The sequence below is a fragment of the Homo sapiens genome, chromosome 7 (genome assembly GCF_000001405.40).
Source record: "Homo sapiens chromosome 7, GRCh38.p14 Primary Assembly".
Lineage (NCBI taxonomy): Eukaryota > Metazoa > Chordata > Mammalia > Primates > Hominidae > Homo > Homo sapiens.
Genome location: NC_000007.14, coordinates 55,655,286 through 55,787,736, shown reverse-complemented (window position 1 = coordinate 55,787,736; position 132,451 = coordinate 55,655,286). Strand labels below are relative to the sequence as shown.

Below are 132,451 nucleotides of genomic sequence, written 5' to 3'. Positions count from 1 at the left end.
TGGGATGACAGAGCAAGACCCTGCCTCAAAAATAAATAAAATAAAATAGACAATAGAATTCTCTGAGCTTTTCACCCTTTCCACAGGTTATAGGTACCTGCAAGAAATAGTGAGTGTTACAGGTAGACATTTTTCATTGCAACATAACTAGGATATCTTTTCTAACCATGTTACTATGCAGACGTAGAACGAAAAGCCAATCAGCCGGGGCTATAGCAGGAATTCAGGCATTGTGCAGATGACTCAGTCCGAAGGGGCTTTTCTTTTCTTTCTTTCTTTTTTTTTTTTTTTGAGGTGGAGTCTTGCTCTGTCGCCCAGGCTGGAGTGCAGTGACGTGATCTCAGCTCACTGCCACCTCCACCTCCCAGGTTCAAGTGATTCTCATGTGTCAGTCTCCCAGGTAGCTTGGGAGGATATCAGCCTGGCTGATACCCTCCTCTTAAGTATGGATTAGACCTGCTGGCTTGCTTCTTTTTTATTTTGTTATAAGACAAGGTCTTGCTTTGTTCTCCAGGCTGGAGTGCCGCTGTGCGGTAGTTCACTGCAGCCTCAACCGCCTGAGCTCAAGAGATCCTCCTGCCTCAGCCTCCCGAGTAACTGGGATCACAGGCACATGCCACAGCTCCCACGTAATTTTCTTTAGAGGCAGGGTCTCACTATGTTGCCTAGGCTGGTCTTGAACTTCTGGACTCAAGTGATCTTCTCACTTGGTCCTCCCAAAGTGCTGGGATTGCAGGCATGAGCCACTGTGCCGGCAAGAAATAAGGTTTAATTTATTGGTGCGAGCTGTCCAGTTGGCTATGCTGAGAGCTGCTGATGTGAGTGGGTTCAGGGCCAGGGTGAGAAGTCGTGATCCTTTCGAGCTTCTCTGCACCTTCACCTTCTGGAAAAGGGCAGGGTCCCCGCAGTCAGACTCCCCGCCAGCTCTTGGTGGTCCCTGACTTAACACCCTTCTGACTTGTTGTCATCGTGGTTCCTGGCATGTGGCACTAAGCACTATTTTTTTTTTTTTTTGAGTCAGGGTCTCACTCTGTTGCCCAGGCTGGAGTGCAGTTGTGCAGTCTCAGCTCACTGCAACCCTGACCTCCCAGGCTCAAGCGATCCTTCTGCCTCAGCCTCCCAAGTAGCTGGGATCACAGGTGCCCACCACCAGACCTGGTTAATTTTTGTATTATTATTATTATTATTATTATTATTATAGAGATACTGGGTATCCCTATGTTGCCCAGGCTGGTCTTGAACTCCTGGGGGTTCCTCCCACATCAGCCTCCCAAAGTACTGAAATTACAGATGTGAGTCATCACAACTCAGACAGAGCTTTTTAAAAACCAACTTGAGATTTTATTTCAACATTAAAACAAGATTTTAAAATGTTCAAATTAGGCTGGGCGCAGTGGCTCACGCCTGTAATCTTAGCACTTTGGGAGGCCGAGGCGGGAGGATTACCTGAGACCAGGAGTTCGAGATCAGCCTAGCCAACATGGTGAAATCCTGTCTCTACTAAAAATACAAAAATTAGCCAGGCCTGGTGGCGCATACCTGTAATCCCAGCACTTTGGGAGGCCGAGACGGGCAGATCACGAGGTCAGGAGAGCAAGACCATCCTGGCTAACACGGTGAAACCCCGTCTCTACTAAAAATATAAAAAAATTAGCCGAGCATAGTGGCGGGCACCTGTAGCTACTCGGGAGGCTGAGACAGGAGAATGAATGGCGTGAACCCGGGAGGCAGAGCTTGCAGTGAGCCGAGATCACACCACTGCACTCCAGCCTGGGCTACAGAGCAAGACTCCATCTCAAAAAAAAAAAAAAAAAAAAAAAAAAAATATATATATATATATATATATATATATATATATATATATATATATATATATATATATATATAATTTTCCTCTCAGTACCAGGTATTCTAACAAGCCTTGACGGCCCCCATTTTGAGATGACAGCCTGTGGCAAGGGCCTGGCGAACAGGTTCTGTGTGTAGAATTGAGGTCGTTGTGGAGTAACATTTCCTCAGGCTGCATCAGCCTGCGGGTGAAAGTAAAGTTGGGTGCGGTGGCTCTCCCCTGGATTCCTTGATGCTTTTAATACCCTGAGTCCTCCACCCCACTCTGAGCCACATTGACACTTGTGCACAAAGGTGCGTGGTGTGGCCCCAGTGCCCACAGGATTGCTTGTGAGAACTGCTCCTTCAGCCCCACCTGTGGCCTCTCCTTCTCCAGGGTGAAGTCTGGTTCCTGATGTTCATGCCACGCTCCTTCTCACCAGGGTTCACAGGCATCACTGCCTCCAAAACACCTGATTGAAACCTGTTCCTGGTGGGGCCACCTCATCTGTAAAGGATGGCTTTCTCTGAAGCCAGTTCTCCCACCACAGTGGAAGTAAAGAAAATTATGAAAACTGGCTGGGCTGCTCACGCCTGTAATCCCAGCACTTTGGGAGGCCAAGGGGGGCAGATCACTCGAGGTCAGGAGTTCGAGACCAGCCTGGAGAACATGGCAAAACCCTGCCTTTACTAAAAATACAAAAAATGAACTGGGCATGGTGGTGTGTGCCTGTAATCCCAGCTACTGAGGAGGCTCAGGCATGAGAATCGCTTGAACCCGTGAGATGGAGGTTGCAGTGAGCTGAGATCATGCAACTACACTCCAGGCTGGGCAACAGAGCAAGACTCTGTCTAAAAAAAGAAAAGAAAAGAAAAGAAAATTATGAAAACTCTCTCTTGAATATATGGGCATCTCCTGACCTGAACAGGGAGGTGGTTGAGGGGAGGTCCTGGCAGGTGGGACAGGGTATCCTGGCAGGGCAGGAGCTGGGACTTCAGCATATTTAGTGTCTGGACTTCAATGGTGCCCTTTGTCACAAGTATCCATCTGCATCCACTGACTTATATGGGGGAACCTGGGGAAAAATCAGTGATATGGTTTGGCTGTGTCCCCACCCAAATCTCATTTTGAATTTTAGCTCCCATAATCCCCAGGTGTTGTGGCAGGGACCCAGTAGGAGGTAATTGAATCATGGGAGCAGGTGTTTCCCATGCTGTAGTGAATAAGTCTCATGACATCTGATGGTTTTATAAAAGGTCAGTTCCTCTGTACACGCTTTCTTGCCTGCTGCCATGTAAGATGTGCCTTCAGCCTTCCTTTGCCTTCCGTCACGACTGTGAGGCCTCCCCAGCCATGCTGAACAGTGTCCATTAAACCTCTTTCCTTTATAGATTACGTAGTCTCAGGTATGTCTTTATTAGCAGTGTGAGAATGGACGAATACAACGAACTTCAATGGCCTAAGTGGGTCCAGCCACCACTCCAGAAGATGAAGGATTATAAACCATGGTGGCATCCACATGGTGCTAACTCAGCATATGTGCAGAGTATAAGCTGTGGGGCTATGGTGGCCTCCACCTAGATTTCAAAACATGTATTGAGCAGTCGGGAGCCCCAGGCAGAAGTTTGACACAGAGGTGGAGCTACTGCAGAGAGCCCCCACCAGGGCAATGCCTAATGGAGCTGTGAGAGTGGGGCCACCTCTGAGATCCAAGAACTGTAGAGTTTTTTGTTTGTTTGCTTGTTTTTTGAGACAGAGTCTTGCTCTGTCACCCAGGCTGGAATGAAGTGGCACAATCTTGGCTCACTGCAACCCCCACCTCCTGGGTTCAAGCGATTCTCCTGCCTCAGCCTCCCGAGTAGCTGGGATTACAGGTGTGCGCCACCATGCCCAGCTAATTTTTGTATTTTTAGTAGAGATGGGGTTTCACCATGTTGGCCAGGCTGGTCTCAAACTCCTGACCTCAGGTGATCCGTCTGCCTCGGCCTCCCAAAGTGCTGGGATTACAGGTGTGAGCCACTGCACCTGGCTGACCTACAGAGTGAATAATGTGCAACTCCAGCCTGGGAGAGCTGAAGGCATGATACTTCAACCCATGAGAGCTGCTGTGTGAACTGAGCCCAGTGGCCACAGCAGTATAGTAGCCCTATAGTGCTAGCTCTGGAGGGGCAGGGCTGCTCTAGGCTTTGGGGACTCAACCCTCCTGATGTATCCAGGTAGCAGTGCAGGAAATAAAAGATTATTCTGGAGTCTTAAGATTTAATTTGTCTGCCGTGTTGGGTTTGGACTTACTTTGGGCCTGTTACTTCTTTGGGCCTATTTCTCCTTTTTGAAATGAAAACGTCTGCTGGGCACGGTGGCTCATGCCTGTAATCCCAGCTACTCAGGAGGGTGAGGCAGGAGAATCACTTGAACCTGGGAGGTGGAGGTTGCAGTGAGCCAAGATCGCGCCATTGCACTCCAGCCTGGGCAACAAGAGCAAACTCCATCTCAAAAAGAAAAGAAAAGAAAAGAAAAGAAAAGAGAAGAGAAGAGAAAAGAAAAAACGTCTACCCTATATCTGTCCTACCATTGTATTTTGGAAGCACATCACTTTTTTTTTTTTTTTTAATTTCACATGCTCACAGCTGGAGGAAAATTTGCCTCAGGATGAATTGTGCCCTGGTTCTCACCCATATCTGATTTAGATGAGACTCTGAACTTTAAACTTTTGAGGTGGTCCTCCTGAAACAAGTTAAGACTTTTGGAGCTATTGGGATAGAATGAATGTATTTTGCATGTGAGCAGTACATGAATTTGGGTGGTCAGGGGCAGAATGCTATTGCTTGAATGTATCCCCCAAAGTTCACGTGTTGGAAACCTAATCCCCAATGCAATAATGTTGACAGGTAGGACCTTTAAGAGGTGATTGGGTCATGAAGACTCTGCCTTCAGGAATGGATGAATGCCGTTATTGTGGGAGTGGGGTTCATTATGATGTGAGTGGGTTCCTTATGAAGGATGAGCTCGGTCCCCTTTCTGCTCTCTCTCATGATATGATACTTTCTGCCATTGTCTGCCACAGCAAGAAGGCCCTCAGCAGATGTAGCCCCTCTACTTGGACTTCATCAACCTCCAGAACCCTGAACCAAATAAATTTCTGTTCATTATAAATTACCTGTTATAGCAGCACAGAATGGATGAAGACAAGTGCCTCTGAATGACTTACCCTAGAGAGAAGAAACTGGTTAAAAATGCAAATTTTTGAGTGTCTCCCAGAGCTCTGAATCTAAATCTCTGGATGTCTAAATCTCTGGATATCTAATTTTTAACAACTTTCCTGGTGATTCTTAAGCACATTAAAATTTGAGAACTGCTGCTCTATGTCCAGTATCATTTTAACCTGGAAAATAAGCACTCACCAACCCTACAATCAATGTTATTACCTGAGTTTGCCTGATCATAAAGGTCACTAGAGGGCTTGATAAAAATACACATTCTTAGGTCTCTCTGCTGGTGGGAATCACCTATGAAACAAAGCCCAAAAATCTGTATTTAAAAAATTTTTTATATGTTTTGCTTTTCTTGAGATAGGGTCTCTCTCTGTCGCCCAGGCTGGAATGCAGTGGCGTGATCTCAGCTTACTGCAACATGCGCCTCCCTGGTTCAAGCAATTCACTGGCCTCAGCCTCCTGAGTAGCTGAGATTACAGGTACCCGCCAACATGCCCAGTTAATTTTTGTATTTATAGTAGAGACAGGGTTTCACCACGCTGGCCAGGCTGGTATTGAACTCCTGAACTCAGGTGATCCGCCCCCCTTGGCCTCCCAAAGTTCTGGGATTAGAAGTGTGAGCCACCACACCCGGCCAGCTTCTGGAAGAATTTAATCTGATCCAGTATTGCATTTTTCTTTTTTTCTTTTTTCTTTTCTTTTTTTTTTTTTTTTGAGACGGAGTCTTGCTCTGTCGCCCAGGCTGTAGTGCAGTGGCGCGATCTCAGCTCAGTGCAAGCTCCACCTCCCGGGTTCACGCCATTCTCCTGCCTCCTGCCTCAGCCTCCCAAGTAGCTGGGACTGCAGGCGTCCGCCACCACGCCCAACTAATTTTTTTTGTATTTTTAGTAGAGACAGGGTTTCACCATGTTAGCCAGGATGGTCTTGATCTCCTGACCTCATGATCCACCCACCTCAGCCTCCCAAAGTGCTGGGATTACAGGCATGAGCCACTGCGCCCGGCCATTTTTCTTTCACCCATAGAGACAAGAATGAAGATAATAGCTACAGCATTTATTGAGCACTAATTATGTGCCCGCCACCATGTAATTGATTCTCGTCAAACACTCTGAGGCATGGACCACTGTACTACTGCCATCCCCATTTTTTGGAGAAGATACTGAGGGGTTAAGTACCTTGCTAGGCACAGGCAGTTATTAAAGCAGTAGAGCTGGGATTCCAAACCATTCTTGTAACCAAAGCAATGCTGTATCTCTGGACTTAATCCAGACCAATTTCTCTGATGCTCAAAATTTGCCTGCATTAAATGTGCTTTCGTGAAATCTGTTTCTTTTTTCTTTTTTGAGATGGAGTCTCGCTCTGTCACCCAGGCTGGAGTGCAGTGGCACAACCTCCACCTCCCGGGTTCAAGCAATTCTCCTGCCTCAGCCTCCCAAGTAGCTGCGATTACAGGCACCCACCACCACGCCCGCTAATTTTTGTATTTTTAGTAGAGACAGGGTTTCACCATGTTGGCCAGGCTGATCTCAAACTCCTGACCTCAGGTGATCTGCCTGCCTTGTCCTCCCAAAGTGCTAGGATTACAGGCAGGAGCCACCGTGCCTAGCCAAAATATATTTCTTATGTAAAACAGAGTTTTCCTCGGCTGTGTTCTACTCATGGCTAAAAGTTTCCTAAAATGGGCCTTGTTTCTTTTTCTTTTTCTTTCTTCTCCTTCTCCTTCCTCCTCCTCCTCCTCCTTCTTCTGTAGAACAGCTAGAAAGAGCCTTGTTCTTAACCCAACAGGCCTCTTCTAAAAATGTTTTCTATATCAGCAAGACTAATTAAATTGGAAAAGATCACCAACTAAATGATAAAACAAGGTAAAGCCTATTGCTAATTATTTTTTAATAATTTATTCCTGGGCTCCCTATGACTTGTTGAGGAATTGCAAGATACTGGGAAGTCTCTAATTAGGGAGTTTTAGAATAAACAGAAGTATAAACATTCACAGGAGTTAGATTTGAAGACAATTGCTTTTAACACAGAGACTCACCAGGAGGTGAGCATCATGGAGGGGGTTATTTATTATGTGTTTTACTTTGAACTGAGAACATGTGCATTGATTAGGTCAAAAGTGTTCTTGTCCTAGCATAGTGAAGGAAATGTATGCGAGATAAGGGTGAATGTGGTATGTAGGGAGATCCAGGCACAGCTGGCGTTTGGCTTTGCTGTTGGCTGCAATGTGGACTGCGGACTGTGGGCAAATTAACGCACCACTTTATGAATGGCCCGGCCGGGCGCGGTGGCTTCTGCTTGTAATCCCAGCACTTTGGGGGGCCGAGGCAGGTGGGAGAGGTCAGGAGATTGAGACCATCCTGGCTAACACAGTGAAACCCTGTCTCTACTAAAAATACAAAAAATTAGCCGGGCGTGGTGGTGGGCGCCTGTATTCCCAGCTACTCGGGAGGCTGAGGCAGAATGGCATGAACCCGGGAGGCAGAGCTTGCAGTGAGCCGAGATCACGCCACTGCACTCTAGCCTGGGCGACAGAGCGAGACTCCGTCTCAAATAAATAAATAAATAAATAGATAGATAAATAGATAAATAAATAAATAAATGGCCCTTAGAGAGGGAATCCTAAAAAGATCCCAGGACTTGCAGCAGCCACACAGGAGATTGAGTATTCAAGGGAATAGAATGCTGGAGAACACAGAGACAGTTAGGTTAGCTAAAGAAGATGAAAAATGAGGCTGGGCACAGTTCTTCATACCTGTAATCCCAACACTCTGGGAGGCCAAGGCAGGAGGATCACTTGAGCCCAGGAGGTTGAGGCTGGCCTGAGTGACATAGTGAGACCCCATCTCTACAAAAAATAAAAAGAAACCAATCGGGTACAGTGACATGTGCCTGTGGTCTCAGCTACTCAGGAGGTTGAGGTGGGAGAATCACTTGAGCCTGAGGAGGTGAGACCCTGTTGAGGAGGAAGAGGAGGAGGAGGAGGAAGAGGAAGAAGAAGAAGGAGGAGGAAGAAGAAGGAGGAGGAGGAAGAGGAAGAGGTAGAAAAAGAAGGAGAAGAAGGAGGAGGAGGCAGAAAGAAGGAAAGAAGAAGAAGAAGAAAGAAGAAAAGAAGAAGAAGAAGAAATGGTCTCTCAGCAGCCATGAAGAGTAGGAAGATAACCCAACCTACCTCTCGCTGGGTCTATGGGGAAAACATTGATTAAAGCAGAGCAGGTGTTCAGAGAGAGACTAGGTTTGGGTGAGTAAGAGATTTGAAAAGCTAGAAGGACAGGAGGATATTTAACTTACTCTTACTGTGTAATATATAACCCCAAAACTTTAGGTGCTTAAAATAACAATCTTGTGGGGCATGTTGGCTCACACCTGTAATCCCAGCAATTTGGGAGGCCACGGCGGGCAGATCACCTGAGGTTAGGAGTTCGAGACAAGCCTGACCAACATGGAGAAACCCCGTCTCTATTAAAAATACAAAATTAGCCGGGTGTGGTGGCGCACACCTGTAATCGCAGCTATTCGGGGGGCTGAGGCGGGAGAATTGCTTGAACCTGGGAGGTGGAGGTTGCAGTGAGCTGAGATTATGCCATTGCACTCCAGCCTGGGCAACAAGAGTGAAACTCCATCTGGAAAAAAAAAAGTTTTTTATTTTCATGGTTCTGGGAGTTGATGGGTTCAGGCAGGTGATTTTCACTTGGGGTCTCTCATGCTGTTGTAGTGGCTGGGGCTGGAGTCTTCACAAAGCCTTCTTCAGTCTCATGTCTGGCAACTGATGTTGGCTGTCATCTGAAACCTGTGCTGGGACTGTTGACTGGAACATCAAAATGTGGCCTCTCCTTGTGATCTGGGCTTCCTCACAGCATGATGGCTGAGTTCAAAGAGCAAGCATCCTGGGAAGACCACGGAGAAATGGTGTCACCTTTTATGACCTAGCTTGAATCACTTCTGCCAGTCACAGACCTTCTTGAATTCAAGGGGGAGGAGCACAGACCCGACCTCACCATGGGAGCAATGTTAAGGTCATGCTGAAGAAGGACACATGCCATTATTATTATTATTACTACTACTATTGTTATTATGAGGGAGCCTTGCTCTGTCACCCAGGCTGGAGAGCAGTAATTCAATCTCGACTCACTGCAACTTCCACCTCCCAGATTCAAGAGATTCTCCTGCCTCAGCCTCCCGAGTAGCTGGGATTACAGGCACCTGCCACCACGCCCAGCTAATTTTTGTACTTTTAGTGGAGGTGGGGTTTCACCATGTTGGCCAGGCTGGTCTCAAACTCCTGATCTCAAGTTATCCTCCCGCCTTGGCCTCCCAAAGTGCTGGGATTACAGGCATGAGCCACCGCACCCAAGCACATGCTATTTAGTAAAAAGTCAGAAAACAGTCAGGTGTGGTGGTTTATGCCTGTAATCCCACACTTTGGGAGACCGAGGTGGGCAGATCACTTGAGGTCAGGAGTTTGAGACCAGCCTGGACAACATGAGACCCCATCTCTATAAAAATAAGTATAAAATTAAAAGTCAGAAAACAACAGATATTGGTGATGATGCAGAGAAAAGGGAACACTTATACACTGTTGGTGGGAATGTAAATTATTACAACCCTTACAGAAAACAGTATGGAGATTTATCAAAGAACTAAAAATAGAACTGCCGTTCAACCAGCAATCTCACTACTAGGTACCTACCCAAAGGGAAAGAAATCTATATATCAAAAAGTACCTGTACTTACCTGTAATCCCAGCACTTTGTGGGGCTGAGGCAGGCAGATCACCTGAGGTCAGGAGTTCAAGACCAGCCTGACCAATATGATGAAACTCGCCTGACCAATATGATGAAACCCCATCTCTACAGAAATTACAAAAATTAGCCGGGTGTGGAGGTGTGCACCTGTAGTCCCAGCTACTCGGGAGGCTGAGACAGGAGAACCACTTGAACCTGGGAGGTGGAGGTTGCAGTGAGCTGAGATCGCGCCATTGCACTCTGGCCTGGGCAACAAGAGCGAAACTCCATCTCAAAAAGTTAAAAAAAAAAAAGTACCTGTACTCATATGTGTATCACAGCACTATTCATGGTAGCAAAGATATGGAATCAACCTAAGTGTCCATCAGCAGATGACTGGGTAAAGAAAATGTGGTACATGTACACCATGGAACATGACTCAGCCACAAATAGAATGAAATCATATCTTTTGCAGCACTGTGGATAGAACTGGAGGCCATTATCCTCAGTGAAATAATTCAGAAACAAAGTCAAATACTGAATGTTCTCATGCATAGGAGTTAAACAATAGGTAGACATGGGGAACAACAGATATTGGAGACTCCAAAAGATGGGAGGATGGGAAGAGGGTGAGGGGTGAAAATTTTCCTATTGAGTACAATGTTCACTATTTGAATCATGGCTACACTCAAAGCCAAGACCTCAGCATTCCACAACATATGCACGTAGAAATCCTGTACCTGTACCCCCTAAATAGATCAAACATTTTTTCAGTTTTATTTATTAAAAAGTTAAACTGGCCGGGTGCGGTGGCAGGTGCCTGTAATCCCAGCTACTCGGGAGGCTGAGTCAGGAGAATCACTTGAATCCCGGGAGTGGAGGTTGCAGTGAGCCAAGATTGCGCCACTGCACTGCTGCACTGCACTCCAGCCTGGGTGACAGAGTGAGACTCCCTCTCAAAAAAAAAAAAAAAAAAAATTCAACTTTTTACAGGTGGCTAACACCTGAAATCCCAGCACTTTAGGAGGCCAACGTGGGTGGATCAACTGAGGTCGGGAGTTCGAGACCAGCCTGATAATATGGCAAAACCTTGTGTCTACTAAAAATACAAAAATTAGCCAGCCTGTTGTGACACATGCCCGTTGTGGCTCATGCCCGCAATTCCAGCACTTTGGGAGGCTGAGGTGGGTGGATCACCTGAGGTCAGGAGCTTGAAACCAGCCTGGCCAGCATGGTGAAACCCGTCTCCACTAAAAATACAAAAATTAGCTGGGCGTGGTCGTGGGCGCCTGTAGTCCCAGCTACTTAGGAGGCTGAGGCAGGAGAATCGCTTGAGCCTGGGAGATGGAGGTTGTAGTATGCTGAGATTGCACCACTGCACCCCAGCCTGGGCAACAGAGTGAGACCCTGTCTCAAAAAAACAAACAAAATATAAAGCAAGCAGTCACGCGTTCCAGGAGGTCTTGCAGTGACTGAATGCACTGCAGCATATCTGCGTAGTCTGTGTGGGGTGTGAGGGTCAGCGGGGCCAGCTGAACAGGCTGCATGGAACTGTCCCATGGGAAGGTGGCCACAGGGAGCAGTTGTGTAAAGCAGACTTCTGGATCCACCACACTGAGGAACTGGGGGGTCGGGGAGTAGAAGTGGAAACAGTGTCAAGAGTGAGTGAGCTGGCCACGCACTGTGGCTCACACCTGTAATCTCAGCACTTTGGGAGGACGAGGCAGGAGGATCACCTGAGGTCAGGAGTTCGAGACCAGCCTGGGCAACATAGTGAAACCCAGTCTCTACAAAAAATACAAAAATTAGCCAGGCGTGGCAGCGGGCACCTGTAATCCCAGCACTTTGGGAGGCTGAGGCTTGAGGATCACAAGGTCAGGAGTTTGAGACCAGCCTGACTAACATGGTGAAACCCCATCTCTACTAAAAATACAAAAAAAAAAAAAAAAAAAGAAATAGCTGGGCGTGGTGGCGTGCGCCTGTAATCCTAGCTACTCAGGAGGCTGAGGCAGGAGAATCACTTGAACCCGGGAAGTGGCGGTTGCAGTGAGCCAAGATCGTGCCACTGCACTCCAGCCTGGGTGACAGAGCCAGACTCCATCTCAATAAATAAATAAATAAATAAATAAATAAATAAATAAAATAATAATAGCCCTTCCCCAAAACTCAACCACCTTCATAAAGCTAGTGAGAGACCACCAGGCTAGGAGGATGAGAGAAGCCTAAATTCCGCCAAGGTGTACACATAAACACCGTTTCTAGTTATTATTCTAGAGGGCAGGCACAAGATTTGTAAATCCCCGTTACTCCTGCAGGTTACATCACGACTGTAGAACCTAAGATTGGCCTTTTGAGATGTCTTTTCAGGTTTTTGCATTTCTTTTTTCTTTTCTTTTTTTGTTTTGTTTTGAGGCAGTTTCACTCTGTCACCCAGGCTGGAGTGCAGTGGCACAATCTCTGCTCACTGCAACCTCTGCCTCCTGGATTCAAGCAATTCTCCTGCCTCAGCCACCCGAGTAGCTGGGATGACAGGCGTGCCCCACCACATTTTGTATTTTTAGTAGAGATGGGGTTTCATCATGTTGGCCAGGTGGGTCTCCAACTCCTGACTTCAAGTGATCTGCCCATCTTGGCCTCCCAAATGCTGGGATTACAGGCGTGAGCCACCGTGCCTGGCTCAGGTTTTTGTGTTTCTGACCATCAGTGGCTCCACCCGGACCTAACTAACCCCGCCCCCGCCCCCACCCGACCCCACCCCATGGCCAATTCTGTGGCTCCACCCAGAAGCGAATCCCCTGGCCTGCCAAAGTATCCTTGAAGAAGTCTAGCCTCCGAATTTTTGGGGAGATTGATGTAAGAATAAAGCTCCGGCCTCCTGTTTGGCCGGTTCTGCACGAATTAAGCTCTCTATTGCAATTCCCATCTTGAGAAATGGGCTCTATCTGTGCCGCGGGCAAGAACTAGTGGGGCAGTAGCAGCTGTGACGGTCAGACAGTGAAAACCAGTGGGGGATCGGTCCTCCCACCCGCCCACCAATGGCCTGCTCCTGCCATGCACACCGGGCAGCATAGAGGCTGATGCCGTTTGCAGCACTTTTCAAGGTCCTGGCATGCCTGGTCCTGCCCAGAGCTTGGCACTACTGAAAAGTGCAAACACCACAAAACGGTTTCTAGGAGAGCGACCAGGAGGCATTCACAGTTGGGAACAACGGCCTCATTGTTTGGAATCTCATTTAAATGGTGCCAAACCTATTTCATGTCTCTCCTTCAGAAACTGATTTGGAAGGAAATTTGATTAATTTGATTTGCTTATGTGGCTGAATAATTATTTATTTAATTATATAGCCAAATTTGGTTAAGTAAGTTTTTCAACTAATTCTCAATATTAAAAACCTTATGGCTTTTTCTACTGAATTATCCAACAGTATCCACTTCCTAACCCCGTGGCTTTCCCCTCCCCCATACCTCCAGGGAGGGTATAGAATCTCACACGTTCAAAGCGTGTTCTGAAATTTCCCTTGCTTGGCTCTGCTCAAAACAAACACAAACCTGGCTTTCAAGTATTTCCACGTCATTTATAAAAAAGAAATGTGTTTATATAGGCTGTTAGGAGTTATTAATATTTAATTCATTTAGGGGAAAATGCTGGCCTTTGTGATTAAACTTGTTTTTATTTCTTTTACTTTATGTGATTTTCAAATATCCTTTTTTCTTTTTAAGAGACAGGGTCTCACTCTGTCACCCAGGCTGGATTACAATGGTGGAGTCACAGCTCACTGCAGCCTTGAACTCCTGAGTTCAAGGGATCCTCCCATCTCAGCCCACCAAGTAGCTGGGACTACAGGTGGGTGCCACCACATCCAGCTAATGTTTTTATTTTTTGTAGAGACAGGGTCTTGCTGTGTTGCCCAGGCTGGTCTCAAACTCCAGGCCTCAAGTTGATCCTCTTACCTTGTCCTCCCAGAGTGCTGAGATTACAGGCGTGAGCCCGAATATCCATTTTTCAATCAGTACTTTTGTTTAAGACTCTATTGTTATATTGGAGGCGAAAAAAAAAAACCAATCTCTGTAACATTTCATATATGACAAATCCCAAGAGGTAAAAAAAGGACTTTCCAGGTCCCAGGGCTTTAGGAAGTGGGAGTGGGCTCATGGGGTGAGGACATTGTGCCCAGCACTAAGCAAAGTCTTAAGCCTGTTTCTTGCCTGGGGGATGTTTATGCTTCAACACAGTACCTGAAATATTGGATATTCCAATATCCAAGAGGCAGAACTGCAAATTCCACAAATCTGTTCTGACACATGGATAAACTTTTATTGACATACCAAAGGGAAAAAAACCAATATTCACTGAAGGCTGCCGAATCTATATTCCTAAGAGTAAAGGTGTTTAATTGACTCTCCACTCTTAAAACACTTTGTATGAAATATAGCTAGGAATATACATAAAGAATTCAGATTACAAAACTCTCCAGGAAATCGATAGTGATCATATAATACTGGAACTACAGTTAAAAACAAACAAACCAATCTTTGAGGATTCCTAACTGTAGTTTACTTGACAGTGCAGATCATCTGTACCAACTTTCTATAGCAAGTTGTAATAGGCAATTGTAAGCAAACAGTATCAATCTGTGTAACTTGTAAAAATTCATCTGAAGTTGTTTGGAGCTGTATGACAATGGATGTTATTCTTCCGGTTCTCCCAGCAGCTCTACAAAATCAGTGATATACCATTTGGCGTTATCCTTGACTTGTTGCCTGATCACATTTCCTCCAAATCCAATGAAAGCATCCTAAGAAGTAAGAAAAGAGAGATAAATGATTTTTATTTTTATTTATTTTTTTGGAGGCTCTGTTGCCCAGGCTGGAGCGCAGTGGTGTGATCTCTGCTCTCTGCAACCTCCGCCTCCCGGGTTCAAGTGGTTCTCCTGCCTCAGCCTCCCAAGTAGCTGGGATTACAGGCACCTGCCACCACGCCTGGCTAATTTTTGTGTTTTTAGTAGAGATGGGGTTTCACTATATTGGGCCAGGCTGGTCTTGAACTCCTGACCTCTGGTGATTTGCCCACTTCGGCCTCCCAAGGTGCTGGGATTATAGGTATGAGCCACAGCACCCGGAGGAGAAATGATTTTTAGAAAATCAGAAAACAAAGGTTGCAGGAGCAATAGAGAGCAGTAAGTGTTTCAAACTTTTTTTTTTTTTTTTTTTGAGACGGAGTCTCACTCTGTTGCCCAGGCTGCAGTGCAATGGCGTGATCTCTGCCCACTGCAACCTCCGCCTCCTGGGTTCAAATGATTCTCCTGCCTCAGCCTCCCGAGTAGCTGGGATTACAGGTGCCTGCCACCACACCTGGCTAATTTTTGTATTTTTATTTTTTTTATTTTTATTTTTATTTTTTTTATTTTTTTGAGACGGAGTCTCGCTCTGTCGCCCAGGCCGGACTGCGGACTGCAGTGGCGCAATCTCGGCTCACTGCAAGCTCCGCTTCCCGGGTTCACGCCATTCTCCTGCCTCAGCCTCCCCAGTAGCTGGGACTACAGGCGCCCGCCACCGCGCCCGGCTAATTTTTTGTATTTTTAGTAGAGATGGGGTTTCACCTTGTTAGCCAGGATGGTCTCGATCTCCTGACCTCATGATCCACCCGCCTCGGCCTCCCAAAGTGCTGGGATTACAGGCGTGAGCCACCGCGCCCGGCCAATTTTTGTATTTTTAGTAGAGATGGGGTTTCACCATGTTGGCCAGGCTGGTCTCAAACTCCTGACCTCAGGTGATTCGCCCACCTCGGGCTCCCAAAGTGCTGGGATTACAGGTGTGAGCCACCGCACCCAGCCAGGTGTTTCAAACATAAACTATTCCTGCAAAGAGAGGTAAGCCTGGCCTCCCCCAGGGTGCCTTTGCTGAGTACACAGCACCTTCCTCCTTACATCCTCCCGTCTTCGCCTCCTGGCTTCCTCCTATCCCTCACTGCACTCTCCTGCATCAGTACATGCACCACTGCTGGGGACCCATTCAGCTGGACAATGTCAGGGCTTCTGGAGAGTAAGATGTGGTCCCTGCCCTCTTATAACCAAGACAAATGCCTACAAAAATAAAAATCACATCAGTAGGTAAATGTTTGAGTTCTAAACTAGATGGCAGGAGCTGAGCATGGTGGCTCACACCTGTATTCCCAGTACTTTGGGAGGCTGAGGCGGGAGGATCATCTGAGGTCAAGAGATCGAGACCAGCCTGGCCAACATGGTGAAACCCTGTCTCTACTAAAAATACAAAAAATAGCTGGGCGTGGTGGCAGGTGCCTGTAATCCCAGCTACTCAGGAGGCTGAGGCAGCAGAACTGCTTGTACCGGGAGGCGGAGGTTGCAGTGAACAGTGATTATGCCACTGCACTCCAGCCTGGGTGAGAGAGTGAGACTCTGTCTCAAAAAATAAAATAAATAAGAAATAAACTATATGGCAGGCCAGGCATGTTGGCTCATGCCTGTAATCCCAGTACTTTGGGAGGCCGAGGTGGGCAAATCACCTGAGCGCAGGAGTTCAAGACTAGCCTGGGCAACATGGTGAAACCCTGTATCTACTAAAAATACAAAAATTAGGCTGGGCATGGTGGCTGATGCCTGTAATTCCAGCACTTTGGGAGGCCGAGGCGGGCAGATCACGAGGTTAGGAGATCGAGACCATCCTGGCTAACGTGGTGAAACCCTGTCTCTACTAAAAATACAAAAAAAATTAGCCGAGTGCAGTGGCATGCACTTGTAGTCCCAGCTACTCGGGAGGCTGAGGCAGGAGAATCGCTTGAACCTGGGAGGTGGAGGTTGCAGTGAGTATAGATCGCGTCACTGCACTCCAGCCTGGGCAACAGAGCGAAACCGCATCAAACAAACAAACAAACAAACAAACAAACAAACAAAACTACCTGGATGGAAATCGCATCCCTGCCCTGTAATTTCAAAGAAGGGAAGATCAAAGAGAAGTCTGCGGTGTAGAGGAAATCCCCTTGGACCTGGGATCTGGTCCAGAACAGGCACCGCCCTGCCTGGGAGGCCAAGAGTCGCAGTGTGTGCATAAGAAATGGTGGGGGATTTTCTATTCTGGGATGAGGGAGAACTGTTGGTAGTGCTCTACGTTTTTTTTTTTTTTTTTTTGAGACAGGGTCTGGCTCTGTCACCCAGGCTGGAGTGCAGTGGTGCAATCTCGGCTCACTGCAACCTCCACCTCCTAGTCTCAAGCCATCCTCCCACCTCAGCCTCCCAAGTAGCTGGGACTACAGGCATATGCCACCGTACCCAGCTAATTCTTGTAGTTTTTTGTAGAGATGGGGTTTCGCTATGTTGACTAGACTGGTCTGAACTCCTGAGCTCAGGTGATCTGCCCACCTCGGCCTCCCAAAGTGCTGGGATTACAGGTGTGAGCCACTGCCCCCAATCTACACCTTTTTTTTTTTTTTGATTGATTGATTCATGTGATTGATTGAAACACTCTACTTTTTCATAGTTAAAATTGTTTATAGGCCATGCGCAGTAGCTTATTCCTCTAATCCCAGCACGTTGGGAGGCTGAGGAGGGAGGATGGCTTGAGGCCAGAGTTTGAGACCAGCATGGGCAATATAGTGAGACCCCATCTCTATAAAAAAAATTAAAAACTATCTGGGGGTAGTGGCTCATGCCTATAGTCCTAGCTACTCAGGACGCTGAGGCAGAAGGATCACTTGAGCCTGGGAGTTCGAGGTTGCAGTGAGCTGTGATTGTGCCACTGCCCTCTAGCCTGGGTGACAGAGTAAGACCCTGTCTCAAGAAAAAAATAAATAAATAAAAATTGTTTATAGTTATTATTATTTCATTAGTTGTACTAACTGATACCCTCCTTTTGTGCATGATTTTTTAAAATAGTATTTCCTTTTTTCTGGCAGGATATAGACACAATACTGCATATACTCATTTGAAAGTACAAAATTCTGTTACTTGTCTTTTCCCTTCACTTTTTTTTTTTTTTAAGACAGTCTTGGCCAGGTGCGGTGGCTCACGCATGTAATCCCAGCACTTTGGGAGGCCAAGGCGGGTGGATCACGAGGTCAAGAGATTGAGACCATCCTGACTAACACGGTGAAACCCCGTCTCTACTAAAAATACAAAAAATTAGCCGGGCGTGGTGGTGGGCATCTGTAGTCCCAGCTACTCGGGAGGCTGAGGCAGGAGAATGGCGTGAACCCAGGAGGCAGAGCTTGCAGTGAACACAGATTGCCCCACTGCACTCCAGTCTGGGTGACAGAGCGGGACTCCATCAGAGCGAGACAAAAAAAAAAAAAAAAAAAAAAGAAAGAAAGAAAAAGACAGTCTCGCTCTGTCACCCAGGCTGGAGTGCAGTGGCACAATCTCAGCTCACTGCAACCTCTGCCTCCTGGGTTCAAGTGATTCTCGTGCCTCAGCCTCTCGAGTAGCTGAGACTACAGGTGTGCCCCACCTCACCTGGCTACTTTTTAAATTTTTTGTAGGGTCTTGCTATGTTGCCAGCCTGCTCTCAAACTCCTCCTGCCTCAGCTTCCGAAGTGCTGGGATTACAGGTATGTCCCACTGCACCCAACCAATCTTGTCATTCCTTTTTGGTTTTATGAGACAGGGTCTCACCCTGTCACCCAGGCTGGAGTGCAGTGGCACAGTCATGGCTCACTGCAGCCTTGAACTTCTGGGCTCAAGTGATCATCCTGCCTCAGCCTCCTGAGTAGCCAGGATGACAGGTGCACACCACAATCCCTGAATAATTTTTTAGAGACAGAGTTTTGCTACGTTGCTCAGCTGGTCTTGAACCTCTGTGCTTAAGCAATCCTCCCGCCTCGGCCTCCGAAAGTGCTGGGATCACAGGTGTGAGCCACCGCTCCTGGCTGATTTTGTCATTTCTTGAAAATGAGATTGGGAGCTCTGAGAAAACTCTTCATTTTACTTTTATGTATTTCTCATTAAGCTAGGCCAATGTTCATTGCTTAGCCAACCCCAACACTGGTTATAAATTATCTAAGCTAACAATTCAAAAGCAGCCAGTGTGGTGGCTCATGCCTGTAATCCTAGCACTTTGGGAGGCTGAGGTGGGTGGATCACCTGAGGTCAGGAGTTCGAGACCAGCCTGGCCAACATGGCAAAACCCCATCTCTACTAAAAATACAAAAAATTAGCTGGGCGTGGTGGCGGGCACCTGTAATCCCAGCTACTTGGGAGGCTGAGGCAAGAGAATTGCTTGAACCTGGGAGGCGGAGGTTGCAGTGAGCTGAGATTGCACCATTGCACTCCAGCCTGGGTGACAGAGTGAGACTCTGTCAAAAAAAGAAAAGATTCAAAAGCTGGGCACGGTGGCTCATGCCTGTAACCCCAGCACTTTGGGAGGCCAAGGCAGGCAGATTACCTGAGGTTGGGAGTTTGAGACCAGCCTGGCTAGAACCTTTTTCTTTTTTGAGATGGAGTCTTGCTCCATCATGCCCAGGCTGGAGTGCAGTGGCGTGATCTCGGCTCACTGCAACCTCCTGCCTCCTGGGTTCAAGTGATTCTCCTGCCTCAGCCTCCCAAGTATCTGGGATTACAGGCACCTGCTACCACACCTGGATAATTTTTGTATTTTCAGTAGAGACGGGGCTGATCTCAAACTCCAGTTTGGTCTCAAACTCCTGACCATAGGTTCTCAAACCTTTTTGACCAGGCTGGTCTCAAACTCCTGACCACAGGTGATCCTCCTGTCTCTGCCTCCCAAAGTGCTGGGATTACAGGCAATAGTCACCTTCGCATCCAGCCAAAAAGGTTCCTTTTAACTCTTTTTCATTCATCATTCACAAAGACTATCATTTTTTTATTTTTATTTTTTAGACAATCCCTATTTTTAGATCTCAGGAAACTAGGTGGTAAAAACTTCATATATGTTTTGAGATGCAGTCTTGTTCTGTTACCCAGGCTGGAATACAGTGACGTGATCTTGACTCACTGCAACCTCCACCTCCTGGGTTTGACTGATTCTCATGCCTCAGCCTCCTAAGTAGCTGCAATGATAGGCACCCATCACCACTTCCAGCTAATTTTTTTGTATTTTTTGTAGATATGAGGTTTCACCATGTTGCCCAGGCAGGTCTCAAACTCCTGGCCTCAGGTGATCCGCCCGCCTTGGCCTCTCAAAGTGCTGGGATTACAGGTGTGAGCCACTGCACCTGGCTACACTATATTTTTGGCGTAGTTTTTCTTATGTTAGAATAACATGATAAAGGCTAAGCCCTACGTGAAATGGACACATTTGATATTACGACACCTGCTATATAGCATTTGTTTCCTGCATTGATTTTAAAATGCTTAGAAATAAAATCCCCAGCTGGGCATGTTGGCTCACACCTATAATCCCAGCACTCTGGCAGGCAAAGGTAGGAGGATCACTTGAGCCAGGAGTTCAAAATTAGCCTGGGCAACATAGTGAGACCTCATCTCTACAAAAAATAAACAAAATTAGATAGGTGTGGTGGCATGTGCCAGCAGTCCCAGCTACTCAGGAGGCTGAGATGGGAAGATCGCTTGAGTCCGGGAGGTCGAGGCTGCAGTGAGCTGAGACCGCGCCACTGCACTCCAGCCTGGGTGACAGAGCGAGACTCCGTCTCAAAAAATAAATAAAACCAGGGCTGGGCGTGGTGGCTCATGCCTGTAATCCCAGCACTTTGGGAGGCCACGGCGGGCAGATCACAAGGTCAGGAGTTCGAGACCAGCCTGGCCAATATGGTGAAACCCCGTCTCTACTAAAAATACAAAAATTAGCCAGGCGTCGTGGTGTGCACTTGTAGTCCTAGCTACTTGAGAGGCAGAGGCAGAAGAATCGCTTGAACCCGGGAAGCGGAGGGTGCAGTGAGCCAAGATCACGCCACTGCACTCCAGCCTGGGTGACAGAGCGAGACTCCGTCTCAAAAATAAAATAAAATAAAAAAGTAAATAAAACCTCTGCTAGTCTCAGAAAATGACGTTAGTTCAGAGAAATAAAATGCTGTGGTGGTGTGGGATGCAGTGGCACACACCTGTAATCCCAGCTACCCAGGAGGCTGAGGTGGGAGGATCGTTTGAGCCCAGAAGTTCAGGGCTATGATAAGCTACGATCGCACAACTGAACTCCGGCCTGGGTGACAGAGTGAGACTCTTTCTAAAAAAACCAAAACCAAACATAATATTTGACTTCACAGGGCTGTTATGAGGATTAAATGAGGTAACATATGAGGAACTAGTATATAAAGTATAAAAAGATGTTAAAATCTCGGTTATGAGTTGTTGATGGTATTATTTGGGGAAATGAAATCAACTCTTATTGAGCACACACCTAGGCTAAAAGGTGGTGCCCATGCTACAGGGATAAGGCATTGTTAAAAGTTTTAAAAGGTTTTTAGTTCCTTATTCATAACTTTTCTTGGGTTTGCACAAAGTCAGTTGACATAACAAGATTGAATTTGTTTTTATTATTTCGTTTTTATCTTGTAATGAGAGTTGTTTTTGTTTAACTCCTGTTTTAAATCTTATATAGTTCTAAATCAGCTGTTTTTATTTTATTTTATTTATTTATTTTGTAGAGATGGGGTCTTACTATATTGCCCAGGCTGGTCTCAAACTCCTGTGCTCAAGCGATCTTCCTACCTCAGCCTCCCAAAGTGCTGGGATTATAGGACAAACCAGCTGTCTAAAACAAAAGTACGGTTGGGCACTGTACAAAAATTAGCCAGGCGTGGTGATGGGCACCTGTAATCGCAGCTACTTGGGAGGCTGAGGCAGGAGAATCACTTGAACCCAGGCGGCAGAGGTTGCAGTGAGCCGAGATCAAGCCACTGCACTCCAGCAGGAGCAACAGAGTGAGACCCTGTCTCAAAAAAAAAAAAAAAAAAAAAGAATATCACTCTCAGTCACTCCTTGATATAACTGGAGATCTGAGATAATATAACAGCTGTGGCACCGCTATGGACCACAGAGGGGATAGGAGGCTTCCCCAAGGGCAGCTGTAGTTCAGTAATCTGTTAACAAAAGTCTCCCTTCTAAAGTCTCTGTCTTTTTTTTTTAAAGACAGAGTATCGCTCTGTCACCCAGGCTGTTAAGTGCAGTGGCGCGATCTCGGCGCACTGCAACCTCCGCCTCCCAGCTTCAAGTGATTCTCCTGCCTCAGCCTCCCAAGTAGCTGGGACTACAGGCATGTGCCACCATGCCCAGCTAATTTTCCTATTTTTTTTTTTTTTTTTTTTTTAGCAGAGTTGGGGCTTCACCACTTTGGCCAGGGTGGTCTCGAACTCCTGACCTCAAGTGATCCTCCTGCCTTAGGCTCCCAAAGTGCTGGGATTACAGGCGTGAGCCACCGTGCCCAGCCAAAAGTCTCCTTCTTGAGTCTAAATTGCTTCAAATGCATAGAAGCTCCCATAAAATTGAAATACAACACATAGCAAAGTAAGTCATAGGGGCTATGTAGGAATTAATGTTTCACGAAATGCAGACATTTATGTACAGACAGGTGATGTTATAGATAATAAAGCTAAGACAGGTGATGATCTAAGTCTGTTTTGCTGAGCAAAGGGTACCAAAGGGCAAAAGACATCAATTAAGAGAACCATTCATCTCGGCCGGGCGCGGTGGCTCACGCCTGTAATCCCAGCACTTTGGGAGGCCGAGGCGGGCGGATCACGAGGTCAGGAGATCGAGACCATCCTGGCTAACACGGTGAAACCCCGTCTCTACTAAAAATACAAAAAATTAGCCGGGCATGGTAGCGGGCGCCTGTAGTCCCAGCTACTCGGGAGGCTGAGGCAGGAGAATGGCGTGAACCCGGGAGGCGGAGCTTGCAGTGAGCCGAGATCGCGCCACTGCACTCCAGCCTGGGCGACAGAGCGAGACTCCGTCTCAAAAAAAAAAAAAAAAAAAAAAAAGAGAACCATTCATCTCAATATTTAACTCTGATGTGACTGTTCAAGTTGCATTCCAAAAGACATTACCCAGAATACTGAATAATGGAACTGCTAAGAAAGGGAACATGTTACCGTTAACATCTTACCATTAAGGTAGAATTTCAGCCTACTGGCAAATACATTGGTTGCTGGGATATTGAGCTTTGAAGCAACATGCTCTATAATACTCCTAAAGCCACCAGATATTAGGAAAACCTGAACATTTCGCTCCTGTAGGCGACTTACCAGCTCCCTGCAAAATAAAATACAAAATACCCAACACTGAGTAATACAAAAGAAAACAAAAAAAAAAAACGAAACATGAAGAGGGAAATAAGATGTATTTTCTTCTCCTGAATGCATTTGCCTGAGGTATGTTTGACAAGGTATACTGCCTGGGGTGTTAATGTTTTCTATATGTTTTTCTCTTTATTTTTTGAGACAGAGTTTCACTCTTGTCACCCAGGCTGGAGTGCAAGGCTGCAATCTTGGCTCACTGCAACCTCTACCTCCCGGGTTCAAGCGCTTCTCCTGCCTCAGCCTCCTGAGTATTATAGGCCCATGCCACAATGCCCGGCTAATTTTTTTTTTTTTTTTTTTTTGAGATGGAATCTTGCTCTGTTGCCCTAGCTGGAGTGCACTGGCATGATCTCGGCTCACAGCAACCTCTGCCTCCCGGGTTCCAGTGATTTTCCTCCCTCAGCCTCCTGGGTAGCTGGGATTACAGGCGCCTATCACCACGCCCAGCTACTTTTTTTGTATTTTTAGTAGAGACTGGGTTTCACCATGTTGGCCAGGCTGGTCTCGAACTCCTGACCTCAGGTGATACACCCATCTTGGCCTCCCAAAGTGCTGGGATTACAGACGTGAGCTACCGTGCCCGGCTTAATTTTTGTATTTTTAGTAGAGACAGGGTTTCATCATGTTGGTTAGCCTGGTCTCGAACTCCTGACCTGGTGATCCATCCACTTCGGCCTCCCAAAGTGCTGGGATTACAGGCGTGAGCCACCATGCCCAGCCTTATATGTGTTTTTCTAAATGTACTTAGAAATCAATGGGTAGGGCTTGGCTGCTTTAGGAAACCATTCTAGAACTCTACTCTGCCCATGGACCCAGAAAAACACAAGATGAGGACAAAAAGGAAAGCTTAGGTTTTCCCTGGAGAAAGAGGAAAGGCAGAAACAGACAGGACCAGACAACCGGCCAGACAAGACCACGTGTAAGTGCCAGAAGAACCACACAGTCCATGCCTTTAATTCCAGCACTTTGGGAGGCCAAGGTAGAAAATCACTTGAGGCAAGGAGCTTGAGAACAGCCTGGGCAACACAGCAAGATTCCATCTCTACAAGAAGATTCTTAAAGGCTGGGTATAGTGTCTCAAACCTATAATTCCAACACTTTGGGAGGCTGAGTTGTGAAAATTGGTCACTTAAGCCCACAAGTTCAAGACCAGCCTGGGCAACGTAGTGAGATGCTATGTCTATAAAAAAATTTTTTTTTTTAAAATTAGGCATGGTGGGCCAGGCGCGGTGACTCATGCCTGTAATCCCAGCACTTTGAGAGGCTGAGGCAGGTGGATCACAAGGTCAGGAGATTGAGACCATCCTGGCTAACATGGTGAAACCCCGTCTCTATTAAAAATACAAAAAATTAGTCAGGTGTGGTGGCAGGCGCCTGTAGTCCCAGCTACTCGGGAGGCTGAGGGAAGAGAATGGCGTGAACCCAGGAGGTGGAGCTTGCAGTGAGCCAAGATGGCGCCACTGCACTCCAGCCTGGGCAACAGAGCGAGACTCCATCTCAAAAAAAAAAAAAAAAATTGGCATGGTGGCCTATGTCTGTAGTCCCAGCTACTTAGGAAGCAGAGGCAGGAGGATCCCTTGAGCCCAGAAGATTGATGCTGCAGTGAGCTGTGTTCATGCCACTGCACTCCAGCCTGGGTGACAAAGCAAGACTTTCAGAAAAAAAATTCTTTAATTAGCTGGGCACGGTGGCATTCACCTGTAGACGCACTGGCTTTTTTTTCCCTCTTAGCACAATGTTTTCAAAGTTCCTTTATGTCATAGTGTGTATCAGTATTTCATTTCTTCTGTGGCTGAATAATATTCCATGGTAGAGACACACTGCATTTTGTTTATCTGTTCATCAGTTGATGGACATTTGGGTTGTTTCCACGTATTGGCTATTACGAACAATGCTGCTATGAAGATTGCTGTACAAGTTTTTGTGTGGACATATATTTCTATTTCTCTGGGATATATGCCTAGGAGTGAAATTGTTGCATTATATGATGACTGTATGTTTAGCCTTTTGAGAAACTGCCAGTTTGTCTTCTAAAATAGCTACACCAGTTGAGTGTGATGGCTCACACCTGTAGTCCCAGCTACTCAGGAGGCTCAGTTGGGAGGATGGCTTGAGCCCACAAGTTCAAGATCAGCCTGGGCAAGATAGCAAGACTCTGTCTTGATTAAAAAAAAATCCAATTAAAATGACAAGAAAAGCGTGGTTACACGATTTTATGTTCCCACCAGTAATGTATGTGGGTTCCAATTCCTACACATCTTTGCTGACTTTTTTTTTTTTTTTTTTTTTTTTCTAGACGGGCTTGCTCTGTCTCTCAGGCTGCAGCACAGTGACGCCATCACAGTTCACTGGAGCCTTGACCTCCCAGGCACAAGTGATTTTCTCATCTCAGCCTCCTGAGTAGCTGATAATTACAGGTGCATGCCACCATGCCTGGCTAATTTTTATATTTTTTTTGTAGTGATGGGGTTTTACCATGTTGCCCAGGCTGGTCTCTTACTCCTGGCCTCAAGTGATCTGCCCACCTCAGCCTCCCAAAGTTCTGGAATTACAGGCTAAGCCACTGTGCCCAGCCTTCACCAACATTTGTTATTATCTGTTTTTTTTTCTTTATATCTTAAAGCAGTATAAGAACAAGTGTCTTCAATTATATTAAACAAAAAATATAATCCCAGGGCATTGGGAGGGTGGGAGGGTGAGATAGGAAGATCTTTTGATGCCAGGAGTTTTTTTGTTTCTTTGTTTGTTTGTTGTTTGTTTGTTTTGAGGCAGTCTCACTTTGTCACCCAGGGTGGAATGCATGCAGTGACGCGATCTTGGCTCACTGCAACCTCCGCCTCCCAGGTTCAAGTGGTTCTCCTGCCTCAACCTCCCAAGTACCTGGGATTACAGGCCCATGCCACTACTGCCTGGCCAATTTTTGTATTTTTAGTAGAGATGGGGTTTCGCCACATTGGCCAGGCTGGTCTGGAACTCCTGACCTCGGGTGATTTGCCTGCCTTGGCCTCCCAAAGTGCTGGGATTGCAGGCATGAGCCACCACGCCTGGCCTGATGCCAGGAGTTTTAGACCAGCCTGGGCAACCTAGCAAGACCTCGTCTCTACAGAATATTTAAAAATTAGCCAGATGTGGTGGTGGCTGCCTATAGTCTCTCTCTGTATTTTATTTATTTATTTATTGTATTTTTTTACTTTTTGAGACATGGTCTGGCTCTGTCACCCAGGCTAGAGTGCAGTGGTGTGATTATGGCTCACTGCAGCCTGAAACTCCTGGGATCAAGTGATCAACCCTCCCACCTCATTCTACCAAGTAGTGGGGACCACAGGTGCATGCCACCTGGGTCTCGCTATGTTGCCCAGGCTGGTCTTGAGCTCCTGGCCTCGAGTGATCCTCTCACCTTGGCCTCCAAAAATGCAAGGATTACACCTGTGAGCCACCATGCCTGGCCCCTACCCTGCCTATTGAGAACCAGAAGAATGATCCAAATTCTCCTTAGCTCAACTCAAGCCGTTTCCCGATTGCTTCATCAGCAAGGAGCTGGTTATTGGGCTGTCCAGGCCTCCCAAGCAGCACAGAAATGAGGTGAGGGAGTTTTCCTTCTGCTCCACTCCGTGAGGAGTTGGAGGATGATGTTTACTCATTTGCAGAGAGAGATGCCTTGTAGCCACCTTAGGATGGAGGGGACCCTGATTCCAATGTCCTTTTTTTCTTTAGAAACAGGACCTTGCCCTGTCACTCAGGATGGAGTTCAGTGGTCCAATCATGGCTCACTGTAGCCTCAAACTCCCAGGCTCAAGCAATCCTACCACGTCAGCCTTCCCAGTAGCTGGTAAGCACCATGACACTCAGTGAATTTTGTTTTTATTTTTTTGTAGAGATGGGGCCGCACTATGTTGCCATGGCTGACCTTGAACTCCTGCACTCAAGGGATTTTCCTGCCTTGGCCTCCCAAAATATTGGTATTACAGGCATGAGTCATTGTGCCCACTGTCTCTGGTTCTTAACCTTCTACCTCCCTCTTCCACTTTTAAAGAATGCTTGTAATTACATGGGCTCTCCTAGATACTCCAGGATAATCTTGTTTTAAGGTCAGCTGATGAGCAACATTAATTTTATCTGCACTCTTAATTCCCCCTTCCTATGTAATTGTGCTGTGTAACATAGGACATGAGCAATTAGTTGGCAGGGTGGGGGGTTATTACTTTGTCCACCACAGTAACTTGTGCCAGGTACTGAGCTAAGCACTGGTGAATTAAGCATGAATAACACACACTCTGTAATCTCCATCCATTCATGGGAGGAGCACCTCACCTGCCATGCTCCTGAGAATCTGGGGAGTCAAGGAAGTCTTCCATGAGGAGGTGATGCCAACGCGGACAAGTGACAGAGGAGCTGAAGCTAGCCAGGAAGAGAGTAGAGGTTTAAGGGGAAGCGTATTATAAGCAGAGGATATCACCCACTTCAGAGACTCCCAGAGGAGAAAGAGTGTGCATTCAGGGGGCAGATGAGGCTCAGTTGGACTCCATAGCAGGTGAAATGGAGAGGGGCAAGCAGTGAGGCTGCCTTGCAAGGCAGGGCAGAGCGGGGGCTGTTAAGGAGTTTGGACTTAATCCCCGAGGCAAGGAGAAGTGATGTAAATGGGGAAGTAACATGATGAGATTCATGGATTAGAGACATGGCTCAGGCTTCTGTAGAGAAGTCACCGGGGGGAGCAGGTGGTTCAGTGGGTGTGCAGGAGACCTCTCACTGAGTTGAGGGAGAGGTTTTTAAAACAGAAGAAGTTGGAGTAATTTAAATGATGGTGGGAAGGTGCTAAAAGTGGGGGATAGGTTAAAGATACAGGAAAGTGGGAGGAAGAACTGACAAGTGAGGTTCCAGAGAGGGCAGGAGAAGAGGAGATTCCCTTAGGGGGATTAACACTTTCTTTTCTTTTTCTTTCTAAGACAGGGTCTCACTCTGTCGCCCAGGCTGGAGTGCAGTGGCATGATCTTGGCTCACTGTAGTGTAGACTTCCCAGCCTCAAGGGATCCTCCCACCCCAGACTCCCAAGTAGCTGGAATTACAGGTGTGCACTACCACCACGCCTGGCTAATATTTTTCTTTTTTTTTGGTAGACATATAGTCTCACTGTGTTGTGCTGACAGGTCTCCAACTCCTGGCCTCAAGTGATCCTCCTGCCTAGGCTTCCCAAATTGCTGGGATTACAGGCATGAGCCACAGTGCCTGGCCTCTGCTAGTTGTGTATTCTCTAGAGTTGTCTTTACTTTGTGCTAGTATGTCCCTCGTTATGCTGATCCTCTGCTAAAATTAATACTTTTTTCTTTTTGAGATGGAGTTTCACTCTTGTTGCCCAGGCTGGATTGCCCAGGCTGGAGTGCAGTGGCGCTATCTTGGCTCACCGCAACCTCCGCCTTCCAGGTTCAAGCAATTCTCCTGCCTCAGCCTCCCGAGTAGCTGTGATTACAGGCATGTGCCACCATGCCCAGCTAATTTTGTATTTTTAGTAGAGATGGGGTTTCTCCATGTTGGTCAGGCTGGTCTTGAACTCCTGACCTCAGGTGATCCGCCTGCCTTGGCCTCCCAAGGTGCTGGGATTACAGGCATGAGCCATGGTGCCTGGCCAAAATTAATACTTTCTATATTAAATTTACATATATATATATTTTTTTGTTTTTGATACCAGGTCTCACGCTGTCACTTAGGCTGGAGTACAGTGGCACAACCTCTGCTCACTGCAGCCTCCACCTGCCAGGCTCAAGCAATTCTTCTGACTTAGCCTCCTGAGTAGCTGGGATTACAGGTAAGTGCCGCCACACCGAGCTAATTTTTGTGTTTTTTGTAGAGATGGGGTTTCGCCATGTTTCCCAGACTGGTCTCAAACTCCTGAGCTCAAAGCAATTCACCCACCTTGGCCTCCCAAAGTGCTGGGATTACAGGTGTGAGCCACCTTGCTCATTCTAGTTTAAACTTTTGAGTGGTTTGTGTCTCCTGATTGGACTCCTACAAATACAGAATTGATGGTAGGAAGGGTACCAGGAGATAGACCCACACAGATGGGATTTGGGAATAAGTTTGGTTATCCAAGGAGCAGTGCTGAGCTCCTTGCTAATGGGATATGGGATGCTGGTGATTTCCAGGAAGTGACCTCACAATGACTCAAGCTACCACTTACTGTTGATTGTGATGAAATACCAGGTGAAGGCCGGGTGCGGCAGCTCACCCCTGTAATCCCAGCACTTTGGGAGGCCAAGGCGGGCGGATCACTAGGTCAGAAGATCGAGACCATCCTGGCTAACACGGTGAAACCCCGTCTCTACTAAAAATACACAAAATTAGCTGGGCATGGTGGCGGGCACCTATAGTCCCAGCTACTCGGGAGGCTGAGGCAGGAGAATGGTGGGAACCTGGGAGGCGGAGCTTGCAGCGAGCCGAGATCCTGTCACTGCCCTCCAGCCTGGGCGACAGAGTGAGACTCCGTCTCAAAAACAAAAAAAAGAAATACCAGGTGAAGCATATGCCCTGCAAGCTTAGGGGTGCTACAGTTGACCACTGTAGCAGTAAAGATGACTGAAGAATAGCATGGGATGGATCCTTTCGAATGCACTTGAGCAGCAGTCTCCAACCACAGGGCCACAGAGCCAGAGGTGAGCAGCAGGTGAGTGAAGGGAAACTTCATCTGTATTTCTAGCCCCTCCCATCGCTTGCATGACCACCTGAGCTCCACATCCTGTCAGATCAGCAGCAGCATTAGATTCTCATAGGAGCACGAACCCTGTTGTGAAGTGTGCATGCGAGGGATCTAGGTTGTGCGCTCCTTACGAGAATCTGATGCCTGATGTTCTGTCACTGTCTCTCATCACCCCAGATGGACAGTCTAGTTGCAGGAAAACAAGCTCAGAGATCCCACTGATTCTACATTATAGTGAGTTGTAGAATTACTTCATTATATATTACAACGTAATAATAATGGAAATAAAGTGCACAATATTTGTAATGCACTTGAATCATCCTGAAATTATTCCCTCCACTCCCAGTCTGTGGAAAAATTGTCTTCCACACATTCACTCTGTTTTTTGGTAGAGACAAGGTCTTAATATATTGCCCAGACTGATCTCAAACTCCTGGCCTCAAGTAATATACCTCTCTGAGCCTCCCAAAGTGCCGAGATTACAGGCATAAGCCACCACCCTCAACCAAGACTGTTTCTTAAACCAAATAAAAATTAAGTGAGATTACTTGAGCCCAGGTGGTCGAGGCTGCAGTGAGCCCTGATTGCACCACTGCACTGCAGCCTAGGTGACAGAAAATAAAAAATCAAATAAAAATAATGTCTCAAAAAATAAAATACAAATTAACCCTTTATGACATTCCCAGTAACTTTCCTTCTAAGTGTTCCCACAAGTCTTTGAATTTTGTTTAATTTTCACATACCATTTAAGACGTTTAAGAACTTATGTCTGTTTGTGTCATCCCTTTATTTCAAAAGAATGTATTTGTCACTTCCAGCTGGATCTACCATGAAAGACTTCTGAATCCAGGAAAAGAGACTGACTGGGTAACATGTTATTCAGGTACAAAAAGACTTGGACTATAACTCAAAAATGGTCAAATAATAGTGCATGCATCAAATGCAATGGGAAGCTCTTTTGGAGGCTGAAAGAAGTTTCCAGTTAAGGTGACATTGAAGCTAAGTCCTGAAAAATGAGGAAGAGTTGTATGAGAGTGGGGAGGGAAGGGGGAGGTGGAGGGATGGGGAATGGGCTGGAATGGGATGGAGTGAGCTGCCCAGGCAGGGAAACCAGCACTGCACAGACCTGGACAATGAAGATGGCACATCTTGTTCAGGGAATGGTGAATTAAGTGTGGCAGGAATGCTTTGTGGAGACAGTAATTTGCTTGTATGGAATTTTGCCTGATCACTACAGTTTCTAATTTTTTGATGTTGTCATCCATCACTGTCCTTGTCAAATAGTTTGGAATAGGTATAATGATCACAGTAACACCAAGCATAATATTTCGTTAATTCTCACAGAATCACAGGTAGGTGCCACAGTTATCCCCATTTTACGAATGAAGTGATGAAGACTTAGCAATAATGAGTGATTTGCCCAAGCTCACCTGGATATTAAGACTGAGTCGAATGTTGGGTCTGGTCTGACTTTAATGCTTGCTTTGTTCATGAGCACCACGTATTGCCTCTCCTATGCAGTTAAGCAGGTAGACAGGTGAAAGAAAAGCCTGTGTCTGTCTCTGCTCACACACTTCCGACTGAATGTATGTATGGAGTTTCTACACCAAATTCTCCAGTGCTCTGGATATTAACTGGGTATCCCATGATTTTATTCTGACACTGCCTGGAGTTAGCGCAGACCCCACAAGTTAGGGGCTCAGTCCCATGAGACCATCCTCACTTCAGATGCCAATGGCAAGTCCTAGGTTGTCACCTGTACTTTTGACCAACCTGTTACAAATCGGGGGTTCCCATAACTCCATTCTTGGGTTTAATTATTTGCTAGAACAGTTTACAGAACTCAGAAAAACAGTTTATTTTCTTTTTTTCTGAGAGAGAGGGTCTTATTTTTTTGCCCAGGCTGGTGTGCAATGGTGCAGTCATAGCTCACTGCAGGCTTGACTGCCTGGGCTCCAGTGGTTCTCCCACCTCATCCTCCCTAGTAGCTGAGACTACATGCCTGCACCACCACATCTGGCTAATTTATTTTTTGTATAGATGGGGTCTTGTTGTGTTGCCCAGGCTGGCCACAAATTCCTGGTCTCAAGTGATCCTTCCACTTCTGCCTCTTAAAGTGCTAGGATTACAGATGTGAGCCACTGCATCTGGCCAGTTCATTTCCTATTACTGGTTCATTGCAAAAGATACATTTCAGAAACAGCCAATGAAAGAGACGTACATGCTGGATGCAGTGGCTCACGCCTGTAATCTCAGAACTTTGGGAGGCCGAGGTGGGAGCATCGCTGAAACTGAGGAGTTTGAGACCAGCCTGGGCAACATGGTGAAAACCTGTCTCTATAAAAAATAAAAAAATAATAATAACCGGGTGTGGTGGTGTGCACCTAGAGTTCCAACTACTAGGGATGCTGAGGTGAGAGGACACCTTGAGCTGGGGACTGGGGAGGCTTAGGTTACAGTGAGCTGAGATTGTGCCACTCCACTCTAGCTTGGACTAAAGAGCCAGACCCTATCTCAAAAAAAAGAAAGATGCCCAGGGCAAGGTAAGTTAGGAGGGGCACAGAGCTCCCATGCCCTCTGTTGAACATGCCACCCTCCCAGCATCTCCTGTGTTCAGCAACCCCAGAAGCTCCGCAAACCCTGTTCAGGGTGTTTATGGAGGCTTTATTATGCAAGCATGATTGATAAAATCTTTGGCCGTTGGTGATTAAGGCAGTCTCCAGCCCCTCTTCCTCCTGGAGTTCAGTGCATGAGGCTGAAAGTTCCAAGCGTCTAATCATGTGGTTGCTTCCATTGGCAATCAGCCCTCCTCCTGAAGAAATCTAGGAGCTTGCAGTCACCACGTCATCTCAACAACAAAATATTAAAACAAAAGATGTTCCTGTCACATCTATCACTGAGGTCTTTGTAAGAGCTTTAGAAGCTCTGTGCCAGGAACCAGGGACAGAGATGAAATATATATTTCTTTTCTTTTTTTTGAGACAGAATCTCCCTGTGTCATCCAGGCTGGAGTGCAGTGATGTGATCATAGCTCACTATAGCTTTGGCCTTCTGAGATCAAGCGATCCTCCCATCTCAACCTCCCAAGTAGCTAGGACTACACATGCATGTCACCCATGCCCAGCTCATTTTTGTAGAGTCGGAGTTGCACCATGTTGGCCAGATGGGGTCTTCTTTTGTTGCCCAGGCTGGCCACAAATTCCTGGGCTCAAGTGATCCTCCCACCTCATCCTTGTAGAGATGAGATTTAGTTATGTCGTCCAGGCTGATCTCAACCTCCTGGGCTAAATCGATTGTCTCACCTCAGCCTCTCAAGTAGCTGGGACTACAGGCGCATACCACCATGTCAGGCTAATATTTATTTTTATTTTTTTCTGGAGGTGGGGGTCTCACTATGTTGTTCATGCTAGTTTCAAACTTCGGGCCTCAAGTGTTCCTCCTGCCTTGACCTCCCAAAGTGTTGGGCTTCTGGGTGGGAGCCACCATGCTCAGCAGTCACAAGGGTCTTTATAAAAGAAAGAGAGTAGGAGATTCAGAATTGAAGCAGGAGATGTGGTGATGAAAGCAGAGGTAAGAGAGGGAGATTTGAAGATGCTTCACTTCTGGCTTTGAAGATGGAGTCAGGGGCCATGATCCAAAGAATGGGGGTGGCTCCTAGAAGCTAGAAAAGCCAAGGGAACACTTTAGAGTCTCCAGAAGGAATGCAGCCCTGCTGGCACCTTGACTTTAGCCTTAATGGACCTAGTTTGGGTTTCTGGCGCCTAGAACTGTAAGATGGTAGATTTGTGGTGTTTTAAGCCACTAAATGTAGGAAACTGCAAACTATGTTGCAGCAGCAAGAAGAAATGAACATGAAGCCAGGCATGATGGCTCATGCCGGTAATCCCAGCACTTTAGGAATTTAGGCAGGAGGATCACTTGAGGCCAGGAGTTTAAGACCAGTCTGGGCAACATAGTAAGACCTTGTCTCTACAAAAAATGAAAAAACTGGCCAGGCATGATGGCTCACGCCTGTAATTCCAGCACTTTGGGAGGCCGAAGCGGGCAGATTACCTGAGGTCAGGAGTTCGAGACCAGCCTGGCCAACATTGCGAAACCCCGGCTCTACTAAAAATAGAAAAATTAGCTGGGCGTGGTGGCACGCACCTGTAATCCCAGCCACTTGGAAGGCTGAGGCAGGAGAATCACTTGAATCTGGGAAGTGGAGTTTGTAGTGAGCTGGGATCGCACCATTACACTACAGCCTGGGCAAGAAGAGTGAAACTCTGTCTCAAAATAAAATAAAATAAAATAAAATACTAAAGAATTTAGCCAAGCATGATGGTGTGAACCTGGAGTCCCAGCTACTCGGGAGACTGAGGTGGGAGGATCGCTTGAGCCTGGAAATTTGAGGTTGCAGTGAGCTTTGATTGCACCACTGCACTCCAGCCTTGGTGACAGTGAGATCTTGAAAAAAAGAAAGAAGAAAGTAAAGAAAGAAGAAATGAGCATGGTGGGCATGGGGACAGATGGCAATGTTAAATAGAATGGTCAGGGGTGGCCTCCTAAGTGAAAATTGAGTAAAGACTTGAAGGAGGGGAAGGAGCTGGCCAAGGTGCTGAGGGAAGAGGCTCGTAGACAGAAACAATAGAATAAAGTGTCTGAGGTGTGTCTGAGGCTCTGGAAGGAGGCCCATGGAGCAGACGGAGAGAGGGAGAGAATTCGGGGAGGGGGCCAGGGAGTTGCTGGGTGGGGATCAGTACAGATCACATAAGCCCTGGGAGGTTATTGCTGGGGCTTTGGCTTTTAGTCTGACTCAGATGGGAACTGCGAGAAGGTTCTGAGCAGAGAGGCGACATGATCTGTCTCCCATTTTAAAAGCGTTCTCTGGCTGCTGAGTTGAGAAAAGACTATGGGAAGATGTGGGTAGAAGCATGGGGGCCAAGCTTTGGCAACATCCAGGCGGGAGATGATGGTTGTCCTGACCAGGGCCATGGTGGTGTTGAGAGATGGTCAGAGGGGAGAAGTAGGGGAGGAGGCCAGGGAGTTGCTGGGTGGGGATCTTTAGTACATGTCGAAGACAGTCAACAGGATTTCCTGACAGACTGGATATGGGGTGTGAGAGAAGGCAGGGGTCAAGGTTGAGTTTGATTGTTACTGAAATTATTAAGTAATTTTAAAAAACACTACTGCCTTTCCCAATCCTACCAAGTATGGGATGCTAGATTAAAGAAATCTCTTCAGGCTCATTGCAGTGGCTCATGCCTGTAGTCCCAGCTGTTTGATAAGCAGAGGTGGGAGTATCTTTTAAGGGCAGGTGTTCAAGACCAGCCTGGACAACACAGCAAGATCTGCTCTTTACAAAAATATTTTTCAAAATGAAATAAATGTAGCTAGGCATGGTGATGTGTATTTGTAGTTTCAGCTACTCAGGAGGCTGAAGTGGGCAGATCTCTTGAGGTCAGGAGTTTGAGGCCAGCTTGGGCAACATAGCAAGACCCCTCACTCTACAAAAAAATTAAAAAAATAACCAGGCATGGTGGCACTCAACTGTACTACCAGCTACTGGGGAGCTGAGGCAGGAAGATGGCTTGAGCCCGAGGTCGAGGCTGCAGTGAGCTGTAAGTGCACAGCTGCACTCCAGTCTGGGTGACAGAGCAGGACCTGTCTCACAATACAAATAAAAATACAAGTAAAATAATGACATCTCAAGTCAGAGCCTTTTGGCTCTGCAGCCCTTGCAACCCCTCAGCCGTGCAGTGGGGTTTGCGTCTCTGGGAATGAGGAGACCCCTGCCCGGTGTTGTTGCCTGACTAATCATTGTTTTAAAACATATATTAATCGGGGTGGGCGTGGTGGCTCACACCTGTAATCCCAGCACTTAGAGAGACCCAGGCGGGTGGGTCACCTGAGGTCAAGAATTCAAGACCAGCCTTCTCTGGTCTTGAATTCTAAGAAAATACAATAATTAGCCGGACATGGTAGTGGGCGCCTGTAATCCCAGCTACTTGGGAGGCTGAGGTAGGAGAATCGCTTGAACCTGCGGGACGGAGGTTGCAATGAGCTGAGATTGCGCCACTTCACTCCAGCCTGGGCAAAAGAACAAGACTTTGTCTCAAAGAAAAAAAAAAGTATTATATCAACATGTAATGGTTTTATCACTAATATGTAATGAATATTAAATATTTTTAAAATCTTGTATTATATCAACATGTAACGGCTTTATTAATATGTAATGAATAATATTTAAAATTTTTTGTCTTATTTTCTAGTTTTAATTATTTACAGAAAGAAATAGTCCTAGAGATCTTCAATAAAGTTAAAAAATGTAAAGGGATGTTAGACCCCAAAAGATTGAGAATTTCTAGTTTAGAAATATTCAGAGTAAGCCACATACAACTTGCTACTTGAACTATTTTTTTTCTTTGTGTTTTATTTTAGGAGATGGGGTCTCACCCTGTCACCCAGGCTTGAGTACAGTAGTGCTATCACAGCTCACTGCAGCCTTGAACTCCTGGGCTAAGGATCCTCCTACCTGAGCCTCCTGAGTAGCTGGGACTGTAGGTATACATGACGATACTTGGCTAATTTTTAAATTGTTTTGTAGACATGGGGTCTTACTTTGTTGGCCAGGCTGGTGTCAAACTCATGGCCTCAAATGACCCTTCCACCCCTGCCTCCCATCCTAGAGGTATGTGCCACCACAAGGAGCACTTGTTCAATTTTCTAAAAAAAAATTTCTAAAGTAAGGCTGTGGGATGATGGCAGGAAGATAAAAGAAAAACAGAAGAATAAGTTAAAATGACTTATTCACACATACTCTTTTGACAGCAAGAAGAACTTTTAGTATATACATTCCTTACAAACAAAAGGCAGATAAACAATGTTGTATAGGAACTTCAACACACACTGTACAATATTCCCACTTTGCTGACATAAGTTATGGAAATTTCGTGGTTTACTTGAGTGTCGCTGCCAGTATTTTGCTTCTCTGATCATTTTTATCAACTTCCTCATCTGTTAACTTCTCTTCAAGGTATGTCATATCATGACATACTGCCGCTGCACGAACATGGCCAGTGTCTTCCTATTAAACATGTAGAATGCTTTCCTAATTTCTCTTTTTACTTTCTGTCTTTGTGTTTTGCATTTTCCTTACTTTTATTGTCAGAAACTCCAGAAAGTCAATCGTACTAATTTATCACCATTTGCTTTATTAATTTATACTTTGCTTATATGGAATTTTGCCCAACAGACCTCATTACAATTTCTAACCTATTTTTTTTTTCTGAGACAGGGTCTCCCTCTCTTGTCCAAGGCTGGAGTGTAGTAGTGCTATCACAGCTGACTGCAGCCTCAACCTTCCAGGCTGAAGCGATCCTCCCATCTCAACTTCCCACGTGGCTGAGACTATAGGTGCTTGCCACTATGCCCAACTAATATTTGGAATTTTCCTATATGTGGATTCCAGAGGGGTGACAGCGAAACGTGAGTAAGCATGGATTTTGGTATATGCAGAGATGGGGGGCTGGAACTAATTCTGTATACTGAGGGACGACTGTATATGTTTTTACAATTACGCTGTAGGATACATACTGTTGCATAGCCTTGAAAATAATAATTTTTAATTGAGTGGAATAATAATAATATTGATAAAAGTAGCAGCTGGCCAGGTGTGGTGGCTCACACTGGTAATCGCAACACTTTGGGAGGCTGAGGCAGGAGGATGGCTTGAGGCCAAGAGTTTGCGATAGGCCTTGGAAACAAAGGGAGTCACCATCCCTACAGAAAAATACATGAATTGGCCGGGCGCGGTGGCTCACGCCTGTAGTCCCAGCACTTTGGGAGGCCGAGGCGGGCGGATCACGAGGTCAGGAGATCGAGACCATCCTGGCTAACATGGTGAAACCCCGTCTCTACTAAAAATACAAAAAATTAGCCGGGCGTGGTGGCGGGCGCCTGTAGTCCCAGCTACTTGGGAGGCTGAGGCAGGAGAATGGCGTGGACCCGGGAGGCGGAGCTTGCAGTGAGCCGGGATCGCGCCACTGCACTCCAGCCTGGGCGACAGAGCGAGACTCCGTCTCAAAAAAAAAAAAAAAAAAAAAAAAAAAAAAGAAAAATACATGAATTAGCCTAGTGTGGTGGCATGTTCCTGTAGTCCCAGCTACTTGGGAGGCTGAGCTGGGAGGATCACTTGAGCCCAGGGAGGCTGAGACTGCAGTGAGTCATGATCAGGCCTCTGCACTCCAGCCTCAGTGACAGAGTGAGACCCTGTCTCAGAACAACAAAAAAGTAGCAGCTAACATCAACTGACCTTTTACCAGGTGCCTATTGATACCATAGTTTAATTTCTTATAGCTGTTTCTTATTTCACTTACCAACTCTGTCTTCAGTTACTCCCCAGATTTTTACTGTGTTTGTACAGATGACCTTTTGTTGAGATTGAATTGTCTCCCCAGAAGTAAGATTACTGTGAGTCATGGTGAATGGACATTCTCCTTACCCTTGATGTAAATGGACAAGGTTTTGGGTGCCTCCCAGCTATAATCTTAGCACTTTGGGAGGCTAAGAGAGGAGGATTGCTTGAGGCCAAGAGTTGGAGGAGGCAGTATGGCAGTATGGTGAGACCCTGTCTCTATTATTTTAAAAAATTGACAAGCTTTACCCTGGAAGGCTTATACACAATTTAAACACCCCTCATAGTATAAGAAAGTGCCCATTTCACTGCACCTTTGCCAGCACAGGGTATTATAATTTAGTAAGTCATTTTTTGTTTGATTATTTTAAATAGATAAAAGACCTCATATTACTTTACTTGTCACATTTCAACATCTTCCCTTAGCTTATTAGCTCTATTTCTTTTCTGTCTGTAAATGGTTGTTGTTGTTTTGTTCTTTGAGACAGGGTCTTGCTCTGTCACCAGGCTGGACTGTAGTGGCATAATCATGCCTCACCGCAGCCTTGACCTCCCAGGCTCAAACTTCAGCATTCCGAGTAGCTGGGACTACAAGTGTGCACCACCACTCCCAGCTAATTTTTTTCTTTTTTTGGATAGAGACAGGGTCTCACTGTGTTGCCCAGACCGGTCTCTAGCTCCTGGCCTTAAGCAATCCTCCTGCATTAGCTTCTCAAATTGCTGGAATTTCAGGCATGAGCCACCATGCCTGGCCTGGGCTAGTCCTATATTCTCTAGAGTTCTCTTTACTTTGTGCTAGCCAGTCTCTCATTATGCTATTCACCTGTTATAATGAATAATTCTCTGTATTAAATTTTACCACTTTAAACTTTTGAGCGGTTTATGCTTCCTGATTGGACTCTGACTAATATGTTAGGAAGGGTCCCAGGAGATAAACCCACACAGATGGGATTTGGGCATAGGTTTGGTTTCCCAGGGGGCAGTGCTGAGCTCTTTGCCAGTGGGAAATGGGATGCTGGTGATTTCCAGGAAGTGACCTCACAATGACTCAAGCTACCACTTACTGTTGATTGTGACGAAATGCCAGCTGAGGCACATGCCTTGGGAGCTAAGTGGTTGCTGCACTTGACCACTGTGAAGACTGGTGTGGGAAGGGTCGTTTTGGATGCACTTGAGCAGGGATCCCCAAACCCTGAGCCATGGAGCCGTAAGGAGCCACACAGCAGGAGGTGAGTGGTGTCGAGTGAGGGAGTGAGGGAAGCTTCGTCTGTATTTACAGCCACTCCCCTTTGCTCACATTCCCGCCTGAGCTCCACCTTCTCAGATGAGCAGCAGCATTAGATTCTCATAGGAGAACGCACCCTGTTGTGAACCGTGCATGTGAGGGATCTAGGTTGCGCTGTCCTTATGAGAATCTAATACCTATTGATCTGTCACTTTCTCCCATCACGCTCAGGTGGGACCATCCAGTTGCAGGAAAACAAGCTTAACACGCCCACTGATTCTACATTATGGTGAGTTGTATAATTATTTTATTATATATTACAGTGTAATAATGGAAATAAAGTGCCTAATAAATGTAATGTGCTTAAATCTTTTGGCCCAACTCCTACCTCCCGGCAGCCTCTCCAGGCCCAGAACTTTCTCCAGTCAGCCTCCACAGACCAAGCTCATGACTCACAATGGCCTATTTAGGCCCATACCCTACCTCACGGCAGTCTCCGCAGATGAGGCTACTGCCTCACAACAGCCTCCACAGGCACAGCTCCACCGTTACAATGGCCTCTTTAGACCCAGCTCCTGCCTCCCAGCCTTCTCTCCAGGCCCTGAACTTCCTCAAGTCGACCTCACCAGGCCCAGCTCATGCTTCTTGGCAGCCTCTCCAGGCCCAGCTCCTGCATCTTGGCAGCCTCTCCAGGCCCAGCCTCTGCCTCCTGTCAGCCTCTACAGTCCCAACATCTGTCTCACAGCAGATTCTTCAGGCCCAGCATCTGCCTCACTGTGGACCACCCAAGCCAAGCTCCCAACCTTTCAGCAGCTTCTACACACCCAGCTCCTGCCACCCAGTGGCCTCTTTAGGCCAAGCTCATGCCTCACAAGGGCCTTTCCAGGCCCAACTTTTGTCTCATGGCAACCTTCCCTGGCCAGATTCCTGCCTGTCTCCCAGCAGCCTAGACAGGCCCAGGTCTTGCCTCACACTGGCCTGTCTACATCCAGCTCTTGCCTCACGGTGGCCTCTCCAGGCCCAGCTCCTGTCCCAGGACGTCATCTCCAGGCCCAAAACTTCCTCAAGTCAGCCTCTCTAGTCCCAACTGCTGCCTCCTGGTGGCCTATGAAGGCCCAAAATCTCCTCAAGTTGACCTCTCCAGGCCCAGCTCCTGCCTCCTGTCAGCATCTACAGGCCCAACCTCTGCCTCATGGGGGCTTCTCCAGGCCCAGCTCTTCCTCTGGGCTGAGTCTACAGGCACAACTGCTGCCTCACAACAGCCTTTTTTGGCCCAGTTCCTGTCCAGCTCACAGCGGCCAATGTAGGCCCAAAACTTCCTCAAGTCAAACTCTCCAGGCCCGCCTTCCGCTTCGCGGTGGCATGAACAGGCCCAGCTTTGACTTGAGAACAGCCTCTGCAGGCCGTGCTCTTGCCTCCCAGGGGCTTCTCCAGGCCCAGCTCTTGCCTCATGGCGGCTGCCCCAGGCCAAGTTTCTGCCTGCCTGCCAGCAGCCTCAACAGGCACAGCTCCTCCCTCACAGTGGCCCATTTAGGCCCAACTCATGACTGTCGGGCCATTTCCAGGCCTAGTGCCTGCCTCCTGGCTGACTCTTGAAGCCCAAAACTTCCTCAAATCAGCCTTTTGCCCAACTTCTGTCTACTGTCGGACTCTACAGGCCAGCCTCTGCCTCACAGTGGACCCTCCAGACCCAGATGGTGTCTCACTGTGGCATCCTCAGGCGAAGCTCCTGCCTTTCGGCAGCCTCTACGGGCCCAGCTCCTGCCTTGCAATGGCCTCTTTAGGCCAAGCTCATGCCCCACGGCGACTTTTCCAGGCACAGCTTTTGCCTTTTGCAGCCTGTCCAGGCCCAGAATGTCCTTAACTCGGCATCTCCGGGACGAGCTCATCCTCCCAGTGCGTCTACAGGCCCGTCTCCTGCCTCACAACAACCTCCTTTGGCCCAACTCCTGCTGAGCTGCTTGGCAGTCTCTGTAGGCCACAGAGTTCTTAAAGTAAAGCTTTCCAGGCCCACCTTCGGCCTCCCAGCAGCCTCAGCAATCAAACTATTCCCTCACTGCGGCCACCGAAAGCCAAGTTTCTCCCTGCCTCACGGCATCCTCCGAAAACTGAGCATTTGCCTCACGGTGGCCTCCCCAGGCCATGAATCTGCCTGCCTCCCAGGCAGCTGCTGCCTCACAATGGTCTCTTTAGGCCCAAGTCATGCTAAAAGACGGACTCTCCAGGCACAGCTCTTGCCTCCTGGCAGGCTCTGCAGGCCCAAATTCTCCAAAAGTTGGCCTCTCCTAACTCAGCTCCTGCCTCATGTCGGCTTACACAGGCCCAGACTCTTACCACACAGTAGACCCTCCAGGCCCACCACTTGCCTGAGCATAGCCTCCTAAGGCCAAGCTCCTGCCTTTTGGCAGCTTCTACAGGCCCAGCTCCTGCCTCGCAATTGCCTTTGTAGGCCAAGATCATGCCGCGAAGTGGCCTTTCCTAGCCTAACTTTTGCTTTTTGACACATACTCCAGTCCCAAAACTTCCTCCAGTCAGCCGGTCCAGGCCAAGCTCTTCCTCCCAACGGCTTCTGCAGGCCAAAATCGTCCTGAAGTCACCCTCTGCAGGCCTAGCTCCTGCCTCCAAGTGCTGTGTAGGCCAAGCTAATGCCTCACAGCACACTTCCAGGCTGAGCGTTTCCTTTTGTGCATCCTCTCCAAGCCCTGAACTTACTCCAGTTGGCCTCTCCAGACCAAGCTCTCCCTCCCAGTGGCCTCTACAGGCCAAAACTGTCCTCAAGTCAGCCTCTCCAGGGCCAACTCCTAGCTACCGGTGGCTTCTGCAGGCCAAAATCGACCTCAAGTCAGCCTCTTCACACCCAGCTCTTGCCTCTAAGTGGCCTCTCCAGGAGCAAAACTTCCTCAAGTCGGCCTCTCCAGGCCCAGCCTCCTGCTTCCCAAGGGCATGTACAGGCCCAGCCTCTGCCTCACAGCAGACACTCCACGCCCAGCTCTTCCCTGTCTGCTGCCTCTCCAGTCCAAAGCTGCTCCTGCCTTTCGGCAACTTGTACAGGCCCAGCTCCTCCCTCACGGTGGCCTCTTTTCGCCCAACTCATGCCTCTTGCAACCTGCCCAAGTGTCAGCTCCTGCCTCACACTGGCCTGTTGAGGCTCAGCTCATGCCTCTGGTGGCCTCAACGGGCCCAGCCCCTGCCTGTCAGCGGCCTCTACAGGCCCGGCCTCTACCTCACAGTGGGCTCTCCAGGCCCACCTCTTTCTCACCGTGGCCTCCTGGGGCAATGCTCCCCGCTCTCGGGAGCCTCTGCGGGCCCAGCTCCTGCCTCCCAGTGGCCTCTGTAGGCCAAGCCCGTGCCTCAGGGCAGCCTTTCCAGGCCTAGCGTTTGCTGCTTTGCATCCTCTCCAGGCTCTGGACTTCCTCCAGTCGGCCTCTCCAGGCCCAGCTCTTCCTCTCGGCGGCCTCTGCAGGCCCAGACTGTCGTCAAGTCGGCCTGTCCAGGGCCAGCTCCAGCCTCCCGGCGCCCTCTGCAGGCCCAAGTCGTCCTCAAGTCGGCCTCCCCAGGCCCAGCTCCGGCCTCTCGGCGGCCGCTCCGGGTGCAAAAGTTCCTCGAGTCAGCCTCTCCAGGCCCAGCTCCTCCTGCCTCCCAGTGGCCTCTTTTGGCCCAGCCCAGCTCATGCCTCCCGGCGGCCTTCCCGGCCTCCTGCCTCCTGAAGGCCTGCACAGGCCCAGCCTCAGCCTCACAGCGGACTCTCCACGCCCAGCTAGCTCTCGCCTCACTACAGCCTCCTGAGTCCAAAGCTCCTGCCTCTCGGCCGCTTCGGCAGGCCCAGCTCCCGCCTGCCAGTGGCCTCTTCAGGCCCATGGGGCTCATTCCTCACAACGGCCTTTCTAGGCCCAGTTTTTCCCTTCCGGCGGCCTCTCCGGGCCCAGAACCTCCTCAAGTCGGCCTCTCCAGACCCACTTGCAGCCTCCCGGCGTCCTCTCCGGGCCCAGCTCTTCCTCCCGGCTGCGTCTCCAGGCCCGACTGCTGCCTCCCAACAACCTCTTTGGACTCAGCGCCTGCCCATCTCCTGGCGGCCTTGGTCGGCCCACAGCTTCCTCAAGCCAAGCTCCCCAGGCCCAGGTCAGGCCTCACGGTGGCCTCTCCAGGATCAGCTCCTGCCCTCCGATGGCGTCTCCAGGCCCCAAATGGTCTCCGGTCGGTGGGCTCCTCCACGCCCAGCTTGGGCCTCCCGGTGACCTCTGCAGGCCCAAGTCGTCCTGAAGTCGGCGTCTCCCGGCCCTGCCTCCCAGCAAGTAAGCAAGCCCTTTTGGCTCAACTCCTGCCCAGCTCCCAGCCGCCTTTGTAGGCCCCGAACTTTCTCCAGCCAAGCTCTTCGGGCCCACCTACTGCCTCTCGGTGGCCTGTACAGGCCCAGCTTTGGCTGTAGAACAGCCTCTGCAGGTCCCGCTCTTGCCTCCCAGGGGCCTCTCCAGGCCCAGCTCTCGCCCCCACGGCAGCCTCCCGGGGACAAGTCCCTGCCTGCCTCCCAGCAGCCCGCGTGCGGCCCAGCTCCTCCCTCACGGTGGCCTGTTGATGCCCAACTCATGCCTCTGGCACCCTGCCCAGAGGCGTGAGTCCCTGCCTCACACCGACCCCTCCCACGCTGAGGAAGGTCGGCATGAGCCCCTTGCCTCACACCGGCCCCTCCCACGCTGAGAGAGGTCGGCGTGAGCCCCTTGCCTCACACCGGCCCCTCCCATGCTGACCCCTTGCCTCACACCGGCCCCTCCCATGCTGACCCCTTGCCTCACACCGGCCCCTCCCACGCTGACCCCTTGCCTCACACCGGCCCCTCCCACGCTGACCCCTTGCCTCACACCGGCCCCTCCCACGCTGACCCCTTGCCTCACACCAGCCCCTCCCATGCTGACCCCTTGCCTCACACGGGCCCCTCCCACGCTGACCCCTTGCCTCACACGGGCCCCTCCCACGCTGACCCCTTGCCTCACACTGGCCCCTCCCACGCGGAGAGAGGTCAGCGTGAGCCCCTGCCTCAACAGGCCACCGTGAGGGAGGAGCAGGACTGCACGCAGGCTGCCGGGAGCAGGCAGGGACTTGGCCCCGAGAGGCTGCGGTGGGGCGAGAGCTGGGCCTGGAGACGCCCCTGGGAGGCAACAGCGGGGCCTGCAGATGCTCTTCTGCTGCCAGAGCTGGGACTCTACAGGCCACTGGGAGGCAGTATGTGGGCCTGAAGAGCTTGGCTGCAGAAACTTCGGGGTCTACAAACACCGGCGGGAGCTGAGCCAAAAGAGCTTGCTTGCTGGGAGGCAGGAGCTGGGCCGAGAGATGCAGCCAGGAGGAACAGCTGGGCCTGCAGAGGCCACCATGCGGGAGGCAGAGGCCGGGCCTCCTCAAGTCGGCCTCTCCAGACTCACTTGCAGCCTCCCGGCATCCTCTCCGGGCCCAGCTCTTCCTCCCGGCTGCGTCTCCAGGCCCGACTGCTGCCTCCCAACAACCTTTTTGGACTCAGCGCCTGCCCATCTCCTGGCGGCCTTGGTCGGCCCACAGCTTCCTGAAGCCAAGCTCCCCAGGCCCAGGTCAGGCCTCACGGTGGCCTCTCCAGGATCAGCTCCTGCCCTCCAATGGCGTCTCCAGGCCCCAAATGGTCTCCGGTCGGTGGGCTCCTCCACGCCCAGCTTGGGCCTCCTGGCGACCTCTGCAGGCCCAAGTCGTCCTGAAGTCGGCGTCTCCCGGCCCTGCCTCCCAGCAAGTAAGCAAGCTCTTTTGGCTCAACTCCTGCCCAGCTCCCAGCCGCCTTTGTAGGCCCCGAACTTTCTCGAGCCAAGCTCTTCGGGCCCACCTACTGCCTCCCGGTGGCCTGTACAGGCCCAGCTCTGGCTGTAGAACAGCCTCTGCAGGCCCCGCTCTTGCCTCCCAGGGGCCTCTCCAGGCCCAGCTCTCGCCCCCACGGCAGCCTCCCGGGGCCAAGTCCCTGCCTGCCTCCCGGCAGCCCGCGTGCGGCCCAGTTCCCCCCTCACGGTGGCCTGTTGATGCCCAACTCATGCCTCTGGCACCCTGCCCAGAAGCGTGAGTCCCTGCCTCACACCGACCCCTCCCACGCAGAGAGAGGTCAGCGTGAGCCCCTTGCCTCACACCGGCCCCTCCCACGCCGAGAGAGGTCAGCATGAGCCCTTGCCTCCCACCGGCCCCTCCCACGCTGAGAGAGGTCCGCATGAGCCCCTTGCCTCACACTGGCCCCTCCCACGCTGACCCCTTGCCTCACACCGGCCCCTCCCATGCCGAGAGAGGTCAGCGTGAGCCCTTGCCTCACACCGGCCCCTCCCACGCTGAGAGAGGTCCGCATGAGCCCCTTGCCTCACACTGGCCCCTCCCACGCTGACAGAGGTCGGTGTGAGCCCCTTGCTTCACACTGGCCCCTCCCACGCAGAGAGAGGTCAGCGTGACCCCTTGCCTCACACCGGCCCCTCCCACGCTGAGAGGTGGGCGTGAGCCCCTTGCCTCACACTGGCCCCTCCCACACTGACCCCTTGCCTCACACCGGCCCCTCCCACGCAGAGAGAGGTCAGCGTGAGCCCCTGCCTCAACAGGCCACTGTGAGGGAGGAGCAGGACTGCACGCAGGCTGCCGGGAGCAGGCAGGGACTTGGCCCCGGGAAGCCGCGGTGGGGCGAGAGCTGGGCCTGGAGACGCCCCTGGGAGGCAACAGCGGGGCCTGCAGATGCTCTTCTGCTGCCAGAGCTGGGACTCTACAGGCCACTGGGAGGCAGGATGTGGGCCTGAAGAGCTTGGCTGCAGAAACTTCGGGGTCTACAAACGCCGGCGGGAGCTGAGCCAAAAGAGCTTGCTTGCTGGGAGGCAGGAGCTGGGCCGAGAGATGCAGCCAGGAGGAACAGCTGGGCCTGCAGAGGCCGCCATGAGGGAGGCAGAGGCCGGGCCTCCTCAAGTCAGCCTCTCCAGACCCACTTGCAGCCTCCCGGCGTCCTCTCCGGGCCCAGCTCTTCCTCCCGGCTGCATCTCCAGGCCCGACTCCGGCCTCCCAACAATGTCTTTGGACTCAGCTCCCGCCCAGCTCCCAGTGGCCCTGGTAGGCCCACAACTTCCTGAAGCCAAGCTCCCCAGGCCCAGGTCAGGCCTCACGGTGGCCTCGCCAGGCTCAGCTCCTGCCCTCCGACGGCATCTCCAGGCCCCAAACGGCCTCCGGTCGGTGGGCTCCTCTAGGCCCAGCTTGGGCCTCCCGGCGACCTCTGCAGGCCTAAATCGTGCTGAAGTCGGCCTCTCCAGGCCCAGCTCCAGCCTCCCGGCGGCCTCTGCAGGCCTAAGTCGTCCTTAAGTTGGCCTGGAAGTGGGCCTGGAAGAGCTGCAAGTTGGCCTCCCCGGGCCCAGCTCCGTCCTCTCGGCGGCCTCTCCCGGTGCAAAACTTCCTCGAGTCAGCCTCTCCAGGCCCAGCTTCTCCTGCCTCCCAGTGGCCTCTTTCGGCCCAGCCCAGCTCGTGGCTCTCAGTGGCCTTCCCAGGCCCCGCTTTTGACTTTTGGTGGCCTCTTCAGGCCCAGAACTTGACCTCCAGTCGGCCTTTGCAGGCCTGGCTTCCTGCCTCTCGAAGGCCTGCACAGGCCCAGCCTCAGCCTCACAGTGGACTCTCCACGCCCAGCTAGCTCTCGCCTCACTGCGGCCTCCCCAGTCCAAAGCTCCTGCCTTTCGGCCGCTTTGGCAGTCCCAGCTCCTGCCTGCCAGTGGCCTCTTTAGGCCCAGCTCATTCCTCACAACGGCCTTTCCAGGCCCCGTTTTTCTTGGCCTCTAATTTGTTTATCTTTTGTGTATAAATCTCAAAATATGGAATTTTGGAATATTTCTACCATTATATAAATATTTTTAAAGGTAATGTATTTGGAGTGAGTTTCTGCACCAAGCCCGAATTTTTTATTTTATTTTCCTTATTATTTGGTGTTAAACAGGTTTAATGACAGTCATGGCAACTTTTTGGCACAATGAAAAATACCGCCCATGATCAACGTGTTCTGTTCTGGGGAAGGGGGCAAAGGCAGGGTGAATCACTTTCTTAAAAAGTACAGCTCAAGTTGGGAGTGCAGAGGGAATGGGGAGAAAACCCTCCCGCTGCCTTTGTCGAAGTGCAGGAGCCCCCGCCCCCATACTCACCTGAGTCCAGCCCCTCTGGGGAAAGAAGGGGTGCATGAACTCCCCCTAGTCCACAGGCGCCTCCCTGTGGCCCAAGGCCCTCTTCACACTCCATCTTGTAGCCCCAGCAGGAGCTATTTTCCGAAAAGTGAAAAGCTCTGAAGGTCCCACACTTCATGGTATGTACAGGGGTTTGGAGGAGGGAAACTGCCCAGCTTTCCCCCGGCACAGCTGCAGGGCTAGGGGGTATATATAAGAGGAGCAGGCCTTGGCCAGGTGTGGTGGCTCACACCTGTAATCCCAGCACTTTGGGAGGTGGAGGCAGGTGGATCACGATGTCAGGAGATCGAAATCAGCCTGGCCAAGATGATGAAGCCCTGTCTGTACTAAAAATACAAAAATTAGCCGGACGTGGTAGCATGCACCTGTAATCCCAGCTACCTGGAAGGCTGAGGCAGGAGAATGGCGTGAACCCGGCAGGAATAGGTTGCAGTGAGCCAAGATTGCACCACTGCACTCCAGCCTGGGCGACAGAGCAAGACTCCGTCTCAAAAGAAAAAAGAGAGGCAGGCCTTATTCCGTCCCAAACTGAAAGGATTAAATGGCTTTACCCAGGAGAAGATAACCATCCTGCCCTCCATTGCTACCCCCACATACTGTCCATGTTCTCAGGGGGTACTGTGAGTCCTGGGATCTTCTTTGGGGTCGCCCACCTGCCTGTGGTAGTTATGGAGGGACCCAGGTGTTGAAGCAGGGCTAGGGTGTCCCCTTCCAGCCAGGCTGTCAAGGTCCCACCTCTGGGGCAGAGGCAGTGGCAGGGCAGCCAGGGTTGCGCCAGAGCCTGAGCAGGGTGAGGTGGGGTCAGACAGGGCTGGGAGTCAGGGCAGGGGCAGCAGCAGTGGACCCGCTATGCACACGTCTTCTCCAAGGTTTGTGTGCAGAACATCCTGCTCATGCTTCCCCAGCAGCTTCAGTTGGCACCTGCCGCAGTCCAGCCTCTGGGACCCATGCAGCGGCTCCCAGCGGCCCTGCACCCACCACCAGCATCCGTTTCACCTGCAGTTGAAGATCCGTGAGGTGCCCAGAAGATCATGCAGTCATCAGTCCCACGGAGCAGCCCCCGAGGCTGAGGCTCCTCCCACTGGACCGCCCCCCAACTGGCACCACTGCTGCCCCTGCCCCTACTCTCAGCCTCACGTGACTCTTGGGCAGAGGCAGTGGTGGGGCAGCCAGGGCAGCGTCAGAGTCTAGCCAGGTGAGGTGGGGTCAGGACCCCCACAGGGCTGGGAGTCAGGGCAGGGGCAGAAGAAACCTTGGAGGGGAGGATGTGTGCATAGTGGGCCTGGAGGGCGGCTGTGGCCTAGTGGACAGGAAGAAGCAGTGGGCCTGGAAGAGCTGCATGATCAGGGCCGGCACTGGTCCAGGGCACGTGCAGTGAAGAGGACACCGCCTTCTCGGTCTCCGGTTCCCTGAGCCCGTCCTCGGCTTCTCCCACCTGTACAGGCAAAGGGGAAGCTGTCCCCATCACACATGGCACACTTGGGGGTGTTGGGCTTTGGGCTGCAGCTGGAGCATCTTCTCATCTTGCATTTGAGCGTGGTGGGGTCCTCCAGTGCGGGATCCATGTCCGTGGGGTTCCCTCTGCCCCGACCCCCAAAGCCCAGTCAGTTTCTCCTCTTCAGGCTCTGCCCCCCGGGTGGCTCAGCCCAGCTCCTGCCTAGGAAAGCCTTAGTGTTGGGAGGGACCGTGATGACTGAGGGGCCTGGTAGCTCCAGGTCGCCCACACTTTCAGGTCTCTTGCACCAGAAGGTGGCAGGATCCATTGGGAGGAAACAGGTCGCCTTGGAAGGCATCCCTGGGCCCCCATCCCCAGGGGTAGGGGCCATAGGGGGCCCGCTCTGCTGCCCTGACCAGATTCCTGGGCTTTGAAGGCTCCTGGGCCCAGTAAGGAGGTGGGTGCCAAGGTTGAGGAGGAAGCATAGGAGTGTGTAGGAGGAGGACGGGGTGGGACCATAGACTTTGCCAAAAACTGCAGGTGGATCGGGGGACCCTGGGGGCTCAGGATCGAGCAAGGGGTGGCAGGAGTAAAGGAAGAAGGAATGACAGGTGCCAATACCTTCCCACCAAAGCCCTTGTTGCCCTCTGGCTCCTCCCCAGAGTCGTCCCCACTCTCAGTCGGTCACCCACTCCTTGAACTTGAGATCAGTGTCAGTGGTGCTAAAGCCGTCATCAGCAATGACATCATCACCCCCTCCTCCTCATGGATGACCATGGGCTCCTCGTCACTCGCTGTGTCCTCACTGGCCATGTGCTGGGAATGAGCAGCTCAGGTGGGCAGCAGCAGGGCTGCCCACTGGTCACCTCCCTCACCAGGGGCTGCAAAGTGGCCTGGAGCTCCATGCTGAGTAGAAGGCTTTGGGCCAGAGTATGATGCAGTGCCAGACACCACCTGTGTCAGTTCCTGTAGTGCCTGACGGTCTATTTCCCTGCCGTCCAGGCTGAGTACCCCGCTGTGGGAGAAGGCTTGGGCCAGGCTGAGCCAGGTTCCCTGACTGTGTGCAGCCGTCCTGCCCCACAGAAGCTGCTCCTTGGTATCCGAGCTCTGGAATGTCTGGGCCACAACTGACAGGCGTTCAGAGGACACCCCAGGGGCAGTGGCAGTGCCCGTCTCTGATATGCTCTGCTCCCATGAGCCCTTGTACACTCCTGCTAGCCCCTGGCTTGTGGGCTTGGCCTCTGAGCTGGACTTCTTTCGGTCCTTGTTGCAAGTGGGCCACCTTCACCTGGAAGGCCAGGTCTGGTACTTCTGCATCTCATTGGGCCCCAGGGTGTACCACCGCTCGCTCAGGATCTGGCTGACGGTCCGGTTATCCTGGTTGGGGTGACCCTGGTGCGCCCTGCCAGGGCCTAGTGCCGCTTGCTGAAGATCATGAACGCCACTCATGGGCCACCGGATATGGTCCTTGTCCCATTTGTTGGGGCTGCGTCCATCCTTCTCAGAAGATGAGTCCTGTTCCTTGCGCAGTGCACTGAGGGACTGGGCCTGACATCATCTGAGTGGTGGAGGCAACTGGGTGTCAGGAGACATGACAGAGAGGAAAGCAACATTGTGGTCATTCTCTGTCTCACTGTCCAGCAGGGACTCCCCTGAGGGGCCCAGGGCTCCTCCTCCATGGTAGGAGGTGGGCTTTTACCAGGTTCCACCACCCCCAAAGTGTGTGGGGTTCTGGGCCCTGGGCTTTCAGGGCAGGTGGCTTCAGGGGGCCGCCCAGGGTCAGCACTCCCTGTCCCACCTGGTGGACACTCGTGAGCAACAGCTGCCAACTTGGCAGGTTCTTTGCTCTGGTTGGAGGCCACTGAGTGACTGGCAGGTTGCTGGGCCTCACGCGGCTGCAGGGAGGGGTCAGGAAGGGGACAGAGTACCAGGAGAACACAGCCACAGAACAAGGTTCCACATTCCTCCACACAAACATGCTGACGCCACCGGACGCCTCGCTGGACGCAGACATCAGGGGCCTGTGGGCCAAGTACATGGTCTGGGCAGGGGGTTCCTGGCAGGGGCTCACACCTCCTCAGCTCCCTCCTCAGCCAAGGCAGCTTGGACCCACGGAATGGGGGATGGGAGGGGAGCACGAGGCCAGGCCTCAAGTTTTTTGTTTTTTTTTTTTTGAGATGCAGTTTGGCAGGCTGGAGTGCAGTGGTGCGATCTCAGCTCACTGAAACCTCCACTTCCTGGGTTCAAGCAATTCTCCGGCCTCAGCCTCCCAAGTATATGCACATTTACTGCTGAATATTATATATTTTCTTATGCTTTCATGTGATTAATTAGCATTCTTTTTTTTTTCCTTTTTGAGACAGAGTGTTGCTCTGTCACCCAGGCTGGAGGGCAGTGGTGTGATCTCGGCTCACTGCAACCTCCGCCTCATGGTTTAATTGATTCTCCTGCCTCAGCCCCCTGAGTAGTTGGGATTACAGGCACCCGCCACCACACCTGGCTAATTTTTTGTATTTTCAGAAGGCGTGGGTTTTTGCCACGTTGGCCTGGCTGGTCTTGACCTCCTGACCTCAAGTGATCCACCCTCCTCGGCCTCCCAAAATGCTGGGATTACAGGCATGAGCCACCATACCCAGCTGCTTTCTTTCATTTTTACTTGAAAAACTCCGTTAAGCATTTCTTTTAAAGTAGACCTAGTGGTGGCTCATGCCTATAATCCCAGCACTCTGGGAGGCCAAGGTTTCAGGATCGCTTGAGCCCAGGAGTTCAAGACCAGCCTGGGTAACATAATGAGACACCATCTCTACAAAAAATGCAAAAATTAGCTGAGCATGGTGGCACGCACCTGTAGTCCCAGCTACTTGGGATGCTGAGGTGGGAGGATCACTTGAGCCCGGGAAGTCACAGCTGCAGTGAGCCATGATCGCACCACTGCACTCCAGCCTGAACAACAGTGTGAGACCCTGTTTTTTATTTTTTATTTTTTTATTTATTTTTTAAAGACATAGGTAGCTAGAGTAATACAGAGATGAAAGGGAGAGTATTCACACATGCTTCTTAAAATAGAAATTACTAAATTTTATTTTACTTAAAGTTAACAGAAAATGACATATTTGTGAAATTAAAGAAGTTTTTTTTACTACTAGAGATATTAATTCCCAAAAGAGTCATTTAACATGAAGAAAAATGATTATGTTTATAAAAACTACTAAATGGGCATGTTTCACAGCACACATACAGACATACACAGACAGCCACACACACACAACTCTTAAGAGTGATTCTGTGTTTTCTAGGGGAGAAAATATATTTTATTTTCTTGCCCTCATAGGTTCTTAGGTGAAATAGCCTCCTAAAAATAAAAGTCAGCAGAAGTTTGGCTGGGCACTGTGGCTCATGCCTGTAATCCTGGCAATTTGGGAGGCTGAGACGGGTGAATCACCTGAGGTCAGGAGTTTGAGACCAGACTGGACAACATGGTGAAACCCCATCTCTACTAAAAATACAGAAAGTAGCCAGGTGTGGTGGCAGGCGCCTGTAATCCCAGCTACTCAAGAGGCTGAGGCAGGAGAATCGCTTGGACCTGGGAGGCAGAGGTTGCAGTGAGCCAAGATCGTGCCTCTGCACTCCAGACTGGGCAACAGAGCAAGACTCCATGTCAAAAAAAAAAAAAAGTTTATTGAGTCATTGCTGTACCCATCATACAGGAAAGGCTTCTCAGTTCAAGTGGATTTCTTTCTCAAGGCAGTGGCTTAGGGGCCTTGCTTAAATAGTATTTTAACAAAGACTCATAAATCCTATAGTGACAAGAGAGCATCTTCAGGTTTCCAAAAGGTGGGAAAATGTCGGAAGGTTAATAATCTATGGGAAGAGAAAAGTCTCTGGCGCTTTTGTCTATGAGCTTATAAGCAAACCCTTCAAATCCTATCTTTAGGTGGGAAAGGCAGAGAGGAGGCAGGAAAACCTTTTGTCTTTGTAAATTGCCGTCCTGCCATCAGGCAAGCGGAGGGAAGGGTAGAGTGTCCTCTGCCCTTTAATCTTCTTCAGCTCTACAATCCCTAGTATATTACAGAAGAATATTGGTTTCTTTCAGTTTTAACCACATATTTCCACTTTTAAAGCATCCATTGATATCCTGGTACATGGTAAAACTTTCTCTTTGATAGACTGCTGCAGATATCCAATTCCAAGAAGGTCTGTGAGGACTTCATCACTGTTACACTCTCTCCCACTACTCCCTTTTGCTCACCTCTTTTTTATTATTGCTTAGAATTCTTTTTCTTTTTTGGCTTATGGCTCTGATGTGGCTGGAAGGTGCACTCTCTTAGAAGAGGAGAAGGATAGCTTGAGAGTTAGTTAAGTCTCATAAGGCCAGTATCATACATATTGTATTAGTCTATTCTCATGCTGCTATGAAGAAATACCTGAGACTGGGCAATTTATAAAAGAAAGAAGTTTAATTGGCTCACAGTTCCACAGGGCTAGGGAGGCCTCAGGAAACTTACAATCATGGGAGAAGGGGAAGCAAACACGTCCTTCTTCACATGGCAGCAGCAAGGAGAAGTGCTGAGCAATGAGGGGAAAGCCCCTTATAAAACCATCAGATCTGGTGAGAACTCACTATCACCAGAACAGCATGGAGATAACAACCCTCATGATTCAATTACCTCCCACCAGGTCCCTCCCACCACACGTCGGGATTATGGGAACTACAATTCAAGATGAGATTTGGGTGGGGACACAGCCAAAGTATATCACCAAACCATATCATATTCAGCAGCTTTGAGGGAAATGCTATACATATTTATAAGGGAATTGGGTAAACACATATGTCACACACATCCCACATTTACTTTGAGACTGAGTTTTAGCATTAAAACGAGATGGAATTTGGCTCTTTACAACAAAAAGTGAACTACAGGATACACAGACAGTTCGTGCAAATCCTCTATAAGCTGCTGAAACTGGCCAAAAGCCTGCAGTAGCTTATCAGAAAAGAATGTTTGTGAGGCCCGTCCCCTGTCCAATCAGAGTTGTAGTGGTCTGGGTTGTAAATCAGAATTGATAGCTCCTATTGTTAGGGAGTTTAGCCAAAGGAATTTAGACATTTGCCATGCCAGCCAGGCCCTGAACCCTCTGCCCGTAGGTAACTTCATTTCCTGAAGCTTTGAGTGCAACTTAGTCGATAAAGTGGTGTCTATTTTGGTCTCTCAGATCACAAACTTTCTTTTCTTTTTTTCTTTTCTGTTTTTTTTTTTTTTTTTTTTTTGAGATTACTCAGGGATTACAGGCCTAAGCCACCACACCTGGCTTCAGATCATACTTTCTTCCATGCCATTAATTTGCTTTCAGCCTTGTTTAGTCTGTTTCTTGTTGCATCTAGTTAATTTATTACATTTGTAATGTGGAGACGTATGAGTCAGTACAAAGAAGTAAGAAAGTAAGAAAAAGTAAAAAAACCAAAAAAGCAGAACAAAGAGAAAGTCCAAAATGGTGACTATCTTCTGTCTGTGTATAAAAGACTGTGAAGTAGGGCACACCTCCATAAGAGAAGTCACAGGGAGCCATATTTATGTCCTTTGACTTGCTTTTTTCTTCTTCTTTTGTGTTTATTCCTCCTCTGCAAGTAAGTCAGTGCACTCAGGAGAGAGACCATTGGATAGGAGGGGGGAACAGGTGTTGTTCCTCTGGTGATCTTGGACATCAGATTATTTTTTTGCAACCTACAAAACTATAAAGTGAAGTTTTGGCAGTTCCTCAGAAAGTTACCAGTGGAGTTTCTTTTCTTTCTTTCTTTTTTTTTTTTTAAACAAGAAGTTTATTTAAACAACAAGACGCTTGACTTGAAGGGAAAACTATCTAGGTTTCTTTTTTTGTTTTAATTTGTCCCTACTTAAAGACAGATTGCCCTACATGTAACAGCTATGTACAAAAAAGTTATAAAATTGTCCTTGGTTTTACAATGATAAGTGAAAAACATTAAAATTCTGCAATTGAACAAGGTATGCAAGGATTTTTGTGTGTTTTTTTTGTTGTTAAAACAGTGAGAGCAAAATAACTTACTGGAATATAAAGAGCTGAATGAGCATGCCACTAATGGAGAAAGGGGGTATTTTCACAGAATCAGTACTTTTTCCCCATCCCGTCTCCACTTGATGTCAATCAAAACATACCATTGGCTGTTTAGTTAAAAAAAATGCAATATGCTTGTGCACATATACCAGTTATGTACAATAAAGGAATGGGGAAGGGGGAAATGAAAGAACAGAGAAAACCATATGGTAGTAGTCAGGATGTGGTGGAACCAAATTGCAGTTTTCTAATTGAGAATGTAATCTTGGTCTTTAAGGAACAGAGTTCTGGAGTAAAGAAGCAGGTTCCCTTTTCAGTAGACACCTCCCGTCTGCTGTTGGAACACATCAATTGTATCTTCATTCTCCATTTCCAACTGTGCAGGTGTGTCTGTTTCCTTGATTGGTTGCCCGTCGAATCGGAATCTGATCTGCCTCATTGACAATCCCTGTTGCTTACAATAGGCTTTCATTAGTTTACTAAGTGGTGTATGCCTCTTAATCTTAAACTGCACCACAGAACCATCCTGCCCCGCCACCTTCAAATTAGTATGATCGTTGTTCTCCGACTTGACTCCTTGGTTGGGCTTTTCGTCGGCCATGGCGAGCGCCGGTCTCCTCAGCTGCCACTTCACAAAAGAGGTACCAGGTCCGCACCAAACGAGCACACAAGCAGCACCAGGAGCGGCAGAAGGAGGCGGCAGTGGTGGGCGAGGATAGAGCTACCAGTCGGGTTTCATATGATCCAGAAATTCCATTCCTAGATAGTGTCAGGATAGTGTCAGTTTTTTTTTTTTTTTTTTTTTTTTTTTTTTTTTTTTTTTTTTTGAGATGGAGTCTAGCTCTGTTGCTCAGGCTGGAGTGCAGTGGCGGGATCTTAGCTCACGGTAACCTCGCCTCTCAGGTTCTAGCAATTCTTCTGCCTCAGCCTCCCAAGTAGCTGAGACTGCAGGTGTGTGCCACCACAGCCGTCTAATTTTTGTATTTTTAGTAGAGAAGGGGTTTCGCCATGTTGGCCAGGCTGGTCTTTAACTCCTGATCTCAGGAGATCCACCTGCTTCAGCCTCCCAAAGTGCTGGGATTACAGGTGTGAGCCGCTGCGCCCGGCCCCATACTGTCGGTTCTCATTATATGTAGTAATTTTGTTATAAAGTCCCAGCAAATACTGAACTAGCAAACACTGAACCATTGCTTTTAGGAGAAATTCTGGGTTAGGTTTCTGCAAGGCTTTGGTCACAATATTCCCTCAACTGATCAATACATAATCTTGTTTTATGTGTGTTTCTGTTTAAAGACAGTTTATTGGCCGGCTGGCGCCTGTAATCCCAGCACTTTGGGAGGCCGAGGCGAGTGGATCACGAGGTCAGGAGATCGAAACCATCCTGGCTAACACGGTGAAACCCCGTCTCTACTAAAAATACAAAAAATTAGCTGGGTTCACCGGTTCACGTCATTCTCCTGCCTCAGCCTCCCGAGTAGCTGGGACTACAGGTGCCCGCTACCATGCCAGGCTAAATTTTTGTATTTTTAGTAGAGACGGGGTTTCACCCTGTTAGCCAGGATGGTCTCGATCTCCTGACCTCGTGATCCGCCCGCCTCAGCCTTCCAAAGTGCTGGGATTACAGGCCTGAGCCACCGCGCCCGGCCTTTGTTTTTGTTTTGAGACGGAGTCTTGCTCTGTCACCCAGGCTGGAGTGCAGTGGCGCAATCTCGGCTCACTGCAAGCTCCGCCTCCCGGGTTCACGCCATTCTCCTGCCTCAGCCTCCCGAGTAGCTGGGACTACAGGCAGCTGCTACCACGCCCGGCTAATTTTTTGTATTTTTAGTAGAGATGGGGTTTCACCGTGTTAGCCAGGATGGTTTCGATCTCCTGACCTCGTGATCCGCCCGCCTCAGCCTCCCAAAGTGCTGGGATTACAGGCGTGAGCCACCGCGCCCGGCTGACCGTTTTTTAATATGCTTTTTAAAAATAAACAGTTTCCAATATCAATAAGTATATTTTTATAACACTACTTTGATGGCTGTGTAGATGTATGATAATTAATTGAAAGTTTCATATTGGATTATTTCTCTCCATTATTGATGATACTGTAAAGCATATTCTTACAGCTGAGTCTCTGCATGTATTCTTAATTACTTCCTTGGGGTAAATTGGTAGAAATGCTATTGCTGGGTCAAGCTTATACCCATTCATAGAGCTTTTGTTACATATGGTCAAATTCTTCTACAAGTTACTCTTAACTCTTTGTGGTTTCCCCTTCTGGGGAATGATTTCCAAACCACAGGGGTGGGCTCTGGTAGTTAAGTCTGCACTACAAAGCACTGGTCTGCTCATAGCTGATTGGTGGGCAGGGCTGCAGTCCCAAGCCAGTGACGTAAAACACTGATGCTGGGAAAGACCTAGTTTCTGATAATGGAGCTGCCAGATGTTCAAGTTAAGAGATGTCAAGGGCGTTGTTTTTTGATATGTGGCAGAAGACAACCTGCATCTTAGAACAAAGCCCATATACAAACCTGCAGAAACAAGAAATGGAGACAGAGCATGTCAGCAAACAGCCATATTGGTTCTAGTGATTCTTGCACTCCTCCTAGCAGGGGAAACCTGGCCACTTCTCTGAATTGGATACAACCCCTCAATTGAGTGAAAACCTCTGGTATTCCTCAGATGATTTTTTTTTAATTCCCTATGTGAAATTTGGAGTTCTGTTACTTGGTATCAAAAAACTTGGCAGGGCGCAGTGGCTCACGCCTGTAATCCCAGCACTTTGGGAGGCCGAGGCGGGTGGATCACGAGGTCAGGAGATCGAGACCATCCTGCCTAACACGGTGAAACCCCGTCTCTACTAAACACACAAAAAAATTAGCCGGGCGTGGTGGCGGGCTCCTGTAGTCCCAGCTACTCGGGAGGCTGTGGCAGGAGAATGGCGTAAACCCGGGAGGCGGAGCTCACAGTGAGCCGAGATCACGCCACTGCACTCCAGCCAGGGTGACAGAGCGAGACTCCGTCTCAAAATAAAAAACAAACAAAAAAAACTAAACCAAAACAACAACAAAACAAAACAAAATCATGCATCTCTTTAAATGCTGTAACAATGTACTTCATTGTCTTAATTTTCTTTTCTTTTTTTGAGGAAAATTGAGACCTTCTATTTTCTGAGAAACAATCTATAGATTGGGGAGGTGCAGCCTTTGGTCCAAGTGAAAGTACACTCTCTATTTTCTTTTCTTTTTTATTTTTGAGACAGAGTCTTGCTCTGTCACCCAGGCTTGAGTGCAGTGGTGTGATCTGGACTCACTGTCGCCTCCACCTCCCAGGTTCAAGTGATTCTCCTGCCTCAGCCTCCCGAGTAGCTGGGATTACAGGTGCCTGCCACCACGCCCAGCTAATTTTTGTATTTTTAGTAGAGACGGGGTTTCATCATCTTGGCCAGGCTGGTCTTGAACTCCTGACCTCATGATCCACCCGCCTCAGCCTCCCAAAGTGCTGGGATTACAGGTGTGAGCCACCATGCCTGGCCGTAAGTATTTTTTTTTTTTTTTTTTTGAGATGGAGTCTTGCTCTGTCGCCAGGCTGGAGTGCAGTGGTGCGATCTCAACTCACTGCAAGCTCCCCCTCCCGGGTTCACGCCATTCTCCTGCCTCAGCCTCCTGAGTAGCTGGGACTACAGGTGCCCGCTACCACGCCCAGCTAATTTTTGTATTTTTAGTAGAGATGGGGTTTCACCGTGTTAGCCAGGATGGTCTCGATCTCCTGTCCTCGAGATCCGCCCGCCTTGGCCTCCCAAAGTGTTGGGATTACAGGCGTGAGCCACAGCGCCTGGCCAAGTATTTTTTTAATTTATCATTTGTCTTTAAAAAATTTGTGACATTTTTTAATAGCAAGATTTTTTTTTCTTTTTTGAGACAGAGTCGTGGTATGTTGCCCAGGCTGGACTTGAACTTCTGGGCTCAAGAGATCCTCCCACCTCAGGCTCTCAAGTAGTTAGGACTACAGGCTCCTAGATCCTGCCACCACGAGCAGACATTCGTTTTTATTTTATTTTATATATATTTTTAGACAGGCTTTCACTCTGTCACCTAGGCTGGAGTGCAGTGGTGTGATCACAATTCATTGCAGCCTCCATCTTCTAGGTTGAAGATGATCTTCCCACCTCAGCCTCCGAAGTAGCTGAACCGGGACTACAGGTGCAGGCCGCCCTGCTCTACCTTTTTTTTTTTTTTTTGAGACAAGGTCTCTCTCTGTCACCCAGGCCAATTATGCAGTGGTGCAATCATGGCTCATGCAGCCTCAACATCCAGGGCTCAAGCGATCCTCCAACATCAGCTTCCCAAATAGCTGGGACTACAGGCACACACCACCACATCTGGCTAATTTTTGTTTGGTTTTTGTTTTTCTTTTGAGACAGGGTATCACTCAGTTGCCCAGGCTGGAGTTTATTTTTTCTGTAAAGTAGTGATTATACCTATGACCTTATACAGAGTTGTCATGAAGATTGGACTTCTTGGCATCTAGTTCAAAAGATCAAGTTTCAAATCCCAAGTCTTTACCAATTAATATGTATTGTATGTTTAGCGTCTGAGCCTAGAAACTAATTCAGCACCAAGGTATTTCCCCAAATTGCCGTAAGAGGTCAGTAGGCAAGATAAGTATCATCTGTTTTACAGTCAAGGGTGGAAGTAAGAAGTTACCTGACTTGCCTGAAGCCACAGAGACATAAGTGAAGCAAAGACTGGACCAAAGTATATGTGTAGTGAATGAACTGAATGTCTGAATTCATGTCAATAAAATATATAACAATTTTTATTATCAATGATTATATACTTCAAAATCAAGGTATTGTTTGACAACACAAAGATGACATGCAAAAGTACTTTTTGGTGGTCAGTGCCATTAATAGACTTAATAGACTACAATCAGAAAGTTTTTTCTTTTTTTTTTGAGATAGAGTTTTGCTCTGTCACCCAGGCTGGAGTGCAATTGTGCAATCTTGGCTCAGTGCAACCTCTGCCTCTGGGGTTCAAGCGATTCTCCTGCCTCAGCCACCGGAGTAGCTGGGATTATAGGCATGCAACACCACACCTGGCTAATTTTTGTACTTTTAGTAGAGACAGGGTTTCACCAGGTTGCCCAGGCTGGTCTCAAACTCCTGAGATCAAGCAATCTGCCCCCCTTGGCCTCCCAAAGTGCTGGGATTACAGGCGTGAGCCACCACGCCTGGCCTGTGTCTTTGATTATAACCATTTAGTGGGTGTGAAATGATATCTCATTGTGGTTTTGATCTGCATTTCTCTAATGGCTAATGATGTTGAGCATCATGTGCGTATTGACCATTTGTGTATCTTCTTTCATGTGCTTCTTTCATAGGGAAGAATTTCTTGCTTGAGCTGATGGTAATTAATTCCAGTAGAACAAGTTGTCCTACTATCTAGAGCATCTCTAGGGCTGGCAGCCACTGTGAGGCAGTGTAGGGCAGTTGAAAGAGCATGGAGGATCTACCATCCCTTCATCAAACATTTTTCAGCATCTATCCCTCAAGACAGAGACTAGTCCTAGTCTAGTATGCTTCTTCCCCATCCCTACCACTTACAGCCTAGGCTATTACAACATAGTGCGATAAGTACAGTAAGACAGTAGCACACACTCTGTCTCTCATAGAGTTCACACACAGTCCTTACCATGTGCCTTCACATATGTTAACTCATTTAATCTTAGAATAATTTGTTTAACTTCACAAGACAGTGAGGTAGGTACCTCATTACAAATGAAGAAACTGAGGCTCAGAAAGTTCAAATGATTTGCCCAAGGAACATAACTACTAAGTGGTTGAGTGGAGATTTGAACCCAGGTAGTTCATGGCCATAATCTATGGTCTGTAGTCCACCCATGTATATGATAGAAGAAAGGTAAGTAGCTATGAAAGCACAGAGAAGGTTTAACTATATGTTTTTGTGTCTGTGTGTGGGGGAGGTTAGGATGGAATCCTGGGATGGCAGGGATAAGACCCAAGGATGACGAAAATTCACTGGGGAGGAGCTCAGGGGTGTGTCTGCAGACCCCCAGGTCCAGGCTTGTCTTTTGATAAATATTATTATGTGCCTACCACATACCTTTTTGGGTATACAGAGTTCTAGATGCTCTAGCACAGTAGTGTTTAAACTACATATACTTCTGAATCATGTAGAGAGCTTGTTTTACAGTTTCCGATTCAGTAGCTCTGGGATAGGGCCTAGGAATTTGCTTTTCTGACAAGTTCCCAGCTGATGCTACTGGTCTGAGGACCACACTTTGACAACCATTGCTCTAAAACAGGGGTACTGAAATGGGATATCAATTTACAAAAATAAATAAATAGTAAATAAATAAATAAAACAGGGGTCCCTAACCCCTGAGCCATGGACCTGTTGTGGTCTGTGGCCTGTTAGGAACCGGGCTGCACAGCCGGAGGTGAGCAGCAGGTGAGCAAGCAAAGCTTCATCTGTATTTACAGTGTCTCCGCATTGCTCACATCACTGCTTGAGCTCGGCCTCCTGTCAGATCAGCAGGGGCATTAGATTCTCATAGGCACATGAACCCTATTGTGTACTGCACATGGGAGGGATCTAGGTTATGTGCTCCTTATGAGAATCTAATGCGTGATGATCTGTCACTGTCTCCCATCACCCCTAGATGGGACCACCTGGTTGCAGGAAAACAAGCTCAGGGCTCCCACTGATTCTACGTTATGGTGAGTTGTATAATTATTTCATTATATATTACGGTGTAATAATAATGGAAATAAAGTGCACAATAAATTTAATGTATCTGAATAATCCCAAAACCATCCCCCCACCCCGGTCACGGAAAAAGTGAATTCCTTTCATGAAACTGGTCCTTGGGGCCAAAAAGGTTGGGGACCACTGCTCTAAAAGAATCACAGACTCGGCCAGGCACGGTGGCTCATGCCTGTAATCCCAGCACTTTGGGAGGCCAAGGCGGGCAGATCACCTGAGGGAGTTGGAGACCAGCCTGACCAACATGGAGAAACCCCGTCTCTACTAAAAATACAAAAAATTAGCCGGGTGTGGTGGCGCATGCCTGTAATCCCAGCTACTCGGGAGGCTGAGGCAGGAGAATCGCTTGAACCTGGGAGGTGGAGGTTGCGGTGAGTCGAGATCGCGCCATTGCACTACAGCCTGGGCAACGAGAGCTAAACTCCGTCTCAAAAACTACCTAACTAAATAAAAGAATCATGAACTCAATAATAGGGGTCAACTTCATTTTGTATATTCATTCATTTATTCATTCTTTTTTTTTTTTTTTGAGACAGCGTCTCACTTTGTTGCCCAGGCTGGTGTGCAGTGATGCAGTCTCACATCACTGCAGCCTCTGCTTCCTGGGTTCAAGCAATTCTTGTGCCTCAGCCCCCTGAGTAGCTGGGATTACAGGTCTGCAACACCACACCTGGCTAATTTTTGTATGTTTAGTAGAGATGGGGTTTCGCCACCTTGGCCAGGCTGGAATTCATTTATTCATCCAACAGGTATTTACTGAGTACCAACTCTTGCAGGTGCCAAGGATGTAACAGTGAATAAAACAGAAATCTCTGCCCTCATGGAGCTTACATACTAGTGAGAGGACAGGCGTACTCTTAAGTTATATGGTAAAGTAGAAGTTGGTGAGGACTATGGAGAAAAAGCAGTAGGAGTGAGGGTTGGGAGGGTGGGGCGACAGGCCCAGAAAGGTGAGAGGACAGTGGCCACCCAGCTAATATAACTGACCTTCAGATTCTGGACTGGGGAGCTCTCATGCCTCACACAAAGCAGCCAGCATGCAGTGAGTGCCTTGTGAGTATTATGCACAGATACCTCTACCCGTTCCAGGGAGGGAAGGATTTCTTCTTGCTGAAGCCATATGAAAGGCTTTGAGGAGGAGCTGATGCTTGAGTTGGGCCTTGAGCATGGATGGGATTTCATTCCTTGAAGTGGGGAGTGTGTTTAAGAGAGTGGATGGGGTGGACCAGAGTCTGGGCCTGAGTAGTGCATGCTCAAGGAACAGTGAGAGGCTCCAATATTTGGGTCAGGAGGCAGAGGACCTGGCACTGGAAGGGTGTGGGAGAACCAGTCCTTGGGAGGCCTGGGTGGCTGAGCTAGGTGTTGTGGACTTTGGTATTTTTTTTTTTTCATCCCATGGATTCAAGTTGCCCTGAATATATGCTTCTGTTCAGAATCTTGTGAAGGGAAGGTTTTTGTTCAGAGGAGTAAGGGGATTGAGGTGCTCAGTGGACGGACTGATAGTGTAAGCAGAAATTCTAGAGATCAGCCTCATTGGGGCTTCATTTTACACAGGCATTCATCCAGCTTCTAACATTCCAGGTACTGGGATACAGCAGAGGATAAAGCTGACAAAAGTCCCTGCCCTCAAGTCAGGGTTGGGGTGAACACAAGCCCGTCCTGCAGACTTAAGCAGAAAAGAGTGGGAATTTGTTGGAAGGATCTCCAATTCCTTGTGAGGGTCCAGAATCATGGTCTGAGGTGACTTTCTGCCTCTCCCCAAGGGGTTGCAAACGGGGCTTCATTCTCTCCCACTAGAAAAAGAGTGCTCCAATAAGCTCCCCATGCTGCACACATGACCTCTGGGATCCAGCACCAACGCCGACAAACTGGACTTTCTCACTTCTAGGTTTCCAGGAAATAATCTGATGGGTCCTGCTTGGGGCAGGTGTCCACCCTATTGGGTGTTAAGTCACATGGTCCTAAGTGGGGGCCCAGGCTCACCCTTTCAGCAGGACTGGTCCTCAGGGAAGAGCCAGTGGGCTGGGCAGCAGCCAGGATGGAGTCAGGGGGGCCTGACAGGGGCAGTGGTGTCAGAGCGACTGGCCAGGTCAGGACATGCTAACTTAGGAGTTGTTTAGAGTGTGACTCCACATCGCAGCTCTTTTTATGGAGAAGGGGAGTGCTGAAACGGAGGCTGCTACCGTGCATTAGCCCTGTGCGTTTCTGCTAACTAGGGGAAGATCCTAGCTGCTTCTCACTGCGGTCTCCTGAGGCCATTGGCAGCTGGCCAAGCACCCCTGGTGAAGACTTCTTAGCGGGGCCTTGAATTTTCATTTGTGGGTCATTGCCAGCAATTACACATTTATATTAACAATTTAATTTGGCTGTATGGTATTTTACTGGGCTAAGCCCTGTGAAAAATGGGAATCATCTATAGGGATCTGACATTTTAACTTGTGCAGTTGCTTAAAAACAAAAATCCATAACAGCAATGGATTTTGCTTTGCTTTGCAAAGTTTTTCATTTAATGATATTTTAATGGGTCAAAGCCCATCCAAGCCAACAGCTCATGTTTCAGGGTCTGATTCTCTGAGGAGCTATGAATGGAGGCGTTCTCTCTCATTTCTTCTCTGTTCCCTTTTGCTCCCTCTCTCCTCCCTCACCTCCTCTAACCTTCCTCCTCTGCAGCGTTCTCACACTTTCCCATCTGGGTAGTTTGCCGGTTCATTAACTGCTTTTCTTTTCTCCCTGGCATGTCTCATTAGCTACTGGTAGAGATGGCTGTTTGAGGGAAATAGTCTTAGGCAAAGGGTCCAGAAAGCCCAGAGTCCCCTTTGGGAGTGAATGTGTGCAGAGGGAGGTGGGAGGCAGAAAAGCCAAACTCTGCCTCCCTGCTTTCAAGTCTGCAGTAAGATCAGTCTCAGTGGTGAAACTCAGCCAGCAGAGGGGGTGAGTCTCAGCTGGGAGCTAGGCGGCCAGTGGGGAGGTGAGTTTCAGTCCCATTCGTGAAGGGTGGTGGCAGGACCACAGTCCAAACGTCAAGCAGGTCCCCTGTGAGTCAGCCATCTGAGTTGGCCCAAGCGAGACAGGACCAACTTTGAGGGCCCCAAAGGGTAGTTCCCGTGCCCAGTGGACTTGTTCTTCCTTACTTTGCCTCCCTTCTGTTATGGGTTCTCAAAATATGGCAGTCTTTTTTTTTTATTTCTTTCTTTTTGAGACAGGGTCTCACTCTGTTTCCCAGGCTGGAGTGCAGTGGTGCTCACTGCAACCTCTGCCTCCTGGGTTCAAGCAATTCTCATGCCTCAGCCACCCGAGTAGCTAGGATCACAGGTGTGTGCTACCACACCTGGCTAATTTTTGTATTTTTGGTGGAGACAAGGTTTTGCCATGTTGCCCAGGCTGGTCTTGAACTCCTGAGCTCAAGTGATCCACCCACCTGGGCCTCCCAAACTGCTGGGATTACCGCTTGAGCCACCATGCCCAGCCTGTCATTTGTCCTTTTAAAAGCTCGTTCTTATTGCAGATTTAAACCTACATTTAGAAGCCCCATTCTGCCTTAAGAATATAGCCATGGGGGCCAGGCACGGTGGCTCATGCCTGTGATCCCGGCACTTTGGGAGGCCGAGGCAGGTGGATCATGAGGTCAGGAGTTCAAGTCAGCCTGACCAACATGGTGAAACCCCATCTCTACTAAAATTACAAAAATTAGCTGGGCGTGGTGACATGCACCTGTAATCCCAGCTACTCAGGAGGCTGAGACAGGAGAATTGCTTGAACCGGGGAGATGGAGGTTGCAGTGAACCGAGATTGCACCACTGCACTCCAGCCTGGGCGACAGAGCGAGACTCCATCTAAAAAAAAAAAAAAATATATATATATATATATTTATATATATGTATATATATATACATATATATATTTATATATATATGTATATATATATACATATATATATTTATATATATGTATATATATATACATATATATATTTATATATATATGTATATATATGTGTATATATATACATATATATATAGCCCTGGGGGGCTGGGCGAGGTGGCTCATGCTTCTAATCCCAGCACTTTGGGAGGCCAAGGCAGGTGGATCACCTGAGGTCAGGAGTTCAAGACCAGCCTGGACAACATGGTGAAACCGAATCTTTACTAAAAATACAAAAATTAGCTGGGCGTGGTAGTGTGTGCCTGTAATCCCAGCTTCTAGGGAGGCTGAGGCAGGAGAATTGCTTGAACATGAGAGGCAGAGGTTGCAGTGAGCCAAGATCGTGCCACTGCACTCCAGCCTTGGTGACAGTGAGACGCCATCTCAAAAAAAAAAAAAAAAGAATATAGCCATGAGGATAGTTATTTATCTCAAGTAATGTGTTGCCAATATAATGTGAGCTTTTGTGTAGGCAGTTTAGTGTGTTGACTATGATGTCTCTTGTCTTAGTGGTCCTTGGGTTAATAATTTTAAAGAGCATCATCAGAGGGTGCTACAGACAACTTTCCCATCACTCCCCTGGGGCAGTGATGGAAGGGGACAAAAACAAGCTGGTGGAGAGGAAAGGAGGGTGTTGGATGTGCTAGGTGGTTTCCATTTGCCTTTCTAGGTCCACCCTTCACCTGTTCCATTTGCTTTTTGCTCTGGGAGGCTGACATGTATGGACTACATGTGCATAGTATGGGTTACATTAATGACCCTTTGTCTTCTGGCTTTGGTTGGGTTCAGCCATTGGGACATTGTGATAAGCCATTCCTGCATCACTGGAGAGAAATACCCAAGGCTGGGTAATTTATAAGAAAAGAGGTTTAATTGGCTCACAGTTCTGCAGGCTGTACAGGAAGCATTGCATGCTGTCGTCAGCTTCTGGTGAGGACCTCAGGAGATTTATAGTCATGGTGGAAGGGAAAAGGGGAGCAGACATCTCACATGGCAAGAGCAGGAGCAAGAGAGAGAGGGTGGGAGGTGCCACACACTTTTAAACAAGCAGATCTCTGAACTCATTCATCACCGAGGGGATGGCGCTAAGCCCTCCCACCAGGCCCCACCTCCAACACTGGGGATTACATTTCAACATGAGATTTGGCATGGACACAGATCCAAACCCTATCAGGCATCAGATGTTCAAAGCGAGGGAAGAGAGTGAGGTGAAGGTATGTATTCCTCTGGCTTCCTGTCTGTAGGGTCACCATGGATTGTGGCCCTAAACTAAAGGGCCCAGTTCTGTCAGGTAGCCCCTAGCTGCCCTCTCTGTCTCTGTCATTCAAGCTCAGGTGTGATAGCAGCATTCCCCACCCAGCCACAGAGGTACTATCCCTTGTGTTTTGCTGTGTTCTGTACACACCTTTGCACACACCCACTCTGTTATTACTTTAAAAAAACCATCAAATTTACCATTGTAACCACTTTGAACTGTATAATAGTGTTAGCTATATTCACACTGTTGTGCAATATATCTCTAGAATTTTTCCATCCTGCAAAATTGAAACTTTATGCCCACTGAACAACTTCTCTTCATTTTTCCCTCTTCCTTGTCCGCTGATAACAACATTCCACTTTCTGTTTCTATGAGTTTAACTACTTTAGATACCTCATATAATTCGTGGAATCATGCAGTATTTGTCTTTCTGTGACTGGCTTATTTCACTTTACGTAATGTCCTCAAGGTTCATCCATATTGTAGCATGTGATAGGATTTCCTTCCTTTTTAAGGCGGAATAATATTTCATTGTGTGTGTATACCACATATTTTTTATCCATTTATTTGTCTATGGACATTTAGATTGCTTCTAGCTTTTGGCTATTGTAAATCGTGCTGAGTTGAACATGTGTGTGCAAATATCTGAGTTGTTGTGGTTTTGTTTTTGTTTTAGTTTAGACAGAGTGGTTTTTTTGTTTTGTTTTGTTTTTTGGGATAGAGTGTCGCTCTTAGTGCCTGGGCTGGAGTACAGTAGTGCGATCTCAGCTCATCGCAACCTCCGCCTCCCAGGTTCAAGTGATTCTCCTGCCTCAGCCTCCTGAGTAGCTGGGATTACAGGCACCCAGCACTATGCCCAGCTGATTTTTGTATTTTTAGTAGAGACAGGGTTTCTCCGTGTTGGTCAGGCTGGTTTCTAACTCCCGACCTCAGGTGATCCGCCCGCCTCAGCCTCCCAAAGTGTTGGGATTACAGGCGTGAGCCACCGCGCCCGGCTTAGACAGAGTCTTTTGTTCTGTTGCCCAGGGTCGAGTGCAGTGGCATGATCACAGCTTACTGCAGCCTTGACCTCCTGAGCTCAAGTGATCCTCTCACTTCAACCTCCCGAGTACCTGGGACTACAGTACCTGTGCACCACCACACATGGCTAATTTTTGTGTTTTTGTAAAGATGGTGTTTCACCAGGTTGCCTAGGCTGGTCTTGAACTCTTGGACTCAAGCTTCAACCTTGGATTACAGGCATGAGCCACTGCGTTCGGCCTGATTCTGTTTTCAGTTCTTTTGGGTATACACCAAGAGATAGGATTGCTAGATCATACAGTACTTCTATTTTTAATTTTTTGAGGAGCCTACAGACCATTTTCTAGAGCAAGTACATTTTGCATTCCCATCAAAGTGCACAAAGATTCCAATTTCTCCATATCCTCTCCATCACTTTTTATTTTCCAGTTTTTTGATAGTGGCCATTCTAACAAGTGTGTGTGAGGTAATATTGCATTGCGGTTTTCTTTTTCCTTCTTTTTTTTTTTTTGAGACAGAGTTTCACTTTTGTCACCCAGGCAGGAGTGCAATGGCGTGATCTTAGCTCACTGCAACCTCTGCCTCCTAGGTTCAAGCAATTCTCCTGCCTCAGTCCCCCGAGTAACTGGGACTACAGGCATATGCCACCATGCCTGGCTAATTTTTGTATTTTTAGTAGAGACGGGGTTTTGCCTCAGCCCCCCGAGTAGCTGGGATTACAGGCATATGCCACCATGCCTGGCTAATTTTTGTATTTTTAGTAGAGACGGGGTTTTGCCATGTTGGCCAGGCTGGTCTTGAACTCCTGACCTCAGGTGATCCACCCACCTCAGCCTCCCAAAGTGCTGGGATTGCAGGCGTGAGCCACCATGCCTGGCCTGCATTGTGGTTTTTGATTTGCATTTCTCTGCTGTTTAGTGATGTGTAGCATCTTTTCATATGCTTGTTGGCCATTTGTATATCTTCTTTGGAGAAATATTCATTCAATCCCTTTGCTCATTTTAAAATTGGATTATTTTGTGGTCGTTGAGTTTTAGGAGTTCTTTATATATTCTAGATATTAATCCCTTATCATATATGAGGTTTGCAAACATTTTCTCCCATTTTTTAGGTTGCCTTTTTACTCTGTTGATTGTTTTCTTTGCTGTTCAGAGTTTTAAAGTTTGACAAAGTCCCCTTTGTCTGTTTTTGTTTTTGTTACCTGTGCTTTTGGTGTCATATCCAATCCAATGTCATGATGCTTTTCCCTTGTGTTTTTTTCCTAGTTTTATAGTTTTGGATCTTATATTTATGCATTTAATCCATTTTGAATTGATTGTTTCCTATGGTATAAAGTAAGAATCTCCAACTTTATTCTTTTGCATGTGGAGATCCAATTTTCCCTGCACCGTTTATTGAAGAGACCATCCTTACCCACTGTGTAGCCTTAGCCCTTGTCAAAGATCATTTGACCATATAGGCAAAAGTTTATTTCTGGGCTATTTTGATCTATTGGTCTATGTGTCTGTATTTGGGTCAGTACCATGCTGCCTTGATTATGATAGCTTCATAATATGTTTCAAAATCAGGAAGTGTGAGGCCTCCAGCTTTGTTCTTCTTTCTCAGGATTGTTTTGGCTCTTTAGAGTCCTTCAAGATTCCAAGGCCAGGCACCATGGCTCACACCTGTAATCCCAGCACTTTGGGAGGCCGAGGCAGTCTGATCACCTGAGGTCAGGAGTTCAAGACCAGCCTGGCAAACATGGTGAAGCCCTGTCTCTACTAAAAATACAAAAATTAGCCAGGCATGGTGGCGGGCCCCTGTAATCCCAGCTACTCAGGAGGCTGAGGCAGAATTGCTTGAACCCGGGAAGCAGAAGTTGCAGTGAGCCGAGATTGCACCACTGCACTCTAGCCTGGGTGACAGAGTGAGACTCTATCTCAAAAAAAAAAAAAAATCCGTATGAATTTTAGTTTAGTTTTTTTTTTTTCTATTTCTGCAAAAAATGCCATCAGGATTTTGGTAGGAATCGCATTGAATCAATAGATTGCTTTGGTTAGTGTGGACATCTTAGCCATATTAAGTCTTCCCATCCATGAACGAGAAATGTCTTTCCATTTATTTGTGTCCTCTTTAATTTCTTTCTTTCTTTCTTTTTTTAGAGACAGAGTCTTGCTCTGTCGCCCAGACTGGAGTGAAGTGGTGCAATTTCGGCTCACCACAATCTCCACCTCCCAAGTTCAAGCGATTCTCCTGTCTCAGCCTCCCGAGTAGCTGGGATTACAGGCATATGCCACCATGCCTGTCTAATTTTTGTATTTTTAGTAGAGACAGGTTTCACCATGTTGGCCAGGCTGGTCTCAAACTCCTGACTTCAGGTGATCCGCCCGCCTTGGCCTCCCAAAGTGCAGGGATTACATGCATGAGCCACTGCACCTGGCCCTCTTTAATTTCTTACAGCAATGTTTTTCTAGTTTCCATTGTAGTCTTTTGCCTCCTTGGTTAGGTTTAATCCTAAGTATTTCATTCTTCTTGATGCTATTGTAAATAGAATTATTTTGTTCATTTCCTTTTTTAAGATTGTTCATTATTAGTGTATAGAAATGCAACTGATTTTGGGGTGTTGATTTTGTATCCTGCAACTTTGCCAAATTTGTTTATTAGTTGTTTTTTTCCCCCACAGAACCATCAAGTCCAATGTTTATTAGTTTTAACAGCTTTTTTTATGGACTCTTACAGGGTTTTCTATATATAAAGTTATTTCGTCAGTTAAAAGAGATATTTTTACTTCTTCCTTTCCAATTTCTGTGCCATGTATTTCTTTTTCTTGCTTAATTGCTCTAGCTAGGAGTTCCAGGACCATGCTGAATAGAAGTGTTGAAACCAAGCATCTTTTCCTTGTTCCCAATCACAGGGGAACACCTTTCAGTTTTTCACCATTGATTATGATCTCAGCTGTGCACAACCCCATTATTAAACTTTCCTGGAACAGCTTCGTTTGGGTGTGTCATCTGTTTCCTGCAGGCCCCTGAATGAGATGCCTGTAAAAGGTGTAAATAAGCCAGATCCCAGGACAGGTTGTATAAATGCTTACTCCAGAGTGTGCAGAAGTAATTTTCATGACCAGTTCTGGGCTTGATGCTGCCCATGAGTTTGTGCCAGTTGTGCTGATCAGAATAAATTTGTTCAGAACAACTTTATTTTTCCAGATGGTCAGAATTTTAAGCAGTAGATAAGACTGGTCTTGCATTGTTAGCCTCTTCTATAAATGTATACATTATTAATGTATAAATGTATACATTTTCTTTCAGAAAGGTTTTTTGGTTTTTAGCACTTTGGTGCTTAATTGTTCACAGTGCTTAGGCAACATCAAATGAAGAAGTTAATACTGTGAGGCAACAACTGTTTCTTTCTTCCTTTCTTCCTTTCTTTCTTTCCTTTCTTTCTTTCCAGGATCTCACTCTGTCACCCAGAATGGAGTGCCGGGGTATGATCTTGGCTCACTGCAGCCTCTGCCTCCCAGGTTCAAGCGATTCTCCCACCTCAGTCTCCCAAGTAGCTGGGACCACATGCACATACCACCATGCTCAGCTAATTTTTTGTATTTTTAGTAGAGATGGGATTTCACAATGTTGCCCAAGCTGGGCAACAACTGTTTCTATACACCTCTAGGGAGGCCCTGACCCTGGAGTGTGAGATTGAGATGGTCCTAGATTCTTGCTTTTTTCCCTCCTCATGTTTAATTTCATGAGCTTGGGAAATTTTGTAACCTCCAAAGAGCCTGAGTATCATAGCACCCACCTTAAAGTATTGTATGAGGATTAAATGGTGTAGTATATATTGAAGAGCTTAGTTTGCTACTGTGCCCAACAAATAATAGATACTCTGTAAATGGCAGTTAGTATTAAAAAGTTTTGTTAAATTTAGGAAGTATATTCGGGTTCTGTGAATGAAAAAAATATTTTTAAAGTAGTTTCTTGCCGGTGCATTGTTGCTGCTTGCGTGTGTTCTGTGCTTGGGAGTCTTTGAAGTCTTGCTTTCTGGCCCATTATTATAATAAATCTGCCAGTTTGATGATGGCTTAGTGGCAGGGCGAGTCCCCAGCCAAGTGTAATTCAAGAGCAGGCATTCCAGGGGGTGGGGATTGGGGCCCCGGAGGTAGAGGGTGGAGGTGTAAAGCTGACTTGGGCACACAACTGGCCATGTGCTTTTGTCCTCTGGCTTGTTGGCCTGTACTTGAAATCTTGCTTTCTGTTCACTGACCTTGAAGAAAGGAAACTTATTAAAATAGGCTGTAAAACTAGGAGGAGAAAGAGAAGAGGGCCAGGTCTCAGGAAGCTGCCCTGAGGGGAGTGGTGAGGTGGACTCTGTTGCTCACCCAAACTGTTCATTAGGGAAAAAGAGGAAAAAGTGAAAGTGAAAAATGAAGGGTGACACATTCTCAAGAAGTAAATCCCAGCAGCTCTTAACATTTTATTACATAATTAATTACATGATCATTTTGAAAAGTAGGATAATTAAAGAGAAAACAAATTCAGTCACCTGAAGTCCTCTACCTGTAGATGATAGATAATATTTCATGTATTGCCTTGTGGATTTTTTCATATGCATCTATATATGTAAGTTGAAAATGGAGTGATTTTATACGTGTTAACCTGTTCCCCCCCACCCTTTTTGAGACAAAGTTTCACTCTGTCACCCAGGCTGGATGACAGTGCAGTGGCACCATCTCAGCTCACTGCAACCTTCACCTCCCAGGTTCAAGCAATGCTTGTACCTCAGGCTCCCAAGTAGCTGGCACTACAGGTGCACACCACCACGCCTGGCTAATTTTGTATTTTTAGTAGAGATGGGGTTTCACCATGTTGGCCAGGCTGGTCTTGAACTCCTGATCTCAAGTGATCCACCGTCCTTGGCCTCCCAAAGTGCTGAGATTACAGGCATGAGCCACCACGCCTGGCATTGTAACCTGCCCTTTACTCTTATTGTATATATCCCTCCGAGTCAGTGAGTAAAAATCTGTTATTATAAAATGCCATAGAGCATTTTATTTTATGTCTTCTGAAACCCTGTGGGTCTCTATCAGTATATAAGGTACTTGTAGGCAAAGTCCATGCCTTGTACTTTATATCCCCCAAAGCACCTGGCACAGTCCCCTAATAGGCAAACCCCTGTTGATTGCTAAATTTGACACTGAAGAAGATAAAGGTGTGAGTCACAGCCATGATTTCCTTATTTATCTTTTGATCTAAGGCTGTTGCCTATCAGCCTTTAAAACACGTATATTAGTGATCCTAAGACTACATCATACTTTCTATTACCTGTGATAATTATAGCAATATTGGCATAACACTTAGGGTTTCAGAGCATTTTTCACGTTGTTACACAGATCCTGGGGAGGCTGTTATTATTTCTTGCATTTTGCAGTGGAGGAAACTGAGGTTAAGAGAGTTTAAGTATGTTTTATGCTGTTACCATGCTGCCTCTGTGTTTAACTTAGCTGGATGACTTTTAAAAAAAATCAAGTGTGTGTGTGTGTGTGTGTGTGTGTGTGTGTGTGTTAACTTTGGCCATTAGTACCTATGATGTTGCTTTTAGGTACCAATCATATAGAAAATGAAATGAAGTTTTTTTTTTTTTTTTGACACAGAGTCTTGCTCTGTCACCTAGGCTGGAGTGCAGTGGCGTTATCTCGGCTCACTGCAATCTCCACCTCCCAGGTTCAAGCAATTCTCCTGCCTCAGCCTCCCGAGTTGCTGGGACTACAGGCATGTGCCACCACGCCTGGCTAATTTTTTGTATTTTTAGTAGAGATGGGGTTTCACCGTGTTGGCCAGGCTGGTTTCAAACTGCTGACCTCAGGTGATCCACTCTCCTCGACCTCCCAAAGTGTTGGGATTACAGGCGTGAGCCACTGCACCTGGCTGTAAAGTCTTTTTTATTTTATTTTATTTTATTTTTTGAGACTCTGTCGCCCAGGCTGGAGTGCAGTGGTGCAATCATAGCTCACTGCAGCCTCAAACTCTTGGGCTCAAGCGATCCTCCTACCTCAGCTTCCAAAGTAGCTGGGACTATAGGCATGCACCACCACACCTGGCTAATTATATGTATTTATTTATTTAGTAGAGAGGGGGGGGCCTCACTTTGTTGCCCCGGCTGGTCTCGAACTCCTAACTTCAAGTTAACTCCTCTTGCCTTGGCCTTCCAAAGCCCTGGCATGACCACAGCCAACTCTTTCTTTTTTGTGTGTGTGAAAGAATAGGTAACTATTTTGCAAAATCAGTTTAACACATTTTTGTTTTTCTGGAGAGAGTTATGCTGATTCTTATTGAACTAGATTTGCTGGCAATATTCAAGGTAGTCTAAAATTTCCAACCCTACAAGTACTGTCCAGTGGAGATGTTCCTGTATCAGTAACTCCTAGGCAGGGTTTTTGCTTTGCTGTGGCCCCATTACATCTGTGGGCACATTTTTACAGGTTGGTTTTTACTGAGGAAGGGACTATTTATACTTTTCTTTCTCTTTCCCTACCCTTTGGGCCTTCAGCTATGACAGAGACTCCACTTTCAACGTGTTTGTGGGAAAAGGACAGCTGATCACAGGGATGGACCAGGCTCTTGTTGGGATGTGCGTAAACGAGAGACATTTCGTGAAGATTCCCCCAAAGCTTGCCTACGGAAGTGAAGGAGTTTGTAAGCTTTTCTTCCTCGTTTATAAACACATCAGCAGAAACAATGAGAACACTTTTAGGATGTTAAGTCAAACAGACTGGAGAATCTTGGAAGCTTTAGATTGGGGGAAAATGAAAAGCAGTGAACTCATACACAGCTAAAATTTCCATCTTAGGTTTATTTCTTCTAGATGTGAAAGAAAGTGTCATTAACACAGATGTATTGAATGATACCCTCAATGAGAAGAAAACTGTTTTTTCTCTTTTCTTTCAATTTCATTTGGAGGAAAGAGGGAGGAAGAATGGGTCATTTTGGGATTGTATAGCAGTGACTGCTTGAACCCTTTTGGCCCACATTCACCTTGGGAGCATCCTAGGTGTTTATTTATCTGGCCTGAAAGGCAGCAACTGTGAACTCAGTGTGAAATCTTTAATTTCTAGCTGGTGTGATCCCCCCCAATTCAGTGCTTCATTTTGATGTACTTCTGATGGATATTTGGAATTCTGAAGACCGGGTTCAGATTCACACCTATTTCAAGCCCCTGAGTTGCCCTCAGACCATCCAGGTGTCTGATTTTGTGAGGTACCACTACAACGGGACGTTCCTGGACGGAACTCTGTTTGATTCGAGGTAAGTCCTGTCATTCATGGCAGTATCAGTGAAATGTTCCATGCATAGTTCTTTCCTTCTGTCTTACTTGCTTTTTATGCTGATGGGGATACTAGAATAAGGACTCTTCTCAACTGTAATCAGTACTGAACTCATCTGCTTAAGACTTTTGGTCAGTGTTGCATCTTCTCTGGTGCCAGAGTCGAAATTTTAATACATCTTAGAAACATTGAAGAGCAGTGTTTATCTAACTTAACAGTATTTTGAGATCTCATCATTAAGTGAAAGGTTCTATTTCTTTTTTTTTTTTTTTTTTTTTGAGATGGATTCTCGCCCTGTCACCCAGGCTGGAGTACAGTGGCACGATCTTGGCTCACTGCAACCTCTGCCTCCTGGGTTCAAGCGATTCTCCTGCCTCAGCCTCCCAAGTAGCTGGGACTACAGGTGCATGCCACCACGCTAAGCTAATTTTTTGTATTTTTAGTAGAGACGGCGTTTCAGCGTATTAGCCAGGGTGTTCTCGATCTCCTGACCTCATGATCTGCCTGCCTTGGCCTCCCAAAGTGCTGGGATTACAGGCGTGAGCCACTGCACCTGGCCGTGTAAGTCTCTATTTCTAAGGAGGCTTATGCACGTTTTGGTTCATTTTTGTAGTTTTCCCATGGAAGCAAGAGGGAAAAGATGAATGTATGTGAAGCTATGGAGAGGCATGGGGCTACACGGGAGATCAGGGAACCCTTCGCAATTTCTTCTCATTAGAGTGTGTTTGATTAGTGGAATAGCTGACCTGTTTTTGTCTATCACTAGTATAAATGCATGCTTTTTATTTCTTTCTAAACTTGAGGACATCTGCCCTGTGTTTGGGGGCAAAGATCCATAAATGTCTATCTCTAGGATGGGTATGGGATCATCGTTTAGCTGATATTTGGGTAAGAAAAACCGTACAGAGAGATGAGTTGGAAATATCCTCATGGTGTGGAACTTTTTCCTTTTCTCATTACCTTTCAGTCACAATCGCATGAAAACATAGGACACGTATGTGGGAATTGGCTGGCTGATTCCTGGAATGGATAAAGGGCTGCTGGGGATGTGTGTGGGTGAGAAGCGCATCATCACCATTCCTCCTTTTCTGGCCTATGGAGAGGATGGAGATGGTAAGTCCTTCTCCTTCTTGGAGCCACTCTCTCCTACCCTTATTTTTATTGCAGTGGTTAATTCAATTGTCACCACATGAAACTCACTAGACCTTTTGGTCTAGACCTACGCTGGCCAATATGGTAACCACTAGCTACATGTGGCTATTTATATTGAAATGGAAACAAGTTAAAATTAGCTAAAATTTAAAATTCAGTTCCTTGGTCACACTGCTACATTTTAGGTACCCAATAGCCTCACGTTGCTGAGGACCACCATAGTGGACAGTGCAGATACAGACCCAGATCATTTCCATCACTCAGAAAGTTCTATTTGACAGTGCTAGTCTGGATTGTCTGCTGTGTGATGATTGAGTTGCAGAAATTTCCACTTACTTATAGTCATTGGCATTCATAAGTAACCCCCTCTGCCCCTGTTGTACCTGCCATGGCCTTGGCCACCAACCTCTCTGGCTTTAACATTTGTGAAATGAGACTTGAATTAGACACTATAAAAGTTGCAGATATGCAGGTAGAAATTTAGCCATACAGTGTCAGAATTGCCAGATTTCCCCGTTTGCACCTCTACAATGAGTTTTACCTATGGCATTAACTCCATATGGACAAAAGCAAAGTGTAATGTTAGAAAACACATTAATTACAACTAGTGTCCTGTTTGTAGTTTTACTGTGAAGGAAAACACATAATATGGACTGATAAATGGAATGTCTCAGGTACTCATGTTTGAATTTCAGGTGCGTTTAGTCATATTGACATGCTGGCACAACATAGAGACCTGTAGGCATTTAAACAGCAGATGGATACAGTGATGTGTTGATTCATAATGGGGATATGTTCTGCGAAAGGCATCATTAGGCAATTGCATTGTTGTGCAAATGCCATAGAGTGCACTTACACAATCCTAGGTGCTACAGCCTGCTGCACACTTAGGCTGTGTGGTGTAACCTGTTTCCTCTAGGCTACAAACCTGCACAGCATCTGTACTGAATCCTGTGAGCTACTGTAACACAATGGTAAGAATTTGTGTATCTAAACATAGAAAAGTTACAGTAAAGACATGATATGATAATCTCATGGGACCACTCTCATATATGTGGTCTGTTGTTGACCAAAACTTCATTGTGCAGCACATGACTTTGTAGTTAAGGATATAAATGAGAACATGATGCTTCTTAAGAAGTTTACTGATAGTGATAGCCAACTTACAATAGCCAATATGTTTTCACGTTTTTTCCTGGCTCTGTGGAGCGGAGCAGGAGGAGAAGGGAGCCTGAGGTGATGGGGCTCGGCCTTCTCTCCTTTCTACCTCCATATATATATACTCATATATATATATATACATATATACATATATATATACATATATACATATATATACACATATATATATACATATATATACACATATATATACATATATACATATATATACACATATATATACTCATATATATATACTCATATATATATACACTCATATATATATACTCATATATATATACTCATATGTATATGTACTCATATATATATATACGCTCATATATATATATATACACTCATATATATATATACTCATATATATATACACTTTTTTTTTTTGAGACAGAGTCTCACTCTGTTGCCCAGGCTGGAGTGCAGTGGTGCGATCTCGGCTCACTGCAGCCTCTACCTCCTGGGTTCAAGAGATTCTTCTGCCTCAGCCTCCTGGGTAGCTTGGACTACAGGCGTATGCCACCATGCCTGGCAAATTTTTGTATTTTTAGTATAGACAGCATTTCGCCATGTTGGCCAGACTTGTCTCAAACTGCTGAGGTCAAGCCATCCATCCACCTCGGCCTCCCAAAGTGCTGGGATTACAGGTGTGAACCACTGTGCCTGGCCCACTTTTATATATTTTACATGCTGGGGATCTGCAGATGGTTTCTTAAACAGAGTATTAGGGGTGGAATTCCCTACTAAAAGAAAAATAAAGTTTAAAGCAGTGCCATAAATATGTCTTAATTCTCCCCCCCAATGAGATATAAGATATTGTTGTTATTATTTTTAGAGACAGGGTCTCACTCTGTCACCCAGACTGGAGTGACACCATCATAGCTCACTGTAACCTCAAACTCCTGGGTGATCCTCCTGCCTCAGCCTCCCGAATAGTTAGGACTACAGGCATGTGCCACCATGCTTGGCTAGTTAAAAAAGTTTTTTTAGAGACAGTGTCTCGCTACGTTACCCAGGCTTACCTTGAAATCCTGGACTCAAGCGATCCTCCCACCTCAGCCTCCCAAAGCGCTGGGATTACGGGTGGGAGCCACTGTGCCTGGCAGTTACTGTTTTCTTATTGATGTTCAAATGGTCTTGTCCTTGGCCCCAAAAAGTTCATTCACATTGGCTCCCAGATCCTTTTGTCATCAGCCACATAACAAAACCAGATGTGAGCCTAATATGAGAAATATTATTTATTTACTTTAAATAAATAATAGCTTATTTAGAGTAGTTATTTTTTAATACTTTATACTTGAATACTATGCTTGGCTATCCAAGTGTAACTGTATGGTATGTGAATTATATCTCTGCAAAGTTGCTATAGAAAACATTATTCATTTAGTACACATTAATGCTAGAAAAATTGAAACCCCAGGCCGGGCGCAGTGGCTCCCGCCTGTAATCCCAGCACTTTGGGAGGCTGATTTGGGTGGATCGCCTGAGGTCGGGAGTTCAAGACCAGCCTGGCCAGCATGGGGAAACCCCGTCTCTACTAAAAATACAAAATTTAGCCAGGCGTGGTGGCAGGTGCCTGTAATCCCAGCTACTCGGGAAGCTGAGGCAGGAGAATCGCTTGAACCCGGGAGGCGAAGGTTGCAGTGAGCCAAGATTGTGCTATTACACTCCAGCCTGGGCAACAGAGCGAGACTCCATCTCAAAAAAAAAAAAAGAAAAGAAAAATTTAAACCCCATGGTTACTTTTAAGACTTTCATTTTTCTCTTAAATGAAAAGATACAGTAAGGCACAAAAGATTAATATTCTATCTCCCACGCATGCGATTTAGGGATTGACCACACCTCGCTTTCCAGGGGCTGACTCAGCAGCCGGCTTTCAGCAGATTTCATCATTCCTTGGAGGGGAAGGAGATGCAGGGTGGGCTTTGCCAAAGGCCACTGGAAGGAGCTCAGGCTTGGCGGCATCTGGTTTGCTTGTCTGGGCCTGCTCCTTTGCATGGTATAACAAACGGCAAGTAAAACTGAGGGATTGGTTTGTTGGTTAACTTTCTACTATCCCAAATTACTGGATTTTGAGTTATTTATTGGTTGATGTTGATCTTTGCAGGAAGAACTAGTGTCCTGTAATCTCTTCATGTGGATTTCATTTTGCAGATATTCAAAATACTCCCACTGGCAGGAACATCCAAGAGAAGCAGTACTACCCAGAAGTGAGATAGAAGTGATTTGAGGACTATTTATTTATATTTTGGATTGTGGGTGCCATTTTTTTCTCTGTTATTCTGCTTTCATCTTATTTATATCTTGCTTTGGATATACTTAAAGCATTGAGTTTTACTTTTTGCCTCTAAAAAATTGGCCGTTCGTTTCAAAGAACAAGTCTGTGTACAGTTCTCCAGAACCAGACCAGAGATTTGGAATTTTCTCCTTTAAATGTCTGTGGTTTGCATTTATTCACAAACAGAAACCCACAGAGGTACGTATTTGGGTTTGCCTGTGGGTGCCTGCCCTCCTACATAGAGCCTTGATCTTCCAGCATGAGTCCAGAAAATATGGTCATGGTAGTCTCTTATGTCATTAATACCAATTTTCTCCTTTTGCTGAGTCAGGTTTTAGATTATACCATCAGCCCATGGTTGGACACCATGGGGGCCCATTCAAGACCTGGAAGAACATTTGTTTCCTTGGCTTCAAAACCTCAAGAAATGAATAACACCAACCCCAAGCCTGTTGAGTTGTAAAGTACTTCCTAAATCCTGTGTCCCGTTTAATCATCTTCTCCCATTCCATTCTAGGGAAAGACATTCCCGGTCAGGCATCTCTGGTGTTTGATGTTGCATTATTGGACCTCCATAACCCCAAGGACAGCATTTCCATTGAGAACAAGGCAGTACCTGAAAACTGTGAGCGGTTAAGTCAAAGTGGGGACTTTCTCAGGTATCATTACAATGGCACGCTTCTGGATGGCACCCTCTTTGATTCCAGGTAAGGAAATGATTAAAGTCTTCAACTGCCAGAACATTGTATTAAATAAAGTCTGCCATTGGCTGGACCATGATTTAAATACTCTGTCCATGCTGATTTATAGTTGGCATTTTCATCTCTAATACAGGTTTCTGTTTTCTGATACTTAGTTCTTTCCTCCCTTCCTTCCTTCCTTCCTTCCTCCCTTCCTTCCTTCCTTCCTTCCTTCCTTCCTTCCTTCCTTCCTTTCTTTCTTTTTTTTTGAGACAGGGTCTCGTTCTGTTATCCAGTCTGGAGTGCAGTGCAGCTGCATGATCGTGGCTTTCTGCAGCCTTGAACTCCTGGGCTCAAGCAATTCTCTCATCTCAGCCTCCTTAGTAGCTAGGACGATAGGCGTGTGCCACCATGCTTGGCTAATGTTTTATTTTTTATAGAGATGGGCTTAAGTTTCTTCATAGGCTCTTGTAACCATTTCTTTCTTGGGGGCTGTTTTAGATGGTTCTGCAGGAAGACAGGAGAGACTCACCCTCGACTCCCACCATCCCCCTATACTGTGCTTAGCTATCCAGTTATAAACCTCATTATGGGGCCCAAGATGAGGAGTGGCCAGAAGTGATGTCAAGGAGGTACAGTGGGCAGAGAATGGGCTTAATGCCAAGAGAGCTGGGCTCTAGCCCCTGTCTGTGGTGCACTAGCTGTATGACTTTGGATAGTGTTTGACTGCCTTGGACTTCATTTTTCCCTATTCCAGCAACTTTGTCAAGTAGATGGTTAGATTAAAGAGATAAGATATGTGTCACAGTGCTTTACAAATTTCAGAGGCTGATCAGCTGGACGGCACTGGTTGGATGCATTCAGCTCCCTTCTCGATGCTGGGTGCCATAGAGGCTAATTACTGGCCTCTTTTGTTGTTCAAAGTTTTCTTTTGTTTATCAGGCATGGCCTGCAGTTGTAGAGATGGCTTGTGTTTGGCCTGTTTTGCTCATTCTAGTGGCATGTGTTGTTTGAAACTACTCCTTTAGCTTCCAGTAGAGCAAACAAGTAGTGACAGCAACCTCCCTGTCTCTGAGGTGATAGACTTCTAGTTAATGTAGTCATCCAAAACCATTACAGAAGAATTTGTATATGGCATTATTTCATTTGAATAATTCATTCTTGTTCCTTGGATCTCTTTTAAATTTGTCATTTAAATTTTTTGGAAAAGAGAAATAGTTACATAGCTCAAAACCAAAACAAAGTATGCATTAAGATATGTTGTAAATTAGCCAGGCATGGTGGCGGGTGCCTGTAATCCCAGCTACTCAGGAGGCTGAGTCAGGGGAATGACTTGAACCCAGGAGGCGGAGGTTGCAGTGAGCTGAGATCACACCACTGCACTCCAGCCTGGGCAACAGTGCGAGACTCTGTCTCAAAAAAAAAAAAAAGAAAAGATATGTTGTATACCTGTTCCTGTCTGCCTAACCTCCCTGTCTCCCCTACCCCTTAGAGTTAACCATCTTTATTGGTTTCTATTTTTAATTTTTCCAGTGTCTGGATTTTTTTTTTTTTTGAGGCAGAGTCTCACTCTGTCACCCAGGCTGCAGTGCAGTGGCACAATCTTGGCTCACTGCAACCTCCACCTCACAGGTTCAAGTGATTCCCCTGCCTCAGCCTCCCAAGTAGCTGGGGTTACAGGCACACACCACCACGCCTGGCTAATTTTTGTATTTTTAGTAGAAATGGGGTTTCACCATATTGGCCAGGCTGGTCTTGAACTCCTGACCTCAGGTGATCCACCCAATGCAGCCTCCCAAAGTGCTGGGATTATAGTCGTGAGCCACTGTGCCCAGCCTAATGTGTGGACTTTTTAAAATGCAAATATAAGCAAACACAAATGTTATTTTCTTCTCTTTAAATTATATGGCTTTCAGAATATAGTATTACTAGGGAACAAGGTGGTGTTCTCCTTGATTTTTGTTTCTCTGGGATTTTTCCATACTAATACATAGAGAGAAATCCTTTATTTTTTACATCTACATGGGTGTCCCATTGGGTGAGTATATTGTATTTAGATAACCATTCCCCTATTGATGAATATTTGAGTTGTTTTTATCTTTTTCTGTTACCAAAAAAAAATCATTTAGTGCATATGTGTATTATTCTTTGTTACATTCCAGTGTGGTTCTGTTCTTTATTCCCTGGAATTATATTTCCAATTGAAAGACCACTTTTCTGTGTACACCAGATTTCTGTTCATATAATGGAACCACAGTTTTCTTAGGTTTCAAGAGCTTTCCATTTTAATACAGTGGGATCTAGCCCATTCTAACAGCTGCATATATTTCATTGTATAGATTTGCCTATATTTAGTAATCAATCCTTGTTGTTTGTCCTGTATGTTTCCTGTATTTTGACACTTAAGGCTGCAGTAATTATTTTTGTAGGGAAATCTTAAAATATATGATTAATTGTTTCCCTGGGATACATCGCTAGAAGAATCTCTGGGTCAAAGGTTATGTGTGTGTGTGTGTGTGTGTGTGTGTGTGTGTGTGTTTTGAGACGGAGTTTCGCTCTTCTTGCCCAGGCTGGAGTGCAATGGCGTGATCTCAGTACACTGCAACCTCCATCTCGTGGGTTCAAGCGATTCTCGTGTCTCAGCCTCCTGAATAGCTGGGATTACAGGTATGAGCCACCACTCCCAGCTAATTTTGTATTTTTAGTAGAGATAGGGGTTCCATCATATTGGCCAGGCTGGTCTTGAACTCCTGACCTCAGGTGATCTGCCCGCCTCGGCCTCCCAAAGTGTTGAGATTATAGGTGTGAGCCACCGCGCCCTGCCTTTTTTTTTGAGACAGTATCTTGCTTTGTCACCCAGGCTGGAGTGCAGTGGTGTGACCTCGGCTCACTGCAACCTCCACCTGCTGGGTTCAAGTGATTCTCCTGCCTCAGCCTCCCGAGTAGCTAGGATTACAGGCACCTGTCACCACACCAGGCTAATTTTTGTATTTTTGATAGAGACAGGGTTTTGCCACGTTGGCCAGGCTGGTGTCAAACTCCTGACCTCAAGTGATCTGCCCGCCTCGGCCTCCCAAAGTGCTGGGATTACAGGCATGAGCCACTGTGCCCAGTGGTTATGTGTATTTTTATACCTTTTGATACATACTACCAAGTTGCCCTCAAGGAAGGTTTTACTCAGCATCACAGTTTAAGAGTATCCCATTCCCTACAAATTCAGTAACACTGGGTATCATTTAAAAATAATCTTGGCTAATTTATAGGAGAAAACAATGATACCTGTGGTTTTAATCTGAATTTTCTATTGCTATTGGGATTGAAATTCCTTTGGGTGTTTATTTGAGTACCTTCTTTTGTGAACTACCTGTTCGGGTCCTTTGCCTATTTTTCTATTTAGGGCATTGGCATTTGTCTGTTTCTTGTTGATTTGAAGAGCTCTACACATTAAAAATATTAATTATTTTATGGCTGCATATTATTAAAAACATTTTCCTCATTTTCCTCAATTTATTTGTTTGTTAATTTTGGTTATGTTGATTTTTGGCCCATTTAACTGTAAACCTTTTATGTTGTTAAATACATTAGACTTCCTCATTATGGTTCCTGGCTTTGGTGACTTGTTACAAAGTCTGTCCTCTTCCTAGAGTATATAAATGTTTGCTTGTATTTCCCTCAAGCCTTTTAATGGTTTTTTTTTTCTATTCTTTAAGATATTCTTTATTAGAATTTTTATTTTCAAAAGTAATATGTTCTTTTTTTTTGAGACAGAGTCTCACTCTGCTGCCCAGGCTGGAGTGCAGTGATGTGATTGCAGCCCACTGCAACCTCCACCTCCCAGGTTCAAGCAATTCTTCTGCCTCAGCCTCCAGAGTAGCTGGGACTACAGGTGTGCACCATCACCTGTAGTGATGCAAAAAAATTTGCCCGACTAATTTTTTTGTATTTTTAGTAGAGATGAGGTTTCACCATGTCGGCCTGGCTGGTATCAAACTCCCGGCCTCAAGTGATCCACTCGCCTGGGCCTCTCAAAGTGCTGGGATTACAGGCATGAGCCACCGTGCCAGGCCAGAGATAATATGTCCTAATTGCATAATGGAAACAATGCAAAAATGTATAGCAAAAAATGTAAATTTCCTGTCAGCCCCTTCCATTCTCACTACCATGAGATAACCAGTGTTAACAACGTTCTGCAGTTTCTCTCTATGCTCATAAATGCTTTCATATTTAAGTCTTTAATCCATCTGGAATTTATTGTGGTATCACTGTGACAGGAAGGATTTAACTTTATTTTTTTCCATATGGTTAGCTAGTTTTTCCAACATCCGTCATGAATGACTCTATCATTTCCTCACTGCCCTAAAAGGTGATTTTTGTTATGAACTAAATTCTTATATGTACTTTTGAGTCTTTGTGTAGAATTTTTATCTTTTACCTTCTATCTATTCCTAGGGCAGCATCACACCTTTAACTATGATTAACTAGTGTTAGCTTTTTAATTTGTATAGTAGAGGGCATTCTTTTTCTTTTTTAAAAAATAACTTTTTTTTCTACTAAGTGATGCATTGACATGATTTAAAACCCTGGAAGTATGAAAAGGTATACAATGACAAATTTCCCTCCTATCCTTGTCCCACCTCCCCTCTTCGTAGGGAACCAGTGTTATTAATTTCTTTTTCTTTCTTTCTTTCTTTTTTTTTTTCTGAGACGGAGCCTCGCTTCTTTGCCCAGGCTGGAGTGCAATGGTACGATCTCGGCTCACTGCAACCTCTGCCTCCCAGGTTCAAGCGATTCTTCTGCCCTCAGCCTCCCGAGTAGCTGGGATTACAGGCACATGCCACCAGGCCCGGCTAATTTTTTTAGTATTTTTAGTAGAGATAGGGTTTCAACATGTTAGGCCGGACTGGTCATGAACTCCTGACCTCAAGTGATCACCCACCTCGGCCTCCCAAAGTGCTGGGATTATAGGTGTAACCCACTGCCCCTGGCCCAGTGTTATTAATTTCATAGGTGTTCCATACATATATAATGAAGTACATATATGTATATATTTCCTTCTTAATTTTTTACAAGAATGATAGCTTGCTATATACTGCACCTTAAAAACAGCATTCTTAATTATTTCTTTTTTCAGATGAATTTTAGCATTACTTTACTGAGCTCCCTACCACCACCAGATACACACCCCCAGGATTTTGATTGGAATTGCTTTAAAATTTGTAAGTTAGTTTGGGCCAGCCGTGGTGGCTTAGGCCAGGCATGATGGCTTACACCTGTAATCCCAGCACTTTGGGAGGCCAAGGCAGGTGGATCACTTGAAGACAGGAGTTCAAGACCAGCCTGGCCAACATGGTGAAACCCCGTCTCTACCAAAAATACAAAAATTAGCTGAGTGTGGTGGTGCATGCCTGTAACCCCAACTACTTGGGAGGCTGAGGCAGGAGAATCGCTTGAACCCGGGAGACGGAGGTTGCAGTGAGCCAAGATCTTACCATTGCATTCCAGCCTCAGCGACAGAGTGAGACTGTGTCTCAAAAAAAAGAAAAGATAAAAGAACTTATAAGTTAGTTTAGGGGAGGACTGACGACTTTGCTTTTCTATTGGGGAACAGGATGGTTTTGCATTTACTTGTTTTTAACTTTTATTCAGCATTCACTACAATTCAAGCCCACCCCGCCATTCCGTCTCTCCTTCTGAGGCTCTTATATCCTGCCTCTCGGCTTGGCCCTTGCTGCCAGACCATTGCTCTTCCCTTAGGCAGATCCCACAGCCTTCGGTGTCTGCTATCTCCCCTCTGCCATGGAATCTTTGCAACTATTCCAGTGGGCAGCAATCCCCGCTGTGGGTACCTGCCATCTCTCTCACTACTTGGTGTCCCTTTGTCGGGAGCCCACCACGTAGGTATCCTTCTCTTCCCTGAATGTCTGGCAGTGGCTGCACATTGCTGGTGATCCCCAGGGTCCTGCAGGTGGGAACCTCGGGAGGGTGAGCCCTGCTCTGGCTGAAGCATGCTGGGAGCCGACACGGTCCTCCTCTTCCCTGCTGTGTTCCCCTCCAGGCCTTCCTGGCCAGTGCACCAGGAGGAGGCCTGGAGCTGCTCAGCGTGGGGTGCTGTTCTCAGTGGGTGGGAAGGGGGACTCACAGCCTCGTCTGGGAGTTTATGTGGACAATCTCCTGCTTCCTGGGTGAGGAGAGACATCTGTTGTGATTCTTTCTTTGTGCCCCATGACTTTGTGGTCTCTGAGGGGTATTGAGAAGGGAGAACCCCCACAGCTCTGCCTGTGTATCAGCCTGGCCCCGCTTGGCGGTCCCTCTTCTCCAGGGCATCATGCCCTGGCTTTGAGGTGAGGGAAGGGCAGGACCGATTGGCTCTTTCAGGACAGGCTTTCTGCCTCATCGGCACCAGGTGGTGTGGGGAAGGGGTGCAGGTCACGTGGTCCAGTTTGATAGTGGACTTGTGGCATATGAAGTTTTATTATTTTATTCTGGAATCATTATGCTGTGGGGAATTGATTCCTCTTTTTACCAAACTCATGGTAATAGACTCACTCGGCAGTTTACACACAGGCTGGATCTCTCCACTGAGTGGACTTGGGGCTCCTGCCAGGAGCACTTGGAAAACCCAAGTATTCACCAGGGTGGCGGGGTGAGCAGGGATGATAGTGGGGGCCTTTTGTCGGGCTGTGGTGGAGAGTGCGGAATTCATTACTCTCAGTGTGTATGCTGCTTTCCTGGCGATCGGAATCTTCATGTCAGGCTGGGTGCTATGGCTCAGGCCTGTAATTCCACACTTTCGGAGGCCAGCGCAGGCAGATCGCTTGAGCCCAGGAGTTCGAGACCAACCTGGGCAATGTGGTGAAACCCTGTCTCTACTAAAAATACAAAAATGAGCCAGGCATGGTATTGAATGCTGTAGCCCCAGCCACTTGAGGGGCTGAGGTGGAAGGATCACTTGAGCCCAGGAGGTTGAGGCTGCAGTGAGCTGAGACCAGACCACTTCACTCCAGCCTGGGAGACAGAGCAAGACCCTGTCTCAAAAAAAAAAAAAAATTAAAAAGTAATTAGAAAATAAAAACAGAATATTCATGTCCCACATATGCAGATATTTTCTCTTTAGATATTGGAGACATTATCCTTGTGACACATTCGTAGTTTCTGATAAGGGCTACGTTCGATTCTGTTTTTTGTTTTCAAGATAGGGTCTCACTCTGTCACCCACGCTGGAGTGCAGTCTTGTGATCTTGGCTCACTGCAACCTCAACCTCTCCGGCACAAGCAGTCCTCTGACTTCAGCCTCCTGAGTAGCTGGGACTATAGGTGTGTGCCACCACATCCAGCTAAGTTTTGTAATTTTGTAGTGACAGAGTTTTGCCATGTTGCCCAGGCTGGTTGAGAGCTTGATTGTTTTCATTAACTTGACGTGGTTATAGAGTGTACAGGCTGGGCACGGTGGCTCATGCCTGTCAACCCAGCACTTTGGGAGGCCGAGGCAGGAGGATCACGTGATCCAGGAGCTCAAGACCAGGCTGAGCAACATAGTGGGACCCCATCTCTACAAAAAAAAAAATTTATTACCTAGGTGTGGTAGCATGTGCTTGTAGTCTCAGCTACTTGGGAGGCTGAGGTGGGAGGATTGCTTGAGCCTGGGAGGTTGAGGCTGCAGTGAGCTGTCTATGATGGTGCCACTGCACACCAGCCTGGGTGACAGAGTGAGACCTTGCCTCAGAAAAAGAAAGTATAGCGTTCAATTTACATTAGCTCCATTTCTGTGTGGTGCTTCTCATAACCCACACTGCATTCATAACCTGACGAAACTGGAGGGCCACACGGCGTGTCTCTACAGGTGGCTGTTCACATGCTGTGTGGGGGTTCCTATTTACCCTTCCAGGGGAGCATGTTTCCTGGCTGTGTCATCAGATACTGTGGTTTACGCTGTTCCGGAGTCTGGAGGCCTCTGTGTGCCTTTGCATCTCTTTCCCAACTAATTTGCACAGCTGCTGTGGAGGCCCTCATGAATGACCTCTTTCTTTCCTTTCTTCTTTTCTAGCTACTCTCAGAACCGCACGTTTGACACGTACATTGGGCAGGGCTACGTGATTCCTGGGATGGATGAAGGTCTACTTGGTGTTTGCATTGGAGAGAAGCGAAGGATTGTGGTCCCCCCTCACCTGGGGTATGGAGAGGAAGGAAGAGGTGAGCATCAGCCTCACCTGCCTTCCTCACTAACTGTGGCTGCTTCCACATTGCTTGGAACAGGGCTTCTTTTTCTTTTTCTTCTTTCTTTTTGAGATAGGGTCTCCCTCTGTCGAACAGGCTGGAAAGTGTAGTGTGTGATCATCTTGTACTATGGCCTGAACTCTTGGCCTCAAGTGATCCTCTTGCCTCAGCCTTCGGAGTAGCTGGCACTACAGGCACGCACAACCGCACCCTGCACAGAGCTTCTTGAGAGCCAAAATATTGAAGCTAAAGTCCAGCTTAAGACTGGAATCCCCAAATAGGTTTAGTTTCTAGAGTTGTCCTGTTATTTCTCCTTGTTTCTCTGCCCATTTTCCTTTACCTTTTGAAAATGTTAAATCCTACACCAAAGTCGAAAGCACGTTACAGTGAATTCCACTTTGTGTTGCCAATTGTTAACATTTTGCTATATTTGATCTCTTTTTATATTTATTTATTTATTTTAGGCTGAGCCATTGAAAGTAAGTGCAAAAGCCCCTCTTTGGTTTTTGTTTTATGTATTATAGAATTCACCCATTTAAGTATACAATTTAGTGACTTTTAGAACATTTAGTGGGTTATGTAGCCATCACTATAATCCTGTTTTAGAACATTTTTGTCACCCTCATACCACACTTCCTTTTAAAAGTTACACAAATCATACATGTTGACTTAGGAAAAGAAAATACAGTTAAGCAAAGAAATCCTGCCACCCAGAAATAAATATTTTTTTTCCTTTTTTTCTTTTTTTTTTTTTTTTTTTGAGTCTCATTCTGTCACCCAGTCTGGAGTACAGTGGCACGATCTTGGCTCACTGCAACCTCTGCCTCCTGGGTTCAGGTGAGTCTCATGCCTTAGCCTCCCAAGTAGCTGGGACTACAGGCATGTGCCACCACGCCTGGCTAATTTTTTTTTAAATTTTCAGTGGAGACGGGGTTTCACTGTGTTGGCCAGGCTAGTTTCAAACTCCTGGCCTCAAGTGATCTGCCCACCTTGGCTTCCCAAAGTGCTGGGATTATAGATGTGAGCGCCATGCCATGCCAGAAATAAATATTGTTAATCTTAATCTGGTAGGCAGAATATTCAGCCCCTCCAAGTATCTATGTTCTAATCCCCAGAACCTGTGAGTATGTTACCTTACTTTATTTTGTTTTGAGACAAAGTCTTGTTCTGTTGCCCAGGCTGGAGTGCGGTGGTAAGATAAGCTCCTAACTCACTGCAGCCTCCAGCTTCTGTGTTAAAGTGATCCTCCTGCATCAGCCTCCTGAGTAGCTAGGACTACATGTGTGTGCTACCATGCACGGCTAATTCAAAAGCAATTTTTTTTTTTTTTTTGTAAAGACAGACATGGTCTTGCTATGTTTCCCAGGCCTGTCTGGAACTCCTGAGCTCAAGCAATCCTCCCACCTTGGCCTTCTGAAGTGCTGGGATGACAGGTGTGAGCCACCATGCCTAGCCTCCTGTTACCTTAATAAAAGGGACTTTACAGATTTGATAAAGGATCTTGAGATAGGAATAGTATCCTAGATTATCCAGGTGGCCTCAAAATACTTGCAACAGTCTTTGTAAAAGGGAGGCAGGCGGTCAGACCGGGGAAAAAGTGCTAAACTGCTGACTTAGAAGATACAGAAGGAGGACCCTGTCAGGGAATGAAGGTGGCCCCGAGAGGCTGGAAAAGATGGAAACACATTCTCCCCGGCAGCCTCCAAAAGGAACACATATCCCTAACAATACCTTGAATTTATGCTTCTGCCTTCCAGAATTAGGGGAATCCGTTTGCGTTGTTTTAAGCCAACAGGTTTGTGGTATTTTGCTGCAGCAACAGTAGGAAACAAATGCAGCCATGAAGTGAATGTCCTTCTGTACCTTTGAGTGTATGTATAGGTTTAAAAAAAAAATGCCCACCTACACTAATCAATACGGACAAACACGGGATTGTCTATGCGTATTACTTTGTGATTTCTCTCTTCATCCAATTTGTGGTGAACAACAGATACGTTGTGAACAACTTTCTATGCTATGTATTTTAATGGCTGCTCCCTCGCTTAGGAATAGTTGATGCAGTATTTATTTTGTTTTCGTATTCTTTTGCTGATGGAGGCTGGCCTTGCTGGCTGTACATTTATTTTGTTAGTTCTGTTCTGTTTTTTTGTTGATACATCATATGTATCTTGAGAGTTTTCCCAGTAGTGTTCATCCCAGAGGATCCAAGAAACGTCAAGTTGGTTGGAAGGTAGGTTGTACAATGGAGAAATGTTTTTTTCTCCCTGACTTAAATTTCTGATTGATGAAACCACAACAGATCACAGCTTAAGATCCATTCGACAGGCCTTTCTTCACACATCCTGCTTGTCTAGTGTCTTGATGCTCTATTGCTTTTTATCGTGTGGATTTCTACTTCTAGTCAAATATAAACAGAAACAGATAAATACTTTCTGAGTGTTCTTGTTTCTTTATGGCCTGAGGACTAATCTTTCCTTTCTTTGAAAATAATGCATTGATGGAAAACATTTGCTTAAATTACTTTTTTTCCTCTTGGCTTTCTATCAAGTATGAGACAGAGCTCTGCAAAGAATTATATAAGCCTCTGGGAAGCAGCCGAAGGCTCATAAATTTTCTGGGCAATGAGACTGCTTCATCCTGAATCACGTTGCTGTGGGAGGAGGGCACCCTGAGTGACCCTGAGGTATAAACCCCAAGTGCTCTTGAGTGGAGTCTACCTCTGTCCTCTCCTGATCAGCACCCTTGGCCTCTTTGTGGGGGTTACATAGGAGCTCATGCTGATCCCTGAGGGGCTGACCCGAGAGGGGTCAGGATGCTGAAGCTGTCTGCTTAGTGGCTTCTTCACTGCATACCACAGGGCCAGGCACATTGTGAATGTTTGGCAAATATTTGTGGAAGGAATGAATTGTGGGCTGACCGTGTGCTCTCAGCCTCTATCAGCATTTCATTCTGTCACAGCCATTTTCCCCTGCAAGATTGGTGGAGGGGAAAGGGTAGGCCTCCTGGGAGAGGTTCTGGATCTTTCTGCCATCTGCTTTGTTCCATGGGTCAGCCCTGAAATTAGGGCACTTGGATGGGTTTGCAGCCTCAAAGTGGGGAATGGATTCTGCCTGCGAGGATGTGTAAGCATCACTTCATCGATGGTTTGCTGTTACTCAACTTCCAGATTACCTTTTGAGCACCCTTTTAGGAAAGAGAGGAAAGTTAATAAATTACATTTTACCCACTGTGTGTCTGGGACTTCTTGCACATGAACTCATTCAAACCTGGAAACAGTCTTCTGAGGCATCATTACCCTCATTGTTTAGAAATATAATGAGGCCCAGAGAGTTCCACCCGTGTGTCCAAGGCCACAATAGCTAATCCATGATGGAGCTGGAATTGGACCCAGGGCTCTCTGACCCATATGTGTCCTAGACAGACAGAAAGAATGAGTCCCCATTAGGTAGTGACTTGTTGATACCCATATGTGGAGAACCGAGACCTCAAACTAGAAGTCCTAGAGCTCTCAGAGGAAACACACCCGCTCAGAGGAAACCCACCTTCCTCAGAGGAAACCCACTCCCCTCAGAAGAAACCCACCCCCTCAGAGGAAACCCACCCCCTTCAGAGGAAACCCACCCCCTTCAGAGGAAACTGACTCTCCGCAGAGGAAACCCACCCCCCGCAGAGGAAACCCACCCCCAGCAGAGGAAACCCACCCCCAGCAGGAGCTGCAGAGTTTCTTGGGTGGGCTATTGGCCGCTTTTAAGTTTTCCTCATCTGTATCTCTTCTGAGGGAGGCATCCTCATGGTGAGAACAGAATGATGACTTCTGCATTGGTTAAGGGTTTATACAGAGAGGAGGTTGGTGTTGGAGCCACGTTGGACTATTTCTGCCCATTTGCTGGTCAGCACTCATTTCTATACTTAATCTACAAATAGCTTTGTGGAAGTCAGAGCAAGATAGAGGGATAGAGGTTCGAGGCCTTGGTGCTGCCTGGGGTAGGTGGGGTCTATGGTTCAAGGCTCTGATCTTCATTTTTGCAGGCCGAGAAACTCCATCTATCCATCCGTCAAAGATTTATTGAGTTTCTTCATGACCAGGCCCTGCTCACAGTGTTAGGGATTCAGCAGAAAGAAACACAAACAAAACTTCCTACGCACACAGAGAGTGTTTCCTTGTTGACGCCCTCAATAATGTGTGTGCCCCAGAGGTTATCAGGCACCTGGGAGACTGACTCACGTTAACTTCCTAGAAGCTGACATACTCACCTGATGCTACATGGTTCCTTGACTGGGTGTGAATCGACCTCTACACTGGTTGGAATTCTTGTTCCTGGAATCCTCGGGGCCTGAGAGGCTGAGTTCATTTGACTGCTGACATCAGATTCCAGGGATGTGGGTGGTTCCAGATGCATTCCTTTTTGCCCTGGAGAAGGCCCTGCACCTGAATGCATCTTGGAGGGGAGATTATATTTGAATTGACAAAATTTGGTGACTGCTTAGCTCAGTGTTAGAAGTTTTTAAAATTTGTGGTAAAATATACTTAACATCTTTACCTTGTTAACCATTTTAAGTGTACAGTTTAGTGGCATCAAATATATTCACAATGTTGTATAACCATTACTATCATCTACACTCAGAACTCTTTCATCATCCCCAACATAAACCCATTACACAATAACTCCCGATTCCTCCCTCCTATCAACCTCTGGCAACCACCTTTCTTTCTGTCTCTACCAACTTGCCTATTCTAAGTGCCTCACTTGAGTGGAATCATACAATATTTCTCTCTCTGTGTCTGTCTTATTTTACTTAGCATAATGTTTTCAAGGTCTATTTGTATTTTAGCATTTATCAAAATTTCAAGCTGGGCGCGGTGGCTCACGCCTGTAATCCCAGCACTTTGGGAGGCTGAAGCAGGTGGATAATCTGAGGTCAGGAGTTCAAGATCAGCCTGGCCAACATGGTGAAACCTTGTCTCTACTAAAAACACAAAAATTAGCCAGGTGTGGTGGTACGCATCTGTAATCTCAGCTGAGGCAGGGAAATCGCTTGAACCCGGGGGACAGAGGTTGCAGTGAGCTGAGAACACGCCAATGCACTCTAGCCTGGATGACAGAGCAAGACATCATCTCAAAAAAAAAATAATAATTCCTCTTTTCTGGCTAATAAATTTCATTCCTTTTTATTGCTGAATGAATATTCCATTGGATGTATATACTACATTTTGTTGATCAGATCGTCTGGTGATGAACACTGAGGCTGTTTGTGCTTTTTGTCTATTGTGAATAATGCTTAATGCTTCTGTGAATATGAGTGTACAAATATCTGTTCGCATCTCCAGCTTCAATTCTTTTGTATATATACCCAAGAAAGATATTTTTATTTAATGTTTTCTTGAAATATAATTCACATCCTATAAAAGTAATCATGTTAAAGTTTACAATTTAGTTGTTTTTAGTATATTAACCAGGTAACATAACCATTACCTCTACCTAATTCCAGCACAGTTTCATCACTCCAAAAAGTAACCCATAACTATCAGCGGTCACTCTCCGTACCCTGTCCTCATCCATCCACTGCCCCCACGCTGGCAACAGGTAGTCTATTTCTTGTCTGTATGGATTTGCTTATGCCGGAGGTTTCCATATCCCTGGAATCCTACAGTATGTGGCCTTTTGTGTCTGGCTTCTTTCACTTAGCATAATGTTTTCGGGTTCATTCCCAGGTGATTTTTAACAGGTTACCAAGGTTGAGAAACCATAGATCTGCCTCTGCAGACACCCACCCTGTCCATGTGTGTTAGCTTCCCACACAGAGCCATCCGTGGCCTGGCTTTGAGCAGCCTTCTGGCCAATGGCAGGCTGTACTTCCTGGTTCCTGTGGGAAGGAGCCTGCACCCCACTCCACCCACACCAGCAGCCCCTGTTTTGAGTGAGTAGCAGGCACCTGTGTTCTGCTATTAAAGCACACGCTTCTCAAATTATTACCTTTAACTTTGGCCAGCCCCAAAATTTGTACCTCCATTTTCTCAGGATTTTAATGAGAATTAAACAATACATGTTTAATTTAGAAGAATGCCTGGTACTCAATAAACGCCTATTAAATATGAGCGTGAGTGTGTTTCTATTAGAGAGAGATAGGAGAGAGACCAATCAAGAAGCAGACACAGAAAAGTACGTGTGGGGACGGACGGGAGGTAAGGAGGGACTGTTGGAGTTTGTGTATCTCTATCTGAATTTTGTCATTAGCTGTGTTATTCTCTTGAATAAGTAATATCGTGTCTGAATTTTTCTTTTCTTTCTTTCTTTCTTTTTTGAGGACGGAGTCTCACTCTGTTGCCCAGGCTAGAGTACAGTGGTGCAATCCTAACTCACTGTAGCCTTGACCTCCTGGCCTCAAGCAATCCTCCTGCCTCAACCTCCCGAGTATCTGGGACTACAAGTGCTCACCACCACGCCCAGCTAATTTTTTTGTAGAGACATTTGGCTGTGTTGCCTAGGCTGGTCTCAAACCCCTGGCCTCAAGTGATCCTGCCACCTTGGCCTCCCAGAGTTGAGATTATAGGCATGAGCCACCACCATACCTAACCTGAGTTGGTTTTTTTATGTGTAAAATGCTGATGATAATAAAATATGTCCTTGACTCTAGGTAACATGATTTTAAAATATTTTACATTTAAACTTCTCTGAAATGATTTGGGCTGGGGGATGTATTACAACTGATGCATATGTTTAAGTGTCCCCCACGCCCCTGGGAAGCTGTCGTTAAATTCCTGGGGTTATGGCCACGCCTACCCCATAAGGTTGCTGCAGGGATTTAAAGGGAAAATGTAGGTGAAAAATACTTTGGCAAACTGTAAAACATTATTCAGATGTGAGCTACTGTCTTCAAAAGTGGAAATTATGGAAAAGTTAATAAATAATTTAGTATAGAACAAATAGGATGTATTCTAAAAGCACCTTGTGACTGTTAGGTGTATGATCATAAGGGGCCAATTTTGGGGGAGAGATGTCTTTTTCTTTACGAAGTTTATGTTATGTTTTTCTTGAGCAGTGGTAGGACATTGGAGTGATTTCACTCTACGGCTGATTTTCTCACCCCACCTCTTACTTCCAGTGGGTGAGGGGCAAGTATTAATTTGGCTGGGTTTGAGTTTCCTCATCTGTGATCAACTTAGCCACTCATCTTTCAGGCTCAACGATTCCATGGGGCAATAGTCCATAGTCTTGAATTTTAGTCCAAACTGTGCTCATTACAGGCTGTGAGACCCAGGGCAAATCTGTGCCTCCATTTATCCACCTGTAAAATGAGGATGAGGTTACATCTAACAGCCCTTTCAGCGTCAGTCTTGGAGTCCTCCTAGGGTTCTGTATCTGGGTGCCCGTTTTCCTCACTTGGAGGGCCTTGAGGACATACCTGGTGATACTGGGGAGGCCCATGTGCTGCAGCCTGCAGGGGTCATTCATTCACTCCCTGTGTCTGTCCTTTAGGGAATATCCCCAGCTTGGCTGTGCTGGTGTTTGACATCCATGTGATCGACTTCCACAACCCTTCGGACTCCATCAGCATCACCTCCCACTACAAACCCCCCGACTGCTCAGTGCTGAGTAAGAAGGGAGATTACCTCAAATATCACTACAATGCCTCACTTCTGGATGGGACCCTGCTGGACTCCACGTAAGGGCAACCAGAATAGTGTGGGAGTGAGCCTGGAGGGTGACAGTTGCATGCTCCCACCATCCTCCTCTCTTGGGTAGATGCTGGTTGAGAGCTTTTATCTCCATGCTGCCCCACTGCATAGCTCGTGGCTGCATCACTGCTCAGGTGCATTGTGTTAAGAGTTTCCTATTGATGGTCTTGCCCTGCTCCAGGTCATTTTTCACCCCATGAAATTGTCTTTCTGAAAAGCAGATCTCATCGTATAACTGCTATCTTTCCTTCCTTCCTTCCTTCCTTGCTCCCTCCCTCCCTTCCTCTTTCCTTTCTTTCTCTTTCTTTCTCTTTTTTTTCCTTCCTTTCTTTCTTTTTTTTTCTTTTTTTTTGACAAAGTCTCACTCTTTCACCCAGGCTGGAGTGCAGTGGTGCTATCTCGGCTCACTGCAACCTCTGCCTTCCAGGTTCAAGTGATCCTCCCGCCTCAGCCTCCCAAGTAGCTGGGATTGCAGGCACGCACCACTATACTTGGCTAATTTTGTTTACTTTTTAGCAGAGAGAAGGTTTTGCCATGTTGCCCTGGCTGGTCTCAAACTCCTGGGTTCAGGTGATCCTCCTGCCTCAGTTTCCCAAAGTGGTAGGATTAGAGGTGTAAGTCACTGCACCTGACCCAGGCTAATTTTTTAAATTTTTTTAGAGATGGGGGTCTCACTATGTTGCCCAGGCTGGTCTCGAACTCCTGACCTCAAATGATCCTCCCCTCTTGGCCTCCCAAAGTGCTGGAGTTACAGATTTGAGCCATCATGCCCAGCCGAACTGCTTTCTTTAAAAATTGATGCACAGAGGCTGGGTGCAGTGGCTCATGCCTGTAATCCTAGCACTTTGGCAGGCCAAGGTGGGCAGATCACGAGGTCAAGAGATCAAGACCATCCTGGCTAACTTGGTGAAACCCCGTCTCTACTAAAAATACAAAAATTAGCCGGGTATAGTGGCGGGCAAATGTAATACCAGCTACTCATGAGGCTGAGGCAGGAGAATCGCTTGAATCTGGGAGGTAGAGGTTGTAGTGAGCCGAGATAGCGCTGCTGCACTGCAGCCTGAGCAACAGAGTGAGACTCTGTCTCCAAAAAGAAAGAAAAAGAAAAGACCCTATGGATATACTCTTCAGAGCTCTCCCTCTCGGTATGGGATCCTGTATGCTAATGCATTTAATGTATTTCAACAACTCTAAAGGGCGTGATGGAAACATTTCATGTATCTCTGACCAAGTAAAAACGCTAATTGATGACATACTGTCGGTCATAAAATGTATCCTAATTATACAAAGGTTAAACTGTGAAAAAATAAGCATTTTAGAATCAGTGAAATATGTGCTAGGCTTCCAGGGCCCAGATGTACAGGGACCTGGCTTACAACAGACCTTGCAAAGAAATCCCAACCACTGACTATTGGAAGCTAGCGGGAGGCAGGGCAGCAGGGAAGGGGCATGGCTTGTAGTGCTTTTGTGGATCAAGTGAGCTCCTAAGAGTGAAAATGGTCCATGAGGTTAGAAGGGTCTGTAAGGTCCGTGGCTGCTGTCACTGCTCCTGCTGATGTTCATATTCCTGTCCGCTGATCCTGAGGCTGAGGAAAGGGGAAGTGGGTGTGGGGAATGAACAAAGGAATTCCTTCTCAGAGGCTCCAGGATCTGCTTCTCACGTGGGGCGGGGAGAGTCAGTCTCCCTGCCTCCTGCTTGTGTTTGGAGGACTCATAACATCCTGGCAGAGCACTGAGGAGCCACATGAGCCAGAGCTCCTTATCAGGAAGTGCATTTTGTACTCTGAGAGCCTCTGTATTACATGTAAATCTGCAGCAGAAGAGTAGCGGCTGGCGTCCCTGCTGGTGTCTTCCTGGTGTGAGCTTCAGAATAGTGGGCTAATGGAAAGCTTGGCCAGCACCTGCCTATCTGGTCCCAGCTAGAGCCCCGTGTGGGCTGGGCCCCATTCATCAGGACTAAGGCAGCAGCTGCTGCCTAGAAGGGAGGAGAGGAGTGGGAGTGAGCCGGAGAGGGTGAAGCAGGCAGGAAGCTGCAGGCCGGCGGTGGATGGGGCCAGGAAGCATGCAGGGGGAGTGAGGACCGTGTATGAGAGAAACACTGCCCAAGAGAGAAGAAAGAAAATCACAGGACCCGAGGAAAAAGAATGAGTGGTGTGTTCAGAGATGACACATGACAACAAATTGTTTGCTTGGAGGATTTTCTTACGCGTGCGTGTTTAAACTGGCCTCAAGGAGGAAGAAGAAACATGCGTTCCTGGATGACTGAGTTCTGGAATATTCTGTCATAAGACTTTGCAACTGGAGTAGCCCCAGAAAAAGGCAGGCAGTGGGAGTTGGCTCCCTCCCCAAAGCCATCCCTGAGTTGGCTTTGTTTTGGGTTCCTCCCAGGTGGGAAAACACAAACCCTGTCTTGGTTTGCTGGTAATCAGCTGGAGGAGGGAAAGAAGCGGCTGCCCTGGGCCCAGGGGAGGTCGGGAAGCCTGAGAAGAGGATATGACCCAAAGGGGCACCCGTCCATGTTGTCCCCAGTGCTCATGGGCATCAAGGGGGGTCAGGGGGCTTTTCTCCTTGGAGTAAAGAACATAAACACTGTTTGCCTTTAGGAAGTGATAGGAATGGCATAGATTTTGGAGTAGATTTATTTTTAGTAGTGACCGAAGTGATAGAGCAAACTTTTTTTTAACTGGCTTCCTGAGGCCCATGGCCATCAAGGATAATTAAACTCTTGGTGGTCTTTTTTTTTTTTTTTTAGTCTTAGACTGTTACAGACATAAACACTTTACACCTCAAGGCCAAACATTTATTGAGCCCTTTTTACTTCCTCTCCACTGTGCCAAGCATAACATGTTATTTGCGACTTAAAATGTCCCTGTGAGATAGCTATATTTGTTGTCTCCGTTTCATAGATAAAGTAACTGAGAGATTACATTTCTCAGGGTCAAATTAAGTGGCAGAACCAGGAATCCATCTCAGGTCTTGCTGAATCCAAAAGCCAGGGTTTTTTGTTTTGTTTTTTGTTTTTGAGACAGGGTCTCACTCTGTCTCCCAGGCTGGAGTGCAGGGGCACGATCTTGGCTCACTGCAGCCTCCACCTCCTGGGCTCAAGCAAAAAGGACCCCATTCCACTATGCTTCTCCACTCTGGAACTTCCACAGTCTTGCCTGGATTTTCATGGCCTTGACAGTTTTGAAGATGACAGCCAGACATTTTTCAGCATGTGCCCCAATTTGTTTTTGTCTGATGTTTCCTCATGATTAGATAGGGATTTGCATTTCTTTGGTAGAAATACCCTAGGAGTGATGTGTTCTTCTCATAGGAACACTCTCAGTGCCAGTGGGTTGGTGACCTAACATGAGGCTCTTCTGTTTCATTTTAGGTGGAATTTAGGCAAAACTTACAGTATTGTTCTGGGATCTGGGCAAGTTGTGTTGGGGATGGACATGGGTCTCAGAGAGATGTGCGTTGGCGAGAAACGGACAGTGATCATTCCGCCTCACCTGGGCTATGGGGAAGCTGGCGTGGGTGAGTAAGCAACGCTATTCAAGGGTGTTGGGGGCCCGCTTACTATCTGAATTTTGTGCTTTTTGGGGTGCCATAGTTAGAATCACAGCATGCTTCTTACATGTAATACCCAGAGTGTGTGGTTTCTATTTTTTAAAAATTATTTAGTATTTTTGTTTGGAGACGCCTGTGAATTCAGTGAGCCACGTCAATGCTCCATTACCCTCTTGAGAAAGAACCAGTTTGAGTGAAATAAATCTTGGATCTTCAGACCCATGTGTGGGAGGTGTCCCCAGGGGAGCTGTCCGGGAGGTTTCTCTGGGGTCAGACTGAGCACGTCCTTCTGGAACTGTTTCCTGGGACAGGTGGAATGCTGTAGGCCGTTGCTTTTCACTTCTGAGCCTGTAGGCTGTCCAAGACAGTTTCCTTTGGGAGAGATTAGTTGCAAGTTCTTGAAATACTGGCTTTACCTCATCCTCACAGTGGTTATGTTTTACTCCATCATTTCAGCCACAATGTGTCCTCCACATGGGGATTCAATAACTTTTTTTTTTTCAGAGACAGGGTCTCACTCTGTCACCCAGGCTGGAGTGCAGTGGCACCATCATGGCTAACTGCAGCCTTGAACTCCTGGGCTCAAGCAATCTTCCCACCTCAGTCTCCCGAGTAGCTGGGACTACAGGCATGCACCACCTCGCCTGGCTAATTTTTTATTTTTTAGAGACAGAGTCTCGCTATCTTTCCCATGCTGGTCTTAACTCCTGGGCTCAAGCGATGCTCCTGCTTAGGCCTCCCAAAGCACTGGGGTTATCAGTGTGAGCCACTGCGCCTGGCCCCAGGAACCGCTTCTTTTCAGTGTTTTCACACTGCTGATATCTGGACATGGAGGAGCTAGGAAGAGCTAACTGGTAACAATGATAGGCACTGTGGATTGATATTTTTTCCCCATAAAAGAATTGTAAAGTACATTGTTCTTCCTACCAATCCCAGAAGAAACCCTTTAAAAATTGTTGTATATTCTGGCCGGGTGCGGTGGCTCATGCCTGTAATCCCAGCACTTTGGGATGCCGAGGTGGGCAGATCACGAGGTCAGGAGATGGAGACCATCCTGGTTAACACGGTGAAACCCCGTCTCTACTAAAAGTACAAAAAATTAGCTGGGCATGGTGGTGGGCACCTATAATCCCAGCTACTTGGGAGGCTGAGGCAGGAGAATCGTGTGAACCCGGGAGGTGGAGCTTGCAGTGAGCCGAGATCATGCCACTGTACTGCAGCCTGGCGACAGGGCAAGACTCCATCTCAGAAAAAAAAAAAATTGTTGTACATTCTTTAAGACTTTTTCTGTGATGTATTATTAATAATTATAATACATAGCATATTATATATAACATATAATCTAGATAAAATATAATAATTTGGAATAATGCACATTACCTTTATATAGTCCATACTTAGATAACTTCTTTGGGCCTATACTGTATACACTATTCTTGAATTTGTGCTTACAGTCAAATCTTGGATCATCATCTTCAGGCATATTGTTCAGATTCTAAAAGTTCTGCTGTTAGATTTACTTAAAAGTTTTACCATTGTATTGTAGTCTCTACAAGCAGCTTTCAAACTTTTTTCCACAAGACACACAGTAAGAAATACATTTTATTTCCCAATCTGTATCCTACATAAACATACAAGTTACACATATACACATTTCTTTCTTTCTTTTTAATCAACACATCACAAATTTGCATGTCCTGTTTGCATGGAGGTCATGCTATTCTTCTCAGTATGGTTCCAATTTTAGTATGTGTTGCTAAAGTGAGCATTACTTTTAGTTTTATATATAAAATTTAAACTCAAGTTTCATGACACAATACCTATCTTTTCCACAGGTACAAAGTATTCTGTTTATTCTGTTCCTTTTTTTTTTTTTTTTTTTTTTTGAGATGGAGTCTCACTCGGTCACCCAGGCTGAAGTGCAATGGCGTGATCTCGGCTCACTGCGATGTTTGCCTCCCTGGTTCAAGCAATTCTCATGCCTCAGCTTCCCGAGTAGCTGGGACTACAGGTGCCCACCACCACACCAGCTAATTTTTGTATTTTTCGTAGAGATGGAGTTTCACCATGTTGGCCAGGCTGGTCTTGAACTCCTAATCTCAAGTGATCCGCCCGAGTCGGCCTCCCAAAGTGCTGGAATTATAGGCGTGAGCCACCATGCCTGGCCTCTATTCTATTCCTTAATTTAAAAAATAACTAAACGCTGGTCACCACCCTCTAAACTGATTTCGTGAGTCATTAACGGGCCACTGCCTACAGTGAGAAGGTGACTAGCCTCTGCTCCGCTTTCTTGCTTTGGTCAGAAGTCCCACCCTGAGTGAGGCTGCTGGAGGTCGGGGTGGGTGCTGGTTGTTGGGCTTGACTGCTGCCTGCCGGCTGACACCGCCTCCCGCTCCTGTCACCTGGACAGATGGAGAAGTGCCCGGCAGTGCCGTATTAGTGTTTGACATTGAGCTGCTGGAGCTGGTGGCTGGCCTTCCCGAGGGGTACATGTTCATATGGAATGGTGAGGTGTCACCCAACCTTTTTGAAGAAATTGACAAGGATGGCAACGGAGAAGTCCTCCTGGAAGAGGTAACTAACTGGCCTCTGTAGGAAGGTGGGACCGAAGAGCTCAGGGAGCCTGGTGAGGCTGTGGGGCCGGTTCTGAAGGTGAGGCCTTCTAAGGGTGAGGCCAGCTGGCTGGAGGGCTTGTGAGATGACCAGCACACTTGTGTGCCAAGCGCTTTTACACACACCCTCTTGATGGAAGCTCACCATTCCTCTCTGAAGAAACCGATTCCCTAAGAGGTGTAGGGCTTGATTCCAGCGCACACAGTCTGCATTTAGTTCTCGTTACTGGGTGCTCAACGACTGCCTGTATGTGCTGAGTGTATTCTCTGATTTGGCCCTCACAGCAGCTGTTTTTTAGAAGAAACTGCACAGAGAAGGTAAATGACTTGTCCAGGGTCACACAGCTACTCAGTTGTTTGAGCCAGGACCACACTCCTCTTTGTGAAGCTGGGCAATAGAACCGTCTGTTCTGTCCCACCCCTGGGGAATTCCAGCTCCCTGCCTCTTCCACATCTGCTATTGAAGCGCATCCTCCAGCCTTTTCCTCTCTCTCTCCACATCATCAGCACTTCTGGATCTTTCTCATTTGCATACAAATGTGCTATTATTTTCCCTTCCCTGGATGTGTCTGTTTCTTTCATTGCTTTCCTTCCTTTACAGCAAAAACTTCAAAAGAATTGTGTGTCCTTTCTGCCTCCAATTCCTCTCCTCCCATTCTCTCCTAAACCCACTCCTTTCTGGCATTTGTCCCTCTATGCCTCTGAGCCTGACCTTGCCAGGGTGGCCAATGTCTTCCGTATCGCGGAATCCAGTGGTCAGCTCTCACGCTCCTCTTAACTTCAACACAGCTGATTCCCCTACAGGATGCATCTTTCTCTGGCTTCCAGGACACCACACTTCATGGTGTTCCTTCTACCTCCCTGGTACGTCCCTCTCAGGCCTCTTGTCCCTGATCGCTTCATGTTGGAGTACCCCGGGCTAAGTCTTGACCTCTGTTCTTTTCTCTGTCTTTAAGTCACTCGCTCCGTGGTCTTATCGGGTCCATATCCTGATGGCGTCTGGATTTGTAGCTCCAGTCCAGTCTTCTCTCTCCACTTCACACTCATGTGTTCAGCTGCCTGCTTGATGTCCTCATTTACGGAACCCCTGCTATCCACCCGCACACCCCGCTTGGGGCCTGCTTTACCCAAAGCCTTTCCCGTCGCAGTCAGTGGCATCACTGGCCTCCAGTGGCTCAGGCGAGAGCACTCGGTGATCTCTCACTCCTCTTTCTCTCGTAGGCCGTAATGGTCCTCAGGAAATCATTCCAGCTCTACCTTGAGAGCACACGCAGAACCTGACACTTCTTACCACCCCCACCCTGTAGCATCTTAGCCCGGGGCCTGTCATCCCTTTCCCGGGTCACATCACAGCAGTGGTGTTCATGAAGCTCCTCCTGCCCTCACAGTGGCCGTTCTCACACAGAAGCTGGGTCAGACCTGCAGAGGCCCCTGTCTACAGGGCCTCACAGTGGCCTGTGAAGACCCTGCACTTTCTGCTCGCTGTAACCTCTTTGCCGGCTGTCTCCCTCTGCCCACTTTACCCGGCCACACCAACCTCCAGTGCTGTCTGTGACCACCCAGGCATGCGTCCACCTTGAGCCCTGGCACCGGCTGCCATCTCTGCTCAGGAGACATCTACCCCAGATAACTTGTTCGGCCCTTTCCTTCTCATCTTTCAAGCCTTTGCACAAATCTTCCCTTCTCCTTAAAGTTTTATCCTGACCACTGAATTCAACACTTCATCCCTTTCTCCCTTCCTTACTGAGCTCCGCTTTTTGATTTTTTTCTGGAGCATTTCACTTTGTAACTTAATGTGTAATTTACCTATTCTTATGTTCATGTCTAATTGTCTGTTTCCACTAGAATGCAAGCATCACAGGGGCAGGGTGTTTGTTTGTTTGTGTATTGATATATTTCAAGATCTAGAACAGTGTGCTCAGCACATAGTAGACCATATGTTTTGATCATATGAATGAATGCATGCATCCAAGAATGTTCTTACAGTCTTGGGTGGTCATGGGGGTCAGCCTTTGGTGGGGAACCGAGTTGGGAGAAGGGATAGCTCTGACGGCTGCTGGGTATTGGCTACCTGAGTAATAAGGGCTCTGGGAGTCATTTAGTACAAGGGTTTTTCACCTGCATTTAGAGAAAAAAACAAAACAAAACACAGATCGTAGGTCATATAGCTGCCAAAAAGATCTTGTCTGTGTTGGTAGCCCAGACTCAAGTTCCAGCCCTGTCACCCCCAGACTGCTCTGTTTCTGGCCCCAGGCCTGGCGTTCATGGCAGCTGAACTCATGGTCTTTCCTGTCCCCTTCTTTTCCAGTTCTCAGAGTACATTCACGCCCAGGTGGCATCTGGCAAAGGGAAACTCGCTCCTGGCTTTGATGCTGAGCTGATTGTGAAGAATATGTTCACCAACCAGGACCGGAATGGAGATGGGAAGGTCACAGCTGAGGAATTTAAACTCAAAGACCAGGAAGCCAAACAGGATGAACTCTAAACCTGGCACGAACCAGATGGTGCCAGGGAGTACGTGACACCAAGCCAACTGTGTGGCAGAACGTGCAGTGAGGGTGCAAGGGTCTTTCAGAAGTTGCATCATTAGCCAGTAGTAGGTGGGTCACATAGTACCTGGTGTACACATCGGGGTGGGTTGATATATGGGGTGAGAAGTTTAGGCTGATCGCCAGTGATAGTAAACAAAATCTGTGCAGAGGGCCTTAGCATGGGATGTGTCCAGTATTGAAAAGGCTGCACTGCCAACCATGATTTGTGAACCTTCTGGGAAATTTTGTTATTAAAAGAATATATAGTGTCAGACGGAAGTTATAATCATCTTGGAGGAACCATAAGAAAAAGTGTCCAGGGTATCTATATAAAGAGGGTTAAATTTTTTTTTAACTTGCTGGTTAAAACATTTTAGAAATATTCTTGAGATGGGCAGGAGAGTCAAAGGGCTTGCTTGCCCCAGCAGAGTTCCCAGCAGACAGCCATGGCTCTTCCCAGCAGCCTGTGCAAATTCTGATGATGACCCCACCCCCGCACACGCACACGCACATCATGCTTTTCCAGCTCATCACACCCCGCCCCACTATGGGCCTACCATTAATAGTGTATATCTTGGAGGTTAAAAGAGCCTTTTGGACAGAAAACTGGGCCAGGAAAAGGCATCTCAGACCACAAATAGAGAATTTGATTCCTCATTTGCCACATAAGTCATCTGCTTAGCTTTTCCTTTCTTTTTTTTTTTTTTTTTTTTTTGGAGGCAGAGTCTCCGTTTGTCGCCAGGCTGGAGTGCAGTGGTGCCATCTCGGCTCACTGCAGCACTGTCTCGGCTCACTGCAGCCTCCGCCTCCCGTATTCAAGCGATTCTCCTGTCTCAGCCTCCTGAGTAGCTAGGACTACAGGTGTGCACCACCACGCCCCGCTAATTTTTGTATTTTTGGTAGAGACGGGGTTTCACCGTGTTGGCCAGGATGGTCTCAATCTCGACCTCGTGATCCGCCCACCTCGGCCTCCCAAAGTGTTGGGATTACAGGCATGAATCACCATGCCTAGCCACTTAGTTTTTTGTCATTCCCACCTTTCTATCCCATAGAACACTCTTTTTTATCTTCCCTGAACCATATTGATGAGATAAATAGGGCTGGGGGCTGGGCCCCGCTGGTCACTCAACAGAGTATTTCCCTTGGCCGAGATGGAAGTTTTGTCCCAATAGATGAGCTGCTGAGCATCAACAAGGTGACATTTTTCTGCTGCCCATTTGTGTCCTGGAGACGGTGGTACCCTGAAGGCAGAGGCCAGCTGCTGCAAGACAGCAATGACAGTCCACCTGCCGGCCTGATTCCTGCATCATGGAATAACCACATGGCTACCTTCTATCCTCTGTTCCCAAATGGTGGTGGCACTTATCCTGAAGTCATCAATGATTTCCCTTTGAAACTACTTTATTTTACTAATTTAAACTATTTTGTACTGATGTAGCCCTGAGGTAGTTCATGAAAATGCTGTGCACTCATTCCATGGAATAAATGTTGGAAAGCTGATCTTTTCTGATATAAAATGTTGAATTATATTATCTGGTTTTCTGATGTTTTATTGGAAGGCTGAAGACTTATGAGAATGCACCATGCAGTCAGAATCCCCTTGATGAAAACAGCAGGACTTCACTGCAGTTACTGAGGGAGCACACTCTACTTATAGGGAGTGTCAGTCAGGGTCCTGGCCCTCCTCTGGGACTCCTGAAGAGCAGCTAAAGAAGGGACTGTTTAGAGGGGTGTGGGCGAGGCTGGGGGAACTGAGGCTGTTGAGTGCCAGTGACAGCAGTGTTGGCCACCGCAGGAGGCTGCTACCACCAGGGCCTGAGAGCTCAAGAGGAGGCAGTGGGAGCAGCACAGGAAGGGCTACCTGGAGGCGTCACAGAGGGATGCAGCCAGCTGCATCTGACAGTACGGCTGACACTGCAGCAGAGCGAGGGACAAATGCCCCATCCCCTCTGTGCCCCCATTCTCTGATGCCTGCCACTGGCTCCCATTAGTGGAACCATGTTGGAAGCCAGAGGGTAAGAGGAGCTCAGAGACTGGAGTTCTCAGAGGTCAGCCTCTTGGGTGCAGAGAAAGGTGGAGAATGAATCTGAGGTAGGGATGGGGTGGGTGGGAGCAAATGGAGAATTACTGGCACATGTATAGAGAAACTGTGTGTGTGTGTAGTGCAATTATATATTTAAAAGCAATTATTTTAATATATATTAATATACATAAAATAAATGTATTATATATACATACAGTTGCTGTTAAAAAGCAAATGTTGGCCATGTGCAGTGGCTCATGTCTGTAATCCCAGCACTTTGGGAGGCTGAGGTGGGTGGATCATTTGATCCAAGAATCAAGAAGATAAGTGGAAAGTGTTACCAAAAAATAAACATAAAAAGTATTGGTTAACACAAGGGTCCCCAACCCCCAGGCCATGGACCGGTACCAGTCCATGGCCTATTAGGAACCAGAGCACACAGCAGGAGGTGAGCGGCAAGTGAGCAAGCAAAGCTTCATCTGTATTTACAGCCGCCCCCCATCACTTACATTACCACCTGACCTCTGCCTCCTGTTAGGTCAACAGCACCATTAGATTCTCATAGGAGCGTGAACCACATCCTACTGTAAGCTGCACACATTGGAGATCTAGGTTGTGCTCTCCTTATGAGAATCTAATGCCTGATGATATGTCCCTGTCTCCCATCACCCCCAGATGGAGCTGTCTAGTTGAAGGAAAACAAGCTCAGGACTTTCACTGATTCTACATCATGTGAGTTATATAATTATTTCATTATATATTACAATGTAATAATAATATAAATAAAGTGCACAATAAATGTAATGTGCTTGAATCATCCCTAAACCAGCCCCCTCTCCCCCAGGTCCATGGAAAAATTGTCTTCCACAAAATCAATCCCTGGTGCCAAAAAGACCAGGGACAGCTGGATTAACAGATATTAGACCCCATTGCCTTGTATTGGATTATAGTAATCTGCAGATATATATTGTGTGACTGACATCCGATGGTGCCATCTTTTTTTTTTTTTTTTTTTGAGACGGAGTCTCGCTCAGTCACCCAGGCTGCCTGAGTGCAGCAGCCTGATCTCGGCTCACTGCAACCTCCACCTCCCAGGTTCAAGCAATTCACCTGTCTCAGCCTCCCAAGTAACTGTGACTACAGATGCCTGCCACCAGGCCTGGCTAATTTTTGTATTTTTAGTAATGATGGGGTTTCACCTTGTTGGTCAGGCTGGTCTCAAACTCCTGACCTTGGGTGATCTACCCGCCTTGGCTTCCCAAAGTGCTGGGATTACAGGCTTGAGCCACCGCGCCCGGCCCGATGGAGCCATCTTGCACTGTAAATCATTTTAGGGATACCTGCAGTATTTCATGAAAATTAAAATTTATTTCTAGTGAATTTACAAAGTTGTTTGTAAGTAGTATGTTCTTTTTAATTAGTTAATTTGAAATGATCTGTCCTAATTGAGTTCTTATGACTGTGTGAAAAAGAGGTAATTTTCTTTTTCTTTTTTTTTGAGAGGGAGTCTCGCTCTGTCGTCCAGGCTGGAGTGCATTGGTGCGATCTCAGCTCACTGCAAGCTCCGCCTCCCAGGTTCACGCCATTCTCCTGCCTCAGCCTGCCGAGTAGCTGGGATCACAGGCACCCTCCACCACACCCAGCTAATTTTTTTTTGTATTTTTAGTAGAGATGAGGTTTCACGGTGTTAGCCAGGATGGTCCCGATCTCCTGACCCTGTGATCCGCCCGCCTCAGCCTCCCAAAGTGCTGGGATTACAGGTGTGAGCCACGGCGCCCTGCCAAAAAGAAGTAATTTTCAACGTGTAACTATACTAAATAATTTCTAATATTCTTTTTCATAACATTTATCAGAATTGCTAGTAACAGAAACTCACCAATTAGCAGGATGTTTTTTCTTCACTACCTTTCAAGTATATTTATCCCTTGGAAGAGACTGAAGTGAGAAATTAAAAACATGAGAACTAGAAAGGAAAAGTAGTCAAGAACATAGAAATTTTATTTGAATAATAAACACTGGGTAGGAAGAGCCAGATAACAAAATAAACTTTTTATTTTCTAAGAAGACAAATTTTAATATGTTTTACTGTAGAATGACCTTAAAAGAAGAAGAAAAGGGAAGAAATGCTGATATGTTGCCTAAAAAAGATAGTGAACAGTTAAAAAGAAAAGAAAAGGAATGTGGGAAAGAAGTTGAAACAGCAACTCAGACTCTGAAATCACTGGTCACAGAATTGAGGACATTAGGAAAGAATTTGGATCAGGTAAATTAATTTTTGGTGAAAACTTTATATTTCTAACTTTATAGTTCATCAATATTACTTATAATATTCCTTTGATGTAATGTACATAATTTAGTTTCAAAACATACCAAGACTGTTATTTAATCTTAAAAAGGAAGTATGACATTTATAGCTATTTATTGTAAACCTTGGCATCTCTGCCTGTGATGTTCAGTCTTAGATGCTCAAACTATCTCTTATGTTTTCTGAATGAAGGAATGGAGGATAAATTGAGTTTAATCACATAAATATTTGTGTATTTTTATGTTAAAATACAGGCTCTATAGCTTTGAGACTATAACAAAGCTAGTTACATGTTTTGAAAGAAATTTTATTACACAATACTGTATTTTTCTGTAGGTAAGAACTGTTTTTCCTCTTTGGGAAATTTAGCTGTCATGTATGCAATTAAAGTTTGAGTAATTCCTGAGGGATAAAAGTCCTTGTGTTTCAATAGGCTACTTTTTTTTTTTTTAACAGTTTTACAAAAAAGGTTCTGTTCCTTTAGATTTTCTTTTTCAATGCTATTAGACCAAAAATGTAATGTATGTCTAGGTTGTGCAGAAGCGAAGCGATACCCACAAGCAACTTTCTGAAGAGCAGAATGCCAGAATATTAGAAGATGAGACTCTGACCAGTAAGCAAAAGGAGGTCGAAGGGGCTCAAAAGAAAATGAATTCTGAGGTATTTTCTTTAGTCATTTTCAAATATGTTTTTGTATGTGTATATATTTGAAAAACCAACTCTATGTACCTTGGAAAATATAAAGGATTTTTAAATTATATATATACACACACACACACACACACACACACACACACATCCTATGTGTTTGTGTATCTATATATAGAATATGCGTGTGTGTGTGTGTGTGTGTGTGTGTGTAGGATAAAGCCATATTCTTAATTCAGCTCCATTAGTCTGCAGCAGTCAAGTAGTGACATTCACAATGGCCTCAATCCAAAGAAGAAACATTTGATATTTTTTATAAGAATTGATGATCTTTCCATAATCTCAAAATTTTTGGTACTAACAACAGACGTTCTAGTTTTCGGACATTGTTTTATCTTCTCAAAATATTAATGGAGAAGTCAGTTTATTATTTTCACTGATAGATAAGGAGGAAATGTATAGCCAGTTTAGAGGCCATATTGTGGATGTCATTCTTACTTTTGAAGAACTTCAAAGTTTTCTCCAAGTAGTATCTAATTTCAATGCAAAGGGCTTTGAAAACAATGACGTAGAATAATATACATTTAGTGATAATTTATTGGTAAGTGTTTTGTTTCTAGAAAAATAGTTCAGTGTATTTCCCCCTATTTCACACTTATTATTGTTTCAAACATTATAAAGAGGAAATAAAAGTTATTACAATAGCAAATAATCTCATGATTTTTTAAGAAGATCTTTATAAATTTTACCGTTGGTATTTTTAAATAAGAGGCTTCTTTTGTATTTATATATTTACACCACAGAAGTAACTGCAATTTGATGGAGGAGGACTAGAAGTAGAATCAGAAGACCTGGGGAAAATCCTGCATCTTGCATATATTTCAATCTCTCCTCTTCAGAATTGCGACCTTAAATGAGTTCAGTAATGTATGTAAAAGTGCAATGCTTAGATGTAGAAGTGTAAAATGTAGAAATGTACAATGCTTAGATTTAACATTTATGAATAAGTGTAATCTTTATAACTTACAATAAAATTGTTAGAAAAGTAGAATATCTATAGAACATTATCAGGAAAAAGGAACTTAGAGAACTTTGAGAAATTTCTTCAGTCCAAATAAATGCAGAACTAAGAGTCTTACAATGGGGTGGTGTATAGGTTAGATACCAGATTTTAAAATTTTTAAATTTTAAAAATGTAGTCAAATGTATCAATCTCATATTTTATGCCGCTGGGTTTTTTGTAATTCAGAGAAAGGCTTTGTCAATTCTGAGAGTCTTAAAAATCCTCTAGTGGTTTATTTTTTACTTCTATTGATTCATTGTCTTCAAATAGATTTTTTTAACTTTTGGGAATTTACACTCTGAGGTTTGAAATTTTGATTTAACATTTTTTCCAGTTAAATATCCACTTATGGGAATCCTTTCATTGTACAAGTATACAGGTTATTCTTTAATTTCAGAAGAAACCATGATATGTCATTCTGTTGAGTGCTAAGTTTCCTTTGTTTACTTAGATTTCTTAAAGCCATAAGAAAGAAAAAGACCTGTTGCATAAAAATAGTATGTTGCAGGAAGAAATTGCCATGCTAAGACTGGAACTAGACACAATAAAACATCAGAACCAGCTGAAAGAAAAGAAATATTTGAAGGATGTTGAAAGTGTGAAAGAAAAGAATGACAACCTTCAAAATATGATAAAACTGAATGAGGAAACATCAACAAAAATAGTATTTCAGTACAGTGGACAGCTTAGCATTTTGACAGCTGAGAATGAAACTCTCAGTTCTCAACTTGAGAATGTAAAACACAACATGGAAAGACTGGAAATGGAAATTCAGTCATATCGATGCAGGCTGGCTGCTGCTGTACATGATTGTGATCAAAGTCAGACAGCATAAGAAAACCTAGAACTTGCTTTCCAGAGAACAGGACATGAATGGGTTCATTTACAGGAGAAAATGAATTCTGATATGTCTGACCTAAAAGATAACAGATTCTTTCTGAAAAACTCTCTAATGCTGACAGTAAAATTAACAGCCTAAAAATTAAGTTTCATCATGCAAGGGAAACACTCAGAGAAAAGACGTCAGTTTTAGAATATTTCCAAAGAGACCTAGGCCAAACACGGTGTCAAAAGAAAGAAATTGAACGAATGTATAAAAATGAACAAAGCAAAGTAAATAAATACGCCGAAGAAGCAGGAATCTATAGAGTAGAGATGTGCTCAACTACAAAGTGAAAATAGGTTGCTTCGACAGCAACTGGATGATGCCCACAAGAAAGCTGACAATCAAGAAAAGACAATCAGTACTATCCAAGACCAAATCCATGCTGTAGTAAAAAAATCTAGCTGGGAGTGAAATGCAGAGTCTTCCGCTAGAAGAGAAAAACAAAGACTTAATCAATGTATGTAATAATTTGAAAGAAAGAATATATCAATGTGAAAAAGAGAAAGAAAAAAAAGTAAGTACCAAGAAAGATATTTTTCAAACTCAAAGAAAGAAAATTTAAAGTAATATTTGGTTATGCTAAATGTTATATATAGTTGCATATAAAAGTATGTAGAATAGGCTGGGTGCAGTGGCTCATGCCTGTAATCCCAGCACTTTGGGAGGCCAAGGTGGGCGGATCACCTGAGGTCGGGAGTTCGAGACCAGCCTGACCAACATGGAGAAACCCCATCTCAACTAAAAATACAAAATCAGCCGGGCGCAGTGGCGGGTACCTGTAATCCCAGCTACTCAGGAGGCTGAGGCAGGAGAATCACTTGAACCCGGGAGGCGGAGGTTGCATTGAGCCGAGATCGCGCCATTACACTCCAGCTTGGGCAACAAAAGCTAAACTCCGTCTCAAAAAAAATAAAAAAGTATGTACAAATATACTTAGAATAAAAGTGTATTTGCTGTGTTAGCCTAGAAACATACCAGCAAAAGAAAGACCTGAAGTACACTTTACTTTGAGTAAAGAAATTATATCACCTTTGAAATTTTAAGAGGTTAAGTTACAAGTTGTTAGTAGATATAGACTAATATTTATGATGTAGACATACTGCTAAAATAATTTTAATATTTGTATGTGGCCACATTTTAAGACCATGATGAAGCAGATAAACAGAAATGCCTTATATCTGAAATAAGTCTTTTGAAATTAAGATTCTATTAGGTGGGTTACTTTGACTGTTAATTCAAGATTTCCCAGGTGAACTGAAGTATACTGTTGTATCTCATAATACTTTTCCTTCAGGGGCTTTTTATGTATTTACGTTTGTATAATTTTATTTTTATTTGTATCAATTTGACTTTAATCTGAGACTATTTCAATATCAGTATTGTTATGACATCTCGATTATTTAAAAGCATTTACTTTTTATTAAATCATAATTTGGGACAGATGTGAATTTCCAGCAAAACCATATTTGATTAATCTTACCACTGGTATTTATACTTTGAATGTTCTTAAAAATAATTTGCCCACAATTTTTATTTCAAGGCTCAATGGCTATCATTTGGATATGACTTTGTCCCACACAAAGATAATTGTGGCTATCTGCGATTGCTTTGTTTGACGTTAGGTCCCCATTTTCAATCTAATGGGAGGTGGTAGGATTCACATACAGTGAGAAAGCAGTGAGTAGGGAAGAGATTTGTATGAGCTGAGGTCAAGGAGGGAGGTGAAGGCCGGGTGGTTACCTAGGGCCTGGAAGGCAATTGGAATTTTACTTGTATTCTGAGATAGAAATCTATTGGAAGGATCTGAGCAGGCAATTGAGGATGTCAGGAGTGGTGGGGTTTCTTTGAGCTTCTAATAAAAAAGAGGAAAAACATTTTACAATGTTGCATTTTCTACCACCAGTCCCACCCACATATGGATTTGTTTTTGTGACTTAAGTAGGAAGTTAAGCATTGCAAATGTATCAGGGGTGAGTGAATAGTGAACTGAATCTAAGCAGAATACTGACTTGGCAGGAAAATAATACCTTCTGTGTCCTTAACTGAATTCAGTAATAAGCATGTATACACATAGGAAAAGAAGGTAAATTCATGTATGTGGTGCTATTTTTCAAAGTACATGTTAAATCTTATTACATGATTTACTAATAAGGTAACATGTCAAATCAGTAACAAAAATATCTGAACAGGTAGTTATGAGACAACTTCAACAAGAACTGGCTGATACCCTAAAAACACAACCTATGTCAGAGCCTTACCTGGAGGCTACACCACATTATCATATTAATTTAGAAGAGACCCAAGATTCAAAGAAGGAATTAGGTAAAATCAGAAGTCAAGTATATATGAAACATAACATGTCAATGGTTAATCTATAGGTAGTGGAATAATATCTAATGTTTTAGGATACTAATTGCATTGGATAGGTTTTATTTTTATTATAATTAACTTTATTAACTTTATCATGCAGTTATTTCTTAACCTCTGACTTTCATTCTGTCATGTTTTTCTCATAAGTATATACATTTTAAAAATAATATTTACCCTCATGAAAGTTGGAAATTATACCTCATTCCTCACAGCAGTTGAGAGAGTTTTTTCTGCAAACCATTATTTTTTAGCTATTTCTCTACTGTCATGGTAAGGCAAGCCAGATTAAATCAGAGGATAATGTTTAATATAGTGTTCCAAAGAAGTGTCTTATTTCTTGTCTTTCATGAATGGGTATAGAGTGTGTGTCTGTTTGTTGCATGAATTTCAGGATAACTTGTATGGAAAGGCCATTAAACTTTTCTCCAAAATGCAAATGTTTTAGATTAATTTACAAAGTACTTGAAATGTTAGGCATTTCCTTCATTTTCATTTCATTTTAAGTATATTGTAAAAGCATGGAAATACTCAGATCGTGTAGAGTATATACATCCAAAGTAGAGAATTAAGAAATGTATCTAGATCCTGCCACTGGATTTTTTAAAGCAACTGTGTTGGTATATAATTTGCATAACATACAGTTCACCCATTGAAAACGTACAAGTCTCTTAGTATATTCATGGAGTTGTGTAGTCATCAGCAACATCAGTTTGAGAACATTTTCTCGACCCTGAAAAGAAACCCTGCATCATTTAGCCATCATCCACCAGTTTGCCCTTCCTCAACTCTAGGGAACCACCAGTCTACTTTGTTTCTATAGAGTTGCCCATTCTGGACATTTCATATCAATTGAATCACAAAACATGTGGTGGTCTTTTGTGATTGGCTTCTTTCACTTAGCATAACATTTTTAAGGCTCATCCGCATTGTAACATGTATCAGTACTCAACTTCCTCTAATTGCTGAGTAACATTCCACTCTGTGGATATACCAGTCATTTTATTTACCCATTCATCAGTTATGGACTTTGGGTTGTTTCCATGTTTTGGCTATTAATCATACTCCTATGAAGTTTTATGTACAAGTTTTTGTGTTTGCATATGTTTTCATTTCTCATGGGTGTATACTTAGAAGTGGAATTGCTGGTGTATACTTACAAGTGGAATTTGAGGAGCTGCCAGTCTGTTTTCCAAAGTGGCTGCACCATTTTACATTTCCATCAGAATTGTATGGGGATTCTAATTTCTCTGTATCTTCCCAACATTTTTCACATTTTTGATTGAAGATTCTATCCTAGTGGTGTGAAGTGATACCTCATTGTTTTTTTTTTTTTTTTTTGAGTTGGAGTCTTGCTCTGTCGCCCAGGCTGGAGTGCAGTGGCACAATCTCGGCTCACTGCAACCTCCCCTGCACCAGGTTCAAGCCATTCTCGTGCCTCAGCCTCCCAGGTAGCTGGGATTACAGGCACCCACCACCATGCTCGACTAATTTTTTGTGTCTTTATAGAGACGGGGTTTCACCGTGTTAGCCAGGGTGGTCTTGATCTCCTGACCTCGTGATCCACCCGCCTTGGCCTCCCAAAGTGCTGGGATTGCAGGCGTGAGCCACCGCGCCCCGCAAAGCGATACCTCATTTTTGTTTTGATTTGCGTTTCCCTAATGAGTAATGATGTTAAGCATCTTTTTATGTGCTTATGAGCCACTTGTGTATCTTTGGGAAAATGTCTATTTAAATGCTATGCCCGTTTTAAAATCACCTTCCCTTTTTTTTCTGAATTTTAAGTTTTTTATAGATCTTATGTGTAAGAGCCCTTAACAGATATGATTTTCAAATATTTTATTTCACTCAATGGCTTTTATTTTTACTTTTTTGATGATGTCTGTTCAAGTGCAGACATTTCAAATTTTGATAAAGAATTTTATAGTTTTAGCTCTTATATTTAGCAGTTCTATTTTGAGTTAATTTTAGATGTGGCGTATGTTAGGAGTCCATCTTTATTCTTTTGCATATGGATATCCAGTGGCCCCATTACCATTTGTTGAAAAGGCTATTCTTTTTAACAAATTAATAGTCTCATTTGTTGTTTTTTTACCCTTGTTGAAAATCAATTGACCATAAATATGTGGGTTTATTTTGGGATTCTCAATTCTAATATGTTGATCTATGTCTATCATCATGCCAGTACCGAATCTAATTTTAGGATAATTATTTTTCAGTCATGTTGCTTATTATTCCCAATTGTCCTAAGTAAGAATAGAAATTCAAGTAGTAGGATGCCTTTAATTTCACTGTTTGCTTCTTGAAGGAACATGTGGCCAGCTTATATTAATACCTTGCTGACTCCTGTGACACAATGGGAAGTCAGGCTTACAAAGACAGAGCGTATTCATTTCTTTTTCTCCGTTCAAACCGTTTTTCTCTCACTCAGTCCCTAACCTCTTCACTCCCATTTTCATCAAATCTTGGTTAGAGGATCTGCTGACTCAGTCTACTATTTACTGCATTATATTTACTAACTCATAATAAGTCATAGAATTGTGTAGATTTTTGCCATGTAGGAAGGAGAAGATTAAGTCTGGGCTGTTGCTTTCCTCTTTGGAAATTGAGCTAATTCATCATCTTACAGCTCACAAATAGATCCTCTGTTGACCTGGTGCCTGGTTCTTTGTATAACACTGGAGCTGATCCTTTTCTTGGCACAGATCCTACATCCTCAGAAATTACAGTTTTCTGTATTTAACTGCTTTTACTTAACAGAGGTGCCTAGCTATGCTTTATAGCTCAGTACATAATCAAATTAGTAGTTCAACCCATTCAAATAAAAATTTTCAGGCATGCAGCACCTAAAAATCAGGTGATGTCCAGGTATTTATCAGAGACAAATAGTCAAATTAGTTGTATGAATTTCAAAATTTCAGAGCCAATTTGTATGATATGGAGCAGCATTTTGGTACAATGTAAAGATGAGATGGTCTTACCTTCTCAGCTTGAAGGGAAATTGTATTTAATTTTTTAACATGTAAAGGACACTACATTTGTTTTACTACAGAGAAGGTTAAAACTGATTCCGTAGTATTCTCTTTATTTTCTCATTGAGGAAATGAAAATGAAGATCAAATACTAGATTGATTAATAATTACTCAGCTGCTTATCACTTTTAGAATTTCAGTTCATTGAAATCAGGTAAAATGTCTGATTTGGGTTATTATATCAAATACTTCTGTTTTTTTTCAACTTTCATACTTCAAATTATATATCCTTCCTTCCTCATCTTCCTTATCCCATAACTTGAGGGGCAAATGCTAAAGGGCCTCATTTGCTTAGTTATGAGAATTTGTAACTGAAGGGAACTTTTTCTAAACGTCCTCCTCAATAGTTCATACATCTGTCTCCTGGTTGTCTGCTGCTTCTCATTAGCATTGTTTGTCATTAACAAATTAACCTCAACATTTAGTAGATCCTACTTTAAAGGAGACTAATTACTACTGTGTAAGCTATTATATTTCTTACTGTCTTTTTGTTTAAGTCCATTTTCCTGTTTATTTTTCCCTAACAAGCTACCCAAAGGTGAGTGGCTTAACAGCAACATGTATTTAGTTCACCAATCTGTGGTTTGGAAAATCCTTGTCCAGGACAACCTTCTCTGCTCCCCTCAGCTTCACTTGCAGTCAATCAAATATTGGGGGACTGGAATCATCTGAAGGTCTGGTCACTGATATGTCTGGTTGTTGACAGTGGCTGTTGATTGGAACTTTAGTTGGGGCAGGCAGCCCAAATACTTGCACTGGAACTCCTGTGTGCTTTTTGTGACCTGAGCTTCCTCACAACGTGGGGGCTCGGTTCTAAGGGCAAGCAGTCTGAGGTAGAGAGCGTCTTCTAACCTAATGTTGGAGGCCACACGGTATCACTTGTACCACATTCTATTCATTAGAAGCAAGTCACTAAGTGTGGCCCGTAGTCTGTTTATAGGATGAATTGTTTGTTTGTTTATTTATTTATTTATTTTTGATTGATTGATAGTGTCTCACTCACTACATTGCCCACGCTGGCCTTGTACTCCTGGGCTCAAGGGGTCCTCCTGCCTCAGCCTCGTGAATAGCTGGGACTACAGGTGTATTACATCATACCCAATTTCCTTTTTATTTTTGTGGACATGTATAATTGTACATATTTATGGGATTCACAGTGATATTTTGATAAGTGTAGCCAGTGTATAATGGTCAAATCAGGCTATTAGCAAAGCCATCACCTCAAACATTTACTATTTCTTTGTGCTTTGAACATTGAAAATCCTCTCCTCTACCTTTTTAAAAATAACACTATAAATCATAATCATAGTGTCCCTACAATGCCACAGAACACTAGAGTTAATTCCTCCTATGTAGCTATAATTTTGTATCCATTAACCAACCTCTCCCCATCCTCCACTCCCCCTACCTTTCCCACCCTGTAATACCCACAGCTCTACTCTCTACTTCCATGACCTCAGATTGTTTACTTTAGTTCCCATGAGTGAGAACATGCAGTACTTACGGTTTTGTGCCTTATTTCACTTAACATAATGTCTTCCAGGCTCATTCATGTTGTTGCAAATGACATGAATTTATTTTTTGGCTAAATAGTATTCCATTGTGTATGTGTGCCCTATTTTCTTTATTCATCAACCACAGTCATCTGTTGATAAACATTGAGGTTAATTCCACATCTTCGTTATTGTGAATAGTGCTGCAATAAACATGGGGGTGCTGGTGTCTTTTGATACATTGATTTTCTTTCTTTTGGATAAATACTCAATAGTAGGATTGCTGGATCACACCACAGTTCTATTTTTAGTTTTTACAGAAGCCTCCACACTGTTTTTCATAACGGTTATAGTAATTTGCTATTTCCTACACCAGTGCATAAGAATTCCCTTTTTCTCCCCAACCTCACCAGCATTTTTTACTTTTTGTCTTCCTGATAGTAGCCATTCTAACTGTGGTGAGATGATATTGAGTACTTTTTCATATATTGGCCATTTGTATGTCTTCCTTTGAGAAATAATCTACTCAGAGCCTTTACCTACTTATTAGTTGGACTACTAACTTTTTCACTGTTAAGGTGTTTGCTTTCCCATATATTCTGGATTTAGACCTTTGTCAGGTGAACAGCTTGCAAGTATTTTCTCTCATTCTATGGATTTTCTTCACTCTATTGGTTGTTTTCCTTGCTGTAATGAAACTTTTAATATAGTCTCATTTATCTATTTTTGATCTTTGTTTTTATTTTTTACCTGTCTTTTTTATGTCTTAGCCATAAAATCATTGCCTAGACCAATGTCTTGAAGTATTTTCCCTATATTTTCTTCTAGTAGTTTCATAATTTGGGGTCTTATGTTTAAGTCTTTAATGGATTTTGAGTTGATTTTATGGTGAAAGATAAGGATCTGCTTTCATTCTTCATCCTACTGATATCCAGTTTCCCCAGCCCAATTTGTTGAAGAGAGTGTTCTTTGCCAATGTTATGTTGTTGACACCTTTGACACCTTTGTCAAAAATCATGTGCCTGTAAATATGTAGATTTATTTCTGGGTTCTCTATTCTGTTCCATTGGTCTATGTATCTGTTTTTATAACAATCCATGTTTTAGTCACTGTACCTTGTAATTTGTTGTTGTTGTTATTGAGAGGGAGTCTCGCTCTGTCACCCGGGCTGGAGTGCAGTGGCGCGATCTCTGCTCACTGACTGCAAGCTCCCCCTCCCGGGTTCATGCCATTTTCCTGCCTCAGACTCCCCAGTAGCTGGGACTACGGGCGCCCGCCACCACGCCCGGCTAATTTTTTTGTATTTTAATAGAGACAGGGTTTCACCGTGTTAGCCAAAATGGCCTCGATCTCCTGACCTCGTGATCTGCCTGCCTCGGCCTCCCACAGTACTGGGATTACAGGTGTGAGTCACCGCGCCCGGCCCCTTGTAATGTATTTTGAAGTCAGGTAGAAGTGATGCCTCCAGCTTTGCTCTTTTTCCTCATGAATAGGCGGACTAGTCTGGCTTTTTTTTTTTTTTTTTTTTTTGCTTCCATGTGAATTTTAGGATTGTTTTTCTATTTTTTGGCAAGTTTTTTTTGTTTGTTTGTTTTGTTTTGTTTTGGAAACAGAGCCTCTCTGTGTTGCCTAGGCTGGAGTGCAGTGGCGCGATCTCCGCTCACTGCAAGCTCCACTTCCCGGGTTCACGCCATTCTCCTGCCTCAGCCTCCCGAGTAGTTGGGACTACAGGCGCCCGCCACCACTCCTGGCTAACTTTTTTGTATTTTTAATAGAGACAGGGTTTCACCGTGTTAGCCAGGATGGCCTCAATGTCCTGACCTCGTGATCCGCCCACCCCGCCTCCCAAAGTGCTGGGATTACAGGAGTAAGCCACTGCGCCCGGCTTCTTTGGCAAGTTTTAAAAAGCATTTTGTTTATTCTTTTTCTTTCTTTTATTTTAAATTCAGGGGGTACATGTGCAGATGTTTTTACAAAGGTATATTGCATAATGCTGAGGTTTGGGGTATGATTGATCCTGTCACCCAGGTAGTGAGTATTTACTACTCAATAGGTCATTTTTGACACTGGTTCGCCTCCCATCCTTCCCCTTCTTGTAGTCTTCAGTGTCTGCTGTTCTCATCTTTATGTCCATGTGTACCCAGTGGTTGGCTCCCAGTTCTAAGTGAGAACGTGTAGTATTTGGTTTTCTGTTCCTGCATTAGTTTGCTTAGGATAATGGCTTCCAGCTAAATCCATGTTGCTGCGAAGTACGTGATTTTGTTCTTTTTATGGCTATATAGTGTAACATGGTGTGAATGTACCATGTTTCCTTTATCCAATCCACCTTTGATGGGCTCCTGGTTGATTCCATGTCTTTGCTATTGTGAATAGTGTGGCGATAAACATACAAGTGCATGTGTCTTTTTGGTAGAATGATTTATATTCCTTTGGGTATATACCCAATATTGGGATTTCTGGGTAGAATGGTAGTTCAGTTTTAAGTTGTTTGGGAAATCACCAAACGTCTTTTCACAATGGCTGAACTAATTTACATTCCCACCAGCAGTGTAAAAGTGTTCCCTTTTCTGTACAACCTCACCAGCATCTGTTATTAAATATTTTTGACTAATTGCCATTCCAACTGGTGTGGGTTAGTCTCTCGTGGTTTTGATTTGCATTTCTCTAATGAGTAATGATAGGAATCTTTTTTAAAAATGTGCTTACTGGATGCATGTATGTCTTCTTTTGAGGAATATCTGTTCATGTCCTTGGCCCACTGTTTTATGGGGTTGTTTTTTTCTTGTAAATTTGTTTGTTCCTTATAGATGTTGGATATTAGTCCTTTGTCAGATGCATAGTTTGCAAAAATCTCCCATTCTGTAGGTTGTCTTTTTATTCTGTTGATAGTTTCTTTTGATGTACAGAAGCTCTTTAATTAAGTTCCATTTGTCAATTTTAGCTTTGTGTTTTGTTTTGTTTTTTGAGACAGGGTCTTACTTTGTTTCTCAGGCTAGAGTGCAGTGGTGCAAACACAGCTCACTGCAGCCTCAACCTCTTGGGCTCAAGTGATCCTCCTGCCTCAGCCCCCAAGTAGCTGGGACAACATGTGTATGCCAGCACGCCTAGCTAATTTTTGTATTTTTTGTAGAGACGGGGTTTTGCAATTTTGTCCAGGTGGTCTCAAACTCCTGAATTAGGGAGGGGTCCCTCCTCGTCAATATTTTGGAAGAGTTTCAGTAGGATTGAGAACAGCTTTGGTTCTGATTCAGCTGTGAATCCATCTGGTCCAGGCCTTATTTTGGTTAGTAGGTTTTTTTATTATTGCTTCAATTTCAGAACTTGTTACTGGTCTGTTCATGATTTCAGTTTCTTCCTGGTTCAGTCTTGAAAATTTTTGTGTTTCCAGGAATTTATCTGTTTTCCTGTAGAAATTCTAATTTGTATGCATGGAGGTGTTCATAATAGTCTCTGAGGATCTATTTTATTTCTGTTGGATCGGTTGTAATGTCATCTGTGTCATATCTGATGGTGCTTATTTAAATATTCTCACTTTTGGTTAATCCAATTAAAAGTCTATCTTTTTTTTCTTTCAAGGAATCAATTTTTGTTTATCCTTTGTGTGGGTTTTGGGGTTTCAATGTCATTCAGTTCTGCTCCGATTTTAGTTAATTCTTTTCCTCTGCTAGCTTTGGGGTTATTTTCTTGTTTTTTGGTTCCTCCAAGTGTAATGTTGGATTGTTAATTTCAGATTGTTCTAACTTATTGGCATGTGCATTTAGCACTGTAAACTTTGCTCTTAACACTGCTTTTGCAATATCCCAGAGGTTTTGATATGTTGTGTCTCTGTTTTTATTTATTTTGAAGATTTTTTGTTTCTGATTTAATTTCATTGTTTACCCAAAAGTCATTCAGGAGCACGTTTTTTAACTACCATGTAATTCTGTAGTTTTGAGATATCTCAGTATTGATATGTTTTTATTGCAGTGTAATCCAAGAGTGTGCTTGGTATGATTTTATTTTATTTTTAAATTTATGGAGACTTGCTTATGGCCAAGCATGTGGTTGACCTTAGAGTATGTTCCATGTGCACATGAGAAGAAAGTATGTTCTGTGATTTTGGGATAGAGTATTCTATAGATGTCTATTAGGCCTGATTGATCAAGAGTCAAATTTAAGTCCAGAATTTCTTTGTAGGTTTTGTCTCAGTGGTTTGTCTAATGCTGTCAGCGAGGTGTTGAAGTCGCCTATTATTATGTGGCTGTCTAAACTTTTTCATCGGTCTAGAAGTACTGTTTTATGAATCTGAGTGCTCCAATGTTGGGTGTCTATATATTTAAGATAATGAAGTCTTCCTGTTGAATTGAGCCTTTTATCATTATGTAATGCTCGTCTTTGTCTTTTTTTACTGTTGTTGATTTAAAGTCTGTTTTATCTGATATAAGAATAGCGGCTGGGCTCGGTGGCTCACGCCTGTAATCCCAGCACTTTGGGAGGCCGAGGCGGGTGGATCATGAGGTCAGGAGATTGAGACCATCCTGGATAACACGGAGAAACCCCGTCTCTACTAAAAATACAAAAATTGGCTATTTGGGAGGCTGAGACAGGAGAATCACTTGAACCCGGAGGCAGAGCTTACAGTGAGCCGAGATCACGCCACTGCACTCCAGCCTGGGCGACAGAGCAAGACTGCATCTCAAAAAAAAGGAAAGAAAGAAAGAAGAAAAGAATGGCAACCTTTACTCTTCTTTTCCATTTTATTTGCATGATGGATCCTTCTTCATTCCTTTACACTGAGCCTTTGCATGGTATTACATGTGAGATGGGTTTTGAAGACAAGCAGTGGCTGGTTTTCGTTTTTGTATTCAACTTACCACCCTGACTTCTGAGTGGAGCATTGAGACCATTTAATTTGAGATTAACACTGGTATATGAGATTTTGATCCTGTCGCGATATTGTTAGCTGGTTGCTCTGTGTTCTCCATTGTGTAATTGCTGTGTAGGATCTGTGGGCTATGGACTTAAATCTGGTTTTGTGATAGCAGCTATTGTTTCCTTCATTTTTGTGTTTGTAACTCCCTTAAGAATTTTTTTTTTTTTTTTTTTTGAAACGGAGTCTCGCTCTGTCGCCCAGGCTGGAGTGCAGTGGCACGATCTCCGCTCACTGCAAGCTCTGCCTCCAGGGTTCACACCATTCTCCTGCCTCAGCCTCCCGAGTAGCTGGGACTACAGGCGCCCACCACCATACCCGGCTAATTTTTTTTGTATTTTTAGTAGAGACGGGGTTTCACCATGTTAGCCAGGATGGTCTCTATCTCCTGACCTTGTGACCCACCCACTTTGGCCTCCCAAAGTACTGGGATTACAGGTGTGAGCCACCGTGCCCAGCCTCCCTTAAGAATTTTTTATAACACTTCTAGCAGTAATGAATTTTCTTAGAATTTGCTTTTCTGAAAAAGTTTTGTTTTTCTCCTTTACTAATGAAGCTTGGATTGGCAGGATATGAGATTCTTGGTTGAAATGACTTTTCTTTTAGGATGCTGAAAATAGGTTCTCACTTTGTTCTGATGTGTAAGATTTTTGTTGAAAAATCCACTGTTAGCCTAATGGAGTTCCCATGGTATGTCATCTGACCCTTTCTCTACCTGCCTTTAAGATTTTTCTTTCAGCTGGGTGTAGTGGCTCATGCCCGTAATCCAAGCACTTTGGGAGGCCGAGGCGGGTGGATTGCCTGAGGTCAGGAGTTCATGACCAGCCTGGCCAACGTGGCAAAACCCCGTCTCTACTAAAAATACAAAAATTAGCTGGGCGTGGTGGCGGGTGCCTGTAATCTCAGCTACTTGGGAGGCAGTGGGTTGCCTGGGTGGGCTGGTGCTTGGGCCTCCAGGTAGTGTGTGCTGGGATCAGAGGTGGCAGTGGCATGACAGTCCTAAGGACCCTGGGTGGAACTTGTGGTACCTACAATGACAATAGCAGTGAGGGGCCAGACCCTGGGTTGCATGAACGGGCACTAGTAATGGTGACAGCAGTCTGGCTGGGCATTTTCCTGGGCCCTTGTGTGGCACATTTGGGTGGGTTTCTATAGCCATGGGTGGGGCAAGCTTGTTTATGGGTTCACTGAGTGCACATGCAGGAGCCTTTGTCAGTGGCTGGTGGGGCAGCCCTGTCCTCAGGCCCTGGAGGACATGTGTGGGTGCCAGTGGGGCAATGGAATTGTTCTCAGGCCCTTGACAGTGTGTATGGACACTTATAGAAATAGGGATGCCAATCCTCAGGCTCCCAGAATACAGGTACTTGTGGTGATAGTGGTGGATGGGGCAGACTTGTCTTCAGGCCCCAGAATGCACATATAGGCCTGGGTGGGATGGGCTCCTCCTTCAGGCCCTGGACGGCATATGTAGGCACTGGCAGCAATAGTGGCAGTGGCAAGCAAGGTGACCTTGTCTTCAGGCTCCCATATGGCTCACACAGGCACTGCCCCTGGTGGGTTGGGCAGGCTGGCTTTCAGGATTTAGGATGGTGCACATGCGTGAGTCAGTCCTCAGGCCTCCTGAAGGTGTGCACAGGTGTGCAGCAGTGCTGCCGCTGGAGGGGACAGGGTTGCGTTGGTGGTCATGGCCTCAGTCAGGTGGCTCTCAGGCTCTAGGAGCACATACTTAGGATTCCTTTGTCCTAGAGTACCTTTTCTGGTGGGCCGGACCAACTATTTCCAAGGGTGTAGGGTGCTGCAAGGTTAGGGTTTTGGGGACCCAGCCACATCAGGTGTTGTGGGTCCAGCTGGTGCATGATGCCGCAAGTCCTCTCTGTGAATGTTGTGAAATGTCAGCGGTGCTCCACTGAATGTGGAGATGCAGGGGCTGTTGGGTCTCTGGGCAGGATGTAGTCTGGTAGTAGGGGGCGGTTTGGGCTCTTAAACTGATGCTGATTTAGGTGCCACAGCTTCAGTCTCAGGGTGAGTGGGACAGGCTTCCACTAACAGTTTCTTTGAAGCCCTTTCAGTGTTCATTATTCTTCTCTAGGTCTTTTCAGCCTCTACCTAGCTCCTGGCCCAATGGTATCCTGCCAGGTTTTAGTAGTATCTTTTAATGGCAGTAGCCCATATTTAGTGTCAGTATCTGTATCAGTTATCTATTGCTGTGTAATACACCACCTCAAAATTCATTGTCTCAAGACAGTATCTATTTTGTTCACAATTTGCAGTTTTAGGCAAGGCTCAGTGGGGCTATCTCACTTTCTATGGTATCAGATGAAGTGACTTGAAACTTAGACTAGAATCATTGAAAATATTAAAGTCCTGTTGATTTGCCTGTGTGGCAGATGAAGCTGGCTTTTGGCTGGGAAGTGAAGCTGGGGCAGTCAGCTGGAACACCTACATGAGGATTCATCATTTGGCTCAGTCTTCCTTACATTGTGGTGGCTGGATTCTAAGAACAAGCTTCCCTAGAGAGAAAGTCAGGTGGAAGCTGTATTATAATACATTTTCTTATCCAACGTTAGAAGTCACACACAGTTCTGGCTGGGTGCGGTGGCTCACGCCTGTAATCCCAGCACTTTGGGAGGCCGAGGCTGGTGGATCATGAGGTCAGGAGATCGAGACCATCCTGGTTAACATGATGAAACCCTGTCTCTACTAAAAATAAAAAAAAATTAGCTGGGCGTGGTGGTGGGCGCCTGTAGTCCCAGCTACTCGGGAGGCTGAGGCAGGAGAATGGTGTGAACCCTGGAGGTGGAGCTTGCAGAGAGCCAAGATAGCGCCACTGCACTCCAGCCTGGGCAACAGAGCGAGACTCTGTCTAAAAAAAAAAAAAACAAGAAGTCGCACCCAGTTCTGCCATATGATGTTCACTAGTAACCAATTACCAATGCCAGCTTGTATTCAGGAGAGGGAATTTCATGGGAGAAATGTCAAACAATTAGTAGTGGTGCCACTCCACTTACCTTTTTAAAATAAAATAATCATTCCATCTAAAGGAAAATTATTCTTTCCAACTCAGTAGCACTGAAATTTTAGCAAGATCTTTTGTTATCATTGTTTAGTATGCACCCTTACTTTGTGTAAACTAACAGAGGATTATAAGATTGTGCTATTGAATTCAGACATTTTTGTTCAGGAAAATTGTATGGATCATCATGTTGCTGAACTTTTATACTAGGAGATATAATTGCTTCTTAACCCCAAGAATCATTACCCCTTGAAATGTAATTCAAATTAGCATAAAACATTTATAGTTCAGAAAAAGGCTTATAGCATTGGAATCCACATTTACAAGATTTACAAATTAGAGTCTTATTTTCAAAGTTTTATTTTGGGAGCCATGTACTGACTGAGACCTAAATAATTCAATATGTTTTCCCTGAAACCTCTTTAGAAATTATGGGGAATGACAATGTAGGGGAACGAGTGAAAGTCTTTGTAGTAAGGGGTGGCATAGAGGCATTATAATAGAAAAATAAACAAGTAAATGTTGTATGGCACAAATGATGATAGTAAAGAATATATTTTTGTGACTCCTAGTGGTTTTAACTTTCTTTTTGATTTTGTGAATAACTCAAGGGTCCAAATATTATGAATCTACTACAGTATATATAACATTTTATTGCAGCTGAATTTCTTTCAAAAGTTGTTATTGGTTTCATGTTAGACCATTCTTGGCCTTCCTCCTTCATTACCAAACTATTTTATTTTACTCATGCAGGTTGATCTTACAGAAGCATGGGAAACCACATCTTCAAAATGTCTACATCTGGATGCAGAGAATGAAGTTCTTCAACAGACATTAAACAATATAGAAGAAATAAGACAATACAGAATATGAAAACAATGCAGGAGAAATATGAAAACAATACAGAAGAAATGTGTAACACTGCAGAAGAACAATAGGCACTTAGCACAGGTAGTATTAAACCTCAAAAGTTATATGGAAAGAAATATGTTAGAACATGGTGAAGCTGAACAATATAAATGAGAGATGAAAGAAAGAGCAAGACAAGAGATTGTAGAAAAATTAAGTCAATCTCTTCTTGCAGGTTGTTGTATTTACCTGTAATGTGCTTTCATTCATTTCACTGCAAATTATATTTTGGATATAGACATTGTATGTGTTTTCCCTACTTTATAGCAATTTGTTTGGTAGATTTCTAGAAGGATGGTAGTAGCTGTTTCTTCCTTTAAATATTTTAGTTCCCATCATTATTATAACTAAGTTGATCCTCCATAATAATGATTCTTATTAGAAAATCCTTTGATTACTAAGACCAGTTGGCATAAAACAAGATGAAGAGAGAAATAAAACGTTTGTGATTTACAAATTAAACCATATTCTTGGATTGTTCTTAAGTTACATTGTTCAAATTTTAAAATTTAAAATTGATTCTATTATGCTTTGGAGTATCACATTACATGAGTACTACCATAAGAATGACTCAGTTTTTTTACAATTCAGATTAAGTTGTGAATTCAGTTGATACTCATGATAAATATATTAAACTTCAGCTTCTTTTTAAAAAATACCTAAAATCACTCTCTGAACCACTGACTGAAAACTAAATGAAACAAATACACAATAATTATTCAAGTGATAATTACTATTAAAATGTCTCTTTTAAATGCTCATTTTAGACATGAGCAGCGTCTCAAGAAGAGTTAGAGCAGTTAAGAGAAGACAATATTACCTCACTAAAAAGTCAGATGAAACTCAGAATTAAAGAACTGGAAGCCAAACTCTCCAAAATGAAAACTTCACAAGCAGACTTTAATAACAGTGAATTGGTAAACTATAAGCAGCTCTATCTGGAGGAATTATAAATTAGAGGATCCAGCCAGGCGCGGTGGCTCACGCCTGTAGTCCCAGCACTTCGGGAGGCCGAGGCAGGTGGATCATGACGTTTGAGACCAGCCTGGCCAACATAGTGAAACCCCGTCTCTACTAAAAATACAAAAAATTAGCGGGGCGTGGTGGCGGGCCCCTGTAATCCCAGCTACTTGGGGGGTTGAGGCAGGAGAACTGCTTGAAGCCGGGAGGCAGAGGTTGCTGTGAGCTGAGATCACGCCACTGCAGTCCACCTGGGCAACAGTGCCAGACTCCATCTCAAAAAAAAAAAAAAAAAAAAAAAAAAAAAAAAAAAAAAAAAAAAACAGAGGATCCCTGTCAGGTGAACTAAATAAGTAAATCAAGACACAGAATCACTGAAAATAAATTAAGCTCATTAATTTGCCTTCAAAACATAATTTTTAGTGAGACAGGTTTCTGAGATTCGTGGGAAGTCAAAGCTAACTAGATTCGACAATTTACAAAAGTGATGTTAGTAAATGAATTTACCTTTAAAATGTTCGTCCGGGACAGTTCGTGTGTCTCCCCTGTTTTGAAGTTTTATGTGGCATTTTTTCCTTCATATTCTCATGTAGTTAACCTGATCTATTAGGTTTTCAGCTAAATATTTTTTATCTTTATAATTTAGACAGTGATACTATCATAAAATTGTTAGTCGTCATTCCCCTAAATAGAAATATCAACAAATGTAATTATTTTCTGGAAGATGACAAAGCAAGAGTCAAGTACCACTATTCTGGGCACATTCTGGCACTCAGTAAATTTACTTTCCTTGATTGTGATCTATCTTGGATATTATCATTAGAGGGTGCCTTGAGACAACAAATCCTGTATAGTTTTTCCACTCCACATAAAGGCATACTTCAACATTAGGTTGAAGGGAAGTATAATCCACAAAGTGGTGAAAAATAACACCTTGGTCAGCCTGAGGGGGTGTGTGGAAGACAGAAAGGGCAGGCCCCACCTCTGATGCCTGGGCCACAATGTTAGGCGCTAATTGCCTTTGGAGCTGCTTTAGTTGTCTTTGATCTCAGCTATCTCATTCTCCCCCGGGAGTTGTTGCTCTGTGATATGGTTTGGCTGTGTCCCCACCAAAATCTCTATAGTTCCTGTAATCCCCATATGTCATGGGAGGGACCCAGTGGGAGGTAACTGAATCATGAGAGCGGTTCCCCCAGCCCCAGCTGTTCTCCTGATAGTGAGTGAATTCCCCTGAGATCTGATGGTTTTGTAAGGGGCTTTTGCCACTTTGCTCGGCACTTCTCTCTCCTACTGCCCTGTGAATCAGTGCCTTCCACCATGACTGTAAGTTTCCTGAGGCCTCCCGAGCCATGCAGAACTGTGAGTCAATTAAACTTCTTTTCTTTATAAATTACCCAGTCTTGGGTATTTCTTCATAGCAGCATGAAAATGGAGTAATAAACTCTGAATAATTCCTCAGTGGCAAACACTTAATTTTTCCCAGACAATGGGTTAAATGTAAAAGGCTGGTGAATATGATTTTTCAGGAATGTCTTTGAGGGATAGTTTTCTAAAATCTTTTCACTGGTTTACTAAATACAAGTATTTCTAGCTTTTTAAACTTTTTTTATTGTATATATTTAAGGAGTACAACATGATGTTTTGATATGTTTATATGCACAGTGAAATGGTTATTACAGTCAAGAAAATGAACATATTCATCACTTCACATAGTTACCCTTTAAATGCAAGTATTTTTAATGGCATCCCTAAGAATCTCATAAGTAGAGCCATTCCAGAAAGCAGGAAGTGTTACCTGTTAAGCCATACATTATTGAAAACCTTTTCCCTCCCCTCCCTATTTTGACTTACTTGTTTGCTATAAATCCCCCTAGAAATACACGTACTTCTTCAGAAGAATTTAAAAACTATAATTGCATGCAGTAGGCATGCTCTAACACATTTTTGGAGTTAAAACATGACTTACGGTGTATTCCACCTACTCTTACGGCAACTTTTAAAATGCTGCAAGTCATTTAGGAAAAAAATGAGATACTAAGCATTTGTCTTTTACAATCTTCACAGAACTAATGACATGCTAGCAGACGTCAGCACCCTACTTCCTGTGGAGAAAAAGCAGACCAGATCTTTATTCACTCCTCATAATAGAAGGCCAGTCTTAGAATCACCGTGCACCAGAAATCTTAATGACAGTTTAGGTCTCAACAAAAGCCATATTCCAAGAGAAAACTTAAGGATCTCTTCCTCAAGCTCACAACATAGAGAACTGTTTGTTGAAGGTCAGTTATATTATCTTTTATCCTTTGGCTTTCAAATTTCTGATACAATTCTTGCATTTTATTTGGAGAGCTGTTTGTCTTATGCGTCGAAGTAGAGGTCATAATTATCTGTGTTAATAGAAAGAGGAAACAATTTTTTTTTCTTTTTTTTGAGACGAAATCTTGCTCTGTCGCCCAGGCTGGAGTGCAGTGGCGCGATCTCGGCTCACTGCAACGTCTGCCTCTAGGGTTCAAACGATTCTCCTGCCTCAGCCTCCTGAGTAGCTGGGATTACAGGCGCCCACCACCATGCCCAGCTAATTTTTTTTTGTATTTTTAAAAGAGACAGAGTTTCAACGTATTAGCCAGGATGGTCTCGAACTCCTGACCTCGTGATCTGCCCGCCTTGGCCTCCCAAAGTGCTGGGATTACAGGCATGAGCCAGAGCACCCGGCCAGAAACAGAAATTTTACAGTTATATTTAAGTCCATGGAACTGTCATTTTCCATAGATACCCATTTAACTTTATTTAATAATTGTAACTGAACTGACACGTTTTAATTTGTGTTAAAAACTCCATTTAAGTTACATTTTAGAAATGGAACATTATTGCTTAACAGCTAAAGTTATACTTTGGGATGCTTACTTTGTAGTTGATTTTAGTTTGTTTGGGGTTAATAACACCTTTAAAGTTTTCCTGCACCATCTCAAGTTTTCTACCTCAAAAATGTGAATGAATAGTATCCAAAATTTAACCACATGCAATGTTCATTATTTAAAGGAATCCAAGATAATATTTTTATGAATTGCATTAACCTATATTACTGAAAAAGATTAATTCTGTTTTTTTTAAGTTAAGTTTTGTGATTTTCTTACAAGTGCATCCTTAATTGCTATTGTATTTACAACATTTTACTTCCAATTATGTGGTCAATTTTAGAATAAGTGCAGTGTGGTGCTGAGAAGAATATATTCTGTTGATTTGGGGTGGAGAGTTCTGTAGATGTCTATTAGGTACACTTGGTCCAGAGCTGAGTTTAAGTTCTGAATATCCTTGCTAGTTTTCTGTCTCACTAATCTGTCTAATATTGACAGTGGGGTGTTAAAGTCTCCCACTATTATTGTGTGGGAGTCTAAGTCTCTTTGTAGGTCTCTAAGAACTTGCTTTATGAATCTGGGTGCTCCTGTATGGGGTGCATATATATTTAGTATAGTTAGCTCTTCTTGTTGCATTGATCCCTTTACCATTATGTAATGGCCTTGTCTTTTTTGATCTTTGTTAGTTTAAAGTCTGTTTTATCAGAGACTGGGATTGGAACCTCTACCTTTTTTTTTTTTTTTTTTTTTGCTTTCCATTTGCTTGGTAAATATTCCTCCATCCCTTTATTTTGAGCCTATGTGTGTCTTTGCACGTGAGATGGGTCTCCTGAATACAGCACACCAATGGGTCT

The 132,451-nt window shown here is 45.4% G+C and overlaps 1 protein-coding gene, 1 long non-coding RNA gene and 10 pseudogenes across 10 annotated transcripts, besides 5 other annotated features; 8 read left to right on the top strand and 4 right to left on the bottom strand.

The window, feature by feature from the left end:
• Positions 12,280–12,779: an enhancer, noted in NCBI's record as "H3K4me1 hESC enhancer chr7:55842651-55843150 (GRCh37/hg19 assembly coordinates)". NCBI's record gives its function as "activates a minimal SCP1, AML or CMV promoter by ChIP-STARR-seq in primed H9 embryonic stem cells {active_cell/tissue: H9 hESC(primed)}" and the evidence as "EXISTENCE:reporter gene assay evidence [ECO:0000049][PMID:30033119]".
• Positions 14,054–22,940, bottom strand: PSPHP1 (phosphoserine phosphatase pseudogene 1; annotated as a pseudogene).
• LOC102723656 (uncharacterized) lies at positions 28,877–36,990 on the top strand. Of its 2 annotated transcripts, none has more exons than XR_927276.2 (3): positions 28,877–29,640; positions 30,492–30,556; positions 36,950–36,990. It is a non-coding gene; the product is annotated as an uncharacterized LOC102723656 (long non-coding RNA). The 2 variants fall into 2 exon arrangements; XR_428152.3 differs by lacking the exon at positions 36,950–36,990 and adding an exon at positions 36,094–36,133.
• A 31-nt stretch (positions 36,991–37,021) lies between these two features.
• Positions 37,022–41,284, top strand: LOC101060341 (putative uncharacterized protein FLJ44672). 4 transcript variants are annotated; one of them, XM_017012925.1, is made up of 4 exons: positions 37,022–37,140; positions 39,098–39,297; positions 39,525–39,582; positions 39,692–41,284. In XM_017012925.1, the coding sequence occupies exons 2-4, from the start codon at positions 39,234–39,236 to the stop codon at positions 40,887–40,889; spliced, it is 1,320 nt and encodes a 439-aa protein (XP_016868414.1). In that variant the 5' UTR covers positions 37,022–37,140; positions 39,098–39,233; the 3' UTR covers positions 40,890–41,284. The 4 variants fall into 4 exon arrangements, with proteins under 4 accessions (XP_016868414.1, XP_016868416.1, XP_005271850.1 ...); XM_017012927.1 differs by lacking the exon at positions 39,098–39,297 and having other exon boundaries at positions 39,675–41,284; XM_005271793.4 differs by lacking the exon at positions 39,098–39,297 and having other exon boundaries at positions 37,026–37,140.
• LOC101928755 (putative uncharacterized protein FLJ44672) lies at positions 41,148–44,028 on the top strand (annotated as a pseudogene).
• Positions 44,209–45,360, top strand: LOC100419984 (uncharacterized; annotated as a pseudogene).
• Positions 45,438–45,937: an enhancer, noted in NCBI's record as "H3K4me1 hESC enhancer chr7:55809493-55809992 (GRCh37/hg19 assembly coordinates)". NCBI's record gives its function as "activates a minimal SCP1, AML or CMV promoter by ChIP-STARR-seq in naive H9 embryonic stem cells {active_cell/tissue: H9 hESC(naive)}" and the evidence as "EXISTENCE:reporter gene assay evidence [ECO:0000049][PMID:30033119]".
• On the top strand, positions 45,597–47,171 carry LOC107986799 (putative uncharacterized protein FLJ44672; annotated as a pseudogene).
• On the bottom strand, positions 47,234–50,997 carry CICP11 (capicua transcriptional repressor pseudogene 11; annotated as a pseudogene).
• Positions 54,724–55,713, bottom strand: SUMO2P3 (SUMO2 pseudogene 3; annotated as a pseudogene).
• LOC100420539 (FKBP prolyl isomerase 10 pseudogene) lies at positions 74,509–76,433 on the top strand (annotated as a pseudogene).
• Positions 79,287–80,486: an enhancer, noted in NCBI's record as "MED14-independent group 3 enhancer chr7:55774944-55776143 (GRCh37/hg19 assembly coordinates)". NCBI's record gives its function as "activates an origin of replication core promoter dependent on BRD2, BRD4, P300/CBP and CDK7 cofactors, and independent of MED14, by STARR-seq in HCT116 cells {active_cell/tissue: HCT116}" and the evidence as "EXISTENCE:reporter gene assay evidence [ECO:0000049][PMID:35650434]".
• Positions 81,225–81,732: an enhancer, noted in NCBI's record as "NANOG hESC enhancer chr7:55773698-55774205 (GRCh37/hg19 assembly coordinates)". NCBI's record gives its function as "activates a minimal SCP1, AML or CMV promoter by ChIP-STARR-seq in primed H9 embryonic stem cells {active_cell/tissue: H9 hESC(primed)}" and the evidence as "EXISTENCE:reporter gene assay evidence [ECO:0000049][PMID:30033119]".
• Positions 83,170–106,663, top strand: FKBP9P1 (FKBP prolyl isomerase 9 pseudogene 1; annotated as a pseudogene). 4 transcript variants are annotated; one of them, NR_003949.1, is made up of 6 exons: positions 83,170–83,211; positions 88,589–88,734; positions 96,237–96,423; positions 99,813–99,958; positions 102,402–102,565; positions 104,912–106,663. The product of NR_003949.1 is annotated as an FKBP prolyl isomerase 9 pseudogene 1, transcript variant 4 (transcript). The 4 variants fall into 4 exon arrangements; NR_027339.1 differs by lacking the exons at positions 83,170–83,211; positions 88,589–88,734; positions 96,237–96,423 and adding an exon at positions 98,277–98,755; NR_027342.1 differs by lacking the exons at positions 83,170–83,211; positions 88,589–88,734; positions 96,237–96,423 and adding an exon at positions 98,436–98,824.
• RNU6-389P (RNA, U6 small nuclear 389, pseudogene) lies at positions 101,656–101,760 on the bottom strand (annotated as a pseudogene).
• LOC643348 (ankyrin repeat domain containing 26 pseudogene) lies at positions 109,260–128,741 on the top strand (annotated as a pseudogene).
• Positions 129,563–130,064: an enhancer, noted in NCBI's record as "NANOG hESC enhancer chr7:55725366-55725867 (GRCh37/hg19 assembly coordinates)". NCBI's record gives its function as "activates a minimal SCP1, AML or CMV promoter by ChIP-STARR-seq in primed H9 embryonic stem cells {active_cell/tissue: H9 hESC(primed)}" and the evidence as "EXISTENCE:reporter gene assay evidence [ECO:0000049][PMID:30033119]".

What these genes read in the sequence shown, in the direction of transcription:
- LOC101060341 (XM_017012925.1), top strand. Translation starts at nt 39,234, where the DNA reads ATGCACTTGAGCAGGGATCCCCAAACCCTGAGCCATGGAGCCGTAAGG. An exon ending in AAGGAGCCACACAGCAGGAG is followed by an intron (nt 39,298 to 39,524) that starts GTGAGTGGTGTC and finishes CATCACGCTCAG; the next exon opens with GTGGGACCATCCAGTTGCAG. An exon ending in CCCACTGATTCTACATTATG is followed by an intron (nt 39,583 to 39,691) that starts GTGAGTTGTATA and finishes ACCTCCCGGCAG; the next exon opens with CCTCTCCAGGCCCAGAACTT.